This window comes from Spea bombifrons, chromosome 13, assembly GCF_027358695.1.
Source record: "Spea bombifrons isolate aSpeBom1 chromosome 13, aSpeBom1.2.pri, whole genome shotgun sequence".
Classification (NCBI taxonomy): Eukaryota; Metazoa; Chordata; class Amphibia; order Anura; family Pelobatidae; genus Spea; species Spea bombifrons.
Window position 1 is genome coordinate 1,621,081 of NC_071099.1, and position 117,185 is coordinate 1,738,265.

The 117,185-nt window shown below is 39.8% G+C and overlaps 7 protein-coding genes across 7 annotated transcripts in view; 2 read left to right on the top strand and 5 right to left on the bottom strand.

Moving 5' to 3' along the window:
• The window catches only part of DDX27 (DEAD-box helicase 27), an 11,929-nt gene extending 6,677 nt beyond the window's left edge, over window positions 1-5,252 (bottom strand). The window contains exons 1-12 of the mRNA XM_053453500.1: window positions 4,956-5,252; window positions 3,321-3,464; window positions 3,099-3,158; window positions 2,866-3,022; window positions 2,729-2,772; window positions 2,527-2,610; window positions 2,281-2,386; window positions 2,036-2,209; window positions 1,792-1,942; window positions 1,169-1,268; window positions 730-871; window positions 433-586 (exon numbers count right to left, since the gene is read on the bottom strand). Of these exons, the coding sequence (XP_053309475.1) occupies window positions 433-586; window positions 730-871; window positions 1,169-1,268; window positions 1,792-1,942; window positions 2,036-2,209; window positions 2,281-2,386; window positions 2,527-2,610; window positions 2,729-2,772; window positions 2,866-3,022; window positions 3,099-3,158; window positions 3,321-3,464; window positions 4,956-5,039 (1,400 nt within the window). The 5' untranslated portion in view covers window positions 5,040-5,252. The remainder of the gene's footprint in view (window positions 1-432; window positions 587-729; window positions 872-1,168; window positions 1,269-1,791; window positions 1,943-2,035; window positions 2,210-2,280; window positions 2,387-2,526; window positions 2,611-2,728; window positions 2,773-2,865; window positions 3,023-3,098; window positions 3,159-3,320; window positions 3,465-4,955) is intronic.
• Window positions 5,253-11,648: 6,396 nt separating this feature from the next.
• ZNFX1 (zinc finger NFX1-type containing 1) lies at window positions 11,649-29,280 on the top strand. The gene is made up of 14 exons (XM_053453509.1): window positions 11,649-11,782; window positions 15,890-15,968; window positions 16,206-17,882; window positions 18,438-18,569; window positions 20,046-20,194; window positions 20,299-20,442; window positions 21,285-21,396; window positions 21,503-21,741; window positions 22,596-22,735; window positions 22,943-23,097; window positions 23,184-23,329; window positions 24,403-24,513; window positions 25,315-25,410; window positions 26,780-29,280. The coding sequence occupies exons 2-14, from the start codon at window positions 15,908-15,910 to the stop codon at window positions 29,231-29,233; spliced, it is 5,616 nt and encodes a 1,871-aa protein (XP_053309484.1). The 5' UTR covers window positions 11,649-11,782; window positions 15,890-15,907; the 3' UTR covers window positions 29,234-29,280.
• Window positions 29,281-31,774: 2,494 nt separating this feature from the next.
• CCNDBP1 (cyclin D1 binding protein 1) lies at window positions 31,775-37,783 on the top strand. Its single transcript, XM_053453661.1, has 11 exons — window positions 31,775-31,884; window positions 32,736-32,792; window positions 34,214-34,293; window positions 34,379-34,460; window positions 34,705-34,801; window positions 34,910-34,983; window positions 35,248-35,324; window positions 35,728-35,981; window positions 36,346-36,406; window positions 36,635-36,681; window positions 37,155-37,783. Exons 1-11 carry the CDS (start codon window positions 31,800-31,802, stop codon window positions 37,261-37,263), a joined length of 1,023 nt encoding a protein of 340 aa, XP_053309636.1. The 5' UTR covers window positions 31,775-31,799; the 3' UTR covers window positions 37,264-37,783.
• Window positions 37,784-40,080: 2,297 nt separating this feature from the next.
• On the bottom strand, window positions 40,081-52,431 carry LOC128471619 (protein 4.2-like). Its single transcript, XM_053453583.1, has 17 exons — window positions 52,327-52,431; window positions 51,782-51,964; window positions 50,802-51,035; window positions 49,824-49,942; window positions 49,065-49,193; window positions 48,822-48,984; window positions 47,999-48,137; window positions 47,416-47,519; window positions 46,980-47,225; window positions 46,265-46,558; window positions 43,995-44,161; window positions 43,502-43,635; window positions 42,959-43,119; window positions 42,430-42,702; window positions 41,386-41,540; window positions 40,886-41,019; window positions 40,081-40,319 (listed from the first exon to the last, which is right to left on the bottom strand). Exons 1-17 carry the CDS (start codon window positions 52,334-52,336, stop codon window positions 40,148-40,150), a joined length of 2,817 nt encoding a protein of 938 aa, XP_053309558.1. The 5' UTR covers window positions 52,337-52,431; the 3' UTR covers window positions 40,081-40,147.
• Window positions 52,432-54,927: 2,496 nt separating this feature from the next.
• LOC128471269 (protein-glutamine gamma-glutamyltransferase 5-like) lies at window positions 54,928-68,915 on the bottom strand. Its single transcript, XM_053453172.1, has 14 exons — window positions 68,816-68,915; window positions 65,876-65,969; window positions 63,230-63,406; window positions 62,790-63,032; window positions 61,801-61,919; window positions 61,593-61,721; window positions 60,970-61,147; window positions 60,432-60,570; window positions 60,010-60,113; window positions 59,504-59,743; window positions 57,497-57,880; window positions 56,805-56,965; window positions 55,916-56,049; window positions 54,928-55,404 (listed from the first exon to the last, which is right to left on the bottom strand). The coding sequence occupies exons 2-14, from the start codon at window positions 65,883-65,885 to the stop codon at window positions 55,257-55,259; spliced, it is 2,166 nt and encodes a 721-aa protein (XP_053309147.1). The 5' UTR covers window positions 65,886-65,969; window positions 68,816-68,915; the 3' UTR covers window positions 54,928-55,256.
• Window positions 68,916-71,121: 2,206 nt separating this feature from the next.
• On the bottom strand, window positions 71,122-78,181 carry LOC128471913 (protein-glutamine gamma-glutamyltransferase E-like). The gene is made up of 5 exons (XM_053453911.1): window positions 78,073-78,181; window positions 75,061-75,363; window positions 74,485-74,645; window positions 72,964-73,097; window positions 71,122-71,582 (listed from the first exon to the last, which is right to left on the bottom strand). The coding sequence occupies exons 2-5, from the start codon at window positions 75,311-75,313 to the stop codon at window positions 71,429-71,431; spliced, it is 702 nt and encodes a 233-aa protein (XP_053309886.1). The 5' UTR covers window positions 75,314-75,363; window positions 78,073-78,181; the 3' UTR covers window positions 71,122-71,428.
• Window positions 78,182-90,244: 12,063 nt separating this feature from the next.
• LOC128471908 (protein-glutamine gamma-glutamyltransferase E-like) lies at window positions 90,245-107,486 on the bottom strand. The gene is made up of 13 exons (XM_053453907.1): window positions 107,401-107,486; window positions 103,670-103,843; window positions 102,870-103,112; window positions 102,221-102,339; window positions 98,841-98,969; window positions 97,941-98,112; window positions 95,666-95,801; window positions 95,330-95,433; window positions 93,836-94,078; window positions 93,313-93,663; window positions 92,597-92,754; window positions 91,803-91,936; window positions 90,245-90,547 (listed from the first exon to the last, which is right to left on the bottom strand). The coding sequence occupies exons 1-13, from the start codon at window positions 107,405-107,407 to the stop codon at window positions 90,397-90,399; spliced, it is 2,121 nt and encodes a 706-aa protein (XP_053309882.1). The 5' UTR covers window positions 107,408-107,486; the 3' UTR covers window positions 90,245-90,396.
• Window positions 107,487-117,185: the final 9,699 nt, after the last annotated feature.

Consider the following 117,185-nt stretch of genomic DNA (forward strand, 5'->3'; position numbering starts at 1 on the left):
GTGTGTGTGTCTGAGTGTGTGTGTCTGAGTGTGTGTGTCTGAGCGTGTCTTAGCGTGAGTGTCTGAGTGTGTGTGTGTCTGAGTGTGTGTGTGTGTGGTTTCCCAGATAGCAGTGATTCTGATGAAGTTGTTTTTGTTCAAAGAGGTGCTTTTTCTTTCATATTTGCCTTATAAGTGGTATAAATGTTAGAATAAATGTTAGAATGTAATAAATATTATTCCAACATTAAGTTCATAGCTTCCAAATTTAAATTATTTTTTCTTACTAAAATTTCATTGTTAAAATGGGGGTGCGTGTTATACACCAGTGCGTGTTATACGCCAATAAATACGGTATATTGGATGTGGCGGGGGAAAGGACAGAGTTGGAGAAATGCATGAGATGCTGGGGATAGGGCTGCATTGTGTCAAGGAGAGACAGTTGTAGACTACCTTAGAGCCTCTAATCTCTGCGTCTGCGAGAGGTTTCCATGGAGCTCCCCAACTCGAAGACCCATTAAACCCAGGAGGATATGCATGCGATGCGCCTGCTTTTTGGTCTGAGTGAAAAGCATCACATGATCGTGGAACGTACGTGTGAGGAGGGCTGGAAAAAAGAAGAAAAGTTTTATGACAGCCAATGACCGCTGCCGTGCAGAATTCAAGCAGAATAATTTAATAGTTGCACAGATCTGTCCCCTCTCTGGGGAGAGCTCCCCTTAACTTAGTACAAAGGTCCTTTGCACGCACCACAAACAACGGCTTCACGGTCGCCCTCGCGATTTGGTCGAATTCGGACAAACTCTTGACGCAAGAATGGAGCTACGTCCGTGTTACTGTTCACAAAGATACGCACTGGATTGCGAAGAGAAACAGAAGCCAGATCTTGAACCTGTAAAACGGGAATAAAACAAATAAAATACATATTTTTTCAGCCACCTCACAATATACCATCTCTATTATTCTGGTGGTTTAAGGAAAGCAAATTACACTTTGTACAGGCATTAGAAATACTTAGAATGCTGGATGAGTTTGGTTTGGTTCCGGGCACGCCACCTTACCAATTAACCTTTTGCCTGCTCCTACAATTCACTCGTTGCTCATCCCATAAAACGCACTTGCTTTGCGTTTCATGCGACTTGTATTTCTAAAACGACCTTAGAAATATAACGTGGAAAGTAAACGTTACCTCTTCAGACATGGTAGCAGAGAATAGCAGTGTCTGTCTTTGATGGGAACAAAGTCTGATAATCTCCTTCATTTGTTCTTCAAAATACTCATCTAGCATCCTACAGAGAAGCAGAGGAACAAAGTAAGAAACAGCCAAGAAATGTTTCCACTGCCCCACAAAAACATCTTAAAATAATCTCACTTTGTATTCTAATACAGTGAAATCCTGAGTGTATGATACATGTATATTTCACTTTTAGAAAAAATAAAAATGATTTGCAGAATGAATGTTCTCTGCACATTTGCATCACGCGCACCCACTCTAAGTATCCTTTTGAAGTGAGCTCATTGTGAGAATCACCCTCACACAGATGGATGTAGTAACGCTATTAACATAGTGTTATTAGCTGTATATGCAACACTCACACCCCGCATTTCATGCAATATATACAGCGTATAATGTGCTGTAGCGTAGGCAGCACATTTTGGTACAAATGAAATGCTTCGGAATGGAAAGAAAACCCAATCCTGCTAGTCTCCCATCAGTCGCACGGTTCACCTACGCACAAGCAAGCAAAACACATTAACAAAAATGCATAACAATTAGTTCCAAACAGAGAAGCTTTTGGGCATGTTGATCACCTGTCTGCTTCATCAAGAATCAGCACTTCAATAGAATTAAGGCTGAATGAGGGGCAGTTGTGCAGATGGTCAATGAGTCGTCCTGGTGTGGCAATGAGGACATCGGGGCCGGAGCGCAAAGCAGCCTCCTGTGTTTTTACATCAAGACCCCCTGAAAGAAATTAGAATACATGTGGTGTTTCTTTATGTATTATCATTCAATTCACACCTGCCATCGTGCAAATTTAGACAAGATCCCACTTACCTACGGCCAGGCAGGTCGTGATCTCTGTGAACTGGGCCAGCTGTCTGGTAACTGCATGTACCTGGATGCCCAGCTCACGGGTTGGAACAAGAGCCAGTACACGGGTCACCGGAGCTTCCCGTGGCTTGTAGATTAGACGCTCAAGAACAGGAAGCATAAATGCAGCCGTTTTACCTAGGAGAGAAAACTTCATGTAGTTGTTTGCAAGTACACGCTATAAATCACAAGTTGGACCTTCTTCCTACCGGTTCCTGTGGCAGCGCAAGCACAGATGTCCTTTCCCAGTAATCCTACAGGAATACAAGCCTTCTGGATGGGGGTAGGCTGTTGAAAACTCATAGCAGCGATTGCCTACAAAAGAGAACGTTTGGAAGTCACAATGTACAGAGGCATTGACAAGTTATTCCCTGTCCCTTTTCTGCAGACAAAAAGTGAAAATCAGAAGCACCGGTTAGACCAGGAATATATATTGTACTATTTTCCCCAAGTACCTTAAGCAGTGGTCTGGAAAGGTTCATATCCTGAAACGTCAAGCTCTCATCAAACTGAGAAGCATCCTCAAAAAAACCAGAGCCCTACCAAACAAGAAAACCAATGTCAGGTTTTTAGGCGCTATCTAGGCAGACAGTTCTTCAAGAGACAATGAAGACCACAAATACAAATGGCATGCACAAAATGCGTATGTCGTCATACCGGAGGTACTTTCTTTCTTTTCTTCTCTTTGACTCTTAAAGTATCTGGAATTACAGAATATTTGAATTTGGGATGAAAAGGACTTTAAGAGTAAAAGCTGATAGCAAGAGGGAAGACATCAAGGTGAATATAATTACCAGCTTTTGTTAGCACACTTTCTTCTTCAGATGAAAACTCTTCCTCACTTTCCTCTTCTTCTTGACCATCTTCTTCTGGACCGTCTTCCTCTTCATCCTCCTCACTCTTCACGTCAGTACTCTCTTCTGCTGGCTTTGACTCCTTTTCTGCCTTTTCCTATTGGAACACATACTTCCTAAGCTCCAAGTTGGTAGGCTGTGGTCTTGCAGAAGACCATGTACATTGTACAAACCTGAATTTTCCTCTTCTTTCTCACAGTCTCAATTTTCTCATCCAGACTGGTGGCCACTCTCTGGAGAGCAAACAAAATTACAGTTACAAGAATCACGACTAACAGATAGAGATCCTTTAATATTATCCCTGTCATATTCATGTTGGTTTATAGAAAATAAAGTATTTTGGTACGTAGGAGACCCAGATGGCTCTAATCCCATCCTTCAAATACCCTCCTCACCTTTTTCAGCTGCTTCATGACATCCGCCATTACCCAGCTGTCATCGGCTTGACCATCTCGCTCTCCAAAAACAAAGTCGGTGTTGAAATCACCTTTGCGTCCGGCAAGCTTCTGCTTCTTTTTACCCAAGACGATTTGTTGTTCCTTCAAGAAAGAAATCACAGTATCGCACAATGAGGGGGAAAACTAAGCTTGTTCTTTAGTCATGTACAACTGCTTCAACCTTCAACTCTTCCAAACAGAGGCAGACAATTCCACAGGCCGATCAACTCGCTCACTGAGCCTTTGACACCAAGATGGGCAAAGGGGACAACTATCCTAACAGTGCTTATCATATAAACACCAATTAGACCTAAAAATATAAAAAAGAGCAACCCGAAGCCAAGATCTATCAACCTTTCCGCCAACAGAATTAGAAGTATTGCTTGGCTCTGTGTATGCAGAACATCAGCTTATTAAATCCTATGTTTTAATAGTTAACCAGCTGTCCAGTCTGATAACTTCACCAATAACATTTGCAAACTCAAGTTACGTCAAGACTGGTACTTTCCTGCTTTCTACGTGAAAAGTACAAGACAGACAAGGAATTCCAAAAAATCTGAGGATTACGTTTACTCTGTCATGCTGAAGACACCCCTCTTGTTAATGAAGATTCCTAACAGGATTTAAAAAAAAAAGAAAAAAATGACTATCCGCCTTGGTCATCTTGGCAAATCACGCTGAAGACTTAACACTGCTAGGCGTGCATCTACGATATTTTGCTGAAACTTGTTGATTGATATTATTCCCTACTTATATTTTTAACTTAATAAATACTAATGGACGTTTGTCGCTATGTATTGTTGTACAGTAACCGTCCCACCGTGTGGACCAAATAAATTCTAGGAGCCTAACTTCCCATTACGGTAAATGGCGCTGTATTCTTCATTTTATTGTCGTGGACCAAATTTAGAGAACATTATCATTATCCATTAGAGAAATGCAGAGATTGGCGCTACTTTATAAGCCATTCCAGCAGCTTCTGAGGGACTCCATTGGCCTGTGCGAGGTGGCATAGGTTAGAACTCAATGATCCGCATGTATCGGTAGACATAAACCCAACACGTATGAATACATCCGCAGTCATCATTCCAGAAAAAGTGCAAGTTTCTTAAACCGTTACATAGGAAAAACCCATCTGAATAGCAATAACGTAGTTACCCGAGGAATGCATGACTATGAATATGCGGCATATTGCGAATGAAATCATCACAGACCATTATTATGGCAGCAGTTTTGGGGTCAGCTATTTTAGGGTCAGACTAATACAAAACCAGACAGCTATAAGGTCTGGTGTATACTTTTTAGGTGTCTGCATAAGCTGTAAACATCTGCATAGTGCGTGTAAGCCATGCAGAACAAGCCTGAAGTACTTGATTTAAATGCACGGTCGATCTATACACAGTGATTTAAGCTATACTGTTTTGGGGGTTGGTTTATATACACCCCGGGTATTCTGAGGGCCCCAATTCAAAGGGATCTTCCTGGTATGAAATGCTCCTCGTATTACTCATCTGCAAAGAACTACAGCCAGTGTCACCGGAGCCCCAAGAGCACACACTCCACTCCCGGGATATAAATGCCCCTCCGTGTTACCTCCTCCTCGTCATCAGACTCCGGCTCCTCCGGGACCTCCTCGTCATCCTGAATAGTGCCAATCAGGTCCAAATCAGACAGCATTTTGCTGGCTGATCCTGGCTCCTTCTAGATGATATAACGGATATTGGCGTCCTTATCAGTGAGGTGACGGCTCTGCGAGTTATTGTCACGCGTGTAATATCTACAGCTGTTCGCCGCTTTGCTGGGGCATTATATCAGTCACTTTTTCCTCCACACAGTTACTTTTGCACAGTTCACACGTGCGACCTAGTTCTTCCGCCACAACCCGGAACTGCTTTGCGACTCAACCCGGAAGTCTGGGTGTGCAGTGGTGTAACAGTGTAAACAGCCCGCTGCTTCAAGAGTATTATTGTATTAAACAGATAGATAGATATCAGTCAGATACATTGTATCTATCGAACAGCTGAAAACATAAACAATGATTACAATGTATCCATAATTCGTAAAATGTTACCTTTTTTAGTATGTTTTCCTAGTAGGTCTTAATTTATTATTGTTATTATGATATAAGTAACGATAATAAAACGAGAGGTTGGAGATCTCTAATTACTATAGGGGTGCTAACTGTATGTATTCATATCCTCCAACATTTAGGTGACCCCAGCAGGATACCTGCATTGGCTGAAGTGGTCATTAAGCCCTGTAGTGCCCTCCATCCATTATCTCTTTGAAGTAAAAGCCATGATTGAAATATAATAATAACGTTTTCATTCTTTAATATTAGCCCCTGCTGACGATATATATATATATTAATATTACACTCTGCTGCCAATATATATAAATATTAGCCCCTGCTGCCAGTATATATATAAATATAAGTGCCCTACAAATACCGTATTTGCTCAATTAGAAGACGACCCCCCAAAATCTGAATATTAATTTAGGGAAAAAAAGAAAAAGCCTGAATATAAGATGACCCTATAGGAAAAAAGTTTTACCAGTAAATGTAAATTCATGTAAACTATTTGGTTTTCATAAAAGCTATGATTGAGAAAAATATTTTGTTTTTATTTCCTTTGATTTTCCAACCCCCCCCCCCCAGTTATACATATCTGCCCCAGAAATGCCTTATACCCCCTATATGCCACTGTGCCCCATGATATGCCTTTTAACCCTCTATATGCCACCGTGCCCCATGATATGCCTTTTGACCTCCTATGTGCCACTCTGCCTCCAGAAATGTCTTATACCCCTATATGGCACTCTGGCATTTAGGGGGTTAAAAGGCATATTATGGGGCAGAGTGGCATATAGGGAGGTATAAGGCATTCCAGGAGGCAGAGTGGCGTAGAGAGGGTTAAAAGGCATTTCTGGAGGCAGAGTGGCATTAAGGGGGTTACAAGGCATTTCATAGAGCACTCTGCCTACAGAAATGCCTTATGCCCCCAAACACTCCCCCTGCCCCCCCAAACTTACCGGTGCTTCTGACTCCTGGTGTGTTGTCCGGGCAGCGGGAAGATGTCTACGCAATTCGCGTAGGCAACTCCCGCTGCAGCCGGAAGGAGGTGCGGTTAGCAGCGGGGGTTGTCTGCGTCCATCGCGCAGACCTTCCCCGGCTGTCAGAGAGAATCCCCCGCACCGGTGAGGGCAACTCTGATCTCTCACAGCCGGGGACGGTATGCGCGATGGACGCAGACAACCCACGCTGCTAACCGCACCCCTTTCTGGCTGCAGCGGAACTTGTCCACGCGAATTGCGTAGATGTCTACACGCTGCCCCGGCTACACACCGGGGAGTCACAAGCATCGGTAAGTTGGGGGGGGAGGTTAAATGGGGGGCATAAGACAGGAGGATCTAGGTCCCCTGCAGCGCTGCGGGGGACCTGGATCTTAGTCTCATAATCAGACCTATTTGAGGTCTGATTAGAAGACGACCCCGATTATAAGACGAGGGGTATTTTTCAGGGCATTTGCTCTGAAAACAAACCTTGTCTTATATTCGAGCAAATACGGTAAACACTAGCCCCTGCTTACAATATATAAAAATATTAGACCCTGCTGACAATATATATTATATTGAAAACATTTGAAACTAGGCAGGCATTTCCTTGGCCCCCCTACACGCTCCCTAGTATGCAATCACTCCCTCCACTACCACACTGACTGCAAATTAGGGGAAGATTGCGACTCAGCGTAGTCTTTCCTCCTTCTGACCCTACCGTGACTTTGAGAGGTCCTCTCCCCCGTAATATTCCCCAGAGTCTCTTTGTCCCCTCATTCACTAAGCCACACCTCTCTTTTACTTACTCCCTGTAGTTCAGGTATAGATCAAATAAACAACACATGAAACAGCATATATTTGCAGGTATACATAAATAATGTATGGAAACATAGCATAGCAAGTATAGATAAACACATTAGCACACAAACCCAGCTTGGCATGTATAGATCAATGGAAATTCACACGTGAACTCAGCACTGAAGGTATTACTCGAATAAACAGAATCAAACATACAAATCCTGTATTTGCAGGTTTACAATAATAATGTATGGAAACACAGCATAACAGAATAACACACAAACCCAGCATTGCAGGTATAGAAAATCACATGTAAACTCAGCAGTGAGGGTAAAGATAAAATAAACAACACATGGAAACAGCATTGCAGGTATTGATCAACTGAATAAGGCATAAAAAACCCAGTTTAGCATGCATAGATCATATGGAATTCACATAAAAACTCAGTGTGACAGAATGACCTGTCATACAGGGGCCCAAGGTACTCAGAGATGGCTCCAGCCTGGCTGCCAAACAGGCAGGAACTCCATTGTTAAACTAATCCCATTAACAGGATGGCTGCCAGGGGGGTATTAAGTAGCTAAAGGGGATTAAAGGTTGAGTTGTCTACCTGTTTATCAATGTTAATTTATGTTAATGAAGTTCTGTGGCTATATCAGTCTATGTTTTACAACAATAAACTGTTCATTCCTGCTGTACTCAGTTCAAGGTAGTTGTGTCTACTTATTGGGTACACATAGCAGGGTTCCAAGGTGCGCATGCTGACTGGTGCTGGAAGTGATTCCGGGGACAACAGGAGGATACATGTGGGTGATCTCTGGGAGTTAATACAGCTCTCTTGGTGAACCCCTTACACTCAGCATTGAAGGTATAGATAAAAACCCCTAAATTACGGGCATAGATCACAGGTCGCAAACCCCAAAGCCAGCCCTGGCATCCACACTGCCCAGACTATCACCCAAATTACACACATAGGACTTGCCAACTTTGTCCCCAAACAGCCCGCCCTGTGCAATCTTGGTCCCATAAACACCCTGCCTGTACCATTTTAGTCCCCAAGACTCAAACACCCTGCTGGTGCCATATTCGCCTTTCTACAAATCAATTATACTCACAGTATCTCACGAAAGTGAGTACACCCCTCAGATTTTTGGAAATATTTTATTATATCTTTTCATGTGACAACACTAAAGAAATGACACTCTGCTACAAAGTAGTGACTGTACAGCCTATATAACAGTGTAAATTAGCTGTTCCCTCAAAATAACTCAACATACAGCCATTAATGTCTAAACTTTGGCAACAAAAATAAGTACACCCGTAAGTGGAAATGTCCAAATTGGGCCCAATTAGCCATTTTCCCTCCCCAGTGTCACGCGTTAAATTTGGTGTTATTGCTCTCACACTCTCATACTGGTCACTGAAAGTTCAACATGGCACCTCATGGCAAAGAACTCTCTGAGGATCTAAAAAAAAAGAATTGTTGCTCTACATAAAGATGGCCTGGGCTATAAGAAGATTGCCAAGACCCTGAAACTGAGCTGCAGCACAGTGGGCAAGACCATACAGCGGTTACACAGGACAGGTTACACTCAGAACAGGCCTTGCCGTGGTCAACCAAAGAAGTTGAGCGCACGTGCTCAGCATCTTATCCAGAGGTTGGCTTTGGGAAATAGACGTATGAGTGCTGACAGCTTTGCTGCAGAGGTTGAAGGGGTGGAGGGTTAGCCTGTCAGAGCTCAGACCATACGCTGCGCACTGCATCAAATTGGTCTGCATGGCTGTCGTCCCAGAAGAAAGCCTCTTCTAAAGATGATGCACAAGAGAGCCCGTGAACAGTTTGCTCAAGACAAGCAGACTAAGGACATGGATTACTGGAACCATATCCTGTGGTTCAGATGGTGTCAAGCGTGTGTGGCAGCAACCAGATGAGGAGTACAAAGACAAGTGTGTCTTGCCTACAGTCAAGCATGGTGGTGGGAGTGTCATGGTGTGGGCCTGCATGAGTGCTGCCGGCACTGGGGAGCTACAGTTCATTGAGGGAACCATGAATGTCAACATGCACATCTACCCTCTCCCCACTTTGTATTTCACTAACCTTGCAGAAGTCCTGCGGTGGGAGCGCATGGCCTCTGTCTCGCTGCTCTGCCGCGGTACGCCCTGCTTCACTGCTGAGCGCCGGAATATGACAACTTCGAGAATGCAGTGGACAAAATCGTATTCTGCCTGTGGCTTGAAAAGGCCGCGGTCAGTGGTGTGTTTACCTTTGGTGTTGCCCTAGGCCTGACCCAGGGCTAGCCCCCCCCACCGAGCCCACTTTCACTGCACTAAGAGGCTCTACTTACCTTTAAGACACACACTGCTAGGATATGATGTCATATCCTGGTGCTCAGTGTCCTAAAGCACTGAGCCGGTGTGTAAACGAGCCATTTGTCACCGGCCCATCAAGCATTAGCACGCAGGGGGGCCTGATCAACCTAGTTTTGGAGGGGGACTGCCGCCTCCTGGACTAGGCAAAAATATGTCACTGGGCATGGGACTTATTTAACAACCACTCTATGCTGCCAAATATTTCCATTCACTAAAAAAAATGTTTACCGACTGCAAAACAGGCCATTGCGGTGGAGTCATAGAAACATAGAAACATAGAAAGTGACGGCAGATAAGAGCCAGAAGGCCCATCCAGTCTGCCCAACCTCTGAGTACTCTCCTTTAGTACTTGCCCTTATCCTATATCTAGCTTGGCATTATGCCTATCCCATGCTTGCTTAAATGACTTTACTGTATTAACATCTACCACTTCCACTGGGAGGCTATTCCATGCGTCCACTACCCTTTTCCGTAAAGTAATATTTTCTGATGTTACCATTAAACCTTTGCCCCTCTAGTTTATGCTTGTGTCCTCTTGTTGCGGTTTTATTTCTTCTTTTAAATAAACTTTCTTCCTTCCGTCCGGTTTAGTGTTTACACAGCAGTGGAGTGAAAGGCGCGGAGGAGTTCAGTATTTGTAAAAAAAATGTAGCCATGACTACTATATAATATATATATATATATATATATATATAAATATATATATATATAAAGCACTCTCAAAGTGTGAGTAAATATATATATATATATATATATATATATATATATATATGAGAGGTAAAATACTTACACATATATGAGAGGTAATATACTTACACCTAGCCTGTATCAGATCAATAACAACTATAGCATCAATGCCAAGAGATCTGTCGTTGAGAAGGTGTGGTTAGGGACGTGGATGGGGCAGGGCTTTAAGAAGACATTAAATTGACCTTGTGACCTATTTGTAAGCATTCCCTGCTGTTTCTATACATGTATCAAACCTACTAAATGTTCATAGTGACAACATGGGAGGAAACAGGGGCACAGGTCCCAAGTAGGGTTGCTTAGGACTGTTCACTGTGAATTTAAGGTGGTGCCTAATGATAAGTTAAGTTATTCATAATTTTGTCTTCAAGCATACACTTCTTCACTCCTACTGTTTGCTAAATGGATATTGTGATGGAAAACATAAAATTTCATGGCTAATAACCATTTCTGGGAACTCTTGGCTCAAGTTTCCCGGAGCCCTCCCCTTTGTGGAGGAGAGTTGGCCTAGTGAGGGGTCCCTAAAATCTGTATATGGGTGGGAGGGGGAAGCAGGGCGGAGAGTGGTTGTGCCTAAACGTTGCTCCTGTGACCCGGAAACAGATTTTGGTGACCCAGAGAACCAGAAAAGTTCTCAAGTATTCTGATAAGAACCATACACCCTTTTTCTGTCCTTGGTCTTATACTCAAGATATCCTTATGCCTCTCAGATGTGGTTAAATTCACTTACTTTAAGAATTTCTATTACTTCTTTTGATAAGTGGAACAGCCTATCTCCTAACGTTTAAGAAAATTACAACTTGTACAGCTGAGCCTCCAGTTATGATCTCTTGCGTTTCCCAATATGCCTCTTTGAATCCCTTTATGTACTTATCTGACCATTTTGTTACCGTCGATCTTTGGGTCTGGTCAGGCTTCCAACAGTAGGGTCAGGTGAGGCTTCCAAGTGGTCAATACGGTAACATATGTCATTTATAAAAATAAAAAAAAAAAAAATTCATCACTTTAAATATTAACTGAAAAATAGTTAACTGACCTGGAAAAGGGCAACGCATGCGTTCACATGAATGAAATGCAGCAAAAACCTTTCCCTTTGTGTTGAATAAACTCTGCTGCCAGGGATACATTTCCACACATTACAATTAATATGGTGACATCAGACATTTTATATATATCACCGCTGGCATGAATTAGTTTACTTTACATTGTATCGCACAATTTTCCATCACTTTCCCTTTCCTTGGAATGAGTTTTACTCGATTGCTCCTCCCTTTCTTTCTTTCTTTTCTCTGTTTAAGTTGAGAGAAATGAAACTGAAACCAGAAAGAGGGAAGGGTTTGGAGCTCATATATTAAAACCAGCAGCTGACTCACTGGGAGTCAGTATCAGCTGCAGAGGCAGTGAGTATACGATCTGGTGGTAAAGAGACGGTATCAAGACGGTATCAGGTAAGATTTAATTTTTTTAGATGCTCTCCACATCATGCTGTTATTCAGTAAAGCTGCCACAGAGGGACAGAGCCCCATGCTGAGAAGAGCAAACCTAGAGCACCAATGGATGTCCCAAGGATGACCAATGACCCTTTCTTAAGGACTGAGATTACTGTCCTGGTTTCCAATCGTCCCCAAACTCTCCTAACTCTATGGGTTCATTATATTCCAAAAGTTATATTTTCTGATTTAAATTCCATTGAAGCTATTTTTACCATAGTCAGTGGCATTATAAACATAACTTCTAATCGCTTTATTGTATTGGTATACCCCTAAAAAGTCATATCAGTGATACTGGAAGGGATTCAATGTACGTGTTGAAGTTATCTTTCTATCTCTACCTATGTTTCATTTATGATGACCTATTGCGTATATATTGGTTTAGATAATGATTTGTCTCCACTAAATGTTTCTGATTTCTTGCTGGTTTATTTGACTATTTTATCTGGATACCCTTTAGTCTGTTATGAAGATAGCTAAATCATTACAAAAATTAATATTTCAAGAATATATAACTGGGGAGTTAACATTGAAACATAGAATTTGTCTAGTCTGCCTGTTTCCCCTGCCTTAATGGATAAAACATATCATTTGATGGTATACTCAAACCTTCATCAGTCCTGGGTCTCCTCTTAGATTCAGGAGTCATATGCCTATCCATGCATGTTTAAATCCCCTCGCTTTATTAATCCCCTCACCTCTACTGGGTGACTGTTTCACTTAACTACCACCCTCTTAGTAAAGTTAAACTTCCTTAAATTACATCTAAGCCTCTGACCCACCAGTTTAAGATTGTGACCTGCTGTTCTAACATTTATCCCGTTCTTTGTTAAATCCCTTTAAGTCTTTAAATGTTTCTATCACATCTTTTCTCTCCCCCCCAAGTTATACTAATTAATTATACTTATATTTAGTCTTTCCTGATAATTTTTATCCTGCAAAACATTTACTTTTTTACTCTCCCTCCTCTGCACTCCTCTGCACCAATGCGTCAATATCCTTCTGGAGATGGGGTCTCCAGAACCGTACAGAATACTCTAGGAGAAGTCTAGAGACCAGAGGTCTATAAAGTCGCAGAACCACCTCCCTCTTGTGCTACTGAAGCCTCTCGCTATACAACCCAGCACCCTGGGCTTTATTGTATTGACTGCTTGTCTTTAAGCCATCAGAAATAATTACTCCTAATTTCCTCTCTTCCGTCGTTGCTGATAGAGTAGTGCCCCCCAATGCTATATTTTATATTGTATTGTATGGCTGGAGGCAGTAGACCGGGAGTCTGTTGATGCCAATAAAGTTGACAACAGGGTTGGATAGACCAAACATAACAATTCCTCAACCTTCCCTCATTGAAAGTCTGTCTAACATAACATTGGGTTGTGTTAAAGGGTTACGTAAACCTTATTTGTTCCTGCAGACGATGTATAATACGCTACACATGACTATGATGCATAGACGTAAGCCTTAAAGAAATGGGATCCTTTCCAGGGATGATTCTGCACTGAGAAATCCCCTGGCCAGAGTCCACCTCAGGGCAAACGCCTCACCCTACACACATTGCCATGGAGAAAACAATTCTCGAAACAACACGTCACATGTATAAGAGAAAGCTGGAATTTTTTTTTACCGTACCTGAACGCAGTCGTCCCTCCCAACGAATGCCCAGAGGGATCATTTCATTTTAGGCATGCAGTTAGTGACATGGCAGGCTTTAACATGGGACAAGAATTTGTTCTGTTACTGTAACTAAAAGATAAAATGTATGTGCTGTAGATTATTTTATTAAATTATAACGGTGATCCAGATATTATATGGGTACATTTCATATTTAGACATAGTTGCTAACCGTATTGATTAGGATTAAGTACTGGCGGTAGATAGTAATAAAATTTCATCAGAACGTTGGGGACTATGTTTAAATTACTCATACAATTGCATATCTATCTATTATTATTATTTATTGTTTTATATAGCGCCATCAAATTCCATAGCACTGGATCAATCAATCAATCTATCTATCTATCTATCTATCTATCTATCTATCTATCTATCTATCTATCTATCTATCTATCTATCTATCTATCTATCTAGTTAAGGCTTTTAGAGCAACAGTAATTTAACACATTATTTACCTAATTTAGTTTATAAACACGTTTTCTGTTGTGTCTGTCTGACCTGGATCCTGTTTGGCTTGTTCCGGCACTGAGGCTGACTCACACACCTCTATCCAGAATGCCTTTTTAGCTTATTATTCTTTTGTCCTATTACAGTATTTTCATGAGTTTCTTAACCCCTTAATGACAAAGCCCGTACATGTACGGGCTCAAAATGCATTGTTTTCAATGGGTTTAGGGACCGCCCATTGTCCTTAAGGGGTTAAAACTATATCTGGAAGGAAGGCTGGCAAGGAGCATATGTTGGCAATTGTACCCCTTGGGCTTTTGAGGACTGCTACCAATCTTTCCGTAGAGCTTTACTGCTCATTAGACGTGCACAGCGAGCAAAATCGATCCCCACAAAATTTTTGTTTTGCTTTTTCTGCGTTTGTTTTCAGGTAACGGATTTCGATTCCCGGACGTTCGTTTCCGTTTAAATTCAGAAGTCTTTTTTTTAAATTCAAAACAACATTGGGGGGCCTTCCAAAAAGGGGGCACCCTCTAGTCTCACCTTTCATTATAGAAATTTAGCAAAGGTTCCCCCAGAGTTAGGACGTTGAAGAGGTGGCACAGCAGTAGTTATAGAGCACTGGGCCTGGGCAGGCAGACACCGCCACATCACAGGCACATGCAGCCCCTTGGAGCAGGACTGGAATTCCCCCAATATTATATATGCCTGGTTTTGTCAACAATATTTATTTATCAATGAAGAATAATAGATTATATGATAGAAAGGTAATAAAACATTTACCAGTCCACAACTTACAGGTTTGGCTGCTGGCATAAATGGCGGATGTCTTCATCAACTAAACTCTACTCAGGAACAGGGGAAAAATATCTGCTGCAGCCCCTGTAATACCCTACAGCAGTCACTACAGCTTCTCCAATCCACCCCACGACAGTACATTTTCTGCACTAAAATAAACTATTCATTAACTTGCAGTATAGTATATGAGTAATGAGCATCAATCGCAGCGTCTTATAAGTTAACTGTCATTATCTCACACTCCAACTCCCATCAGTGTGTAACTGCTGCTACGGACAAGTTAAAATGGCGTCAGCACCCTTATATATCTAATGCGCGTCCCTCCCCTTGTAAATGCTGATTGAGACCACACCCATTTTTTTCTACTTCTACCTATCAGTTATTAAAATGTACCCTCCCACTTTACCTCATCAAGGAGCAACACCTTGTAATGGCGCCAAAATGGCTTGTAACAGTGGCTACACGTGGCAACGAATCTAACGAATCCAAACAAAACAAATTTTCGGCACCTTTGAAATTTGCCTTTGTTAGTTTCGTTGGAGATCACCGATTTCGTTTTCTTTGATTCGTACGAACGCACAAAACAGGCAATTTTCGTTAAAAATAAAGTTTGTACAAAAAACTAATGCACAAATCTATTCTACTCTTGATCTACTCCTTCTCTCCTGCCCTGTTGACTACTGATTTTTTGCACTCAGGCCAGCACCCGATACTACATTTTTGGTGTAATGTGGTGTCATAATCATTATTAAATATTAAACTTTAAGCAGCATAATGTGTTACATTCTTAAAAACGCTTTCAGTAGAAGGAACCATTGCCAGAAAGTCTCAAAGATTTCTAGTTCTGTTGCTTAGTCACCTACGACTTTCAAGCCTATCCATTGACTAAGATTTTACCTGACATCTTCATCAGATGCTGGCCAGGATTCAAATCCTAGTTGTTTTCACAATACAAAGGAACTACAAAGAGAGTTGACCAAAAACAACAGTTACACATCTGAGCCAGGTCAATAAAGTCAGGACCTAAGTACAGAGTATTTTTAAATACAGCAATACCAAGCAAACCTAGCAGACTTGGACTTAAACTGTACTTATAGAATGGTTTCCATCAAAGTATTTGCATTTTTTTACATCTCTTTCCCATAGGTATTTCAATAAGAGGTCATGGAACATCATGGGAGACCAGGCGAAGCGCACGGAGAACCGAACCACCCAAACCGCAGAGGTAAAAGGAACCACTATTTACATTCACTGTAGTCTGGTACAGGTATCTGTACCTCCTCACTGCTGCACTGTGAACTTCATATTTCTTTGTGTATGATGTCTTCCGATGAATTGTTTTGAAAGACGCCATGTTTTAAAGCATGAAATGCATTAAAATGATTGTATGGATATCCACTGTGAATAATCCATAACCTTTGTTTTGAAACCAAATGTGTAATATTATGTGTTTTTCTACTAGGTGGTAGAGCTGGTGTTCATAGAGGACGTGGCAATGCCCGTAACAATGGCCAGTTGAGAAACCATAACCAACAACCTAGGAATCAAGGCTGGCGACAAAACGAGGAGGTTGGTGAACAAAGAGGAAGGGGAAGGAATAATCAAAGGCCTGCAGAACATCAAGGCGGCAACAATGGTCATAGAAGAAATTACAACCCAGATGCAGAGCCACAGCGAAGACCATTCCATGAGCGAGCTCCAGGAAGTGAGCATCAGGTTAGACGACTTGGATTGAAAGATCTGGAAGCCCTACTGAAAAAGGATCCATCCGAGGTTGTAATCACACTAGCCTCACATTCTGGTCTTAAAGATCTGCTGTCAGCAACATGGATGAAGCCTAACTTTGTGGAGTTGCTGACCTCTGTTCTGTGCAGAGCCTGCACATCCAGAATAGATAGGCAGAGCATCCAGCATCTTCTAGGAGAGGTCAAGTCCTCTTCCTATTTGCGCACTTGCCTCCCACAGTATGTGGTAGGGATGATTACAGAATCTGTCCCTGAGCGGCGACATCTCTACCCAGTTCATTTAACTAACATACTTCAACTTCTGCAAGAGATCATTAACATCTTTCCTGCCAGCACAGTGCTTGAGACTTCAATAATTATCAACCTGCTCCCTCCTTCTCTTAATGCTCTGCGTACATCTGGAGTGGATGTAGGAGATAAGATAGAGCAGAACCTGGAGATGGTAAAAAATAGAATAGAGCACCTTCAGGACAAGAGAAGAGAAGGAACTCTGAGAGCAGACACTCGTATTGTTTTTGATTCAGAACTTCCTCCACAGGACTATAGAACTATGAGTGTGTACCCCAACTATGATGAAATTCACAGTAACGAGAAGCCATTCCTTAGGCCAAATTTACTGAACAACAAGTATGAAAGTACGGCCCTTTATCTGGACACACACTTCCGACTTTTAAGGGAGGATTTTGTACGTCCGCTTAGGGATGGGATTCAGGAATTGCTTGAGTATGATGAAGATCGTGGCATCCGTAAAAGGAGGTTTGATGACATTAGGATTTACTTTGACACACGAGTAGTAGCACCATTATGTACACCTTCTGGCATTGTTTACAAAGTGCAGTTTGACGTTTCACCCCTAAAGATGGTGCGTTGGCAGAACTCAAAGAGGCTACTGTTCGGTTCGCTGGTTTGCCTGTCCCAGGACCAATTTGAAACCCTCCTCTTTGCTACAGTTTCCAACCGTGATAATAAAGAACTTGAGAAGGGTGTAGTACAACTGCAGTTCAGCGAACAGAGTCGACAGCAACTGGCAAGAGTTCGCCCGTCTGACTCCTTCCTTATGGTGGAAACCACAGCCTACTTTGAGGCTTATCGACATGTCCTGGAGGGGTTGAAAGAGATGAGGGATCAGGACGTGCCCTTCCAGAAATACATTGTGGAATGCCAGAATGACTTGACACCGCCTCGGTACCTCAACATGGGAATCCATTATGATCTCAATTGTTTAAAATTAGAGAAAAAAAGTTTTAACTCCCCCAAGAAGGATAAAATCAATATCCTAGAGCCAAATGACTGGCCATTGAAAGAAGATCTGGGTTTTGATGAGTCTCAGATGGAAGCTTTGAGACTAGCACTTACAAAAGAACTTGCCATCATCCAGGGGCCTCCAGGAACAGGTTAGGATCTCTAACTGGCGCACATGGATAGTAATAACACTGTTTATCCTAACATTCACCCAAAGCTTTTAGAGATGTTTAGACCTTATTATAGGTAATAAGCCAGCAGCTTTTAATGTTTTAATTTATCCCAGCAAGTTTAAGGCAGGAAGGATAAAATCTGTGTCCTTTATATTAATAGGAAATGTATTGATCTGTAATATTACAGCAATGGAATTTAAACATGCATGAGATAGGCATATAGCTATCCTGAATCTAGGATGATATCAAGCACTGATCAATGTTTCAGTCTACCATCAATTTCTATGTTTCCATGAAACTGTGGCCTTAAACCGAAATATTTGACTCAAAAATACTAGTAATTTGGCTGGTACATTTGTCCACTTCAAGAAATATTCATTAGGCCTTTAAGAGAAAGTGATTTAATGTTCACTCTCAGATGTGTATCCAAGCTCTACAAGCTAAAGACAACGCTTGTATAGTCCTTAGTTCCCTGGTCTTTAGTATTTCAGGAAGTGCATCCGAATCTACTGACCCTTTCTAAAATTCTGTTAGGTAAGACCTATGTGGGTCTGAAGATCGCGCAGGCTTTGCTTACAAACTCTGATGTCTGGCAGATTGATGGTCGTGAGAACCCTGTCCTTGTGGTGTGCTACACAAATCATGCATTGGATCAGTTTCTGGAAGGTATGAACAACAAGCAGTGATGTTTTCTTGTGTCCATGTCTTAGGCTATCAGGAAAAAAAGGGACAAAAAATCCAACTAAGCTTTCAAATCTACGCACAGTGATATATTTTTATTAATATCCCTATATAAAGACTGACTCATAGATATACCCACTGTCTTTGTTGGCACAGGTCTCAGGGTACACTTCATCCATTGGGTGCTCTTTGCTACCCCACAGACTGGCCCAGTACATATATTAAATGTTTTAGGTATTTACAGGTTTTGCTTGTTAACACAAATAGCTAATCAGCCAATCACATGGCAGCAACTCAATGCATTTAGGCATGTAGACATGGTCAAGACAACTTGCTGAGGTTTAAACAGAGCATCAGAATGGGTAAAAAATGGAATTTGACTTTGAATGTGGCATGGTTGTTGGTGCCAGACGGGCTGGTCTTAATATTTCTGAAACTGTTGATCTACTGGGAATTTCACGCACAACCATCTCTAGGGTTTACAGAGAATGGTGCAAAAAACATCTAGTGAGCGGCAGTTGTGTGGACGAAAATGCCTGGTTGATATCACAGGTCACAGGAGAATGGGCAGACTGGTTCGAGAAAGGCAACAGTAACTCAAATAACCACTCATTACAACCAAGGTATACAGAATACCTTCTCTGAACGCACAACACCTCGAACCTTGAAGCAGATGGGCTACAGCAGACTTTGGTGTAAACAACATGAAAGCATGGATCCATTCTGCCTTGTATCAACAGTTCAGTCTGGTGGTGGTGGTATCATGGTGTGGGGGAAATTTTCTTGGCACACTTTGGGCCCCTTAGTACCATATGTGCATTGTTTTAACACGACAGCCTACCTGAGTATTGTTGCTGGCCATGTCCCTCCTTTTATGACCACAGTGTACCTGTCTTCTGGTGGCTACTTCCAGGAGGATAATGCACCAAGTCACAAAGCTCACATTATCTCAAACTGGTTTCTTGAACATGCCAATGAGTTTACTGAACTCCAACGGCCTCCACAGACACCAGATCTCAATCCGATAGATCACCTTTGGGATGTGGTGAAACGGGAGATTCACATCATGGATGTGCAGCTGACAAATCTGCAGCAACTGCGTGATGCCATCATGTCCATATGGATCAAAATCTATAATGAATGTTTCCAGCACCTTGTAGAAAACATGCCACGAAGAACGAAAGCAGTTCTGAAGGCAAAAGGGAATCCATCCCGGTACTAGCAAGGTGTACCTAATAAAGTTGCCACATTATTTCCATCAAGTCTATAGACCCCCGACAACTGTTATTCTACACCATGTAGAACCACCATGTACCCTCTTCTTCACTGTCTAGATTCAGTGCTTTACTCATGTATTCAGTAATAATTTACTATTTTCTTTCATGGCAGATTCTCTGAATTAGTTTATACTTCACACTTGCACACTTTCCAACCTTTTTGGTTCCTTTGTAATTCTTTTAGGAATCCACCGGTTTCTCGGTAAAGGAATTGTCAGAGTTGGTGGGAGAAGCAACAGTGAGATTCTAAAACAGTTCACTCTGAGAGAGTTGAGGGGAGGTGGAGAGTACCGGAGAAAACGTCCTCTTCACTTACATAGAGCGTATGGAGATGTAAGTGTTTGACCTTTAGTGGCCCTGGTTTGTTTTAATACCCTCCTCATACAGCTTTACAACCCTCTCTTTCAATATTTCCTTATTTTTGCATGATCCTTTAGCTCTACAGCCAAATGAAAGTATCAGAGCAAAAGCTTGAGGAGGGAGGCCAGATCCTGCAGTGTTCTACTTCTGGGATCATCCGTGAAACACACCTGCAGAAGTACATTGATATCCATCACTGGGATAGCCTGCACTATGTCCTGGTAAGGAACAGTAAATTGTGTGTGAAAATGAAATGAAGGAAACTCCAGCTCCAGCAGTTATAAGTATTTTGTGTGTCAGGTACTGTGCTATATCTCTGATGTTTTGTTTATATGCTTTATTAAAAATTTTTTACAAAGAACTTGCTAAAGGTCAGGGGAGGTTTGGCACCATTCAGCTCTGGGGCAAGTCCAGCCACGTCACTCAGTGATATAGTGACCAAAACACATTTGTAGAACCCAACACAATAACACAAGGAGAACATAAAGGACCCACTTAATTGTTTGTTAAAATCATTGTTACTTTGGAAAACCCTGTGGTTATTTGTGGAATTGCAACACACGAGAGGGTTTATGGCAGCCTATGGGCAAGAACCCATGTGCCCTGTGCCAGTACTCACTGCTAAAGGTGTGAAAGTGCTTTGCTATCGTAAGGAACTGATAGTGTGCCAAAAGACAACCACAGGTGTTACCAAGTTAACCAGTGTAACAAAAGTAAAAATTTGTAAATGGTGTACTTCTTGTTATGTCCTGTTTGCCCTTTGTACAACACAGCAGCATATGATAGAGCTATATTAATTTGTTGGCAGATAGGAATAGCCCGGCTATTGTTACTGCTTTTTGCTGCTGTAAAAGGAACCACGATGCTGATAGGAACAAAGTAAGAAGCTTTTGTTAGAGTTACAAAATGTTGTTACATAGTTCCCTAGAACTGAAAAATATTATTGGGATCAGAACTATTGCCCTTTTACTGTATGTATATATATATATATATATACACAAATATCTCAATTACTGGAAACCTAGAGGAATTAATTACTGTGTGTATTTTTTCCATTCATCAGGATGACAGTGATTACTTTGCCAGCCCTAAACAAGGGAAACGTTCAGTGATTGTGGAGTGGCTGGGCTTGGGCATCACCCAATTTATCCGCACTCCAGAGCCTATTGGAGCAGGTAAAATGTTTCCTCTAGTATAAATAATGAATAAAAAAAAATAACACAGCATGAAAACATTATTTCCATGCTGAAGTTGGGCTTTCACACTCTTGTTGTTGTTCAGCAGAGCAGCCTCATGTGGTAGAGGAGGCTGAAGAGGAAGAGGAGGAGGAGATGATTACGATCCCTGAGGAGGCCGACCTCATTCAGGCCGATCGTGTTCTTGATGATGAGGAGGAGGAGGCAAGAAAACCCAAAAAGAAGGACACAAATGAAGATGCAGAACTGGCTCAATATTTACTTGCCATGTCCCTGAACAACAAGGAGCAGGAAGACATGCAGCAAGAAGAAGGAGGGTGGATGGTATGGACATTGTTGTCTTCTCACATGCTAGAAACATGACAACTCCACATATACAGGGAGCAAATAGTATACAAGATCACCTTAAAAGAAGCAGCAAGAAAGTGTAATATAAAGTCTCGTTAACCCACCTTAGACTATCTCTGGGATATGTAAATTAAGGAGCCAGAAAGACTTCAATCCTCATCTTCGTTCTTTCACACAAGCTTGGCAGCACAAATTAAGTAGATTTGTGTGACAACCAGAAGCCTTCCAGTGGTCACTGGACTACTATTTCAGTCTCAGTCCACCAGAAACTGCTATTCTACACCTGAGTGTGCTAAATGATGGGCCGACACTAACCCCAAGTATTAAAAACGACTTCAGCCTTTTGCAATGTACCTGTTTTGTAACAGCTGGTGTTGAAATGTAGGCCTGGGTTAATTCACTAGTCAAGCCTAATCTCTGACGCTACATTTCCGTAGAATAATTAAAATTAGAAAATGGATTATTCTGGTGTCCGCACATAAATATTGTTGGGGAAATTATGTAATTTGCTGTAGTTAATATTTAGAAATACATGTAGCCATTGGCAAAGCCTAGTTTGGCCAATAATTAAAGGGCAATTCATGTATTCCAGTGATATTTGGTAGGGGCAGATGTAAAATCTTCATCTAGAAAAGATGAATCAGGTAGGAAGGGAAATTTACAATATGTGTTAATGAGGTAATAGATGTATGACTATATAGGGGCATTATATATTATAAGCCTATAAAGATATTCCATTAAAAATAAGCCGTTCAAACTACAATAGTTCTTGTAACTGCTGAATAAAATCTCCATCTCTCTGATTTTAACATCTGTACTTTTCTGTCAAGATGACAGGGGACCAGAAGAAGAAGAGAAAGCAAAGGATGAAGACAGAGCTGCGGAAGCCAGAAGCAATGACAGAAAATGAGGCCAAGCTTGTGAGAGATGTGTGGAGCCTGGACATTAACTCACGCTGGAAGCTTTACAGGTACAAAAAAACATGTAAACTGTAAATTTCACAAGACACACTCACCTGAACAGGTATACAAATGCATCAATTTATAGAGAGTTTGAGAAAATAATAACGGAGTATATACTGTAGCTATGTGGACGAATATTGAAGATCTACTCAAATCCTCGTGGAGCTCTAAGTTTGCACTGTTGGCTGTTTCCTAATCTCTCCCTCTGTCTACAGGCACTGGATACAACGTTACCAGCTTGATATTCGCCAGCAAATATTGACTCATGAACAAAAGTATCAGGAATTAGCAGATCGCCTTGCAGAAGTGAAGTTACAAGAGGACCTCCATATCCTTCGTAATGCGAAAGTCATAGGCATGACAACCACAGGTCAGCTGATTCTTCTGATGATGATATTCTACTATGATCAATAAGAGATCGGTCTTCTAACCAACCACTGTGCTTTTACTGTCCAGGAGCTGCTAGATATCGCCATATTCTGCAGGAGGTAGAGCCACGTATTGTCATTGTGGAAGAGGCGGCAGAGGTCCTAGAAGCTCATACTATAACCACACTCAGTGCTGCATGCCAACATCTCATCCTTATTGGTGATCATCAGCAGGTGTGTTTTCCTATTGCCCATCTTATCTGACCACTTTTGACTGCGCAACACAAGCAGACTTCATCATCTGCATTGTCGCATGCGGATCGTTGCTGGCAATTTTAGAAGCACCAGATACCATCTACTGTTACCCAAATGTCATTAACATAGAAATGCTTATGATAAATGTGCCCCAGGTGAAGAAATTCTGGTCTATAGTGGATTGACATTAAAGGCCAAAAGTCAATCCATTTTGATGGCAATCCATATTATCATATCATCTAATCACCCTTTGAATACATTCATATTGTAATAATTATTAGAATAGCAGCGTGACATCTCATTTTGTACACAGGAACATTCATTTTAAGAAACTGTCAACCTTATTTTCCTAAAAATATATGAAACTATTATTGTATAAAGCAATTGAGGTTTCTCCAGCCATCCTGTGCCTGGCTTAGCATGGCAAGTTTGGTGTAGGGCTGCTAAGCTGGGACCTTAGCATATGTAAAAGGCTTGTGTGTTGAACCCAGCAACAGCCGGCAAGACACTTACCTTGCTTAGGGGGATCCTCTGAGATGGTCCAGTAGGATCTGTGGCTGTAGTCTATCCAAATTACCAGAATGACATGTCTCTTCCCTCTGCACTGTTTGGAGGTGCAAAGGAGCAAGTGACCAACATCTCTTCTCCCTCGAGGTGGGCATGTATGAGCAGCCTGCCCCCCAAGCCAGTGCCCTTCTGTTTCTAGAGAGACAAGAGCAGTGAAGCAAATTTAATGAAAAAGGGACATCATTGGCCCTTTAAAGATTTGCAGTTGGCTACCTAGAACGTCAATACAGCAAAACATAGACCATCCAAACCAACCAAAGCATAAAATTCATGGTATAGTAACATAATTACTAAATGATTATTTCATATTTTGCTATCTATCCAGTGCAGAAGTATTTAGTCCTTAATGTGTACAAACACAGCAACGTTCCTCAACATTGGTCCTCAAATACCCCAAAGAATAGACTTTGACTTTCATTTAAGTAAAAACAAATGTAGTTTCAATGCAAAGTTTTAACATACGTGAATCTCCATCTCTATTTCAGCTGAGGCCAAGCGCCAACGTTTATGATTTGGCGAGGAACTTCAACCTCGAAGTTTCACTGTTTGAGCGACTCATCAAATCTAACATTGAATTTGTTCGTTTGAATTACCAGGTAAGGAGTTCACGTTGGTCTGAGGGTCACCGTGGTTGTATTCTGAAGAACAAAATGTAGACAGCAAAGTGTATGATGTCCCCAAAGTTTTGTGTCACATCCATATATCTCAGGGTGAAGATGTTTGGAAGTTGATAAAGGCAGTACGCACGATGTAAATATATTTGGCAAATTTTATTACGAGTGTATTGGATAGTAGAAACTGCATAGACTATAAAGGATAGTTACTTTTAGTACTATGTGATCCAAACAGAAGAAACGCAAGCAGCTCCCATACTTACATCAGGCTACGTTCTAGGAAAAGGTGATGTAAGATGAAAAGATGCCGAGTCTAATTTATACATGGAAATATTTGATAAATGGGGCTCATGTGCCACACAATGTTTAACATTTAAACAGGCAGAATTATATACAGAGTACATCCATGTATGAATGGGATGGACCATAGGACAGCATTCATTTTTAGAGAAAAACACATAAAAAAGGTGATGTCAGCCATGATCAGGTTTAAATGATGGAATATGTCCATAATATGTTATGTACATCCACCAGTGGCCCTTTCCTGTGAAAAGGTAAAGTCAGCTATAATCTCAAGACCTGCTCATAACTTTGGTATGTAACTAGCAGTGGGTAGTCATCCTTAGATGGCTGACTTAATGTGACATCACATATCATTTGGTTATATGTGAAGCAGATGGGGAATTGGTTTACTCTCATATTCTCGCATTTGCAGTAGTTTATCTTGCTACTTGTTTAAGTAGTTTATACTCATCTAACACCAGCCATACTCCACTTTTACAGCATCGCATGCGGCCAGAGATCGCAAGGCTCCTCACCCCTCATATCTACTCAGAACTCGAGAACCACTCATCAGTGCTGAATTACGAAAACATCATGGTAAGGAGCTGGCAGTATGTGGAACAGAGAATGAGATACGGAAACCCTTTCACGGTCCAAAAAAAGAGAGTTCTAACCAAGGGACTTGGAGTAAAGCAATCACAGGGGCTTTTAGATAATGTGGCACACAAAGACAGAGACAGTGGCAAAAACTTCATTAATAAAGCAGTCTAGTCTCAGAAATTGCTACTCCCATGGATTTCAATTTAATATCAGCTCCTATTGACTGAAATGGGAGCATATTGAGGAGACAGATGCGTCATCCTCGAACTCCAGTTGAGGAAAACCAGTTTTTTGCACTGTATTTACTTTTCCTGCAGATCATGTTAAATTCAGATGCCACCTCATATTTACACAATTTCAGGTCAGGGCTTTTCCCATAGGTCTGTATTGGTCAGGCGGTCCTATGAGACCGAGGCATTCTAGTTTTAAAGAGATGGGCTAATAGCTGGGATCCACTGTGTTAAATACACATATAAAGCAGTTATACGCCTGACCGTTAACAACTATACTGGTGATTAACTAAAAGTGAAGCAAATGCATGGCGGGTGCAATGCTGCATCTGCATGTATAAAGAGAATTAGCAGCCTTTATAGAGTCCTCTATTGCTGATGTGATCCTACAGCTTTGGATGTCACATTTAATAGGATACTCCAGCCATTATATGCAATTTAATGTGTAAGATAGCAGAGTGGTCCCTTTAAATTATCATCGTATCCCACTGAACAAATAAACGGAGGGATTCTGCATAATACCACCGTATGTTTCCATGTCATCCCAGCTATGTTCAGAGCAGAGTATTTGTTTAGCTACGTAATATACTTACCTCCACCTGACTCTGCGCTAACAATAGCAGAAAGTGCTCATGCTGATTTCAATCAGTGACACAAAACATTAGATCGCAGAGGAGGTGTTCAGCTGCAGCTCTGAGGCTGTAGGTTCTCCTTAAAGGTAAGTAATTATTGTTATTTTGAATAGTGCATTGTTAACATCTTACTTAGTACTTTAATGTGCATTATATGGGTCAGGATGCCCATAAATGGGAGTGTCCTAAGTGGTTGTGGGTCAAATTCCACGGAAATATTTATAAATAAGCTGTGCCACTTTATGTGGGTTGTATGTTCACCTTGTCATTCACAGATAAACCTTTTGGGCAACATTCTGAAACATTTAAAAGTCTTTTTCTTGTTTTATCCTAGTTTTCATACCACTGACACCTTTATAAATCCCCTCCAGTTTATTTTGTGGACTGAAGCACTTCATTAATGTATAATTTTTTTGGAGTATAAAAAAATGTTTTATTACAGAAGTTATTCATGTCAATGTCATCATGTTAGTGACATCACATTTCCTTGTCTTCATCATTTAGGGAGTGTCATCCAATATTTTCTTTGTGGATCATAGCTACCATGAGCAAGAAATCCAAGATGGGAAGAGTCATCAGAACAGACATGAAGCTCAGTTCATAGTGGAACTCTGCAAGTACCTTATCTACCAAAACTATAAACCATCCCAAATTACCATCCTCACCACCTACACCGGACAGCTATTTTGTCTACGCAAGCTCATGCCCGTCAAGATCTTCTCTGGAGTGAAAGTCCATGTGGTGGATAAATATCAGGGGGAAGAGAATGACATCATTCTCCTCTCACTGGTCCGAAGCAATAAAGAAGGCAAAGTGGGTTTCCTTAAGATAGCCAACCGAATCTGTGTGGCTCTGTCAAGAGCCAAGAAAGGTTTGTACTGTATAGGCAATATGAGCATGCTTGGAACGGTTCCGCTTTGGAGCCAGATCATTCTAACTCTAAAGCAGAAAGGCCAAGTTGGTAAGTACCTAATGCTCTGTTGCCAGAACCACCCTGAGACACGCACCCTTGTGAGCAAAGCAGAAGACTTCAGCAAGGTGCCAGAGGGAGGCTGCAACCGAAAATGTGACTTTAGACTGAACTGTGGGCATGTATGTACCCGTGTCTGCCACCCTTATGACCTAGATCATAAGGAGTATCAGTGCAACAAGTCTTGCGAAAAAGTACTTTGTAAAGATGGACACCAGTGCAAAAGGAGGTGTTTTGAACGATGTGGCCAGTGTATGGTGGAGGTGGAGAAAGCCATGCCAGTGTGTGGTCACTATCAAATGGTACCATGCAGCATCTCTGTGAGTTTATTCTCCTGTACCATACCATGTCAAAAAATCCTAAAGTGTGGTCATCAGTGTGACAAGCTGTGTGGCGAAGATTGTGAAGAGCGTTGTCCAGAAGAAGTCCCTGTGGACCTGAAGTGTGGACATAGCCAAATGATTGAATGTTGGAAAAAACATGATGTAGTGTTTGGAATGCCTGTGAAATGCAGGGAACGTTGTCATTTTCAGTTGCGTTGTGGGCACAACTGCCAAGGAACCTGTGATAGATGCTATCAGGGACGCTTTCATCAAAACTGCAGACAACCTTGTGAGAGGCTCCTAATCTGCTCGCATAAATGCCAAGAGCCATGCACAAATGAATGCCCTCCGTGCAACAGAATGTGCGAGAATCGTTGCATTCATAGTAAATGCCATAAGAAATGCGGAGAAAGCTGTGTACCTTGTATGGAGCCATGTGACTGGAGGTGCAAGCATTACAGTTGTAGCAAACTGTGCTCTGAGCCCTGTGACAGGCCGCCATGTGATGCCCCCTGCACAAAGAAGCTTAAGTGTGGGCACACCTGCATCGGTTTATGTGGGGAACCCTGTCCGAGAAAATGCCGGGATTGCCATAAAGATGAGGTCACAGAAATTTTCTTTGGCTTTGAAGATGAGAAGGATGCCCGGTTTGTGCAGTTAGAGGATTGTGATCATTTCTTTGAAGTCTCTGCCTTAGATCATTATATGGGAGTAGACAATCGTTCGACCACTGAGACTGTAATTAAACTTAAAACATGCCCAAAGTGCCAGACCCCGATCAGAAAAAACTTGAGATACGGCACTATTATCAATAAGACTCTAGACGAGATTGAAAAAGTCAAGGAGAAGTTGAAAGGACCAGCATGTGAAAGAGTTGCTACTCAAAGCCGACTTGAAGTCACATTGAGGCAGATGGTTGACGTGAGGAGAAACTTCTCCATGGAATACATAAAGTTAAAAGAGTTGTTGGGAAAACCAGATCCAAGTCTCATGGCACTATCTACACTGGAAAATTCTATGTTGTTTTATGATAAACTAGCCAAACTTTTCAATAATATTAAAAATGTGGATGATGGGGAAAAAGCTGCCCTGAAGAATCATCTCCTTGAAATTAAGGACTGGCTGGGAAAACCACGATCATTTTTTACACAGCATGAACTCTCTGACTTACAGAGCGAAGTGCAACGTTTTACCTACCTTCTGGAACTGCTTACAAGATGCAAAAAAGCCTGGGGTAACATCAGTCCTGCTGGGAAAAATGAAATAAAGGCATTAAGAGACATCTTGGAAGCAAAAAGAAGCTTCACTGAGAATGATGAAAAGCTTGTAAAAAGCAAACTGAAGGAACTAAAGGAGATCTACCCATGTACTGGCCTAGGGATATCTGAAAATGAGCGTGTTATGATTGTAGCTGCCATAGGGCTTAGAGCAGGCCATTGGTTCAAGTGTCCCAACAACCATGTCTACCTTATTACAGAATGTGGTGGGGCAATGCAAAGGTCCAAGTGTCCAGATTGCAACGCAACGATTGGTGGAGAAAGCCACACCCTTGATCCAACCAATACTCTGGCAACAGAAATGGATGGGGCGCGGCACGCAGCCTGGTCTACGGTTGCAAATGACATGATGAATTTTGAAGAATTAAGAGCGCTGGGTGACATATGATTGAACACTTTGATTTTCTTTGACTTTTTTTTAATCTTCACCAGGCCCTGACTGGCCATCTAGCCCACAGGTCTTAGTAGGCTATATATAATATATATATTATATATAATATATATATATATATATATATATATATATATATATAGGAATGCTGACCCTTTTAGAACTATTTGAGATCTAAATAATTCCACTATATTGTGATGAACATTATTGTCCAAATAAATGAAATAAAGTGCTTTCGATTTACACTGCAGTGGATGTGTTTGGCTGTATTACCAGCTAATCGGTTCCTGGACACAAAACTAGAACATTTAATCTAGTTATTTAATCAAAACAAATTCATTTTATACTAGAAAAGCCTAAAATGTTTCACTTTTTGTCCAAAGCCATTGTGAGATGTTTAGTTAAAATGTTTTTTACGTGATGCGAGGAACACACACACACACACACACACACATACTAACATACACATACTTATTTACATGCAGATGTACATATACATACATATAAACACACGCACAACTGGATCAGGAACGAGTAGGCCAGTGCCACCTCTTCTGTTCCTTCGTGGTCCTCTTCGTGTCATATTGTGGCGTTCAGAGTGCTGGGCTTGAGGGAGTGTGGCCCGCAGTGTCGGTTTGGGGGTATGTCCAGCTCGGGGAGAGGGGGGTTGGAGTAGCTGGTTTTATACACATATTCAAGGACACTGCCCTTACACACACACATACATCTCCACTGCCCTTATACACACACACATACATCTCCACTGCCCTTATACACACACACATATACATGTCTACTGCCCTTATACACACACATATATACTTGTACACTGCCCTTACACACACACACACACATATACATGTACACTGCCCTTTGATTTTGAAATCAAAACATTTGCTACTGCAAAAATATTTAGATGAAAAAGTTCCATTTTATTCAGTGGAACAAAACAGTCATCAGATTATTCTTAACGATATTCTTGTAAGAAACTTTTGGCAATTAATACCACCACAACTGTTCTAGCACTGCATCATCCAATGAATACCTCATCCCAGATACATAATTCATTTTTTAAAAATGCACACAGTTCCTGGTGCACAGTGGTCTGCCAGTATGTTTATGTAAAAGGTCTTCTCTTAATGGGGAAGAACTGCAAAACCAAGGGGAATTACGGAATTAGTCGTTACAGCTAAATTGAGTTTCACTCTGAAGATCCCAACCACCATTCAAGTTTCTGCGATTAATCCTCTGTGATAAGATATGCAGATTGAAATAAGAGTAAATACCACAATAACTTTACTTTTCCTCTCACTGATTTCTGGGCCTAGAAAGTTTTGTCCTCTGAAGTGACTACAAATGAAATTAAAGTGGCCGGCGTGCACGCACCGCGCCCAGGGCCAGACTGGGAATGAAAAGCAGCCCTGGAAACATTTGGAGAGCAGCCCCATATAGTTTATCTCACGGTCGAGCTCTTGTACCCACACGCACCCTTTATACATACCCGAGTCACACTATTTGCCATACAAATAACTATCATTCTTTTTATCACATTATTTATATTAAAATGCCAGAAAGCAAAAGTGTTAAAAGGCCCTAATAAATTAAATACGTGGGACGAAGTGCTGAGGCACAGCCATTGGGCGGCACGGTGTGTGCACGCTGACCTCTTTAATTTCATTAGGCGCCGGCAGCCAGCAGAGGCGGCCTGACTGCCGCACGACGGCCGATTTCAATCCCGCTCGCAGCCGCTTATCGGCATCCCTAATTAAATGGAATGATTAAGCCTGATTTTGGATAGAGTTTTCCACAGGAATGAAAATATATATACGCCTGGCTGATAAACGTATTATTATTTATTAAGCGCCCACATGGATTCCAATCTAGCCTCATGCCAATTTCATACAACGTTTCTGGCATTAATGACGGAGTCACAAGTGCCCCACTTTTGAGCTTACAATCTAAAAGGAGTTACACCTCTACACGTCTGATCCGTACTCCCAGAGCGCTCAGTGTTTTCGCCCCAATCTCAGGGTGAAAGGGCAGATTCTGTGGGGCACACAGTCACAACTGACCGCTTCCTGTTGTACCCAGCTGCGATCATACGTGACTCCCCAGTGCTTTTTCTACCAGTATGTTATGAGTGAAAAGCAACATCCCTGCTTGAATGCAGGTGACGTAATTAAGTGTATCTTTGAACACTGGCAAGTCAATGCTTTCACGAGGACCGATATCGGAGCCATTCGAGTAGCACATTTGGCGAGTTACTAAATAGAATGTTCACAATGGACTATTAAAGGGTTAATATTTCAAGAACAGACCATACAGCCCACCGAACTTCGTGTATAAAAACTTTAGCGGATGACTGTTGCTATGGTTACCATATAGTGCTAACTAATAAACACATGATACTCCTATTTTCGTGTCGCCATCGTAAGGCCCGCCCCGTTGACTCCAAGAAAATGTCTGCTGTCCCCAGAGCTCTACTCTGGGTGCTGGACCCAGTTCTCGTTGGTACAGGAAGCGACGTCAGTGTGTGTCAGTCTTTCTCGTCCGGCATTCCGTTATGCTCTCTTGCAGTGGTTCCGGAAAGATGGAGCCTGTTCAGAACCTGGCGGACAGTTTGCGTGCGGTGCTAGGGAGACTGCGAGGCAAGTTTCGGGTGTTAATCCATTCCTCTTACGTCTGTAATCTGTTTTTGCCGTAACTATCATGTCTGACCTAAAGCTTGGCCTATATTCGTTGCCCCGGTTCTTATTATCGTATGTGGGTTAATGTCAGTACCCGGTCCGTGACATGTGACAGCTGACAGTCGTATAAACACGTGCGATTTATTATTAAACCCAAGAGACCACCAAACGCGACTCAATGAGGGGTATTTTGAAGTCCCCTTCAGAACCTTGGGGGGGGGGGCGTGCTCGCTTCGGACACATTCTAACCACACACCTAATGTTTATGATGACACATTTCTAGGTGCCTTTTGCTAAAAATTAGGGCAGTCACCATAGCAACCAGCGGTGCTGGTTCTTCATTAAGCGCTTTGCATCAGAATTGTTTCCCGCACCATTCGCCCGCTGTATTGATCACAACTAGCTTTATTTTTCTCAGCTAAAATAATCTTATCTGCCTATTTAATGCCCATAAAGTTGTTTTTTTCCTTAATTTGGTTTTGTGTATTTTATTTCTACCGTCTGCACCGGTGCAGTTTTGATCTTTAGTCCAACATCATACTGTAAAGTATTTCTGTACAGGTACTGTGTAGGTAGTACTTTTACAGAGGTACCAGCAGAGGTGGTAGAAGGTAATACAGACAGGGGATTTAAACATGTATACGACAGGCGTAAAGTTATCCTGGATCTGGATACAGGAATAATGGGAAGACTAGATGGCCCGGATGGGTCTAACCTGCCGTCTTAGATTTCACCTCTAATGTTCTGCAACTTTTTTAATGGCCGAGGTAAAATACCTGTTACTGTTTGTATTTATATATATTTATATACAGATGGAGAGTCTAGAGAGAAAACCAACTTCAATGCACCAAACTTCTGGGAAACACTCGGTAAGAAACTTTGATTCCAACCCTTCCCGAAAATTATTTCTTGATCATATAAAACTATTCCTCGACCCCCCCCCAGGGGCTGCTTAATTTTATTATTATTATGTATTGTTTTATATAGCGCCATCAAATTCCGTAGCGCTGTACAATGGGTAGACAGGACATAACGAGTAGTATGTAACATAACAATATGACTTACAGAAACAACAGGTGAGGAGGGCCCTGCTCAAAGGAGCTTACAATCTAAATGCCACAGAACAGGAGACGTGCTCTTACTTCATCTCTCTTGTTATATGATTAGATCTTCTTAGGAAAGAATAAAGTGACAGATCAGAATATGTACAAATGACACAAATACATTTTACACAATGTGATGCAATTGGCTTCCATAATCTAGCATTATGTTAACAGGTGTGCTACCTTAACACGTGCTTTACATGCAGGGCCGGCCGAAGACTTAACGCCGCCTGGGGCGAAGTTTAAAATGCCCCCCCAGCCGACGCGGGGGGGGGGCGGCATTTTAAACTTCGCTGACGCCATTATTCCCCACCCCCGGCAGTACTTACCTTTAAAGAGTCCTGCCGGCGAGTCTCCCTGCTCTGCCACGGTGCCGGTTTGTAATGCTGAGCGCTGGAAATTGACGCCACTTCCGGCGCTCATCATTACAAGCCGGCACCGAGACTGAACAGGGAGACTCGCCGCAGAGGAGAGAGAGAGGGGCGCCGAGCGGGTAAGCGAAAACTACTCGGCGCCCCTCTCGCTCTCCTCCGCTTCAAAACAAACAACCAAAAAAACGCTTGGGTCCGCCCCTTCTAAAGTTGTAGGGCCGGCACTGTTTACGTGGCAAACTTACCCGCGTATTAGCATTGTGTTTTTGCACACTGATGCCTTTGTGTCCTTGAATCTTATACATGATGTGCTCATTTGTACATTTTTTTTCACCCAAACAATAACTGTAGTAATTCCTGTGATGATGCGTTTTCTGTTGTGAAATATTTTTCCTAACAATAATTATACTGAGATTATCTTTTATTTATATAGCACTTGGTACAATACATATATTCAATTGACAGACTAAGACAAAGCAGAAATGAATGAGCAGATACAACATACAAAGACAACAGATGAGAGCTCTTATAGCAAAACGCATTGATTAAATGGTTTGGTGGTCCAGCCACATTATTCTGCTGGATAACCACCTCTCCTAACTCAAGGAGAAGCCATGCTTTGGAAATGGAGAAACTTTCCAAAGGCAATGGTTGGCGGGGGGGGGGGGGGATTTCCAACTGGCAAAAAGGGAACACTTAAATTCTAGGGTCCCTCCAAACCAAGGTAGCGATGATCATATCTTTTATGAAACACAAAAACAAGCGATAAATCAGCATGGTATTTAGTGTTTATCCTATTTTATTACGCCATTCCAGGTCAGACCTTTAAAGTCATTTCTCAGGAAGCTACTAAGATGAGTTTGGCTTTCTCCAAGCCCCCGATGCCGTCACACGAGGTAGGAACGTAATGGATTTTTGGAGGCCCGATTTATGCTGCCCTTTACCATGTAATCCTATATCGTTCTCTGTATGTTCTTCCAGGACAATCAGAAGTTAAGTGATGGGCTTCTCAACTCTGTTCTGGCAGCTGCTACTGTCTATTATTCACTTCCCAAGGTGCAAGGTAAGGACAAGGGCCATACAGCAAAAACTTACCATGTCTTTGGGACCTTTATCCCATTAATAGGATATATTTAAAAATAAAGTCTACGTACTATGCATGACCCTATACTGATTCTTTTTTTCTTTCTCAAGGAAAATTGAGACTTTTACCAATGAGAATAAATAATATTTACTTCTCCTGTATTATGGACTTATTGGATGAGAAATGTGCTGTTGATGTGTTCATGAGTTGTTGTCACATCCAGGTATCACCCTACGTAAGACTGTGCGAGAGGCTGTGGCGGATGTCATAGAGGGCACCATTCAGTTGGTGGACGTCATCCTGAATTCACGCATACAGAGGTATCAGTCACATTAAGTTGAGGTCCTACCTTGGGTTCAACCGCCTTATCCTTCTTGTGCTTCCCTTTTGTTCTCCTGACGTTCTCTCATGATGCTCTTTACCTTCAGTCTGTCACAGGCACAGTTGGTCTCTACAGGCAGTGTCTGGGAAGCTTGTGACCAGTTTGAACAGCTTCCAAAAGGTTTGTTCATCTCCTGCTATTCATTCTTCGTACATCGTGTTTGTGTTTTTGATTATTAAACATTCGAACAACATTGTCCTATTTTACTTTTAATTACTTTGGTATGTCTCATTGTGGCTTTGCTGCTGTCATTCTTCCCGAGTTCTTCACTGTGAATGTGTCCTCATCCATCTGATGAAATGCTATTAGATGCAGCCTTGTCAACACTTTACACTGGGATTGTGTCCCCTAACCATCCCACGATTTCCACATGTACCTCCACAGATAATAAAGCTGCGGTGGTGGTGCAGGTGTCGAGATATCTGGCTGTTGTGAAGGATGCCATAGAGGAAGTGGAGCAGGTAATGATGTTTTCTCCTTCTTTGCCACATTTCTTTCATGAGACCTCTTTATGACCCATATCAACTCTATTGTTACAAGCTTCATGTGTATTGTATGTTTGGACCAGAAGAGCCACATTACATAGATAAGACTATGGCTGTAGACATATATATATATTGTTCACTTTACAAAAACAGCCCACAAGCAGCGCTTTTCCATAAAATATGCCTTAACTACGTTACTGATGATTTCAAAGGCTAGTTGAGGATCATCATTTTTGTTCCAACACCATCCGAGATGCTTCGCATCGACTGTTCTTGTCATGTGCTTTTAGTTTAGTTTAAAAATAAGCTGGATGAATTATCTTATTCACCAGGCTTTGCTCATCATCGTTTAGTCATTACCTTTACACGTGATATGCAGGCTGCAGCAGGTGAAGATGATCCTTTCAATGACATCTTAGATGACGATGAAACAGGAGGTCGCTGCAATCAAGACACTTATTGGTCAGAGGCAGATCGTAAGCTCCTGGGACCCTGTCTTGGCCTGATGAAGGCCTCAAAAGCCTGTCTGAAGAAGGTTCTGGGGGCTTTGAAGGCTCAAGGGAAAGTGGACACGGATGAACACGTGGCTCAATTGGATGACTTGGCAGATGTTACACAGGAGATCAGCCCAAGGTAGGAATGCACTGAGCTCCTGCTTCTTAATAGGGTCCTTTAATTCAAAATGTTGTTCTCTCTGTGAGCTTCAGGTTTAATATTAATGCCCAAGAATCATTACAAACTTCTTGGTCAAATAACATCATTACATAGTAGTTTATTTCTAAAACATCTTGTTCTATGAATCGGTGTTGAAAAAAATGTTTTAAATCTTTGTGACCTTGGCTTCTGAATTACTAAATTATTGTTAATCTTGTCCTGCCCTGGGATTAAGTACACTGTACATGGCGAGTCCTATTGAATGTGGGTATATTGCAGTGCTGGATGGGAGTGTATATCTCTCTGAAGAGAAAATAGCTGTGAAATGTGTTATTTTTCTTAGTGTTGACGAACTAGCCTTGAGTTTGTACCCTCCGATGAACCATGCAGCTGTACGTCTAAATGTAAGTACCTTTATATTTACCCTCCCGCGTTACATACGTCTGCCTTCCTCTTGATTACCCAAATTAATTCAGCCTTTGTATCTTTTTTGTTCTTTCCCACCATCTTCTCTTTCTGTTTTTTTTAATGGTTTGCCAATTTCTTCCATAGGTCATATCAAGAGTTTTATTGCATTTAGTTAAAATTGGTCAGCGACTAATACACTTCTCCATCACACTCGTGTTTTTCAGGGAGCGCAGTTAGCCTCTGTTCTGAAGAAAGTGCTTGAAATTGCAAGGTTTGTATATTCCTCATGTTGTTTACTGCTAGGTGACTTTTCAGTGCCTCTCCTAATTGGCAAATAACAAGGAAAGACCAGACGCTGTCCCTTGTAGAAAGGAAGAAAGAACATGCATATGGTTCAAAGAATGGATGACTATTGAAGATAGCTATGTTTAACAGTATCATGGACTATCATACAACATATTATAATCAACTCAAGTGCATACATTGGATTCTCAAAGATTGTCATTTGGAGGGCCATAAAGCCTTTTAATTTAGTAATCTGTATGTCAGCGGTGCCAAATGACAATACTGAAATCTATTAGAAATGTAACGTGTAGACCTGCGGAAGGTTCCTGGTATTTTGCCTAGAGGAGCTCTAATTTACAGATTATACCATGCTATGCCTTAGTTTATTAGAGCAGATGCAGAAGCGTGTTTGAGAGCGTAAATGACGCACGATCTGAGCTTTGTGTGTCTTTTTCTTAGAGCCAGCCATGTGTGCACTGAAGAGGAATCCTCCTGGATCCAGTTCCTCAGCGGGGCTGTTGACCACAACATGGAAAAAATAAAGAATTTCACCCAGCATGTCGTATGAGCATACCATTCGGTTTGATGAGCACTCTTATCGGGATGTAAAGGCATCTTCTTCAATCTTCTCTGTTGGAGAATCCCAGATTTTGTGCGACTTGTGCTTTCCGCAGGGACAGTGAATTGTTTGGCTTGTTTTGGATTGATACTGGGACCACGAGAAGACTAAATTCTTACAGACATTTGTTAACTTATACTTTATAGTTATTGTTTAATTCCTTCATCACATGGTCTCTTTTGGAGATGTTTGATATTTAAGCTACATTTCTGAATGTGTTTATGAGCAAGGCCATTGCAGGTCTTCCAAATCTTACTTTCTCTGTTCTTCTGCCATTGTGACCATGCATGACCACAAATGAGTTATATGGATACTTGAAACACCCAAAGAAAAACAATTTGCATGCTGTGTTCAGACAATGTCTTTGTAAAATAAGAATACTATTTTTTAACCTTATCAAATATATTTTTGTTTTTGAAGGACTTCTCAGTTAAGGTATATTAAAAGCCGGCTTGGTGTTTGCATTGGAGAGTTATGGTTTTCGGCTTTCCTTTCCGTCATGTAGATGGTAATTGAGATACAAAGAAGTCATATTTTAAAGAGTATTTCTGCTGCAGAGTAGTGAATGTGGAGCAGTCAACTCTAACATCCCATTGGTTTCCATGGTGATTGTCACATTTTTACAGCTTTGGCTCCTTTGAAATGTACCGTATATTCCGGCGTATAAGACGACTGGGCGTATAAGACGACCCCCAACTTTTACAGTCCAAATATAGAGTTTGGACTATACTCGCCGTATAAGACTACCCCTCTACCCCTCTACCCAGCGTACAACAACCAGCCAATCACGGCAAGCGATGTACCTTACCGGTGATTTGCTGGTTGATTTGCTGACATATACATACATGCACTGCCCTTACACACACACACACACACACACACGTATATAATATATATATCTATATATATATCTACACATATGCCTGTCCATACATACACATTTATACACTGCCCTCACCACACACCCCTGCCTTTACACACACATGTATATGTATATATATATATACACACACACGTGTGTGTATCTATATATATATATATATATATATATATATATATATATATATATATATATATATATATTTCTCCCCCCTTTCTCCCCATCTCTTACCTTATCTTCTGTCTTCTTTCTTCCATCCAGTTGTGGGAGCCCGAGGTCTGGCACTTCAGACCTCGGCTTCCCTGCTCTCTAATCACTACGCGCCGGCTATTGATGCCGAGCGCCGGGACGTGACATCATCCCTGCGCTCGGCATCAATAGCCGGCGCCTAGTGATCAGAGAGCAGGGAAGCCGAGGTCTGAAGTGCCAGACCTCGGGCTTCCCTGCTCCCTCATCACTACGCGCCGGCAATTAATGCCAGGCGCCGGGACATGACGGCATCCCTGCGCTCGGCATCAATAGCCGGCGCGTAGTGATTACAGAGATTGGTGGCTTCGTGGGAACCTCCGGCTTGGTAAGTACCCGGCGTATAAGACGACCCCCCACTTTTAAGAAGATTTTTTGGGGTTAAAAAGTCGTCTTATACGCCGGAATATACGGTATTTGCGTTTTGCACATGGTGAACGCTGAAGTCCAGGGTTCTGAAATACACCTGTTTGTTACAATACAACAGCTGTATATTTCTGTGCGATACGAAGGCTAGTAAAAACATACATATTGCCAACACTTTAGAGTACTTTACACCATTTGGATGGAGTGTGAAAGATACAATCCAACACCAACATCACCCTGGCAAGACAAAGATATCTTATAGTGCAAGGGTTTTTGGATAGCTATATGCCATTCAGTTGATCAACAAACATCTTTTATTTAGATAATATATATATATATATATATTATTTCCATTCTCACCTGGTATGTGTCTTTCTCGACATCGGGTCTTGAGGCTTCTGCGTAGTATCTTAGCTGTTCCTAGCACGCCACTCCTTCACGATGTTTCTGTCTCTTGGCACTGCTACGTCTATCTACAACATCCCCTCGCATTAGGTCTAGTGTCGTAGTAGCAATCCATCTGTTCCAGACTCTCTTGTCTTGTCCATGTATCGTTTGTTTCAGTAGCCCACTTGTCGTGAGATTGCCCCGGTTCCTCCACATCTAACCTTGTTAATACGGGCAAAGAACAAGCCGGCATCACTTTCATTTCATGCTCTCGTATTATTGAGGTAGACCTTATGTATTAAGGACTCCTTTAAGGCAAGGCAAGTTCCAGCCGGGATTCATACCTGTTTGATCGTTTTCGATAGCGGAATCTAAAGTTAAAACCATCTAGACTCTTAAAATAAGGAGAGAGTAAAATGTTATAGAAACTTTCTTTATTTTATGCTATAATGTAAAGTGGAAAATACAATTCAAATGTGCGTTACTGAAACTTGGAAGAAAAAAAATCAACATAGCTTTTATTCTTGGCAAAGGCTTGAACTGTTTAGATAATTGATAAATATATAAGCTGACTAATATATAATGAAAGGGCTCTGAATTTGAATATATATATATATTTGTTTATGACTTTCTTTTGTTAGAAATAGACAAGAAATTGTATACCCCAAATTGTATACTGCTGAAGTTTAAGGGCTCTAGCACCAAACTATAAATACACTTAAGGTCGGGGTTTAGGTAATAATACAGAACATTGACGCTGTTAGGGCAATGATGTCGTCTCCCAAGTGTCTCAATTTGGGATCCAACAACCATCCCCATTTTCTCCTTTGAGCTCCTTTTGTGAATGTTTGCTGGGTTTGTGTGTATCACGGCGTTCTGCAGCCCTGAAACTCAAGTAAGTCACTCCTTGGTCATTGGACTTATGGATAGCCGAATGAGAGACTCTAAAAGCTCCTATCCTCTAATGCCTGGGATCTCAGATGGCAGAACTTCAACACTCTGCATGCTCTTCACGCCACAGAACTGCCTGCATTTGAACTCCATGTACAGTTTCAGAGCCCCGGTCTGCGTTGGAGTGAAGGTGATGGTGAAAGCCTCTCTGAATCCAGGGTCAATATCTTGGCAACTGTATCCATTAAAGAAAGAATATAGTTAAAGTGCATGATATGTACAATAGGTTGAGTGGATTTTGAAATGGAATCCCTTATTTTAATAGTTCCCCTCTACATGACCTCATACTAGTATCTTGTAGTACAGCATGAAATCACAACACCATATATGGAACATGGGGAGTGAAGTGACACCAAACTCCCCCCACACACAACCGTATAAAGTGTGTGTATAGTACACACACCCACACACAAGACCCCACTCCCGCGACCCGGAGGATTTGGGTCTTGACAAACAAAACACCTTGTCCCCTGGTCACGCCTCTAACCACACCCCCTAAAACAAATATATATGCCAAAAAGGTGGCATAAAAATGAGACCATGGAAGGTGGCAGTGCACTGCAGCTCTGTAACTGCAGCTTCTCCTAAAGCGAAGTGACTTTTTTGCCTGCAGGTTAAAGAATGCATATGAATGTCCTTTAATACATTAGTGGTTGGAAATGCTGTATGGCATAGTAATCTGTCCCTTTAAAAACAAAACATTAACTGGAATCCTGCATGATTGACGCTTTACATGATCACCTGTAAGATCTCTTCTTGTGGACCAGACCTTTCCCAGAAGCCGTTAGGATGCAGCCTCTTAGCACCTCATCAAGAGGGTTTGTTATGGTGATTGTAGCAGTTATAGGATGGTACTGTAATGCCTCTTTCTGCATCTAAAACAAAATCATGATAAATCAATGGGATATGGAAACATTTAGGAAGATGATGTATGTATGTACGCATGTCTGACTTTGAATTGGTTGAGAAATACTTTTTAAATACCATCTAAAATTTCAAAATGACAGGTTTGGTTCTTTTATAACAGTAAAGCTTTTTTAATGTAGGAATATTTAGAAAGCAGCTTGCACTTTTTAGGTTACCCGTTGCTTTGTCCACCAAGTCCAGGCTGAGATCAAGTTAGCAATTTACAAAGTACACAATTGTTTGCCTCTGAATACGACTTTTTTTCCCTCTGTATTAAAGGAGAAAATGCTTGGGTTTATATTTTATTGTACCCTGAGCTAAACGCTCGCTTTTACCTGGATGGTAAGCTGAGGCTTGTACAGAGTGACATTCTTACTGGTGGATACTGTGTTGGTGACATCTTTTACGAGACCGGTGAGTCTGACGGCATTGCTCTCCCACAAGAGGTCTGCATATTGTTTGTGAAGAAGGTTGATTGCCAATGTTTGTTCTGTAGGAAAAGAAAATAGCAGAACTAGGTTAGGCGAATGCTAATCTCGTATTAGACATTTTTGACCAAATTCTGAAAGTTTTTGCACAACACACTCTGTTGGAAATGTAAAAAAATAAAAGCATCGCTTAAGCCACCAAAATATGAATCTATGGGTTTCTCTACCACAGCCCTCCATAAATCTGCCACCCACTGAAATAGTGGCTGATGGGGCAGCTCCCGGGGGGCACCACGAGACCCCTCAACCTCCTTGTGCTTCCCTTGACTTCTAGGAGTAGATGTGACATCAGGACTCTGACCTTGTCCCAGGATACATATTAACCGCCCAGGTTGACAGCTGCAAGTGTTCTTTAATGATATCTAAATTTTTAGGGTGACCCCATCAGTTCTGAAATAAAACACAAATAAACTGTGTCTGGCCAATTGTCCCCTGATCCTTGTTTTCTTTCATCTATGGTGGTCTAAGCTCATTAAGGTAGCATTAAAGAGGCACTCCAGTCCTTATATCCACTTCAATGCCCCCTTAAGGTAAATAACTTATAGTAAACACTGACAAAATAAGTTAACGTTTTTGAGTAATATGGCACATTAAACCGCCCTTAATTGAACGTTTGAAATCCAGCCACAAGCCATTGGTCTAGTAAACTACTCATACATGAATAGATTGACCAAAGCAGTAATACAGTCATTTTAGGTTTCCATAGCTGAACACAAAAAGGCAATTCAAATTGTTTCTAAAAAAGCACTATTTTTCATAGTCATTAATTTTTTGGGACTTTGAGAAACTTTAGACAATGGGTTGAGATTACTCATGTCAGTTGTATAATGGATATTGGGTTCTCTGGGAATTATCATATTTTTTAATTAATTTGTTTGTTTGTTTTTTTACCTTCTTGTGCTTCCAGAGAAAAGTGAATTTCTTGCTTCCAGAAATGAGGACACTTGTCCCTATTTTCATATATATACTGAGCACCAAGGACCACACACAGATCTTTTTCTTTACTGCTATGATTGGAAATATTCAAGGAGAGGGGGAAGTCTTGCCCATACAACAGATAATTCTCGGAAAGGATGGTCATGGAGAGAGGAGAGAGGAGGTCTTCTAGAGAGCCAGTCGTTTCCTCTGTAGATTTCTGGAAGTCCTCCCAGTGGTGAGTGGACCCTGTTAACAAAAGATTCATCAAGAAATCATACATGAAAGAAGATGCTCCACATTTCAGTTAATTAAGAAGATTATATTATATGATATTATATATATATATTCTTATTTTAATCCCTTCATTGAAAACACTTCCGATTTAGTTAAATGATATACAATTAATGCCGGGATACTATTATGGGAATTTGTATTGCTCTATCCATTGTACTTCGATATAAAACATGCGACATGGCGAAATGATGTGTGGTGTTATACGAACATTCTCTAATATTGGATGGAAGGACCTCCAGCTTCTGGAATCCAGTGATGCTATGGAGCTTGCTAGTCCTGAGCTGCACATAAAGCCGTCTAGTTCCAGCTAACGTTGGAGTGAAGGTAATGGGATAGACCAAAGTGCTCCTTGGATCCACATTCTTGGACCTGTTCAACAAAAACATATTGCTCTTCAGTTCACTCAACAGTTCAGGGTTTCATGATACCATAACATAAAATATTAACTGCTCCCCATGTGCCGTGGGTACTTTAGGTGTATGAAATATTTTGTGTCTGCTTACTCCATGCTTAGTTGGTCTATAACATAGTTGTTGGAAACAATGCCTCCATCAAAAGTCAAAATGCTACTAATCAATACCCAATTTTAAAAGCCCATCAAATGTTGTTTCTCCAATGATCCTAAAACCATTTTGTTCTGGGAAACCTACACCCTAGATATACACAACTGATTTTGAATAATGGAACATCTGTCACGCACACAATGTTATATTCGGTACAGACAGTGTACACACAAATGGTTTTTGCTAACCTGTAGAACCTCTCCTTATGAAGCAGCCCTTTGCCTGAGACCTTTATGACACAATCCTCCAGGGTGTCGTTGAGCGGGTTAGAGAAGACAACCATCGCCTTAACGGGCTGGAACTGCAGCACAGCTTGCGTCATCTGCGTAAAAAAAAAAAAGATATCTAGTTCCAAATTAGGCACATTTTGGCTAATGTTCATGTCTATCTCTGGAACGAGAAAAAGCAGTATTTTTCTGCTATCACATGCTTTGAGAAAGGTTACCCAAAATATATGTCTCCCTATCTCTCTCCCTTTTCTTACTGGGCCATGTACTGTAAATCATGCTCTTCGTGGGCGGGCTTAAGCCTAATACTCATCTTTGTCTGGCCCATCAGAATCAGTATAAGTGCAAACCCGAGCTGAACCAGATAAAAATGCATCCTCTTTTTGTGTCCGAGTTATCCGCATAGCAGGGGGTTGGCTTGTCCCATGATAACGTAGGCCCCATTTTTGCTCACCTGAATAGCTATTTTGGGTTTGCAGACTGTTACATCCTGTTCTGCTACTGTAAAATGGCCATTTGCACCCATGGGCTGCTTCACCAGAGCAGTGATCCTCAGCAAATTATTGTCCAGTAGAGATTTCTCATACTGAGAATAGGAAATCCATCCGGAAACACACCTTTCTGTAAAGAAATGAGGATAGGGTTAAATCATTATTGGTCATAATGGACAGTCCTGACCTGCAATTGGCATGTAAGTACTCGTGTAACATGCACGTACGTGCAGAGCTCAGTGTGACTTCGTACCACTGCTCTTGGACAGTCTTGTAAGGAGACATCACAAGTGCCTTCCATAATATTTAATTCTATCCTTCAATAAATAAAAGGAAGCTGGTGGTAACTTTTAAAATCTTTTTAAGACGTGTAATGTTGAACAGAAATTATTTATACATAAGGGGATCGGAAGGAGATATCAGGGGTAGAGGTCATCACGCGATATTTTCAGATAATTATTTCTCTGTCATATATTTATGTCTCAACTTTGTTCTGTTTTTTCATTATTAAAAGAAAAAATTCATGACTAGATCCATTGAAGTCCACGTGCTTCCTGACATATCCTCCCCATTTTTAATAATGTTCCACCCATTTTTCTAGTGCCTTTGCCCAGAGATATACACTATATGAACAAAAGTATTGGGACACCTGACCATTACACCAACAGGGACTTTTATGACATTGCATTCTAAATACATAGACATTAATATGTAGTTGGTCCCCCCTTTTTGCAGCTATAACGGCTTCCACTCTTCTGGGAAGGCTTTCCACAAGATTTTGAAGTGTGGGAATTGTTGCCCGTTCACACAGTAGAGCATTTGTGAGGTTAGGCACTCTTTTACAGTTCATTCTAAAGGTGTTTGATGGGGTTGAGGTCAGTGCTTTGTGTGGCCGGTCAAGTTCTTCTGCACACCAAACTCATTCAACCATGTCTTTATGGACTTTGCTTTGTGCAAATGTAGACTCATCCTTCAGACTGCCAAACAGAGAAGCGAGATTCGTTACTTCACTGCTTCAGAGTCCAGTGGCGGAGTGCTTTACACCTCTCGATTCGATGCTTGGTATTGCACTTGGTTATGTTAAATTTGCATTCAGCTGCTTGACCATAGAAACTCATTCAATGAAGCTCCCGATGCACAGTTTTTGTGCTGATAATAATGCCAATGGAAGTTTGAAACTCTTCAATTATGGAATCAGCAGAGCATTGGCGATTTCTACGCATCATGTACCTCAGCGATCAACTCAGGGATCCCACTCTTTGACTTTACGCGGTCAAATACTTCGTGTGACCTGTGTCGATGGGTCTGGTCACAGAAGCCTCTATGTCCTGGGGTCCTGAGCGCCATCCTCCTCCCTACAGACTATGGGCCCTGGCCTTGAAAGGGTTCCTGTAGGTGGGTACAGGGGATCCGTTTATACTACTTAATTCCCCCTGGTACAGAGTGCCATGTTTACCCAGTTACCAGAGACTATAAAGACTGTGGAGCTCAACAGATTTGGGGTACCTGGATTTTGGGACAGGATTTTACGTGTGATGTGTTACTCTCCATCAGGTGAGAACTTACAGGATAGGGACTTCTATGGCCACTATTTACACTAAGATCTGATATCCAGGCGGTTTCGGCCAGAAGTCAGGGAACTGCCCGTGTTTACCATCTTCCCCACAAACTACACTAGCAACCGCCTATTGGGCTGAGGTGGGCCGAGTCCAATACTGTGCTGTGTGTAAAGGAGGGCCTGATTGAGAGTGTTTGGCTGTTACATACTATTGTATGTAAATTAACCCCTTGTACTGTTTAAATACCCTTGTGTTTCCCATTAAACGCAGTTTTATCCTCAAGCATCAAATCTTGGCTGATGTTTCTTGAGGGGAAGGTGGTACCTTGGCTGATAATAAGCGAGAGGTTCAGCATTTGGAGTAGCAGAGGAAGTCGACTTGAGTGGATATACCCATTTGGGGTACTGAGATGCCTAAACACCTAAATTCAATAATTGAGAGATGTGTCCCAATAATTTTGTCCATGTAGTGTATTTTGGTTGGGTGTTGCCCTAGTTCACAGCTAGAATAGTGCCCCAGCCACTCGCCCCAACCCATATCCCCATGGTCTTCCTCAGAACACATGATGCTGGGTAAGGCTACTATGGAGGCCAGACCTATGAAGGAGTTTTTTTGCAGAGGTTTTGGTCCTTGTTAAATGTAATCACGGTATTTCTATGATCTATTAAAATTACCTTCTCCTGGACTGAGGTGAAAATGGAACTTTTCACTCCAGAATTGTGCTCTTGTGATGCCATAATCATACGCAGACTGGGCACCCATTACAAGTTGCAGGTCCCTCTTCTCATCGCCCACATTGCTGACAAACACCTTGATTTCTATATCATCTCCATAAAGCTGGGAATTCTGGGATAGCATATAAAGTATAACGTTATTGTCAGATGGATCATTAGTATCCTCGGGCTGTTGCTGTTCTTTTAGCAGTATCTCCCTGGCTCTTTGTAACACCTCGTATTCTTCTGCAGAACCTGTTTGAAACACAAGCAAACACATGCTTATTTAAAAATACCTACTGTACGTTTGGATGTCTTCCCGGCTTAGATGTCCTCCCTCCATGTGTATCTTTTTTCTGCCCAAGCTCACGTCTAGTTGTTATTGAGTCAGAATTATGACCATTGGACTGCACCCAGACAAGCTGAGAATTTTTTTTAAGGATTCCCATGCCACCTACCATGCAGGACACAAAACACTATAGCTAGAAAATATATTTTAACTGCTTAGAAATCATCTTTTAAACCCATTATAAATTGCAGCTTTTATAATTTCTTTGTATTGATCCTGGTCTTTACCTTTGTGTTACAAGAAAAGGGTGTTTGTAGGATGGAATAAATTGTTGCCAATCTTAGCAGAAGGGAAAAGATGCCAGCATTCTGTATCATACTTACGTACCTTTTGGGTATTTATATTTATGGTAAATGTCCTTTTGTGCGTCACTTCCAATGCTTTTTGTGCAGATGCTATCTCCCACATATCTGGTAGCTCCAAAAGATTTTATGAAATATCCTTGAGAGTTCCGAACCCAGGCCACACAATCTGTGACCACTTTAGAAAAGATGAGACCAACATCGTAATGCCAGCTCACATGCCCTTCTTTGATGGCTCTTACTGGTGCTGGACCATTGCAGCTTAAGACACCTACAACAACACAAGCAGACCTAAGAGAAACTCGGAAACGTGGGTCTGGGAATAATGAACCAATATGGGGCTATAGCAGGGATAATAATATTAATCCAAATAGATAGAACCAGAGTCCTCAGTGACATTTATTGCCTACTCAATGTAAAAAAAATATATATTCAAGAAAACTCATTCTTATAAATCTCACCGCTGTATTTATGCTGTGCTGTAGCATCGAGGACTTGCCAACCACTGTATTCCTGTGGAAGATCCTTCCTCTTCATCCAGCACTCGTTCCACACATGGAAATGCCTGCAAAAATAAAATGTGCATCTATTTTATTTCTAGATTCTTCCATAGAGTAGGAAACCTTGAGATTTAACTCACCCTTAATGTGCTCTACAGACATAGAATCATTTTTATACTGTGTTTTACGATGCCTGTTCTTGAGGAGAACTTATGTTTCACTTGTGTTCCAGTGGCACATTAATTATGGTCTATTTATTGTTTTTAAAGACCGCCTTAAAAACTTTTTATTAGTGGTGGGTACAGGGCCCTAACTTGGGTTAATATACATTTTGTGCTGGCATTGTCAGAGTTGGATATTGCAAGTTGCCCTGTTAAGTGTGGCATCATTTAAGGATGGAACTGGCCCTCATTTCTTCCTGAATATCAGGGCCATTCTTCAACCCGCTTATTAAATTAATAAAATGAATACATCGTTAATACTTATGTTGATTGTGACATCATGTTCTCAAAATAAATAATTAGAAATCCGAAAGATACATCACCAGATACTGTCATTTCTTGATCTATGAATCCGTGCTCCGTTCTCATTGTAATATATGTCCTTCTTTAGGGTCCTATTGGTATCGTAGGCTGAGTTATAATTTGTAACAATCCTTGTAGGAATTCCCAGACATCGAAGCACTGTCCAAAAAAACCCAGAAAACATCAAACCCCAATAAATGAAGTATTATCACTCGGTTAATGTTGATCTTACTGCAGTAATCCATGTGAGCTTGCATGTCTTGTTACAATACAATATGTATATGTAGCCATATCTCTGGCTGGATCCTTGCTATATACCGGTAGATAGGACAATTACCCCCTGTGTTGGTTAGATTTCTTCAAGCAGGGGCTTTAATATCAGGTTTGCGGGCTTACCACTGTGGAAGGATGACCACCGTGGGGTCATGTAACATGACATTGCATGACTGTAGTGTGGCAATTCCTATCATGTACTAAAAAAATGAATGCGGAGGATGACTTCTCCATGCTTATATCCAGGTGATCTAAAATATTTGTATTGGGTGGGCCTTTGCAGTAGCAGAAATGGGCCACTTGATTATACTCGCCTGTCTGTGCCTGTCGCCTGGTAGCTCAGTTTGTGTTCTAGCATGTTTCATAGAGAACCATCCAATTGTGTTGCAGTAGACAATGTAGAACAGCAGACAAAAACATATGTATGTGAACTGAAAATGGTATTGGAATGCTCTAGATATAGGATAAGGGCAGGTACTAAAGAAAGTACTCAGAGGTTGGGCAGACTGGATGGGCCTACCGGTTCTTATCTGCCGTCACTTTCTATGTTTCTATATTTCTTGTGATCACCTGTACAAAGCACTGCTGCAAACACCCAGTGGTGCCCATAAACAGGTTGGTCTTGCGTGTTGAACCACTGTTGCAAGATCGGTAAACTGCTTATCCAGGTGTAGGACGGCTGACCATTTTGGACCATGAATTCCACTCTGTCTTCTTCGTCTCTTTTACTGATCTGAGGAAGAATTTCATTATTAGATGTGCGTAACTGACAGTAAAGGCAACTTTATAAACCATTATTAGAGGGTATCTCACCGCATCACTGATGACTTGACTGACATAGATGGGGTCGTTTCTCTGCAAATATTGTTCCTCTGGAGATTCCAGATAATGTTTAGCGCTGTCCATGAACTTGATAGAGATGTCACAGATTTCCTTCTCAAACTGTACCATAAAACAGATAATTAAATGTCATTTTTTGATACAGTCTTAGTGTAAGTGACCTTTTATTGGACCCACACCTAAGAAGCTGTACATACCCAGAGGTCTCTCCTTCAGATGAAACATCTGAGGTCACAAAAGCCTATGTAATTTTACATCTTTTTCTTGGTTAGCTCAATAATGGGTTTCAGCTTGGACTAAATACTCAATTTTCTCTTGGGCTAATACATCTATGTTAATTTATCTTTTGATACTAAGAACATACCAAGTATAAAATGCAAACTTCTACCATATCCAACTAGAGAAAGGTGCCAACTACAGAAATAGGAATAGAGAAAGACTGCTTTTCTGAGCAGAATGTAAAGATCAGTAACAAAAGACTGCACTTTTCAAGATAGGCTGCTAGGTCAATAGGTTCTGCATCTCATTTATTTAGTATATTTCCTTACATCAATAACATTATTAAAATAATCCCACCGTTATAGTTGCCTGCAGATGCACCATGCGAGGCTCTAAGACTGATGAAAAACATTTTTTTATGTTTGTACAATGGTAGGAAGGATGGCTGGAAAAAGTTTATGTTCTATATTACGCCAATACATTCTACCAAAGAGAAATGACGATTAAACTTACTTGCCCAAAATGCCATTGATGGGGCTGGACACAACTGTCTGTACCAAGGTAGATGATGCCATCCTCATTGAGTATGTACTCCCGTCTCTGAGCCTCATTGTATAGATACACAGGATCACCTATAAGATGAAAGGGTGAAATAGAGAGCTGAATAACGCTAGAGATCTCCTGGCCAGTAATGGGTTTAAGTCTATTGTGTGTTTTCCAACAACCATGCAACAACTTCTTGAATAGACTTGATTGCAGAAATCTGTATCATTGTGCATTTAAAGGGGGGTTGTAGCATCTGAGATACAACCCTAATTCAATCAACCACTGAAAATCACCTGTTAGAGTTATATTTCCAGCTGTAATATCCACCAAAGGTGCATATAGGACATATCAGGTACAAGTTCTTCCATTTATATGAATAGAATTTGAAGATTGTGCTAAAGTCCTACTGCCAACTAAACACGCTTCCTGAAAATTCAAATAATTCTCTAGAAATAGAGGTTTTAAGTAATTAAATATTTAGAGAGAAAGGCAACAATCTGAATCCTGATGGCAAGCTGGCATGTACACTAACAAATCATTTTTGCAACAATGATTAAGGGTATATAGTTCCAAATCATGGGAGATAGAATCAGGTCGTGACATGGCCCTTAAATATAAAATCTGCTCTGCTGCCAACAGTCCGATGTTACCACGGATTCTACACAGGAACTAAGTATGAACAGAACTTTACAGGGTCTTTCAGAGCTTCGACCCTGGAGAAAGGGCCAACCGAAACAAAGTCACCGCTCATGAACATAATGGACAGCGCCGGACATAATCAGTACCAGAATGGAAACTTGGGACTAGACTGATCATACAGGAAAATGAGTATTTATGTATTTCACATTGCCCACTATCTATAGACATGAACTGGAAAACTATTTAGCCCTAATTTGTAAACTGTACCTTTTAGTAACCCATTTCTTGGATGCACATTGCACGTACCTTCACACCAAGGGTTGAAGAGCAGCATGAATTCTCCCAGTTCTTGTATATATCCACCAGGTAATTTGAGAGTTAGCTTATAATATCCTATTATGGCATTTGCTGGGGTCGTTATGGATATTATCCATAAGTCCTGGTCTTTGTCAATCACTCTGGCACTCCAAGACTTTCTGTCACCAAGACTTGAAATTGGGAACGTGTTCTTCGTACCATTTAGCTTGGATGGGTTGGGTCCTGCAAGAAATATAATATTGTGAATAAGACTTAAGGATCATGAAATATAATGCAGCACTAGGATTTATGAAATAAATCTATACTGCCTCACTGACCTTAGTAAAAGCAAAAACTAAAAACAAGCAGGTGCTTGGGAAACTCTCTTTAAGGATAACTGGTCAGGAGTGTTCTCATCTAATAAAGCAGAGAAAGGTATATATTATATACAGCAAAGAACTGTATATATTACATATGGGCAAGGTGATGAACCTCTTCACATTTTTCGCATGTACAAATAGTAGGGCATGACCTCAGGTGGGACTGTCCCGGGTGGTATTCTCTCAGGGTAAATGGTTACATTCCATTGGGTTATAGTAGCAGTAAGTAGATTCTACGGTAGGTTATTGTGCTATAAGCACTGAATGCGCACACGCTGAATACCAAACCAGTAGAAGGCAACATTAATAAAAAAAATCTACGTCCTGAAAGCTTACATAACTTTTATATATTTTAAATTGTTGGTCCAATAAAAGGTATCCAACTTGGCTCCATTGGCTAGATTGAACACTTCTTCTCACTCTATGGTGTCATTAGAAACTATTTTGGGTTCACTTAGTTACTTTTGCAAACATGTGTTTATGATTTTGTAAATTCTACACAAACTGTGACAAATTATATATTGAGGCTGACCATAATGTGAACAACTGTATGTGTGATGTGTATGTATGTATATATGTATGAATGTAACATAAACATTTCAGTTTCACCTGTTTTTGTAGTAAGCGTGCATTTTTCCAGCTGCGTCTGTTTCTTTTTATTTTGAAAGCTCAACGTGATGATGAATTCTTGACCTCGTCTTAGGAAAAGATGAGTCTCTTTGCTTAGGTCACTGGTTCGGTGTTCCTTGTTGTTTTGTGAAACTTGAAGGTCACATCTTACAGTCTTGAGTCCTTGAGATCAAACATAAGTTAAAAAACTTTACTAGGTCTAATTTCCATAGATTTAAACAGTGATACTGTATAGATGTTCATAGATCTGCGTGGAAAAACCAGAAAAATTGCAAAGAAAACAAACCAGGTAAGCCTTCACGGGATTAGTTCTCTGTGACACTGTTCTCTCCTGTTGTCATCAACCTTAGGAGCTCCAGGATATGATGAGAAATACTAGTACTCACTGTTGCTCAGACTATATTTAATCATAATGCGGTAGGCCACCACCAATGATGCCAGACTCTAGGTGTGTAAACAGTGGTCTGTTAATATGGTCCATGGTTAGGATTGTTATGTGGTCTATATCAGAAATGCCCACTCACCTTGCACCATGTTTCCTGCGCCGAGGGCCGGTATATGGCAGTACTAGGCTGGAGTAACTGTCAGGCGATGGCCGCGCTCTGAGTGTAAAGGTTTCTGTGTATCCCTATCTCTCTCTTGCACTCGGCTATCTGTAACCACACTATGGGCTGTGTGGTTCTGTGTGACTGCCGAGGTCTGGGGTAGAAGGTGTGGCCCCCCTACTACTATTCATGCGTCAGAGGGGAATTCTCTCAAATTCACACTGAGCCTTAGAGATAACAACATACTGTATACAGTGTCAAAGTTGTTGAGTAAGTAGAATCCAGACGTTAGGCGTTTGACCTGTCTCAAAGGGCACATTTCTTCTTTAATTCATACCGAGCTGTTTTTGTATTTTAACCAACACTCATAGCTTTTCAATACATTGTACCCAATGTAGAAGCATAATTGTAAGTATTACCTCTCTCCACTTTCCTCAGCGGGTGTAGGAAAAGGGTGTTATCATATACAAGAACATTGGTCACAAGGTTTGTGGAAGTTGTTGGTGCCTATGGGCAAAGTATGTCTGCCTAGCCTTGCTTAGCGGCTAGAACTGTATGGTTCATGTCCATGGTGCACAAAGGTGAGTAGGTTGGTGGTATAAAGTTATATTTATATATATATATATATATATATATATATATATAATCATGCTTATATTGCTAGAGTGATTTTGGTACAACCTTAGATCCCATCCTGACTCCTCAGCCTGAACAAAATATAAGCCAGCGGACACCTTCCCGCATCCTTGGATCCATAGGCTCTTTCTCCTATACGTGTTCAATGGCCATACACCTACTGCACATGCCCGGCTTAGCATACTATGTAGGCCTGCAGAGTCAAATGAAGGTTTGGCTTGGCCACATCTCGGCCCGTGCAACCTCTGTCACTATGCCTTTTAGTCTTTTCTGGCAGGAAACAAAGGGGTCAATAACAATAAGAACAAATTCTTACAGAAAATCATTCATTCTGTTGATTTTTGTAAGATTCCGTTAGAAAACACGGTATTCATACTTTGCAACATAGATTTATCTTTGTAACTGTGTAAATTCCATAATCGTTAACACACCCACTGCTTATTGCTTGGTCATGGTATACACATATGTATCTTACAGATAATAGATTCCAAATTGAAAATACCAAATTATTGGAGAGGCAGGGAGCTCAGGAATCTTTGAGTTTCATTGAGACATGGATGTCTCAGATTCTAGGGGAGTCTCTAGGGAACGAGATTTAGGGAGGCAAAATACGGTCCATGCATACACAGACCTATACAGACATTCCCTCACACGCATGTTTCATATGATTATAATCATACAGACTAATGCTGCGTCACACTTACAAGGTTTCCGCCCTTCCACCCTTTAGAAGTGTATCCCGCAGCTATTAAACTAGCAATTCCCGGCAACGTGCCTCCCTAAATTAGAAAAAAGTATTGGATCCCTACAGGGAAGCCAGATTTTTGTCCAAGGTTGGCAGAACCAAGAAGAAAATGAAAGTTTTTTTTCTGCCCCTCTTCTCCTTTAGTCAGTGTTTTGCTCGTATACAACCACCTAATTTCTTATACTTCGTTACTTACTACTGCCCAATTGCTTACATATATCTTCAAGTTGCCCTTTAGTGGAAACAGGGCAAGTGCTCCTTTTCGGCATTGCCTACAGAGACCCAGAGTTCTTTAGAACACGGAAAGGCCCATCGGACCATTGTATTGCACAATATAATAAAAGTTGGAGAAGCATGCATAAAACAGGTGGAGTATTCTCAAAAAGTAGTGCAGCATGGTTGGAAATGGATGGTGCATTAATGGGGACGCGTACTGGCAAAAATGTCCTCTTTGTCTCCTGGAGAACCCAATACTAGGCACGTGAGATCATGATTGTTAAGCAATAACTGCTCAGCCAGTAACACAGTAAACATGTTGATCCCAGAGAAGATTAAGTCTTTATTCAAAGTTAATAACATTTAACAGGTCAACACAGAAATATATACAGAGTCAAAAGGCCAGCTCCCCTCCCCCACCAAAAACCCAGATCATCAGATACTCAACTCCAATCTGGCATCTTCAGTCCCCTCAAAACAATATCCATCAACGCATACTGGATTGCGTTTTAAGTAAAAACTATATACCATATACAAAACCAGTGGCAAAAATACACAAAAGATGATCCGGCTCAAAGTACAATATACTGTTAGGTCTGAGATTGTATTGCCCAAAAAAGTCATATGTTCCTCATGAAAACTGTCTGTATATGTTAAGAATGACTAAAATAGCACCACAGTTTTTATTAACGTTGATAAAGAAAACTGCTAGCAAATTATAGAGATTTCTTAAAATATCAGGTGCATGGTGGGAAGTACTCTGTTCTAAGCCCAAGAGCCATGCAATGTAAACAAAACATTTAGCGACTATAATTAATTTAAGCCCCCATGCATGCTTCAAGAGAAAACCTTCCTAGTTTTATTAGATATTCTGAAAGCCACAACTCTAAAATTTAATCCAGCACCACCCATTACCTAATTATTGGTTATAAAGCAGTAGTTTATATATTTAACAAACAGTGCGAATCTTTGCCATGACATCTGTGTTGCAATTTTTTCCATAACTTCTTAGAAAAACCTAAACACTTTTATTTTTTAAGTCACTTTATTTACAAATCGTAGCACATCACACACTCCTGGTACAAAAAATATTATGCGTTAAAAAAAATAAATGTTGCTGTTCCTGTGATCCAGCGTAATAACCGGTTAGATAAAGGCCAGAAAGTTTCCTTTTGTGAATGAGCCCTCACCACTAGGATAATGTGCAGCTTAACACACCCAGCTAATGCTAAAAGTTTTGTGTTCCTCCAAGAACTCAAGAAGCCTAGAACAGCCGTGTTTTATCTCTGTGTCTGCCCAAACAAGTCTATGATCAGGGTTTGACCAGCACGCTTTTGTACCCCTTGATGACTGTGACTTTGTCGCAGCTGAAGGCCACTTGTAGCTGTTTGAACCCTGCTTTGTAGGGAACAATTTGCAGCTCAAGAATTGATTTCTGTCTTGGATTTATGGATCCTATCCTAAAATGAAACAGAAAATGAATATGTCTATGAGGTGGTGAGCAAAGCTTTATCATTATGGCATGGTGGTGCTAGGAGAACACAACCTTAAACCCAAAAAACAAATTCAACCCTTAATGCTACACCTCCTGAGGTACATTAATAATGAGTGCAGCTTCACACAGATTCAGTACAATACCCCTTTCAAGATATTGTATATATGCACAGAGTAAAATTACAACTATTTATAGTATATACAGTATAAACCCATCTGGTCACCATTCCTAGACCATGGGCTACATACATAGTCTCCTTGACCAATGCTTAATATAATTCTGTGAATCATCTTGGAGGGAGAATCTGTATGTCGCGTGTTCATAAATGAAAACATTTAAATAAGCTATTAATATTTAGACGGCAAGCTCCATGAGACGGAGAGGCCTCCTGCTCTATAGCAAGCATAACACTGTAATGTTCAAATCAATATTATTTGTTAAGATCCACATTCTGCCATTTTTGTACATATACTTACTGTAATTTCATCTGACTTTTAAGCAAGCCACTGCCCTCAATGACTAGCAGACTGTTATGTATCTCTTCGTTTAGAGGATTGAAGAATGTTAGCTGCACCTTGCACGGTTTGTTTACTGTCGGTGATTCAACGAACTGGGGATAGAAAAGCAGACAAAATCCTCACTCTATAAATCATCGAAAATATTTTCTTGGGCATCTGTTGAAACATTTGATTGTTTTGTTGACTGTTCATAACCTGTTATTTCAATTAGTCATTTGTTCTTTCTTCCCTAATTCATGTCTTCTGCAATTTATGCATGTTCTCTGGTCGAAATTCCAGGTGGAGCTATTAGCTCCTGGGCTCCTCTTGCTTTTGGATCTGGACCCCTATGAATATTTTGTAGAATGTTTCCATATAGAAGCACTATACTGTGTGTTCCATCACAAAATATATAGAACCGTTGTGAGGCCTTGCAAAATTTATAATAGGCTGGCACATTTTAGGCACAGGTGCAGGTGTAGTTAAAGGCCTAGTGATGTAATAGCCCATATTACATTTGGCAGAAAACATGATCAAGGTATGTAAAACACTCAAAAAACACATTAGTTGGCTTAAATCTTGCGATTCACTTCGTGAAGGAGACACATCTACCTTAATAGTTATTTATCAAGCCTAGTTTGGAAAAGGAAAGAGGACCCATTGCTTACAGCCCTCCACTCTCCATCTGCTACCAACCTCTAACTCTCAGTAAGCTTGACGACAACTCTGATTGTCAAGCTTACACATTCAGTCAAGGTCACACATTTGTAGCCAAGCTACACTTAAAAAACATAGTAGTTAACTACCCCAATATTCATGTCAGGATTTCTTTTGACATAACATTTTAGCGTTGAAGGCATCTCCTTACGTTGATGAGAATGTCCGGTACAGCCAGGTTAATATCTTTTTCCACCAACAGCTTCTCCCAGGTTAGATTCTGCTCCCCTACAGCAGTAACTCTGATCAAATTGTTTTCTTCGAGGAATTTTCCGTACTGTGCATAGGGGATTTTTAATGCAATCCACTTCTCTGCAAGGCATTAAACAAAGTGTTTTGCGTCATAAGATCACAAATACTCCTTCGGACCATACAGATACAGATTCTGTTGACTGTGCTTTATAACATTTGTTGTTTTAAAGATTTTCTTCAGAAAAGGCACCTGTTACACAGAGTTTTAGGTTTCCTGCTTCCCTATGTCCCATGAACTAAGATCTGATGCATGCTGAAGAAAACATGTGGGTTGCAGGAGAAGACTTTGATGTCGGCTGCAACCCTCAAAGGAACCAAGTTGGCAACCTGCCATTACCCTGCTAAAATCAGCCCTGATTCTATAGGTGCCCTGTATTCACTGTATTATTCACATTCACATATTTTCCCATTTTTATACATGGTTTAGCCATGATAAGGACTAGAAAAAAAGGTATGCAATCCCATGTTTGACTTTTACTGAATACTTTCAATAGAGCACTAATACACTCATCATATAATGAGTACTGAGATAAGCTCTATTATTTTGATAAGAATGACCAATCATAATTTATGAAAAATATTAAATCTCACCTTCTCTGGGCCCAAGCTCAACGTACATTGAATGTTTCCAGAACCTATGAGCTGCTGTGCCATTATGTTTTATCGACTGGGCGCTGAGGCATAACTTTAAGGTCTTGGCAACCGTCACCAAGTTTGCAGCTAGTAACAAGAGGCTGATGGTTTGTCCAAGCTGTGGAGACTCTGTTAATTTAAATTTCAAAAGTAATTTGGCGGCACTAAGTGGCGGATTATGTAGTTTATCCATGTCAAAGGTTCCATTTTCATGGGAGACTCCATTGGCAGGGAATCTGCTTGTATCGTCGGAATTGATGCTGCCATTGGAACGTAGCACTGGATGTTTACTTTGTAACCTGTACAAAGCTTTTTGGAATATTTTTCTTTCTTCAAGTGTTCCTTCATCAAAAAAGAATGATATAGTTTACAATCCAAATATAGAAAGCAGAGAACAATGTATAGACATCTTAATTGCTAGTGGTTTCCCAACTATTTACATGCATCTACTATTCAAAAGATTTGTAGCTTTATTCACTAATCAAGTACAAATGGTTCCAGTGGTTATTTCCTAAAACAGCGTATCTGTTCCTTGCTTGTTATGTTTTGCAACAACATTTTTTCTCACATCATTTTTGATGCCCCAAGTCAAATTGCTGCTTGATATTTTCTCAAAGATGGACACTAAGGAGGTATATTGCAATGTGGGTTCTCACAGTTTACACTTTGAAGGATTAACATAAAAAAATATATTAAACATATGTTAGAATTGTATTGTGCTTATCTTATTAACACACACTATTCAGACACACCCTCTGAACTATAAAAACCTCAATGAGAAGAACAAAATACGGCGTTCGGTTCTGAGAAGTCATTGAAGTGATCTGTTAGAAAAAAGGTGGAACTTTAAAGATGAGAGAATATTCACCTAGTAAATTTACTGTCTAGTTAAATGTTGTATTATCTACAAGCAAGCGGGTAGTAACACATAACTTACATCTGGAGTGTCTGCATGCCGCTTACCTGCATAGTGTGAAATGTCTCAGTACCATTATATTGATATTTCAAGCACAATGTTCTAGACAGAATGTTGTCCCTCACTGATATCACACACTTGTTAATGACAAGCATTTTTAAAAAAACATCTGGACTGTAATACGCAGGTTATGGAACTGGTAGAGTCTATAAATCTTTCTATTGTTCTCCTCCATGATCAGGTTTAATGTATTAAGGTGGTCACTGACCTAGGCCTGCCCCAGGACAGCTTACTTAACTGCCCTCAATCTGTTCCTCTTCTGTTATGGGAGGTAGGATGTAATGTCAATACCTGGGAACTCTCTGGGTTTCATCAAGAGACTGTGGGCAAAGCTGTCTGGTTCTCCAGGTCACTAAAGGAAATCTCCAGGTCGCTGGCACATCTCAATGTTGTGTGTCCTGCAACATCAGTGGGACGGCTCACCTCTTACCCCCATCCTGCAAGGGGGGCCCAGGGTATCCGGAGCCAGAAAGTTCCCAGGTCTGGTAATGCCATGTCCCAGTACTCCACCTCTTAAGCATATGCTTTGCAAACACCTCTTTAGTGCAAATGGGCCACTTGCAATGGAGATCTTTGATGAATTTGTATGAATTCATTAACATTGTGTTTATGTAAAAAAGGCTAGTAATGTCTAGAAACTGTGTTCTGTTTTGAACAAGATGTGTCATTCAGAAGAATTCAAATTGGGTTTGAACCCCTTTTCTTCAAAGCATTTTGTTTGTGGTCTTGTAAATTCAGAGGTTTTGATATCCTTTAGTGGGCAAGAATACTCACAGAATAAGATGTAGAATCAGATGGGCTTTCAATAGACCGTATATTTAGATGTACAGACATGACCTCTGAAGTCTCAATACATTATTTGTCTTTATATCTTATTATGTCAACATTGCTGGAAAATACTAGGGACGTTTTGCACGATCAACAAAGCAACAGCTGTTGTTTTCATAAATAGCAGCTAAAGGCTTGTTTTTTATTTAAATAGTATTTACCTTCTTCATATTTATAGTGATTAGTAACATCTTCACGCTGATCACTGCCAACGCTTTTGGTGCTGATGCAATTTCCAATCAAATGTGGGTCACAGAAATGCTTTTCTTTTCTCGCCCCATACACTGTCCATGACACGCAATCTGCATTGACCATAGCGAACACGAATGGGGAGTCATAGTTGAGGTGGACCTCTCCCTCTTTGATGGCTTTAACTGAAGCAGGGCCACAGCAGTAGATTCCTGAAGAAAAATCATCGGCTTCAAATAATTTATATAACGTGATAGACAGATACCAAGACACACATGCTATATGCTGGAAGAGCCCAATGAGACAAATTGATATGAATAAATGGCATTCCCATCCATTTCACCCTTGCCCTATATATTTCTCCTTTGGTCCTTCTCCTATCCAGGCCCCACCCTTAGTATATTTAATTAAAACTGTAGCCCGTCTCTGAGATATAAATCCAACCTTGTTTACTGTCCCAATTATTACGTGTTCTCACCATCACTTGTTTCCTGGGGCGTTGGGTCTAGTACCTGCCACCCTCCATATCCTTGTGGCAAATCTCTCCTGGCCATCCAACACTCACACCACACATGGAAGTTCCTACAGGAGGAACCAATAACTCAGTAAGTCAAGAGGTTTGGTTGTCAAACATGCTCTCATGGACAACTGGCTGTCCAGTATTATGTTTGGAACGCAAATGAGATATTCTGAGATTCTTCACTTTTGATAGACCAGTTTGAAAACCACTGATTTCACTGCCTTTCTTTAACTTACATTAAAATGTTCTTATTTATTACATGCTGATGGGTTGGAACCATTAAAAATAATGAGGTTTTAAGGATTATGGTATGTAATTTAAGTGAATAAATGGTTATGGTTTAACCTTCTTAAACATTTTATTGTATCTTTGTATCTTACCAAATGCTGTCATTGCCTTTGTTGGGGAGTTTTTTGCCAGTTGTATCATAATATTCATCAATAACTAGGTTATTGCTTGTGTCGTGAGCTGAATCAAAATTTGTTATAACACGAGTGGGGATTCCTAAACTTCTCATGACTAGAAACAAAGAGGAAAACACAAGTCAGACATAATACATTGCACTTTTGGTAGATCCGTTTTTGGATACATGCCCGAAGATCTGGGTGTCTTAAAATAGTCAATCATAACAGTACACAAATACATTTAATGTCACTCAATTTCTGGATTGGCAGGATGGAAACTTCCGATTTTTTATTGCCAAATTTGTAAATTCAAGTATTATTTTTCATAATCATTGAAATTAGGTAGAGAGTGCATCTCCCTGATGGTGATGCTTGTGGTAAAGACCCCCAAAGGCCCCCCCCAAATCTTTTGTTGAGGGTACACAAGAGAAAGATGTCCCTGCTTACATGTTTTCCTATTTCCTGGAACACATGAAATGTGTATATGTACTGCAGTCATTAATCATCACACTACCTGTGCACATTACAGCCGCAAAGACCCAACACTGCCCATATTTGACGGGATGACAATCACTCTTGTACCACTGCCTTAAGATGGCGGTACTTCCATTCCAGGAAGACGGACAAACTCCATTACTATAATCTTCGCTCCAGTTGCCCTGGAGAACTCCATCGTCATCATTGCTGTTTATCTAAAACATTATCATGAAGCAACATATTATTCAAAAGTGTTAGTTGTGCTGAAAACATTTATGGTGTAACCTGCTATAAATCCATCCACCCATAAGGTTACCCCCCCACCAAAAGTGAGATTAAGTTCTCTCACTAACATTTAATGAAACAATTAAACTAATGTGTAGAAGAATTTGTTGTGTTACTGTCATGGCTGCAATTTCCAACTTTGTTCCATATTCCCTACATCATCAGTGCCCAAGTTGCAACTTGAAGACCAGGAGATTGTGGCCAACCGATCCATAGAACTTTGGCTAAATAAATAGTATATTTGCATGGAAACTCTGTGGGAATTCTATGGTTAATTAGACTCATGATTCAAAAACGAATGGATGAAACATGGTATAAAATATAGATTGTTATTGATGTTCCAGGAACGTATATAAGATTGTGTTCTATACTTACCATGGCACAGACTACTCTGCTTATATATACAGGGCTGTTTCTGAAGGACAAATCTTTAAATGCATCCTGTAAATAATTCAAGTTCTTGTCCAAAATCTTTAGAGCAATATCCAAAATATCATCTTCAAACTAAAATGAAAGCAATCAGTTTAGTGTCAGTGGACGTTTCCCCATTTTTCTCTTAAATATGCCAATATACATTTGTTACCTGCCCAAAGTTCCAGGCACAGGGAGAAATCCAGTTGTGGTTTCCTTGATACACAAAGCCGTAATCATTCATAACATATTCCTGTCGCTGTCCTTCATTTTCAAGGTACACATCATCATCTGTCAAGTTCAGGCAAAAAAAAAAATAAAAAAAAATCACCATATTGAACTCATATGGAATGTTTTATTATGTACAGAATGCATTTTATTATTCTGTAATGTTTCAGTATTGATTTATTTATGACGTATTTGATGTATAATGCCATATGCTTTATACGACCACTATAATATGCACTTATATCTCGAAACATATCACGACTGCCATACAGTGTAGCATGTACAGTGCCTGAACCCATGTGATGTACCTGCATGGGAAATTTAAATGCTAGTAATCATGTGCAGGGAGATCAAAAGTGCCTTTCTTATTCGACACAACATTAATTGCACTCTCTAGTAGGAAAATTAACCCTGTCGGATGTGTCATTTTATTCAATGATAATTTTAAGAAGCCTTTTCACTTTCTATGGCATCAACCTATCAGTAGCTACTTTTCTACAATGCGGCAAGTGTTCCTTCCAAAAATGTTACCCGGTCAAAAAAATGTGTGTGGGAATTGTAGGAATTATGTCTCTACTTGCATATTGTTATTTATATACTGTATGTATAATATATATATATATATATTTATAATATGTTCTTAACACTTTTCAGTTTGCATAATAATAATAATAATAATAATAATAATAATAATGGAGCGCATTTCTATGGAAAGAACTGTAGACATACAGACATTAATATCAGTGTGATATGTAAGGATACATTAGGACGGAGGTCCCTGCCCTGTAGTAGCCCCTATAAGAGAACAATTCATGCATTTTTGGCATTCCTTATGGTAAATGTCATATATCCGGATAGGCAGATTGATGGTATTTATGTATGATTTTTACACTATTTTGCTATTAGCCAGAAGGATACAGTGTTGGCACTTACTCTCACACCAGGGATTGAAGAGGATCACAAATGTTCCCAGTTGATAGGTGGTGGCTTTGCCTCCTGTAGTAAATTGAATCTTTAGCGTGTATTGTCCAATGATAGCATTGGGTGACGAACACATGTCGATTGTCATTGAATCTATACTATTGTCCACTAATGCTGCACTCCAGGTCATCTTATTAATGGTTCTTGCTAAGGGGAATACAGCTCTGGTTCCAGAAGCTTCATCGGGCCAAGGTCCTGTTAACAAAAACAAAGCCATAGTGTATCAATCATATAGGATCAGAAAGACTGGTAGGGAAATCCTTTCATATTAATTGCCATGTTTATTCTGGTGTTAAACCCTTAATATTCAAGAAAGATGATCAATGCATTTCTCTACTCTCTGGTGCTCAAAGACCTCATGACCTCATAGTATAACATCCGTAGAAACTCGCCTGTTTCTGCAACGAAGATGATGCGGTCTCCCTTCTGAAACCCTCTTGTTTTGAAGCGCAGGCTAATTGTAAAGGTCTGTCCTCGACGTACGATGAGACGCCTGTCGCTAATCTCCTCTGTTCGATGCTCGGTATTATTTTTCTTGGTATGAAAATCAGAGAACGAGATCTCGATCGCTGTACAGTGTAAAAGATATAAATATATATAGAATAAATAGGACAACACAGAAAAAAAAACAACTAAAGCTGGGTGAAATGTAACAAAATGCATTTGTGTAAGTTACAGTGAAAATTAGGCTTTGTTGCGACTCACTGACACAAAAGTTGGTGGAAAAGAAAGCCATGGTGTCTCGAGTTGTCATAGGACGTAGTGGTCAGTCCCTTGATGGTTCCTAGAGAGGGTGGAAGGTTCTACTTTCCGTCCGTTATTGGAGACGGTGAATTTTTTGTACGCATAATAAAATAGAATATTTTGTGAGGGCCCTGCTGACAGTCTTCTCCACGATGGGAAAGTAATGGAGGGTACAGTAGACCTAACTCATATATAGATACAAAATAACCGTTGACTCAATATCTGTAATAAGGGATGTATAATGGCTAAGGGTAGCCTAGGGATTTGTGATGAGATTTGAGGGACTTGGAAAACGGTAAGGTTGTTAAAAGCCTGTCGATGATATGTTGAAAATAAAGGCAAGTAATGTAACCAAGGATTTCATCTTGTGACCTGATGACAAGTGTGGTTCTACCCACAATGTGTGGTCATTATGTCATGCTTGGCCCACATGAGTGGCACGTAAGGTCACAGCGTATTCCAAATGCCTTCCACCTACTCTATAGCTATATATTGGCTTATTTAGCCACTGTGCATCTGTAGCTGCTAGCAATCCTGATAATCAGGATACCGGCTAGGACAGATGGCATCTGGGTGGTGCGGAACTGTTCAGGATTGATGGCAGCTATGACTGAACGAAAGGGAAAAGCTCAGTAACAGATCTACAATCTGACACATTACTTAATTATAGGACTTTAGGGCTGTGTTTTGGTAAACTATCATTAAAAAGCCACCAGCTGTACAGAAAATACATAACATGGATATACAGTGCAGTAACAGTAATCTTTTCTCTTTAAGGGTAATATTCATTAAAATGAATAGATTTTTAGAATGCATATCCTATGGCAAAATAATTTAGAGTATTTCACCTGACCCAGCCAGGCGACTGTCGCTCCATGGTCACTCTATTATCGCTGCAAATCTTGATTTGAAATTTTTTATTTTTTTATTTTTTTAAAAGCAAAATAATTTATAAAAAAAAGTACATAAAAATCCCCCTTTTCAAACAAGTGAAATGTATACTTTTCACAACCATGAAAGCCCATTAGACCTTTAAGAAACTTGAAATAACAATCAGTAATTTTTCACCTTGGAAAATCAGGGAAACTTGCACTGCAAACAAAATTGCGTAACTTTCATAGAATGTCAATTATGATTGTGAAATCAAGGGTGAAACTGAGGAGCTTGGCATGGTTCCAGTTCATTGTAAGCTCAGTTACACTCTGTTCCTTAATCCTGTACAATCGGCATGCTTTCTGCCATCATGCTTGTACAGCATAAAGCTTTTACATCATGGTGTCACATAACTACTCAGATTGTCTGGCCTCCAGGATCTTTAAGATGGTCTTGATACCCTTCAAGTAGACTCGACACAATCTATTACCTATTGTCACCCTAGGACCTTTCAAGTTACACCCCAGTGCTCTTTCTTTTTTTCTCAAATCTTAGTTTATTAAAAGGGTATCTAAAGCATACATTGACCCAGTGCTCTTTCTGTGGCTTTAAGTAAGATATATCATAAATTGTTATTAGTAATCCCCATTACCTTGAAGGTAGTCTCAGTACCATCAAAGTGTCTTTGCCTGCATGTGCATTGTGTGACAAAAGAAAGTAAGGTTGTGCACTTGGCGTAAACAGAATCCAGTCTTTAATTATAATTTTATGCATTCCATGTTTGTACATTGTTGCCAGAGGTTTAGAATGCAGAACTTCCCCTAGATTGTTCTCCATAGATTAAGTCATACTTAAACCAGAACAAGGGTAGCCACACAGTCAGCAATGTCTAGTCATTGGTGCTTATTTGGGGGTCTAGATTAACCATCTTTTGGTTCAATATTCGAGCAGTCTCAAAAATAAAAAGATTAAATATATGTATACTGCTATTTAGAATGGTTTAAAGTTAACAGTATAATAAAAGGAGGGCTACAATGAGTGCAGCCATTTATTAAGTATAGTAGTCCACAGACATTGTGATCAGGGCACCATAGGTATGAATATATTAGGAAAGGAGGTCCCTGAACTGTGGAGCTTACAGTCTAGTGGAAAAATGTTAAAAAAAATGCAGTAAATACATAATTATCAATAAAACCCGCAATGGCATAATATAAGGATGCGACTGTACTTCTTATTGTTCTCACTGCATTTTCTATCATGGTGCTTATTTACTCTGCATGTCCTGTACAATTTGGGAACAAAAGGTTACAAACACTACGATGGTACTGATGACCCATCCAACATACTTTTTAAATCCAAAAGAGGCACATAATTGTCATTCTAAATAACCAACGAGCTGCTATATATTTGATGAGACATACCTTGAGCCATAGTGTCTTGTCTCGCTGCCTTTTCTTAAGTGACTTTACTTTTTTCCACCAGACAGATTTAAAAATGACACTCCTGCCTCAGGACCTGCAGTGTAACATTTAAAACGAAAAATTAGGTGGGGCAGCAGGAGTTATGGACTTTTTTTTTCTGACTCTGTGCATCATAACTGGTTTGCTGACTTGGAACATTGTTTCTTGGCAGCATTGTTGGCTTGGAAGTAGGTGCAGCTAAACATTATTATGCAGACACTAAAAGTTATTGTTTCATCATTCCTCTGAGAAGTTATTCCATGAACAAAGATCAAGTGAGATTTTCAGAATAAATTAATTTTTTTAACTGTTTTTTACAGCTTAAGATAGAGCCTTTAAATAAATAAATAACAGAAAAAAAATTACAAAATAAAAATACATACAGAAAATTTGACCATAGCTAAGAAAACTTTAACCATCTAGCAAACTTGGTCTTGTCTGTTTAGGATAACCCTATGGCTGTCATCTGCATGCTTCAATCCTCTAATGTTGTTAACCATTATTTTGTTAAAATATAAGTGAAGATGTGTGTACACACGTATATTTACCTTTCCTGTGCCTTTTTAATTATTTTGTCATAGAGCAAAATTGCAATTTCTGGAAATGTTGTTTCACAAACATATAGCCTGGACTGGCTGTCCAGGTGGGGCTGGACATAGTTCCTTGGAGATGACGTTAGAAGGGGGAGACATGGACAGCTTCTAAGCACATTCCGTTTTAAATAATAATATTCGCAAATGTGTTATTCCTTCCAAATTTGTAACTGCAGCAGTGTTAAAAATATAATTTCTAGTACTGTGGTTTCTAGTACCCTTCCCAGAAATAATTCTTTATTAATGTCAAATTGTGTCTCCTTCATAATTTTAACTGGAACCAGTTCCCATGTGATATAAAAGTAGGCACTGATAGGTTGTTGCCATATAAGCTGAAAAAGCTTGTTAAAGGTTTATGATTTATTTTTACGTGATTAAAAGAAAAGATAAGATGCAAGAGCCGCTTAACATGCTACAGAGTCTAATAAATGTTTTATATAAGTGGATCAGCACCTGTAAACAAACTTGTTAAAACATGTGTTGTGTGTCTTAGTTTACCTATAATTATCATTGTACTTATGATGGCTGGGCACACATCATAGTAGTTGTGGCTAAAAGACAACTGTGTAGCTTGAGGTTGGTTTTCTGTTTTATAAATCCTCTGTTGAAATCAGGCGCAAGATTTTCATGTGAATCAACTCAAGTTACAGTAGTTGGCTTCTGTAAGTTTTCCAAACGATATCCCTGAGTTTAGGTTCCCCAATATTCTTATATCAATGAAAAAATCTAGGTTGTGGGATAGAGCTATTTCTTAAACGGTGATATACTGTAAAGTTTCATCTCACAGTATTTTATTAAAAACACACCATTACCTTACAGATATTTCTTTAATTTCATAGTAGCCGTTTCCAGCCCTATCTCCTAAGATTTTCCTATGTACATATGTGACAATAAATTGATTTCAGGATTGCCCCACCTGTCCTTAAATAGGAATATGCTGAAATCCTGGCTGGCTGATGGTCTGAGCTGTACATTCATTATAAATAGTCATGGAGTCATGGTTAACTGTTGAAAGAAGCAGAAGCTTAGACTGGGAAGTTTAGCGCTTCTGACTCCTGATTACATGCAGCTTCCATCCCCACCAAATGCCTGTAGGCAGAAGACTCTGAGTTACAACTTGTCCACTTATTGTTTCCTTGTTTTGTTGTTGGTGTGGACATGCTATTTTGCAATCATTCACTGTATCGTTTATGACGAAGATTTGTTAATGCAATGTTTTAAAATCTTTGGTATTTTGTATGACTTCATGGCAGAGCCCTGTCTTTACTGATGTTTTACATAGTCAGTAAACCTCAAAGTATTATTAACAGTTGGGAAACACCGCAATCCAAAGGAAACCACGTGGGTCAGATATTTATTCAGCTCTGGAATCTGCACTCCGCACAATACTAGCTTCTGCATCTTTGTTAATCGTAAATGTTGTATCTCAGCAGCATCAATAGAAGGCAGGCAATTTTGTAAAGGTGTGTATTGCACCTGAGTGGTAAGTGGATGGGGAACATGCTCCTGCCACATATTGGTAGATGTATTAGCTTGTCTTCCTTTTGTGGTTTGTTCACTAGAGATTGAGGGTCTAGTTGTGAAGATGATATGATCTGCTCCTGTGAACTAGGCGGTGGAGGGATTGGTCATCTTTATTATTGTGTGGACAGGATGGAAGATTAGGAGTTGGGGCAAAGCATCCTCACCCTGTTGTAATTAAAATAACCCTCCCCACAGTGTGGGAAAAGTGGGAGTTCTCAACAAACTATATACTCATTTGTGTAAGCTTCAAGATGTGAGGCATAGTAGGTCATCATTTTGGTATTTTGATCTCTGAGTTAGGTCATCATTTTGGTATTTTGATCTCTGAGTTAGGAGCAGTAACGAAAGTCCTCTTTGTGAGCTTGCCTGCCAAGGTATGTGTGCAGTGCAGCAAGGCAGTGCTCCTCAACCATCTCCTCAAGTCACACCTAACAGTCTAGGATTTAGGTATTACTCAGGTGTGTCTAAGGTTGTTTGTCTTTTAATTTAGCAACACATTAGACACACCCGGGTAATACCCAAATCCTGGACTGTTAGCTGTGCCTTGAGGAGAGGGTTGAGGAGCACTGCAGTAAGGTATGAGATGTCATAGGTATGTCCCCATTGTTGGTTCTTAAATGTTCAAAATTAAAAACAGACAAGTAAACATACTCTCAGACACAATTTCAGCATGATCGTTTAGGAACATACTGCTTTAACATGTGAGTCACAGAAGGGTGAGCAATTGCCACTTAAAGGAGATAAAAAACTATTAAAATATATTTCTAAAATCTCTTCCACTTACCCCTTTTTAAGAATGTGTGAATATGTTTTCTTGTTCCTTTCAACTGTTCTGTTCAGTTCTAAGTACACCTAGCTGCATTTCTAGGCGACTATACTGCATGTGGGCAAGCTACTGATCTCAGATATAATAGATAACTTATTGAGCTACATGCCATACATAGCTGGGAGTGTGATCGCAAGTTCAACATGCAGTGTTATGACACTAAGAGGGTGGAGGGATTCAAGTAAAACAATAAGTCATTAAAGCTTCTAAGATGTGAACTTTTAAACTCAATATCTCTGAAACTTTCATTGAATAACTAAATATAAAAGCAATAGGTAGTGTCAGGGGAGGGCTGACTGCCTACGGACTGGGGGGCAAGTCTAGTCAAGTGGCCCATTGCGCCACCGAATCAGCCCACCATTCATGTCCATCATTTCCTCATTTTCTAACGCATGTTGATGTAATGTGATGGGATCGGGAGTACGTTAGTACACAAAAAAAAGTAAACATACACGGGACACCTGAAGCCACAATTTAACACAACTAATCCTTTTTTTATAAAATATGCAGATTGAAATAGATTGAATAACACAAAACCTTCACTTTTCTGCTCACTGATTTCTGGGCCTAGAAAATGTTGTCCTTTAAAGTGACTATAGTTCAATTTATTCCTACAGAAAGTAAAGTGTCAGGAAACAGATGATCAAATACACACCAGGACAAGCTCTGTCACACCCAAACACACACACCAGGACAGGCTCTGCCACACCCAAACACACACACCAGTACAGGCTCTGCCACACCCAAACACACACACCAGGACAGGCTCTGCCACACCAACACCCAAACACACACACCCGTAAGGCTCTGCCACACCGACACACCAAACACACACCAGGACAGGCTCTGCCACACGAACAGCCAAACACACACACCAGGACAGGGTCTGCCACACCAACAGCCAAACACACACACCAGGACAGGCTCTGCCACACCGACACCCAAACAGCCAAATACACACACCAGGACAGGCTCTGCCACACCGACATCCAAACACACACACACACACACACAAGGACAGGCTCTGCCACACCGACACCGAAACACACACACACCAGGACAGGCTCTGCCACACCAACAGCCAAACACACACATCAAGACAGGCTCTGCCACACTGACACCCAAACACACACACACCAGGACAGGCTCTGACACCCACCAGACGGGCTAAGCTACAACAATAATAATAAAAAAGTATTTTCCACACTGCTGTGTCCCTTTTAGTGTTTTTTATTTGATAATTTACAATAAGAATTATTCAAAGGGGTTATTCAATAAGAAGTGAAGCAGGCCCATGAGATGATTGTCCCCACAAGTTATAATTTAGGGTTATTTAGTGCACTTGAAAGTTTCTTAAATGACTGGAATCTAAGACAACTGAAAATGGTGTTTGACAAACATCGTATTCCGAACTCCAACTCTGGGGGTAAAATACAGGGCTTGTTCTTACAAAAACCCCAGCTTTATGTCCACAAATCAATCACCTGTACCAGAAGTAGGAGATAAGTGACTTGGGATGATCAGTGTCATGACCTCTAACAAAATTACATTCCAGGAAAAGTCTGAGATTCAAACTAGGGGACCACTGGTCACATTCAGCCTAATGAGTGAAGTGATCCTCATTGTGACCCAAAACACATTGATCTTGTACAGGGTACCACATATGTTTAAATATACATTGACCATTCCTGTCCAGCCCTGGCACTCATACAAATGAGCATAAATAAATGAATGCCTGGTGGGTTGGTGCCTCATAATGCCTTCCACCGTTAATACTGCTAAGAGTTTTGGAGGGGTTTGTTTTCAGGCGCTATAATAATATCTTACAAATTATTAATACTGCTAAGGTTGCTGATATAATAAGTTGGATATGCGGTGGCACGCTGCATTTCTGTATCTTGCAAAGGTTGAAGCAAAAATGTGATATATGGCCATGTGTATTCAGCTGGTGGGCACTCATCTGTGATGTATTGGCTGGTGGCCAGTCTTGGTGGAAGTTTAACCTTTTTCGTAGATACCATGTGTAGCTTTATGTTAAATTAAAAAACAAAAACTTCCAAAATCGGAGCAACCTATAAGGTTGCCTCCCCACCCCAAATAATTCTCCTTTTCGGTCAGTTAAAGACAGCTATAGCTATAAGGGGTATGATAAGACAAGAATTGACAGACTAAGACAAACCGATACGCTTGCTCTCTCGACCTAATGTATCGGTTTGTCTGAGTCTGTCAATTCTTGTCTTGTCATACCCTGCACAAACTGTTGGCGCTATACAAATAAAAGATAATAATAATAATAATAGTTCTGTAAGAAATTGGCAACGAGTTGGCCTAATACTGGAACTCAGTGAATAGACCACTAAATGAAAATACAGAAAACAAGCATTTATAGTGAAAACAATAGTTCAAGCTGACATCCCGATGCCAAGAAAAAAAATGTTGTACAGTAAATCCACTATTTTGGCAGAGTACAGAAAAGCTTACTTTTTGGGCATGTCCAAAAATTCTCTTTCTATAAATGTATTGCAACCAGCTGCAATGAAAGAGAAATTGTGAGCAATGGTTACAACGAAACTACTCGGCTTCCAGTACTTCAACTTCGGTGTAACCCTTAACGTTCATGAACTTGTTACACGTTAGATCAACAAGTAGATGTCTGGTGCCTGATTTGTATGGAGTTATAGTTATGGGGATCGTGATGGTCTCCTTTGGCTTTGCGCAGTTGGCCCTAAAACCAGAAGACAAAAAAATATATATATTTATCAGAATCATTACCACTTGCAGTTTATTTTCATGAATATTACAGAGCATATTTTAAAATTTTGTATGCATTGCAGAGACGAACACCGACACTGCCCCCTACGGGCGGTAAAAGCATTCACACTAACGTGTTTTCTGTGCTATGCTTATCTAAATAGGCTGACTTAGGGGTAACTGTAGAGCCAGGGCTCTCCCTCTGCCCTCACTGTACTGATTGCCAGGATGTGATGTCACTTCCTGTCGCACAGTATCAGGAGAACTGTGTAAAGAAGCTTCCAGAACGCATCGTGCAGCAATAATAGTGATGAAAGATATTCATTCCCAAAGCCTTGAGCTGCTCCTTCCTGGTTAAACTGGGATTTGCTGAAGGTAATTGCCCGGTATATGTCTTAAGAAATTGCTGTGAGAAAGAATTTCTGAGGTAATTATATAGAAATAAAGATAAGAAGTCTCTGATTACCGCTGTGTTTTAGGCACCACTTTTAATGGACTATATATATATATATATATATATATATATATATATATATATATATATATATACACATATATATACATATATTATATAATATACTAGAGATACCCAAGTAAAGTATATGTAAGTGTTAATGTTGCTATATCAGCCATTTTGTTTCCAGGATATAGGTAACCAAGGTTTTGCCCGCCCCCCCCCCCGTAATTTCTGGATATATCGATGTACTATAATTAGCCAGAATGTTTTGTCTATTTACATGTTTTAACATTTCATTACAAATAGCTAATGTAGGAACCCTAAGTGTGTATATATATATATATATATATATATAAAGTCCAATGTATACAATTGCACACCAACCTTAATTTATCTGCCCAGTGCCAGGTAGCTGCAGCAGTAATGCATATAAACTGGGAAACATGGGACTTGTTTTAAATGGTTTCACGAAACTCGTTTTTTCTGGTAAACGTTTCAGTCATTTTATTTATAGACTTTCATCAAGACATCATATATATACATGTATGTGTATACATGTGAGGAGAGTATACATGTGTGAGGTAGAGTGTATATGTGCGGGTATTAGGGTTGCCATATTGGTCATTTCAAACCAGTAACTGATTCCCGTCTGTGAGCTCATACATCCTACATCCTGTAGGGGGCAGCACTTTGCATTCTCTCGCCAGCAACATGTGAAATAAATATGTTCCCTCAAAACAGAGAAAAGGCCAGTATCCTAGTATGGGTAAGTAAATTCCATGAAAACGACTTCATCTGGATTTTTGGATCCGATTAGAAAAGGCACGTTTTTTGTTCTCATGAATTGCATCAACACAACAAACTTAAGCTTTATTCCGAAAGCTCTATAAAATCTTACTTGGCTGTAATAGGATCTTTGATTAACCCGCTGCCTTCTGCGGTCACTACTATGTCGGTCAGCTCTGCATTAAGCGGATTTTTGAAGACCACCTCTGCAGTAACAGGCTTGTTTACGTAGGCCTTTCCTTTAACCTGCAGAAATGACAAGAATGTTAGAACCTGTACTAAAGTCTTGATGCACATCAGTGCAGAGATTTAACATAGGAGTGGCATTTACTAAGAGTAAAAGTTAAAGTAGTAAAAGTAGTTAAAGTTAAAACTGTAAATGCAAATTTATAGCAGACCTTAAGCCACAACTGGGTTCAGAGGTGGAAACCAATGGAAGAAATATAAATGGAAACAATGGGTTTACTAATATGCACTTAAGCTGCTTACTCAAACATGTAAACAAAAAAACCCACAGATTTAACATGCAATATTCAAAACCATTTCTAGTGATTTGGTCATCAAGTAAGATTTAGATCCCAGGTAGGACTAGTATCACATTCCTTTAAAAAAACTTTACTCTGAACACAGGGCCGGAATGTCGGAATGTATATACCAGAGCAAAGCATACAAAGAACTGGGTAGGTCCACATTAGAAAACATCTCACAAATTGAACAAAACAAGACCCATCTTATGTGCTTCTTACTCATAGGCCTATTATCATGCTTATGAGTAAGCACATTCTCCACTTTGTGAGGACTTGCATGAAATAAAATTGCATGATTTCACTTAATCCCCTGTGCGATGATATTGACAAAATGTTCTACTAAGTTGAAAGGTGCCGGCGATGTAAAGGCTGCCCTGCTTTCTGGAGCTCTTCTTCAGTCTTAAGGAATTTTCACTTGCCTTAGCCTGCTGCAAATACCCATGTAAAAGGTTGTGCCATAGACAAGTGGCTAGTATACCCAATGAGAAAGCCGATCCTAATAGCTTCTGTGTGGTCTAGCAGAAGAGCACGTACTACATGCTATGTCATTATGTTGTACACTTGCAGAACCTAGAGGTTTATTTCATCTATAATATGCACTGATAGTGTATATAGGCTCATTCTTTCTGCAAATGCCTAACCTTACACTGATCTATGTCGACATTACCACATATTCTTTGAGATCTTTCTTGGTAAGTAATTTAAATTAGTGCACAGAGAAGATCCTGTTTTTTTTCTAGCTGCACAGATGGAACACAAGTTGAGATTGTTATTAAATGTTGAGAAGGGTGAAAGCTGGAGGTTAGTTAGTGGAGGTTAGTTAGTGAGTTCCAGGGGCAGCATGAGTGAAGTCTTGTAAGCGCAAGAATGAAGAGAAGATAAGCAAGGAGAAAAACCTTAGCCCACGGGAACAACCTGGAGATCGAGTAGAAGAGTATTTTGCTATCAAGGCAGAAATGTATAGGGGGCAGTATTATGGAGGGCATTGAAAGTCACCAGAAGTACTTTGAATTTCTTTTTGCGGTACAAGGGAGCCAATGGAGGGCTTCAAAGAGTGGGAAAGCAAGTAAAAAACCCATGATGTCAAATACAGATTTAAACACTACCTTTATTTCAAATGTTGGATTATCCAATACTATGCTGGTTTGGACAATCACAGTCTCGTTTGTTTGTTCACAGGAACATGCAGCAGTCACTTCTATCATGTTATCTGCTGTCAGACGATCTTCATACTGGGTGTACGTTATCCTAATTGGAATCCCCTTCACTAGACAGAGGATAAAGGGTGCATTAGAGCAATAGAAAGGTCATTGATACTGAAGTTAAGTTATATCATACAAGATGAAAAAGTCCTACAGAATTCTGAAGCTGGGCATCCATGTAAATAATACATTATTGTTGAGCTTCGTAGAAAAGTAACTTGTTGGGGATGGGAGGAACCTATTAGAATGGAGCAAGGTATCCTAGGTGTTTTTTGTTGAATAAGAAATGCAGGCTGTCTTCTGCATACCTCCTTACATTTCATTTAGGTGGTGTGTTTAGAGGTGTGACCAGGGGGACTTTATAACAACTTTTAAGCACCTGTTGTGACCATTATCGCAATCAATGCGTCCTTAATAATCAAGCTGTTTTTGTTAAAAAAAAAAAAAAAAAAAAAAAAACCAACAAAACATTTCAATTACCTTCATTGCATTTAAGATGATCTTTTCTGCATTCATTTAAGATCTCATACATCTCCTTCTTAGTGTATAGGATTGAGTAAGCTCTGATTTTAGTAGTGATATCCTTTGAGTCATTTGCTGGGTTTGTAATCAATAGAATAAGATTCACATCTTTACCAACAGCCCGTGTGCCAACCAGTTTAAATGCCCCTGATATATTTGTCTCGCTGCTGAGGGGAATGCAGACTTGGGAAACAGGCGTCACTTCAGACATAATTACGACAATATCAATAACACCTTGAAGAGATGATTTTAAAGGGTAACCTGTAGGAGAAACACAAAGAAATTAAGTGACACAGACTCGTTCGAGACAGCGAGTGTAATACACTGAAACATTCAGGTTTGAATCATGACTGGACAAGGGCCTACCTGGCAGCCCCCCTTTTACCTCCTCCCATAGCCACAATAACAGACTTACACCAAATGTAATTTTAACAATTGAGTTTATTTCTTTCTTTCTTAACAATGTAAATAAAAGTCAGATATAGATTATTTTGTCCACGGTGCAATCCAACTGCACCGTGACACTAACACAATTAAACTGTCAAGGGTCAAGTACCATTAACCCTTCGTAAACTTCACTCCAATGTGTTGTGCGCTTAACGAACGCCCCCTTTTAACAATTAACCAACCAACATCAAACTAAAAAAGTAACCAGTGTACCGCCAATGAATAACACCAGCTGGCATAGGCGTGGAAACCGTATCCCCGCTGTGACTGACGGCGTCCCTTGCCCGTCAGCCCGTGGCACCAATTGGAATCTCAAGGGCCTCTAGCCCAAGGAGTGTCTTGTACTTAAACCCGAAAGCTTGTGCACCACGAGCCAACCACCCCTAAAGGTGAGTTGCTCTAGCACCATGCCAGCATAAAACCTCCAAGAAAAGAAACAAACAACAAAAAGGCGAGGGTGGGAGGGAATATTTTCTGACAATAGCACAGTTCAAGAATAAGGCACGACCCTGTAGAGAGCTCAATTTATAGTCCATATTATGGGGGGTGTCACCAGGGGCTGCTGACCAACCCCGAGTGACCCCCTAATCAGAGATTTACATACAGCTGGACTGATTAGTATAGCTAACGATAAGGGCAAAAAGTGAGGGGAGGAGAGGAAGGGCAGCCCAGGTCCCCCCAGTCATGGGCCCCTGCGTCAATTTCTATCGCTCCGGGGCTGTGCTTTTATTTTATTTTTTTTCACATTAACTGATAACCATACTACTCAAATAAGGCAATAAGAATGTAGAAAAGTAGTCACATGACATCACAAATATACCTCCCTCAATGAGTGCTGACAAATATTAAACATTTCATTGGTTGCTATGGTGACTGTAGCACCATGTGCATCAGTACTGTGCTTTATATTTAAGCACAAGCTATTATTTTTGTTTTTGTTGATTATTAATTATATTTGTGTGGACTGCATATCATTTCTGGGTTCAGGTCAGCCTACTGCTTGTCACTGCAGGTTCTTCTTGCACCAACTCTTTAAGGAAGTTAGGATGAGCAGATGTCCTGCTTAGTTCGTCTTCTATGCCTAGTTGATATCTATTCCCAGTAACGCACTAAAGTCTAAATGTAACTTTGGTTTTAGAAAATAATCTTGTGTTGCTTTAAAGCCCAAAAGATGCAAGTTACCGTAAGACTATTCATTTGTGTGGGTAGGTAGGGCTTAATGCTTTATAAAAATATCCAGATTCTGACCTGACGGGAAAGACAGAGCTGTGACAACTCTGGTCAAATGATACAACTTCAAGTTTTAAGTATTCTTTAAAACAATGTGGTTGTCTTAATGTAGGTCCTCTCATCTCCACAGTTTCAGCACAAGTTTTCTTAGTTCCACCTTTGTTCTGATGGGTAGGTATCTTTAGGTGTTGCCAAGAGTGATGGTCCATTGTGCTTTTAATTCAGGTTATTCTTGTAGTCTTTTTTACTTTTTAACATGCATAGGTTTTTTAGGGGGATTTTTGCAGGAAATTATATGGTATCACGTATAATTATAATATATACCCTCCCTATCTATCAAATGTGCAAGTACATACTCTCACACAAATAAAACACTTAAAGAAATACAACTGTTACAATATGTATTGTAGCATGGGATTGCCTTAAAATGTAAGAATTTCACAACTTTGTTTCTGATCTATACTGTTTAACTACAAACAATGTTATTTTTAAATAGAAAATAGTAAATGTACACATTTTATAATCATTATATCGGTAACCAAAAAGAATTTCTGTAAATGAAAGGCGTCTGTTTATATGATTCTTATATAAACAAAACAGTATCTGTCATCGATAAAGAATCTCCTTGGTGATGAAATATTGAGTTTGACAGGTATGTCCGACTGAGATAGAAACATACCTGCTCATAGAAGAAATTATTACTTATGAACTTTAACAGTGAAAAGTCATCAACACATATAGGTCCGGTTGTGCAGTGACTGTAACTGGTATTTTACCAGCAGAACAGTTAAAAAATTGCTGTTCAAACTCTTTTACAGTGGAATGCAGCTTCATCCTTAGTATGGTTTACAGATATTGTTTCACATAATATTTGCAGGGGACACTTAATTGTCACGTGACACAACAGTAGGGACTTGTTCTGGTGCTGATATGCAAGAACATGTTTTTATATCCCCAAATATAAGTTGTATTCCAGGCATGTTCAAACCTATTCTTAGCGCATCTCATGAATTGTCTCATAAATAACATTAATGTGAAACATTGTAATGAGTATTTCTCAAATTAAGGGCATAATTCAAAATAAAGGTTGATAATACCATCAGATAAGCAATATTAAATGCAATGTGCGTAGAGTATGGTAACATGGATGTAAATCCTTGGGAAAGAGGCTACTGGCACAGGGAGGCAAACAGAGACAATAGCAAAAAATCTAGGACAGTTAGCTGGTAAACAAAAATGGTCACAAAAATAGATGCTTCAGTCTGCAAGTGATCGCTGCCCAGTGAAACTTACCCTTTTCCACATCAGCTTCTTGGAGACAGGGTTAAGATTCCTCTGTGGGAGCTTCTCTTCTGCCGTCTCCTGTGATCAGTGACACGTTACTAATCAGGATCCAGAGCTAGGCATCTTTCATCAACACAAAACACACCCTGTTTTACCGGAAACTCTAGTACACATTTCATTTAAAAATAATTTGATGATCCCTGAATTTGAATCCCTCCCATGCCAAGAGCTTTTCAACAATGTAAACGCAAACTTAAAACAGCACCGCAACATAACCCTTGTTCACAACAGTGTAAGGCGTCTCTTTAAATTTCACAGAAGATACTCCACAAGTGGTCTGGGAACGATTAATATTTTTCCATAGCTGCTAGGGAAGCCAGTTCCAATGAGTATTTAGATGGTTTTAAATGTTAAAGTAGGTTAAATGCTATTTTAAAGGGATGTTACATGAGTGTTTGTTAGAAATTCTCCTAAATACAGCAGAGTCTTTGTGACTTGGTGCATTATCCTGCTGGAAGAAGCCATCAGAAGATGGGTACACTGTGGTCATAAAGGAATGGACATAGTCAGCAACAATACTGTCGCGTTTAAACAACACTCAATTGGTACTAAGGGGCCCAAAAAGTAACAAGAAAATGTCCCCCACACATTACAAAACCACCAGCAGCCTGGACCATTGATACAAGGCAAGATGGATCCATGCTTTAATGTTGTTTACGCCAAAGTCTGACCCTGCAGCTGGAATCAAGACTTATCAAATGAGGCAACGTTCTTCCAGTCTTCCATTTTCCAATGTTGGTGATCCTGTGCGATTTGTAGCCCAAGTTTCCCGTTCTTATCTGACAGGAGTGGCGCCCGGTGTGGTCTTCTGCTGTTTTAGCCCATCTGCTTCAAGGTTTGATGTCTTGTCAGAAATGGTATTCTGCATATCTTGATCATCTCGACCCAGTCTGTCCATTTTCCTCTCACCTCTGACATTAACAAGGCATTTTCATCCACACAACTGCCGCTCACTGGATATGTTCTCTTTTTCGGACTATGCACTGTAAACCCTAGAGATGGTTGTGCGTGAAAATCCCAGTAGATCAGCAATTTCTGAAATACTCAGCCCGTCTGGCACCAACAACCACCATGCCACGTTCAAAGTCACTTAATTCCTCTTTCTTCCCCATTCTGATGCTTGGTTTTCTTGACCACGTCTACATGCCAAAATGCATTGAGTTGCTGCCATGTCATTGTGTTAACAAGCAATTGAACAGGTGTACCTGATAAAGTGGCCAGCGAGTGTAAGTATTTAATAATACAATAAAACATTAAATAATAATTCAATCAGAGTGGGTTGGACATATTTTACCTCACCATATGAGCTTGAGTTAAAGAATGCTACAAATCGCTCGTTCGCCAGAAATCTATCTGGCACCAGTAATGACTCAAGAGGGTATTGTTCCCGATTTTTTACAAAGTCATTGTTAAAACCAATATGTTACATAAGACATGAAACTGACCTTTTAGCAAAGGGAGGGATAGATTCCTATTAGTATGATGATTTATATGTAAAGTTCCAAATGATTACAATGTACAGTATAATATCAGAATTCTGCAATCTAGGTGTTATTCACAATGCATGTGATAGCAGAGAGGTCCCTTTAAATTTACATGTTGTCCCATTTGCAAATGTGTGGAGAGATTCCACAGGATCCCGCCATATGTGTTTGCCCCTTCCCCAAATCCCAGCTAAATGTCGAGCAGAAGATCTGTTTGGCCGAACCCATCCCCCATCACGTGTTATACTCGCATTCAGTGAGCTCCAGTTCTGATTTGGCGAATGCTGCAGGCTGTTCTGAATCCCATGCACATGTGTGAAAAGTGCTAATATTGATATCAATTTGAGCGCTTTCCTGCCATTCATTTGCTGCTTCATGCACCCAATCATTGGCAAGAATATTATGACCACTAAGAAGGAGAGGGGCTTCTCGTTTTAACTAGCTTTAAGTACGGTTACCAGAAAACTCTGGAAGGGGTTGGGTGCATTGGCGATACACTTGAATTTAACTTGTGTCAGATCCAAGCATCTACCAGTTTTGAAGTTTCTGAAGTTTCAGTTTTCACTGACTTCAATGACTTTAATGAAGATGCCAACCAAGAAAAATTAACTTGAGCTGCTTGGATTGGGTGTGCATTGACCTGTCCAGTACAGTACGTGGCCAGTACAGAGACTTCATGTATATGACAAAATGGTGCTCGAGGCCTTGCAGTAACAAGATATAAACGAGCGGACTACATTATTATTATTTATTATTATGATTTATATCTCACCAACAATTTACAGAATACATATAGTCAAAACTAAAATTGACAGGCATTAGGTAAAGAGGGCCCTGCTCGGAAGCTTATACTCTAGAGCATGAGCCAAATGCCTCTTACTAGCTGCCAGATTTCATTCTATTTTGACATAAATACAACTATAATCTAAAGAAACTAAAGATAATTTAGAATTGTTTCGAGCCCTGTCACTACACTGATCTCATATACAGTATATTTACATCCTGTGTGTCCAAAGGGCAAGGCTCATTTCTGAATGAATATGATCCTGATGTATTAATAAGAAAGTCCTGTTCTCTGACTACCTAGAAGTGCCCATTCGTGGTGCTTTCTCTGCACTCACATCACCTCTGATGGATTACTAACACTCAGTGAATCACATATACACTTTGTTTTTCTTTCTGGTATGAATTGTACCTTTGTCTTCTTGGGAACACCTATTTGACACAGCTCCGAGCAACATGGAAAGATAAAAACAAAGCAGAATGAGTCACAATGTAACATCAGCGCCTATTTTTTTTTAATCAATTCATTATTTTATATTTCTCTATTTATTCAATAATAATATGTCCGAACCTGTGAACAAGAGCATTGCTGCATTGCTTTTATATCTGTGATATTTGCAGTAGCAAAATTGGTTGATACCTTTTTATTTTGCCTATGAAATAACAGTATTAATGCTAATTAATAGTGTGTGCTTTTTTTTTTATTAGTTAAGGGTGAGGGCCAAAGAAATATTCCACTCAGGTACCACTAACCCTAGGCTCACTCATATATATATATATATACTCCTGAGCTTGTGTATATATGACATTGGATCCAATTTTCAATACATATTCTTAGAGAATTGTTAGTGCCACAAAACATACGTATACTCAATAGATGGATATGTACAGTATATATATATATATATATATGCCTTCTCAGATTTCAAGATATTTGCATTAAGAGATCTGCACTTATATTGCTCTTCTGTTGAGAAGATGGCATATCCCATCAAAAAGATGGATCAAAAGTACGTACATCTGAGGTCCTGAAAGCTTGTGTCACTTCACATATCTTTCTACATTAGCCCATTATAAGGTATATACCTTGACTAAAGATTCCATTTTCTTTGTAGCTATATTTTCTTACTCTCAGGAATAAATTGTATCAACTTCGTGCAAAGGATATGTTCTTGTAAAATTGCGAATGAATCATAGCAACACACGATCAACTACACTTGACTCTCATTAATTTCATGGCTGTATTATATATATATAAATGGATAATTGAAGGAAAACAATTCCCTCGTCCTTCCCAACTGAAATCATTGTCCATAAAACTTTGCACGACACATCAAACCTATAATAATATTCATACAGTACACCGTGATCTGCATATGGACTGCTTATAGTGTTTTTACTGGATAGCTATTTGAAGTAGAGCCCTATAAAAAGTATTACAATTTACAATTGTGATATGCATAGAATGTGTAGAAACTCTTCCATTGAACTGATGTACTGTCATTTGCATCTTCTTTCGAGACATCCATTTTTTAAACATCCCTTTGTATAATCTTCCTTTATTACATTCCCCACATGTTCAAAATGGTAACCAAGTTAATTCCAAGGGCATGGCAATTCTCATTCTTGCACTTACACTATTTGAAAAACCAGATACACGCTCTGGTTTTACAATAGAAATGTTTCATATGATCATCACTAACACCAACTAATCTTGTTTTATGATATTTAAAAAGCATATATTGTTTTTTATTATCACGATTATTTACTAGGAATTACCTAGCACTTGGCATCAGCCAAACAATGTAAGTGTGACCACACGTTTATACTCGCTCTGTGTGAGTTTATCCAGATGGCGGCTGCATACTGCAGCACCTAATCTGCCACCGGAGTGTATAGACCACTGCCAGTCCGTGGCCCACTGGGCATTTGCCTGCTATGCGGGATGGCATGTTCTGACCTGTTTAGTGGTCAGCTTTCTAAGCTTTCAGTGTGACCCCCTGTACACTTATTATTTTTATATTCAATGATGCTGGGTATGGAACATCCTGGTTGGCATGGGGCAGGGTGGATAACTAAAAACATTTGTTTTCATACCTAGGATGGAGATCCCAGCTGTGATGTAATTATGATGGAATGAAGGGTTAAAAAATATATGGCAAGGGACGTTCATGGTTTTATGTGTCGTTGAAAGAGCATGGCTCGCCAATGCTCATTTGGAGTTTATTTTCCTAAAGATGGGTCATTGATATAGACGTGACCTCCAACTGAGAGTTGCCATTGTGATCTTTGGCATATGTAAATTAAACTGTACATCATGTAAATTATATGCTTTCATATTATACATATGTGATAAGATTAAGTATGAATGACAAGTTGTTAATTAGTGTTCATGAATGACTTGGTTATGAATAAGACAGTTCATCAGAGCTGCACATTGGATGTTTATATTACATACTATGTTGTTTTGTCCTTGGTTTTTGATGACTGTATTCCATCTTGTTTCTGTGAGACTAAAAAAATTCAATGTGAATTTTACCAGAATTCACATTGATTAAGTAGTAAGTATTGCAACTGTTATCTATCTTGGGTAGCCCTCTATAAGATACAACTAACTTTGGGTTGAGCATGTGGCATCAAAATACTATCCACAGTGGTACCAATGCTTTTCAATTAGAAATTCTTAATTCTGACTAATGTATTTGAAAACAATATTTTAATTAAGGTATCAAGTTTTCTGTATGAAATTCCACTTGTCTCATTAGATATTGATGTTGTTTTTATTCGTTGGATAGCCCTCTGTATGAAACAAATGATTTGGGGTTGGGACAAACTGAATTTTCCATAAAAAGATACCACCTTAAGGCTTATGCGTTTCCAACGAAAGGTGCAGAATAATCAGGGTAAATTCTATTGAAATTCACATTGATTGTTATTAGTGTGATGTATTTTTTTTTTTCACTGTATTTAGAGAAAAAGAAACTTTTCCATAGGAATGAAACACAGGAAATGGTAGAGAGAGGCTATAACTGTAGCTGCAGTGGCATAAAAGTTCCGTCATTTTCATGTCCTACACAGCATGATTGTGACATCAAAGTCACGCAGGAAGATGAGGGAAACACTTGCTGCCATATCTGTGCAGATGAGAGTTGGAAAAAACCCCCACACATACATCACAAGGGCCAATTAGATACTTTAAAAGTATTACCGTATTTGTAAGTGTTTTGTCTTTATGTTTTGCTTCAAACCGGCTAATCCCTTAATCTAGCACTGTGCACAGTGAGAGTGTGAGCTGATATGGAGACGGTGTCTGCAAGATAAGACGGAGTGGGGAAGGGAGGGGGAGTAGTGTGTGCGTGTGTGTGTATGTAAACTGTATTGTTAGAATCAGAGTATATGTCAGAGTCAGTGTTTGTGCATAGTATTAGAGTTCGTGTGAATATTTTATGTATGTATATTTATGTATGTGTGTGTGTTTGTATAGCGCCCCTGTGAGTTATTACTATAATTTATTGTTTTATATAGCGCCATCATATTCTGTAGCGCTGTACAATGGGTAGACAGGACATAACAAGTAGTATATACCATAACAATTTGACTTACAGAAGAACAGGTGAGGAGAACCCTGCTTAAAGGAGTTTACAGACTAGAGGGAGTTTCAGGCTCAACAGGGACTTGAGTACTCTGTCTGTCTGTCTGTCTGTCTCTCTCTATGTCTCCCTCTCTCCCTCTTTCAATATACACTCACTGGCCACTATTCAATTGCTTGTTAACACAAATAGCTAATCAGCCAATCACATGATACCAACTCAATGCATTAAGGCATGTAGACATGGTCAAGACAACTTGCTGAAGTTCAAACCTAGCATCTGAAAGGGGATTTAAGTGAGTTTGAACGTGGCATGGTTGTTGGTGCCAGACAGGCTGGTCTGAGTATTTCAGAAACTGCTGATCTACTGGGATTTTCACACGCAACCATCTGTAGGGTTTACAGAGAATGGTCCGAAAAAGAGAAAATATCCAGTGTGTGGCAGTTGGGTGGAGACTGGGCCGACTTGTTCGAGATGACAGAAACGCAACAATAACCACTCCTTACAACCAAGGATTGCACAACACGTCAATCCTTGAAGCAGATGGGCTACAGCAGCAGAAGACCACACCGTGTGCCGCTCTTGTCCGCTAAGAACAGGAAACTGAGGCTATAATTCGTACAGCCTCACCAAAATTGGACAATGGGAGACTGGAAGAACGTTGCCTGGTCTGATGAGTCTTGATTCCAGCTGCAACATTCAGATGGCTGGGTCAGACTTTGGCGTAAACAACATGAAAGCATGGATCCATCCTGCCTTGTATCAACGGTTCAGGCTGGTGGTGGTGATGTAATGGTGTGGGGACATGGCACACCTTGGGCCCCTTAGTACCAATTGAGCATCGTTTTAACGCGACAGTCTACCTGAGTATTGTTGCTGACCATGTCCATCCCTTTATGACCACAGTGTACCCATGTGCACATGTCACAAAGCTCACATCATTCCCATCTGGTTTCTTGAACATGACAATGAGTTCACTGTACTCCAATGGCCTCCACAATTACCAGATCTCAATCCAATAGAGTACCTTTGGGATGTGGTGGGCGATTCGCATCATGGATGTGCAGCCAGCAAATCTGTGGCAACTGCATGATGCCATCATGTCCATATCAAATAAAATGAAGGCAGTTCTGAAGGCAAAAGGAGGTCCAACCGGGTACTAGCAAGGTGTACCTAATAAGGTGGCCAGTGAGAGTGTATATGTCAGTGTGTATGTCAGCATATCATGTTAGAGTGTGCGTATTCATGCATGGTTTTAGCAATCATGTGCATGAATGTATGGAGTTTTTTTTATGAATATGGCAATATATAATAAAATGAATGGTGGTTGGTTAAGTCTGGCAAGGTAGCTTCATGGAGTGATCCACAGAAGTGTAATAAACAAACCTAATACCTAATTTCTGGTGTGGAGTCTCTTTTCTATGCTGGCATTAAACTGCCTATGTTCTACAGACAGTTTCTCAGTCTCTAATACTTTTACCCAACAGGGGGTCTCTAATTGCTACAATATTTAAATTCTGGCTATAAGAATAACTCATTTTAAGGTCTATTTTCATAATCCAAAAAATAATATTGAAGATACATGAAAGAAAAACTCAGTTATTGCTAGTACTTTGTTTGAATTATTTTGAGAAACTCTTATTTAGAGATACTGTTTCCTGTTCCAGTAGCTGCATTGCATTGAGGACATCCCTGTTTACAAGGAATCCTTCTAATTTTTAAGAAACATAAGTGGAGAAGAACAAGTAATTTGCCGACACATCGCAAACGCATAAAAAGAAATAATAGTCTAAGAGTGATCAACAGAGAATGAGAGGTTTCAGTGAGCAGTGCTTCACCAAAATACATGGTGGCTTGGTTGGTTGAAGAATCCTGGATAACCTTGTTTACTGCATTATAGTAGGTATTATGATTATCAGAGGACGAGTAAGGCAAATATATATGTAAAATGATTTATAGGACCTCGGGTGTGTAAATCCAAACAAATATAAAGAGGGATAATAGTTAGTGCCAGCTTTGGGGATGCAAGAGATGGATTGCACCCAACTCTTATTTCTTTATCATGGTTCCCATCACAGTATACCATCTTGATTGTTGAGTTTGTACAGATCTGACTTTATTTAACATCAAACAAATCTCACACTATAATGCCCAATAATAAAAATGTATGTATAAAAAAAAACACAATTAAAAATTATCTGCAGCTATGTTGTTATAATTACCAGGTCAACCATGCCAAAATATGACAACACCTGCTGTACATTCCTGCTATATTAAGCATAGTAACAGCTGATGTTCATGAATGAATAGCTTTTATTTTAATAAGAGGTACGTAAGTCATATCCTTTCCATTTTGTGGGACCAGTCAAGCAGGTTTAACATGTCCTTCACATGGACAGCAAGTTATTTTATAGAGTGGATGCATTTGTTGTCCTTCGATATTACTCAGTAATGTAGCCTTGTGGCTTAAAGGCACTGTTCTTCCTAGATGTTTTTTTCAACTGCCCTATACTTAAATTATTATGTACTACTAATATATATATGTTACGTAAATGTATTTCTATTTTTTAAAAATGTACTGTTTTTCTGTAGTTTCTTGTTCAGTGTGTTAAAAATTTAGTAACATGTAAAAATAATCCCCCACTGCTGTCACCATCAGGGGAACCTTCCAGTTCCAACAAAATGTCAAAAAAGTAAAAAAAAATATATAAAAAGGTTTATTTTTATGAGCAGGTCCTAAAATTAGTTCTATATCTTCACAAAAATAAAAAGAGTTAAAATACTGGAATGTTAAATGCCCATGGGGTGTCTAGTTTTTAAAAATGTATGATTTGATGGGGTAGATGAAATTGGCCGGGTTCAAAGATCCCAAAAATACCACATGGGCACAGACTGACCAGATGTCCAAATTACAAAAAAAAATGCACACCTCGCAAAGGTGGCCTTTTACCTCCCAAATAACCCGACAAACCCATGCATGGGTGATATAACTGTACTCAAGAGATGTTGCTGAACATATATCGGTGTGTTGTTTGACAAGGGCATATTCCAGGAGCAGTAAATTTATACCCGAAGTACAATGTGTGTAAAAAAAAAACACCACTATTTTTGACAAAGGCTTCTGGTAAAATAAGTCCATTGAAAAGGTTACACTACCAGAATTTGAAATACCCTGGGGTGTGTAGTTTTTAAACATATATGGTTTGATAGGGTTAAGTTGAAATAACCTGCTTTAAAGATGTCCCTAATAGGACATAGGGGCAGAATGACCATATTTGAATATTTTTTTGAAATAGCAATGTGCTCCTTGTAGTTATTGCCCTAAAACTTGCAAAAAGCCAAAACCAAAAAACATTGGGTATTACTAAACTCAGTACAAATAGTAGAATCTATTTAGCATTTTTCATTAGCTTTGTAGATGAGCAAATACTTTTTTCAAGTAAAAGTCAGAAAAACTTGCTTTTTTTCTCAAAATATTATCAAAATAATGAAGAAAAACAATATAAGAAAATTACAGCTAACCACGAGCACTGTGGAAATGTTAAAACAGCTTTTGTCCCGAAGGGTACAAAAAATTAAATCAGCCATTGTTACGAAGGGGTTAAATGAGATCTGGAAGATCAATTAAAGTATCCACCCTGAAGAGGAAAACATATGAAGATATTTTTAGTGCCTCGAGCAATACCATTAAGGATAAACATGAACCAAAAATTGGATATTTTTATCTATTTGTTATTTTGTGAGTTTTTCCCATTCATTAATAATTTTGATATTGTGAGTTTACAGTTACAATTCTGAATATTGTAGTTGTCTTTTCAGGTGCTCCTCTAGATCTTAATATACAATGTGTCAGAGAGAGATTCCTCATCGAGAGCAGAAGGCTGAAGAGGGTCCTGCACGCCTATACTCTTTAGAACGTGGTCAATCAGTCTTGGGGCCTTATCAGGATGATGTTTTTCCTTTCATCTCCATTACCTTGGGAAGGTAGGAGACACAAGCAGTCGCTGTGTACTTAATTTTTACTTTCATACTTTAATCCCCAACAGTCTGATTCCATGACAAATTATGCTTGGTGCTGATGAGTAATAAATATTACATGTTTAATGTTTTATTACAAGTTATTACTGTATGTGAGAACTCTATTTTTTTTCTTGGAGGCTCAACCTCAATGAAGTGTTTCTGCCAGTATAACCATTTAGCAGTTTTTAATATTTAAACTGAATTAAATATCCCATGAAAACTTTCAAGCATACAGTACAATCCTACAGCAAAATACAAACTGTATACATTCTCACCTCTGGGGCAAGTTGAGTGAAGGTCCCAGTTATTCCTGTAGCCTTTGTATACCCGATGATGTTTTCTGCAACAAGTCTGAAGTCCGTTATCTTCAAATGTCTCCCAGTGTCAAATATTATATTTGCAGGCTTCAGGTTCCTAAAACATATAGATCAATACAGCATTGCTGGTATTAAGGGAATAAGTTAAGATATTTAGAAAATGACTAAAAATTTAAACAGGTCACTGAACGGAGAGAATAGATGTAAACAGTGACAAGAGAGAGAACAATGAGAGAACATAGATCACACAGATAGAATGAGGTTTACCCTTAAACACAGGGCTTTGCAGGTGAGTTTGGAGAAGACTTTGAGCACACAGAATAATTTGGTTTTATCGATCTCACACTCTCGCATACTGGTCACTGGAAGTTCAACATGGCACCTCATGGTCTTGCCCACCGTGCTGCAGCTCAGTTTCAGGGTATTGGCAATCTTCTTATAGCCCAGGCCATGTTTATGTAGAGCAAAAATTATTTTTTTCAGATCCTCAGAGAGTTCTTTGCCATGAGGTGCCATGTTGAACTTCCAGTGACCAGTATGAGAGAGTGTGAGCACAATAACACCAAATTTAACACACCTGCTCCCCATTCACCCCTGAGACCTTATAACACTAACGAGTCACGTGACACTGGGGAGGGGAAATGGCTAATTGGGCCCAATGTGGACATTTCTGCTTAGGGGTGTACTCACTTTTGTTGACAAGGTTTATACATTAATGACTGTGTGTTGAGTTATTTTGAGGGGACAGCAAATGTACACTGTTATACAGGCTGTACAGTCATTATTTAACATTGTAGCAGAGTGTCATTTCTTCAGTGTTGTCACATGAAAAGTGAGGGGTGTACTTACTTTTGTGAGATACTGTATATATACATATATAGTGTATATGTATGGTTTTATAATTGCCCTCCCATACGTTGGTCCCTGTCCCCCCATGTGCCCTCCTAAATATGAAAGCTGGAGACGCCACTGGCTGGATGTGTCTGCCTGCCTAGGCCTAGTGCCTTACTGATGCTGTCTGATACATTCTTCATAAGTGTCCCTGGTAAAAGGGGTCATATGTCTGCATTGTGTATAAATCTGTATGCGAATGTGATTGTCCTAATTATTTATCATGATTTCACCAAACATATTGCACTGTTTTAGGTAATTTCTCAGGCCCTCTTCAACATTCATAATATAAAAAGTGGCGCTTGTTGTTTGGGTAATGAATATATTCAGACAATCATTGAGCTCCAAATATATTCTTAAGATTTTTGCTTGTACCTACAACGGACTCCAGTCTCTGAATGTTATTGATCACCTAAGAACTCTCTGGATGTACCTGAGAATAGAGTCAGTTTACCTGTTCTCTGAAACAATCCTCTTTATAAGTAAGTGATGATAATGGCTTTCACTGCTGTCCAATTGTCTCTCATTTATAACTAGCAGCGTCCCTGCTAAACCAATTTACCTGGCTAAAATCTACTTCTTCACAAGTGTCATATGAGGAGGAACTGTGAACATCCACACTAGCAGACCTGGAATGTTCTCAGGCATGGTGCTAATGCTACTTAAACGTTTTACCCCTTTGTTTATTAGTGTTAAGCCATGTGCTTGAAACTCTAATATGTTTCCATTTTCTTAGCCACATTGTCATGGCCTTCAAACCCACCTCCCATGTACATCAGTACAGGTTTTTCATTAATTCCCAAGCGGATGTTGGAAATAGCAGGCGGCTGAACCATCTCTAATCACAATTCTCAAAAACTGGCCTGCTGAGTGTTCTTACACCATATAGTTGGAGACGAATGCCGTATTGCTTTATTCCAGACTACAGAGAGTGCACGTTATATGAATTAAAATTCAGAATTCAAAGCAGACCTTGTATACCCACCCCTTCTCTTGCAGTGAATTTGATCGTAAAAACAAAGCCAGACCACTAATGTTTTTATTGTTATACATTTTTATTTGATGTATTTGTAAATGGTATGTTTGCATGTGCTGATGGCATAACTCATACTTTTGTTTTCTTTGGGAACTGAATCAGTCATGATTTGCTTTTATAATTCTTTCTTTTTTTTTATTGACTTGAATTTACTAAGTTGAGGCTACATTGACTGTCTGGTATGCCTTCACATCAGAAAATTTATCTGATGAGAAATCCACCATGAGACTTCTCTCGCCAGTTCGGTACGGGAAGATTTGAAACTCAGTTACTGATCTCTGTTTGGGTTTCAGAGGTGGTGCACTGGAAAAAAAAATAAAATGAAAACTAAATTTGGCATTCACCATCAATGACATTCATTATTTATCATATGTATTGTTTTATTTGCTTCTCACACATTAAACATTGAAGCATCACTTCACCTATTTTGTGTACAATTAATCCATATTAAAAGCTTCTAAATTCTTCCTAGCTAGGGCTCCTAAAACATAGGATTATATCTTCTGTTAATATATAGCACTCTCTTTTAACTCCCTAATGGCCCTATACTGTAGATGTACAGGTACAGCCATACAAAAAGTAGCAAGATGCCCCTTAGGACTTGCATGTTGTTACTTTATTCTAGTGGGAGAGACAGATCCCTTCTGCTTCACATGAGATCAGGCTGTCTAATGACAGCCTGGATCCCCCCTGTCACAAAAGGCAGCATCTCTAGCTTCCTGCTGATCTTGTGTAGATACACTATTACAATAGACATTTCTGTCCATGTGTGTGGGCATTCTCTTCAATGCAGACATCCAGTGGAAGGTCACTGGAAGACAGAATAGACCCAGCAGGGATCTCTGATGGCTCCCCCATGTGGCAGTTAACACACATTGCGATCATCAATGCAGTGCTATTAATCAGCACAGAAGAGATCAGAGGGAAGAGATCAGAGGGAAGAGGAGGAGAAACAAAATTTCTCTCCTTTCCAAAAAAAAAAGAAAGAAACATATTTATAAATGAAAAAATGAAAGTAAAATCTTTATAACGATCCAGTGATGGCACCGTGTCAGGTATTGCTGTAATCAGGGGATGTTGCTGAACATAAATTAGTTTGTTCTACTGTGGCACCTGCTGTGTAGAAGAAATCCTAAGTAAAATTGCAAAAATTACTCTATTTTTAGTATAGGGTTTGTGGTTTTTTTGTTTTTGTTTACAAATTTCCACTAAAAAACGAATATGCCTTATGGATTTCTATGATTTTAGAAGCCCCTGCTTCTGAATAAAACAATATATAGCTTATACAGCTGTACCTAATATGGAAAACATCATGGTTTAAAAAACACAGGGTATGAATCACAAGAAATTCTGGTCATTAGGGTCAGCCCTCAGTCTAGTGGTTCATGGGGACACAAGGACGTTTCAGAAATAAATTTACTGTTACGTCAAGCGACTGTGAACAAACTTCTCATATAAAAAAAGCATCATACATTTCTGACAGTGTTCAGTAGCTACTTTGATCAGGACCCAAATATGTTGATTGGCTGATTGAGAATGAGGGGAAAAAGATACTTACTTAATTGTGAGTGGCTGTTTCAGCAGCCCACTGCCTTCTACTATTAGCCGGCTGTTTGCAACGTCCTCGGAAATTGGGTTGGAAAATATAATATCAACGGTAAATGGTTTGTTTAAAGCGGGTTGCCCAGTGATCTGGAGGAAGAAAACATTATAAATGATGTGCGCATTTCAAAAGATTGAGTATTTCTGGTTGCTAAACAGTGAAGAGACGTCCCTGCTAGGTTAATGCGGGTTCTCTATATGATGAATATCTTATGGTCACAAAAGCAAAAATTACTTCTAAGCACAACTCAACAACAATAGTTTGGTTTTACATATTTTTCATTGTAACGTTCTCATTCTCAGTAAATCATTTAGTGATATTTGCCAGATAATCACGCATTACTCCTAAATAGGGAATTCTAGTTCGGTAGCTGGAGATTTACTGTAAAAATAAGACACAGAATGTACTGTGCAGACTTTACTACACCAGTATGGTAAAAATCTATATTTCTTCCTGTGATGCCTTTTCTGTTTCAACTTTAAAGCATATTCTTAATAATAAATAAGGCATTTTATACATAGCCAGGTGGTCATCAGAAATAGCCTCATTTGTAGTATTTTAATGCTAATGAGACTACAGTTCATACTGTAACATAGCATTAAATTTAGGTTTGGGGAAAAAAACCAAACCCATCAAGTTGAGCCTCGCCGTTGATACAGAAGACTGTGAGTATGCTGTTTACATTTGATTATTTGCGTCGCTCTCTGAATTATTATTTGTCTTGTCATGAATGCCAATACAACAGGTACCTGTATCAGTAAAGGTGGGCTCTTTAGGGTGACTACTGTATCTACCAATAGCCTCCCTCCTTTGTCATCTTCACACACCGCCACCAGCTGTATCATGTTGTCAGTTGTGATGGCATTTTTATACTGAGAATAGGAAACTGTTACCGGTACATTCTTCTCTGGGGAATAAAAGAAGCAAAATACTAGTTAAACGCACACGATTTTTAATTGTGTCTAAGGCTTCATCAACATCTCATCTCATTTGGTATTTATTATTAAAAATGTCAACGGGTAATTATGGATTTTTATCAGTAAACTGGGTTATATTAAAAGTATTTTTCTGGAGAAAATTCTGTTACTGGTGAAATTTCAGAGCGTAGGTTGAAAATACTAAAAAAAACTTGTTGTGGCGCCTTCTGAAACTATTTTTGTTGTTAGACCAACTATATAAATTAAGTGCAATTAATGCAATGTCACCTATTGAGGCGGACATCTGTAATATAGTTATTATGTAGAGCGTATCAGCTGCTGCTGCCCTTTTATTTTTGTGGAAACTCCTTAACCTGGGTTTATTTGTCCCCACCACACAAAAGTAAGTACTGATTTTCCATACATGCAATACCACATCCTAAGAATGCATGCATGAAGAGGGAGTTCCCACATCGCTGTTACACTATTTGTTAACTGATAATCTTATAATTTTTGATTGTGTGAAGGTGTAAACCACCAGTTCTTACCTTCATTAGGTCCAAGGCTGACAGACTTCTCCTCGCTCAGGATCTCTTTTACCGGTGCCCTGGTATACACAATGGCAGTGGCGGTTATATTTACTTTAATAGACTTAGTGTCAGCAGCTGTGTTTTTCAGTGCCAGGGGGACCACGACATTCTCCCCAACCTGAGGCTGCCCACTCAGCTTAAAGGTGCCCGTAAAGTCTGGTTTCGGGGCAGGCTCATCCGTACGTTCTGCCGCTGAAAAGGCTCCTGCTCCTCCCGCTCCTCCTCCTGCTCTTCGGGACATAACTCTGAAGCCCACACTTGGTAGATTACTCCGGGCCTTCTGGAAGACCTCTCTTTCTTTTGCAGTACCTGAGCATACAAGGCAAGAAGATATTTTATGCCTATTTTTTTTCTTAAAATAATATCTAAAAAAAAACCTATGTTATAAGCCAGCTGCTATTTGGACAAATACAAAATAACATTAATTATAATCATTTGTCAACGTCAGAACTTGGACTTATAAAAGGATTATCACAGTCACCTTCTGCATATTTGTAGTCATTTGTTACATCTACGCGGGTGAAGGCACCTACTGCCTTGGTGCTGGTAAACTGTCCGATCGATCGAGTATCATTGTAAATTCTTCTGCGGGAGCCATCTCCATACACAACCCAGTCTGCTTTGTCAGCATTCACTTCAGCAAATACAAAAGGTGTATCAAAATCCAGATTGACATCCCCTTCTTTAACTGCTTTGAGGGAGGTTGGGCCAAGGCGAAATGAACCTAAATTCGAAAATTAAAAATTAGAGCAAGAACTGAAACATTATGCACTAAAATATATATGTCATTTTTGTATTCCCTAGGCCAAATAATATCTGCAAGTACCTAATTAGGCAGGTTAGGTTAACCTAAGGTATCTAGCCCCTAGGCTAACTATGGTAAGCTGTGTGACTTGAATTGTCCTTCACCATGATCACTGATGCTCAAGCACCATCACCAGCACAGTACCTTAGAACGCCATCTAGATCGCTGATATGAGGTTTTGTTCCTGATAATGGTAGTACTCATAATATTAAGCATCTTTTCTTTTATTTAGTTTTTTGTTTTGTCTAAAGGACTTTTATAAAGACTCAAAACTGTCACTCTTTGCATAAATGGGCATGGTCTTCTCTTTCATATACTCAGCGCAACATTTACATTTTATATTAAGATTATTTTTTTAATTCATAGTATGGATACTGCCAAGAAGAATGTGGAAGAGAAATAAAGAATAGAGACTAGAGACATAAAGTAATCTAACTGAATGCCATGTTTTAATGACAATGTCTGTGGCACAAATTTCTTACATAATAATTAAACCATTTTGCTTTGGTGCAGCTTTTTCACAAAACATTTGCAACTAAATTTGCTAATTTGTTGCTGTTTCCAAAGAGACGCTTTTGATTGATAGATTTATTTCTACAAAGCAATTCTGTTCTGGGCATACCTGGGGACTTACTAGATTTGGCCAAAAGGCTCAAGGAATCAGAGCTGATTACTCTGTCTCTGGGCAGGGTGGAGTTTGGTTCTGTCTACTTGCTCCACGTGGTGGGCTAGTCCCACCGCCGTGCACGTCTACCCAAACTTCCCCAACTCAGCCTCTCCCTCCGCTGAGATTTGACATCATCTGCTTTAACAAGGATGTGACCAGGATGGAAGTCTGGCTGACTTGGCCTTGGGTTGCAGTTCTAGGTGCGTGGCAACCCCTCTTCCGTATAACTGGAGTTCAAGCTCCCTGGCATGGCATTTGTCTGGTTAGGAAGATCAGAGATCTCCTTTGTAACTGGCTCATATACACTATAGAGCACTGTGCCTACCCTGCACAGCCTCCATAGTGAATTTACTCTGCACCACACTATCACTCTATGGTTGGGAATGGCTGGGGCACTGACCTGGTTCAGGCCTAGGACAGTGCCCATCCAAGATATGTCACAGGACGTGACAGACTTCTGAACATGTGCTACAATATATGTGTATATACCCATGTTACTATACCTTGGCTAGGCTCCTGTGGGGTAGAGTCCAGAATCTGCCATCCACTGTAGAAATTTCCAAGGTCTTTTCTAACGAACCAGCCTTCATCCCATGCATGGAAATTCCTGAGAAGTGGAGTTTTATTAAAATCACCTCCTTAGTAAAAATATTAGGAAAAGGAACCACAAGATTCAAACTTACTACAATGAGAAAACATTATATGTTGGGTGGCAGAGTACATGAAGATCTCTCCAATTTGAGACATACAGCAAAGAGTAATTAAGGATTTGGGGAAATGAACAACAGGATATAGCATTTGGACCCTAGAGGACTTACTGAACCTCTCTTTCGACTCACCAAACACTGTCTGCTGACCATGGAAGGGCATTTCCATATTCATCATAGTATCGATCAACAATCAGATTCTGATCTGTGTCATGAGCAGACTCAAAGTTTGTGATCAAACGAGCTGGTATCCCCAGGCATCTGAGAGCTAAATAGAATTATAATACAAACAATATTCAGTTTCCTTCCCTATGCAATCTATAGAAAAATAGAAGGTATATAGTGCTTTGAAACAAGTGATACAAGTCGATTAAATTCCCTTAACTGGCCAAAATATTCATTGTAAATAAAGTGTTAATCCTGTTTGTCTTTATTAAATCAATAAATATGATATGTTTAGATGCTTTTATATTTATTGCAGGTAAAATCAAGAGCTTTGTCTAGCATATGTACATATGCATTTTCCTATTTTTTGCACATACTTACGCATTTTGACCGATGTGCTTAATATTATGTCAGATATTTTATGAGGGAAAACATGTATTCTATATATTCTGTATTTTACATGAGCACAAAATGGAGTCAGAGCCATTTTATTTTACTTAATCATATAATGATTATTTCTTTTTGTCCTTGTTCCCTCTATAATTGAGAACAAAGGAGTATTCATGTATAATGATGTTTCAGCGTATATATGATACAATTAATGTTATCTTTTATGAGAAAGTTAAGGAGTAGACGCTGCATATCCTTAGGAATGTAAATTGGAAAGGGGGATACATGGGAAGACTACCAAGACCTGAGTTACTATCTAGGAAGTAACACCTGGCGATAAGGGTGACCAAGGATAAATTCCAAACACATATGTAATGGTTTTAAGTTATTTCTTAGACCAGAGCGTCTCTCACAGGTAAATAAAGAAATTACAACGGTGTAAATATGAGTAGAAATCCTAATTATAATGGGTGAAACCCACCGTTATGATTGGATAATTCCAATCAAGAGGTGGAGGCTATGATAATAAGCTCTGTCTTTAATAATTTAGGGACTCACCTTAAAAACGGACCTTAAAAACGCACCCTGAAAGAGACAGACCCTGACGGACTCATTCACCAAATTTACCTCAGAGAATTGGAATCTTAACATCCTGGCACCATATTTCACTCTTGGAGTTACTTGGAGTTCTAACCTATATAACTTTTAGAAAGTTATATTCTTTCCACTTCATTTCTTGCCACTGAACCTGGATTAACTTCTACAAGGAGCAGTTGGACAACAGCAACAAGTGGTGGTAATTATAATTGTTTTATTATTCTGAATAGAGGTGAATTTTGTCTTCTTCATATAGAATTCCCTGTTTCTGGGAAATAGCAAGTATTTGGCATTATTGTATATGACGGCTTGTGAGACTGCAGCTTATAACCCGTGATGAAGACAATAATGTAAAAGGTATTTTAGATGTAGATGAAGTTTGACATTATTTGCATCTATTAGGAACTTCACTAATACTCTTAGACATTATTAAATTACTTTTAATTGTTATATTAGTAGAACTAAGATATAGATAGAGTTAGTGATTTTTTTTATTACTACCCTGATTATTATTTTTGGTTGCTGAGTGGACTGGAAATTAATTGTGTGTTAGACTCATAAAATACCAATTCATATTGATAACTATCGATAATATACTGTATTTATTTTTGATATGTTTTAAGATGTTTATATTTTATATTATGCACTGAGTGACTCATATATATATATTGTAAATTGTATTCACAATAAATAATATTTTTGATTGACTATCGTGGCGATATCTATCTAATTTGAATTATAATTTTCGGCGATCTGAAAGAATTTAGGATTGGAGATAAAATATAGGGTATCTCCTTAAATTAATATTGTGGATGTGGTACTACAATATTTGGTAGCGTCGTTATTTTGCGTGTGTGAGAAAATAGTGGTTTTGCCTATTTTGTCTCATTATTATCCCTAACAATTACTTAAGGCTACGTATTTACTAGGCCTACAAATTTCAAAAATGAAAATACGTACTTGATCTTACAGTGAAACCTCAAACAGGAAAAAAAGGGCAGAAGTATATGCCATCTTAGCAGAAACCAAACACAAAAAGGCAAATAGTTGAGCCTTCTTGAGTTTTGAAGGGCAAGTCTGAGTTGATAGTAACTGGACACTTAACAGAGATGTGAAAGGTATGCAGTTTTGATCATTTAAATAAACTTTTTAAGATGTTAGTTATGTTCTGAAGTTTCTTCTTCTGGGAAAATGAATGTGATTACATTTGAATAAGGTTGCAGTAGCTTTTGTGAAATACAACTGTTTGACAAACCTGTACACAGAACTCCTGCATATACCCAGCACTGTCCAAATGCAACTGGCCCATTCTGAATCCAGCTACGGAGAATTGGAACACTTCCGTTCCATGTTGTAGGGCTCACACCTCCTGAGTAGTCCCCACTCCAGTTTCCTATAAGAACTCCATCATCATCATTACTGTTGACCTGGGGAAAAAATGTATAAGGATCTGAGCATTTGTAAAGCAATGTAGGATTGTTAGCAGTTATGCCTAGTTATCAACTCAACCAAGTAAGTTGTTAATTTGTACATACAAATGGCCTTTATTATATTCTTTCTTATAAGTAGCAGTTATTTTAAATAGAGCATAATGTGGTAAGAGGAGATATCAAAAAGAATTAGCTGCAAAATATAGAAATCTTTCAACACGCAAGAATCTATAAACAAAATGTAATTAAAACAGCCAGAGTAGACGATCCAATTGGTTATTTTCTGCTGTCACTGTACATTTATCTATATATCTTGAAGATTGCAGTGAGAGATAACTCCTTGGAGAGAAAGCAAGTACTTTTACTCGCATTAATTTAACCTGAAAAAAACACCCTATCAAGAAGCTGCACTTCCCTGCCACCTCTGTGTCCAACAGTTTGCATCACTGATGGGCTGCTTTAAACAGCCCATCACTGATAGGAGTAAAGATCTCGGGGCATCTTTTAATGTATATGGATAGGGGTGTCTTCTCCTTCTGGAGCATTCACTCAGCCAGCTCTAGAGCTTACTGGCAGACCGTGTTCAGGTGAATTCTGGACGGATTCTGCAGAGTGACCCACGGCAATTTACTTCTCAGGAACTTTGCAGCTATCGTATGCATTAAGGTGCATGAGATGGCTGGAGTGTTCCTGAAAATCTATATCTAGGATACTATCATACTCACCATCGCACTCAGCACTCTTCCAACATATGAGGGGCTATTTCGTTTTGACACATCTGCAGCTGGATCCCTTCTGTACTCTGGACTTCGATCAAGCATGGTGAGGACAATGGGCAAAACACCTTCCTCAAACTGTAAGAGTAGGACAAAATATGTTATTTTTTCCCTTATTGTGAAAGTGGGTGGCCTATAGTCCTGGCCAGGTGATACCTAGTTACATGTAATGTCATAACACCATGGATCCTGTCTGAAAATTAAATTAGTAAATTACACGATTTCATGCTTGGATTATTTAGCTTTATGGACGGTCAGGAACAGTGGAGAATTAATTGCTGGACTAAGGACCGAAATAACAGAACTGGCTGAGGATTCAGGCTGAGACATTATTTATAGGTTTATGGTTGATGGGAGCAGAACAACAACTAAGAAGGGAGGTAGTGGGCGTTGAATGTGCAAAATGAAATAAGGATTGAAGCCAGAAACCTGAAAAGGCCCAGTGCACCCCACAATTAATATTACCATAGCTGCATTTTTCAGGTTTCAAACGTGGAATTTTGACCATTTGATTTTATGGGCCCATGTCTGTTTTGGGACCCCGCCACCCCACCATTTGCTGCCAAAGCTTTTAGTGACATTATTTTTTCCTCTTTTTTCACAAAATGGAACATTGAAATGAATTGCGTAGACCTGGTGGGTGCGGCTGCCGTAAAACAAACTATTTTGCATTCTGCAGTATTCCCCAGTACATCACTGTCCTCAGTATATGCCATGGTATTTTGTAGTCATAGGCATCGCTACAGGCGGATTGCCCACCTAAATTATTCCTTGAGCCCCCTTTTGCCCCCCACCAAATTTGGAACCCCCTCCCCCCAGCCGCAGGACTAATATGCACAGAGTATTCTAAATGTATGGGCACACCTGCATTCTGGGGGCCCCATTGTGAATCACATTGCTGCCAAGAATGAGAAGAAAGAAAGGAAAACTTTTGAAACCTTGTCTTTTAGGTATTATGTTAATCCAATAAATACTGTGGTATATATATTGTTCTTAGAGTCACCACTGTCTGTAGTTATAGGGTCCTATAGGGGACATGCACTTTTCAGCTTTGAAGTTTTGACCATTTGATTTTATGGACCCATGTCTGAATTTGGGGACTGTCACAGGGTCTCAAAACAATTTCCCTCCTCCATTTATAATAGTATTTGTAACCATTTTCTGCCTGTTTTGGGGGCATTTTCCTGTATGTTTCTTAACACAGTGTACTTTGAATGAAAAATACAGAGACATTGTGAGTAGTGGCAGGTGATGGGGTTAACCGTTGACAGCAGATGGAGATTAAGAACTGGCAGATGCTGGGTGATTAATGGAAGCTACATAATACTCCCTGGAGCCATCGCCAACACAGAATCCCGGCCAGAAGGGTGTGTTCCTTAAACACACTTGGCATTCCTTTTGGGAGTTTCTATTTGTGGCAGTTGGGGGGATTTTATAAACGAAGTGGGCTTCATCAGTCCTCGGAGATCAACTGGAGCTGAAATTGCAGAAATGTTTATGATCCGGGGTGACTTTTTATGTATGAGAATCATACATAAAATCATTTATATTGCCACCTTTTTGTAGCAGGCCTTGTCCTTCCTCATGGTGAGGTATGGCTGTAGCAGCTAGTCTGCCAGGTCCACACCTCCTATGTGCCTATTATAGTCCCTGATGCACGCTGGCTTCAAAGTAACCCCAGCTCTGCCACGAACAGGAACGGGCATAGTGCTCTTGTCATGGATGGTGTGGTGCATGCACACATCCTTCCTGTCTCTAAACTTAAGTGCCAGCAGCTCCTCCTTCTGCAGAGCGGAGTATTCCCCCTTTTTTAGCCGGGTCTGTGCTAACTGTTCTGCGAGTACTGCAGGCAACTGTCTCGAAACAGTAAAGCAGTCTGAACAAAATGATCAAGGTTCAGACGGTACCCTCTGTTAATCAGGGGGAGTATAAGGTCCCACACATTTTGAGCACTGGTTCCCAGATGTTATGGGCAACCAGGAGGGTCAAGGTGGCAGTGCTTTCCCCCATAGACCTGGAATGCCTGAACGTACCCACTTACACTCTCATAGAGTTTATATAACTTAAACCATATCTGGAGTATTTTAAAGGAATGTACTGTTTGAATGTGAGTTTCCGCTTGTGCTTCATGAGAGACTCATCAATGGCTAACTTTTGCTGGAGGATATACAACTCTGCAAACCTGGCCTGAAAGTGGGTAAGACGGGGGCTTACCTTTTATAGCCTGTCAGGCTAAATGCAGAAAACGTACCAGCATTTCATAACATAACCTGGGCATTGTATAGGGGTAGACATAACTGTCTATGCTGCAGAAGAAGCGTATAGTCATTTTTTTGGTTATGCCCATACAAAGGATAAGGGCCCAAAATCTTACTCCCCAAGAAAGTATATCTTGCCCAGGGTAAAACCTGCCACATCCACCTTTATGCCAGGCATGGCAGTAAAAAGTGGGAAGATTGGTGAGGTTTGGTATGGTGGAACCCATACCTCACCATCACCGGCAGCAAAAGGAACTGAGACACTGACATCGCTGTCAATGGCAGAAAACTGACCTGCATCCAAGCCTGACGCCGTGTCAGTCGCACTAGAATCAGAGGCAGATTCCAGCAGGGCAGAAGCCTCTTCAGCAGTAAACTGCTTCTTCATTATTAAAAATACTAACTAACTCTAAGCACAAACAAATTTGAGCTGGATATTTGGGGGAAGGGTACTGAAACTACTACTAACTTTTTTTTTTTTTTTTTTTTAAGATTTTCTCCCACATATCAACCACCCCCCCCAAAAAAAACACCAAAGGAAAAGGGAAAAAAGAGGAGAAATAAAGAACAAAAAAGGAAATAAAATAGAGATCAAACAACAAAAAAAATCAACTAAAAAAAGAAACAGATAATTGAATTACAAGAAAAAAAATTAAATAAATGCAAAAAACAATGAAATAATAAACTGCAAGATTTGAATAATCCCTAAACAGCAGGAGTAACTCTCCTCCCTCTTTCTGATACCAGATGAAAGCGACAGTTAGGAAGAGGTAGGGCTTTGTGGTGTCACTGAACTTGTCTTCTGGTCTTCCTAAACTAAACCTCTCGGAAGAAGCATCCTGGAACGCCCCTTGCAAGATTGGGCTTGGGGTGTCGGATTGACAGGCCAGTGATTTGAATCTCTGTGATCAGCGACAAATCACATTACCACGTACATGGGTATTGTTGCATTGCATTGCATCGTGAGCCCATACATGTACAGGCTTTGCCGTGAAGGGGTTAAAAGGAAGAGTTATGGCATCTTTTTGTGGGTATGTTTTTTCAAGATACTATTTTTTTTTTTTTAATTACCTGGCCATAATCCCACCTCCTGCTTCCTCTACTATTAGCACTTCCATAGAAGATCAATCCAGTTTCATTTAGGACATATTCTTGCCTTTCAGTATCACTGTTCATGTACACTTCATCACCTGCAAAGATACATTAAACCATATGCACACATATTAGATCCCAGCTGTATTTATACCCCCCAAGTTTGCACCGTAACATTTTTAGGGGAAGCAGCTAGTATGCCTATAGATATAATGGCTGTGGGGTTTATGTTAACCCAGCATAACTAGAGGCCGTAGACCGTAGCCTAGTTTGTCAGTGGTTAATCCCAATGTGGCAGAATAACAGTAATGAAGAAGTATCTGCCTACCATTTACTTGATCTTCAGCACAGTAGTAATTTTCATGACAAAACAAATACTCTCTTGCATTTTAAACAATCGTGTTTAACTCTATACAGTATGTGCTCTGAGGAGTTAGTTAACAGGGGGTTTGTTTCTAGTCAGGGTTGTGAAGTGGGGTCTTTTACTCCAAGGCCTGTTTTACAGTGCACTTTGTATGAAAAATACAGAGACATTGTGTGTAGTGGCAGGTGATGGGGTTAACAGTTGGCATCTCCTCTGTTTTCCAACATTTTTTACCAACAGAAAAAAATCTGAGTGGACTAATACCTGATGCCCAAGGATTAAATAACACAAACATTTCTCCAAGGTTCCTTGAAGAAGTGCGCCCTCCGCTGGTGATCTGTAGACTCAGTCTGTAACGCCCAATGACGGCAATAACTGGAATATTGATGGTAACAGTCATGGGGTTGCTAGTGGTGGATGCTGAGGCGGCACTCCAAGCTGTTCGGCTCCCAGAGCTAGAAATAGGCATTACAGCTTTTGTATTACTCGATTCTGATGGAGAAGGACCTGCCAAGGGAAGCGACATTATACCTGAATATCAATTCAAACATATCATATCATTTGTAGAGAAAGATTAATCACAGGTTTGATAGAATACAGCTGTCTTTAACTTGGAGCAAAGGGGGCAGTGTTCCTGGGCCTAGCCTTACCCTAGTGGCCCTCAGGAGCTGCCATTGAGCTCCTTCAATAGCCACTACAGTCTGGAGGTGGGAGTTGTACAGTCATTGACACAAGGCTCTCTACTATTGTGTCCTCCTTCAAACCGCCTGCCAATCACCTGCTGATACAGTATGACATCATACCCTGGCAGCCATGTGCAGGTGGCAAGCACACAGCAAAGGAAGTGTTAGCGGAGAGGTCTGTGTTGGTGACTGCATCTCTACTTTTCTCACACAATTATGAAGAGTGGAACTTGTCCTGGGCTTCATTAGAAATACAACAGCTGTGGATCAGACTACTCATCAATTTGAACATATAAAAGGTGCTCAAATATTTACAAAGAGCTTGATCATGGTTTTGATCATGCTACTCTTAGATAATGAGCTTATTTCATGAAAACTTACCAGTCTCAGTGGTCAAGGATAGACTGTCTCCAAATTGTAAGCGCCTGTTAAATGTCAGGATGATGGTAAAAGCCTGCCCTCTCCTCAGAATGAGCTCATTGCTGATGAAGTCACTGGTCCTGTGAGCAGGCTCATTAATGCTTTGTTGGAAGTTCCAGTTTGTTAGCAGAAGACCTGGAAAAACATTATTACAGGAGCTTTACGATAACACACACACACACATATATATATATATATCTATATATATCTATATATATATATATATCAAAGCTGTAAACAAGGAGCTCTGGGGTGTTGCAACTTGTGCGGCCAGCCATGTATGTATGTATGACTACAGTTGGACGGCTCACCCGCTACCAACAAAAACAAAATGTAGCACAGACCTTTTCTTCTCAAGAAATATTCCTGTAAACTCTTGTGGGGATAAATGCAGTCTTACTCACTGCTTGGATTCCCCCCACCTGAATCCCTCATAGGGAAAAGGGTAAGTTAAAGAGGAGGAGAGATAAAGCGAAAGGGTGGGAAGATCAAGAGAACGAGAGGTAAAAAGCAAAGGAAAAGAGGAGAGATGAAGGGGAAGAGATAGACTGAGAAGAGGATCAAAGAGGAGGGGAGAGAAAGAAGAAAGAGAAAGAAGAAAAAGAAGACTTAAAGGGAAATAAGAAAGATATAAAGAAAATAGAAGATATATAGAGTAATTTGAGAGACATGGAGAGATAAAGAAAAATAGGAGGTGAGACAGAGCTATGAGATAGAGACATGGGAGTGGATAAAGGGGAAGGTCAAAAGAGAACAGGAGAGGTAAAGAAAAGGGAGAGATAAAGAGATACTGAGAAAGGGGAGAGATTGACAAAAAAACAAAGATAATGAGAAAGAGGAAAGATACTGAGGGGGAGAAATTACTCTATGAGGAAGGGGAGGGGGAAAGTGTTTGTTAGGGCAAGTATATCTAAGGGCAAGCAAGTGTGTGGATGCAATTTGGGTGCTGAGGCAAATCCTGTGGATGCAATCTGGGGACTGGGGCTGGCCTTTAGGGTGTGCAATCTGTGATATATGCCTGCAATTTAGGGTTTCCATCCATTTATTTGATTTATACCTTTGATACTGATTTCTGTGAGTTTTCATTCGATCTATACCTGCAAGACTGGGTCTGTGTGTTATTCAGTTGATCTATACCTGCGATGTTGTGTTTATTTGATCTATACCTGAACTACATGGAGGAGAAAAAAAGGTGTGCCACAGTGTAGAGGGTACAACAGCAATGTATATCCATTCAAAAACTACATGTATACCCTATAAGATGAAATAAGACAAAAAAGGAGTTCCACCACTGCGTTTAAGATGGTTAGAAGATAAGAGACTGGGTTTTGACTTAACATTTACATTAACATTGCTGTTAGAAAATATATGTTACAAATCTGGACTGTTGTGCTATTGTGAGAAAACTGCATTATATACGAGCAATGTGGGGGAGGGGAATCTGCTTTGGGCACAATAAAGTAATCTTCCCACTGGCTGTTCACACATCACCAGTAAATATAGGTTTGGGGTGCCACAGAAATACTTCTCATGCAAGATGGTTTAATTTTACCAAGCCATCCTTAAAGTAGAAAAATTATGTTAAATGTACAAAGGTTGATACTTCCTTCCCAAAACTGTTATCAACTTCACCTTCATATACAGCCAAAAGCCAGACAGAAAAACATAGCAACTTAATATACACTCTTAAAATGGTGAACTCTGCAAGAGCTCCTAAATACCAAAAGAATATAAAAGAAATGGAAAATGTAACTACCGTCTGAACTACAGGGTATGGACTTCTAAGAACTAAGCTTCTTCTCTCAGACTCAGGAATACATGTTAGGGGGGACATATGGAAAGAAAGCATTTCATGCTTTAATCCACAGATATTGAAGGAGTGTCAAAAGTTCTTGCAACACAAATCATGTTGGGTATTCAACAAGTAAACTTGGCCGCAACTCCTACTAAATTCAGCAGGGTTCCATGGCACCTCTCACCCAACCCAGTTGGATGAGTTGAATATGAAGAATTGCTTTACTCAATTTTCAGGTTTGACTCATTTCACAATACAAGTGTTAATTAAAATATGTACGTATGATTTTTAGCTTTTAAAAATTGATTTATAGATCTCAGAAACATAAGAATGTTCCCAAGACATTTTGGCTTCATTCCCAGCAAGCTGGCACATTTTGTAATGGAATGTGGCACAACCCTTGTGAGCTATGAGCGCAAACTGCAATCCTAGTAAGCAAAACTACAGTGCAATGTCAAATATACTATAAATATATCATAACAAGTACGGTATATGATTATTTCTTTCTCCTGTTATATATACATCTGAGGAACATCACCTGAAATATCAGGTTACTATAAATTCATTATTGCTTCAATACCTTTTTTACACCAAGCGCACGTGGACAATTGTATCTTTGTATCTATATTTATATTATGGTGAACATTGACTGTGTTACCGTCTCAGAACAGCACTGACTATGGTGGGTGGGTGGGTGTGTGTGTGTATGGGGGGTTGCTAGGCCTATTGCCATGAAGATAACTAGTAGAACCCTCTAATTTCTGGAGCTCCACTAAACAGCTTGGACCATCCTTTTTCAAAACAGCACATAGCCTTCCCTATACCATATTTTTATGTGTATTTAGCAGGGGACTAGTGCTAGTTATGGGGGCAACACAAGGATAAGGTTTTACCCAGCTCTAGGCTGGACATCCAGTCTATTAATTGACGCTAACATCTACTTTTGCAGGCACCTTTCTCAATGCTTTATTGTATTTCTGTGCTTTGCCAGATGATCTTCAGGACTAGAGGTAGGATATGACATCTTGATGCTGTGCATCATGTGATGGAAGCACGTGTGTAGCATTCTTAGTGACCATAAACCTCTGTACAATACAGTCTTATTCATAATAGGGTGAATAAATGACTAATATCTTAAGCATTGTTGTATAGAGAAATTTAATGTTCAGTATCGGTATGCATTTCCCAAAACATAACTACTTCGTTATATAGCCCTGTTCACCGTTACTGCCTGAAGTACTTAACTATGTTTCTACTGTATTGAATAATCCAATATGCATACCAAGGGCTACATTTATAAACTCAATCCTGGATGTTAACTCTGCAGCAATCAACCGGAGCATTCTATTCCTTTCCATAATAAGTGTTGCACGATAGAAATCACTAAATACTGGTGACCTCATAATCCTTTAGCATATTTTACGACAATGGTCCTATTGTATACAAATGCCATGGATTACAGAAGAAAACAGTTGTATGCAAAATAACATATAGATTATGTAGATTTTCTATCATTTAAAATATTGTAGAAAAAAGCCATAATATAATCCAAAAAGTTATTGATTTTTTGGTAATATTCCTTTTTTAAGTTATTCATCCCAAATGCTCATTCATACACTCATAACACTTTGCACTAGAATTATACTTAAATCTAATGACCAATGTTCCTTTTAACACAAGCAGAACTTGTAGGGAACTTGAGTAAATGGAGGTAGAGATGTGGCTCTTCCATACCTGTGATTTAGACTCAGGCGAATGTCCATGAACTTGTTTCATACAACATTAAACATTACACATCTATTACAATAAATAGTAACATAGTTATTGGAAACATTCAAAAGTTATGCTGCAGGAAAATAATATCTGAGATACTAGAACTTAAGACAAGTATACTTACTAGTCATTTTGCTGCCTTAGAATGTGGTACAAGTAGTGGAGTGAAGGATGACAATGAATGAGAGATTTTGCTTTTTTCACTGCTTATATCCCAATCTCTGGGTCTTGCTCGTGAACAATACTTAAATATGTAAACCAGATAGGTGGGGTTTTCCTAATTATTTTAACTGCTGTATACATACATTAGTGTTGCACAATGTTGGGTGTGTACAGATGTGAAGGGTTAGCACGTATCAATCAACACAGTCTGTCTGGGTACACACCGGAAAAGGCTAGATAGAAAATAATTAATATTCAGGGTCCAAATCATTCATAAGTAAATCTGAACATTAAAATAAGCCAACTGTGCATAAAAGAGGCTTCTGTATAAAAATGACAGAAGTTTGTAAGAAATTTGAAACATTTTTCTGCCTAAAAAAAGTCTTAGTGAATCCATTGAATGACATAAAAAAACACATTTTATAATAAAGTTATACAAAGTTATAATAAACACAGAACTGTTAAATACAAAAAATGTTTTAACTTGAATTTATATTTAAATTATTTATTAAACAGGTATCTTTTAATGGCATTTTGATTTGCTACATCCAAGGACCAATGACATGTAGCCAATAAACACTAAATATGGAATACACGTTTTTAGGTTTCTGTGCTTCATAAGAATAATTACAGTTAATAATGTGCACTTGACATATCTTTTGTGTTAGTTTTGCAGGCATCTCTATTACTGGATAATAATCCCTGAAAAGTAGAGCAGGCCGTCTACAAATAATTACCAGGTGCCATGTTATTAAGAAATGGCATGAGAGGAACAAAGTACACAGATACACATACAAGAAGTTACTTCAGGTTTCGTATAATCATTGTATTGTTGCCAAATAAAATGGCTGTTCTTAAGAATTCTATATGTTGCGGGTAAAGCTTTGCTGCCCTGTGTAATATACATCCACTTATTAAATTGAATTATCCGACTATATGAATTTATGCCAGCTATGTTTTGGACAAACTTAGAAATTATCACTACAAGGGCTTTTGATTAGGAAGCTGTATGTAGCCTTGATATTTTTTATATTCTGGTTGTTGGTTACTACGCTTTTAACATCTTATCTAAAATAATCTTTTTAGGCATAGCTGTCCCTATTTGCGATTTGTTTTATAGCTACAAATAGTATAAATCGATAGATTGTGCAACTCCTGTCATACATATCTTCCCTTGAGCATTGCGTGAGTATTTGCATGCATAGCTTCTGGGTGTGTCCCTACTCCCTATAATTATGTCAAGAGCCATACCTTTGCTGGAAGTACATTTTGGGACAAGGAAATACATATTGCAATCTATTTTATAGATATTCCATCCAATGGAGTGTATAAATGGGAATTATGCTCTTATTCAATGATAGTTTCAGTATAAGGGTGACAAACTCCCAGTTTCATGACCACACAGCTGAGTAAGCCTGAACACCTGCACCTTAATTCTAATCACTTACATATGAGTCAAACATAGAGTAATTGATACCGATGACTTTGAAATGTGGATTTCCCTGCACCATATGTCATTTTGTCTAGCATTGAATCTATAATGACATACTGAAATCTGTGCTATATGTTATTAAATCATGTTATGCTGTTATTTTTTATAATATTATGTCTTGTGTCTGAATCTAATATAGCACCGTACACGGACGGGAGAATAAAATACTCAAAGGCAGGTTATCCAAAGGCACATATGATGGGATCTATTACAAATGACTGAAAATATAAAAATTTATTAAAGACCACGCTTACCTTTCTTTATAGGTAAAGCACTGCATTTGACAGATGACCCTTTTCACTGCTGTAACCCCAAAAGTACTTCATCTGTACTTGCACAATGTCATTACTACTTTGGGTCCTTGTGTGAGACTGGTCTATAGAGAAAGCTGCATCATAGGTTAAAAAGCTAAAAAGTGACTGTGACCCTATGACTCTTATTGTTATCCTGGCCCTAAGCCAGTGTTTGGTCCCATTAACCCCAATAGATGAAAAGTAAAGAAACAGAAGGTGTGTAGAGTCTGATTGTTCAACAGGCTGGTCTATTCACTAAACTGAGCGCTTGCAAGTTGGGTTAAAATGCGAATTTGCATTAGTTGCTTATTTCAACTCCTCGGTTCTACTGGGAACAGAATGAGGGGTGAGGGGGAAGCACGACTTGTAGTCCATGTTTGGGTGAGGACATGCAAGGTCGCATTGAATTTGCATTACCTCACCTGTTCCTAGCAAAATTTAAAAGTGGCAGATTGGTGTTAGCATGCAAAGGCATGCGACTGTAATCAAATCTAGTCAGTAGAGTTAAACCTTAAATTGACTTACCACTCGACTTCTTTGTGAAGAGCAAGTTGTGTAAAAGCAAGAACAAAAGTTGTACGAACTAAAAAATATCTGAGATAATATTTTCAACGTGTTATCTTCAGAATTTAAATATATGGTCTGTTTTTAAATTAAAAGTGATTCAGATGCAAAGTTTAAAAAGTGATCCTGTTACCCTAGAAACCAGTGGAATGTTCCAGTCAGCATGAGAATAACATTGGTTGCTATGGTCATAAGACCACTTATCAAACCTTGGACTATAATCAACTTCTTATGATTGACTCCCTAAAAAAGGAAGAAATTAATGTAAAATTAAGAAATACTCTAGAGCAGATGAGTTATTAATTGGGAATGGGATCCCATGGCAGGACAGATAGGTTTGACACGGAGTATCTTACAAATAAGCGCTTCCAAACACATCTGACTGCTGCTGGCTGCCTGGAGACAGAAAAAGGCTAAATTCCTTCTGCACAATACAAAAAGTATTAAAGATGCTGTATTAAACAATGTAAAACAGATTAAAATTAAAATTAGTAGGATATTCCTAACGAATATATTTTAATGATAAATTTTACCTAATATACCTAATGTATTTTAAATATATGCCTGCTTTTCACTCATGAGATTATCAATATAGATAATAATACAGACACTAACTGTAATATTCCAATATAACAAATTCTCATTAATCAGTAGTTCCCCTACAGCCCAATTTCCTCGACAATACAAAGCTCATTAAAAGACAAGAATGTACAAGCAACCTTAACGCTTAACAATACAAACTCTAACCCACACATTTAAGGTGTATCCAGTTAATCCTAGAGACGATACTCTGTACCTAAAACATACTCTCACTGGCCACTTTATTAGGCACACCTGTTCAGTTGATTGTTAAGACAAAAAGCTAATCAGCCAATCACATGGCAGCAACTCAATGCATTTAGGCATTTAGACATGGTCAAGACAACTTGCTGAAGTTCAAACCGGGCATCAGAATGAGGAGGAAAGGGAATTTAAGTGAGTTTTAACGTGGCATGGTTGTTGTGACAGTGGCTGGTCTGAGTATTTCAGAGACTGCTGATCTACCAGGATTTTCATGCACAACCATCTCTAGGGTTTACAGAGAATAGTCCGAAAAAGGGAAAATATCCAGTGAGCGGCAGTTATGTGGATGAAAATGCCTTGTTGATGTCAGAGGGGAACTGGTTCGACACTGGTTCGAGACGACTTAAAGGCAACAGTAACTCAAATAATCACTCGTGACAACCAAGGTATGCAGTATATCATCTCTGAACGCACAACATGTTGAACCTTGAAGCAGATGGGCTACAGCAGCAGAAGACCACACCGGGTGCCACTCCTGTCAGCTAAGAACAGGAAACTGAGGCTACAATTCTCGCAGGCTCACCAAAATTGGATAATGGAAGACTGGAAGAATGTTGCCTGGTTGATTTCAGCTGCGACATTAAGATGGCAGGGTCAGAATTTGAGCAATTGAGCATTGTTTAAACGTGACAGCCTACCTGGGTATTGTTGCTGACCATGTCCATCCCTTTATGACCACAGTGTACCCATCTTCCGATGGCTACTTCCAGCAGGATAATGCACCATGTCACAAAGCTCACATTATCTCAAACTGGTTTCTTGAACGTGACAATGAGATCACTAAACTCCAATGGCCCCACAGTCACCAGATCCCAATCCAATAGAGCACCTTTGGGATGTGGTGAAATGGGAGATTCACAACATGGATGTGCAGCTGACAAATCTACAGCAACTGAATGATGCCATCATGTCCATATGGATCAACATTTCTGAGGAATGTTTCCAGCGCCTTGTAGAAAGTATGCCACAAAGAACAAAGGCAGTTCTGAAGGCAAAAGGGCCTCCAACCCTATACTAGCAAGGTGTAATTTATATAGTGGCCAGTGAGTGTATATTCCAGCCGCTTCAGACTGTTTGTGTTAACCAAAGAAATAGTTATGAAAACCATGAATCATCCATTTTTGTGATGCTAAAAAAGAAGACATCTTTTAAACATAAATGTAGGCTCAGATTAGCTTTTTATCACAGAAGATTAAGGTCAAGTGGGGTCCTGGGGCAACACTGTTACAAGGGCTCCCTCCATATATTATACACACACAAACACATCCCTATTTAAATATGCACACAGCGCAAGAGCAAGTCATTGATTAATCAATAAAATTACCCTTTTACAAACGTGGTACTTCACTTTTTTGAAAACCGATGGCCACATCTACATGTTCACTGGTGGTATACTCTACCATTTGGACTCTCATCCTGATACAGGCATGTAGTATTAGTTTGTGAACTATTACAAATCAGTTTTCAAATGCACTGAGAAAATGTCTAAACGACTACAGAAAACTACAATATTGATTTAAAATATATTGTAATATAACAATAACAATAATAATACAATAATAACATTGTGTTAACAATGGTTTAAAACACCAGTTGCCGAAATAAGGAATAAGGTAAGAAAACCTTAATATCCCTAATAGTATCCTGGTTATAGCTCCTCCAGAATATACAAGAATATACAAGAAAAGTCTTGCCATGTTATGTGGTAGGTAAGAGATACACCCTCTTTAAATTATATAGTCTTTCAAGACATAATAACAATCATCTGTTATATTACACCGTGTCATGATTTATTAAAAAGTAAAATGGATAAGCCACGTGTAAAAAATTAAGAACACCATTACTGCTTCCAAACAATTTAAAGTCCACCATTCTATAGTGAGAAATATAATACAAAAGTGGAAAACATTCAAGACAGTTGGTGATCTTCCCAGGAGTGGTCCCAGCAAATTCATCCCACGGTCAGACCATGCAATGCTCAGAGAATCATGCAATGCGATGGCCTCAGTTAACATGTTAAATGTTAAAGTTCATAACAGTTCAAAACTGAACAAGTATGGTTTGTTTGGAAGGGTTGCCAGGAGAAAGACGTTTCTCGTTAAAAAAAATGAACAAGGAAGCACAGCTCAGGTTTGCAAACTTGCATCTCACAAACCACAAGACTTCTGGAACAACGTCCTATGGACAGACAAGACCAAAGTGGAGATGTTTGGCCATAATGTACAATGCCACATTTGGTGAAAACAAAACACAGCATATCAGCAGAAACACCTCATACCAAGTGTCAAGCACAGTTGTAGAAGGTTTTTTTTGATTTTGCCTTGTTTTGCAACCACAGGACCTGGGAACCTTGTAGTCATTGAGTCGACCATAAACTCCTCTGTGTACCAAAGTATTCTAGAGTCAAATGTGAGGCCATCTGTCTGACAGCTAAAGCTTGTTCTAAATTGGGTCATGCAACAGGACAATGATCCCAAGCACACCAGCAGATCAGGATGGCTGAAAAAAAGAAAATAATCAAGGTGTTGCAATGGCGCAGTCAAAGTCCAGACCTCAACAATATTGAAAGACTGTGGGGGGACCTTAAGAGACCTGTGCATAAACAAATACATGCTAACCTGCAGTGAACTGAAACAAAATTCCTCCACAACGATCATAAGTCATACAGAAAATGATTACTTGAAGTAATTGCTGCTAAAGGTGGTTCTACAAGCTATTGACTCATAAAGTGTACTTAGTTTTGCATACATGGTTTTCGCCCTTGACACTCTACTGAGACCGCCCTTACTAAAGTTACTAATGACTTACTCACTGCTAAATCCAAGGGTCACTACTCCATGCTAATCCTACTGGACCTTTCTGCTGCTTTTGACACGGTGGACCACCCTCTTCTCCTTCAAAAGCTTTATGATCTTGGCCTCCGCGATACTGCTCTTTCATGGCTCACTTCCTACCTCTCTGATCGTACCTTCAGGGTCTCTGTCTCCAGTAACACTTCCCCTCCCTCTCTCAGTTGGGGTACCCCAAGGCTCAGTTTTAGGACCCCTTCTGTTCTCTCTTTACAGTTCCTCCCTTGACAAACTGATCTTTCAATACCACCTGTATGCTGATGACACCCAGATCTATCTATCCTCCCCTGATCCCTCTGTCTTAGATCGTGTAACTAACTTCCTTGCATCTGTCTCTACTTGGATGTCTGAACATTTCTTGAAACTCAACCTCTCCAAAACTGAACTCCTCATCTTCCCTCCCTCCAATGCTAAGATTCCCCCATCTATATCCCTCAATGTTAATGGTGCTATCATCTCCCCGTCTACTCATGCACGCTGTCTAGGTGTCACCCTTGACTCCGACCTTTCCTTCACACCCCATATTCAGTCTGTCTCTAAAAACTGTCGCCTTCATCTTAAAAACATTGCCCGCATCCGTCCCTTCCTAACACAGGATGCCACTAAGGCGCTTGTCCATTATCTCCTGTCTTGACTACTGTAACTCTGTCTTAGCCGGTCTCCCTCTTAACCGTCTCACCCCTCTACAATCCACCATGAATGTTGCCGCCAGACTTATCTTCCTCTCACATCGCTTTTCTAACGTTTCTCCCCTCTGTCAGTCTCTTCACTGGCTGCCTGTGCGCTTCAGGATTCATTTAAAAATCCTCACTCTTACTTTCAAAGCCCTTCACATCGGTTCCCCTCCCTACATCTCCTCTCTCATCTCTAAATACACTCCTAACCGGTCTCTCCGCTCATCCAACAATCTCCTTCTGTCCTCTCCTCTGATTTCTAGCTCTCATGCCCGCCTACAAGATTTCTCAAGGGCTGCCCCTATCCTCTGGAATGCCCTCCCCCAGTCTATCCCTCTCTCCCCCTGCCTTTATTTCTTCAAAAAATCCCTCAAGACCCACTTCTTTAAGGATGCTTACAACATAGCACACGAACGCCCTCCCATATTCCTTTAGCTTACCCTTCCTACTCCCTCCCCTGCAATACTTTTAATGGCGTGGCTGGTCTATCCTCAACAGTGGCACTTTTACCTTTTACCTTTTGTGTAATACAACCCTCCTCACCTGTTGTTTCTGTCAATTTATGTTACATACTACTTGTTATGTCCTGTCTACCCATTGTACAGCGCTACGGAATTTGATGGCGCTATATATACCGTATTGGCCCGAATATAGCCCGCACTTTTCCCCCCACTTTAAGTCTTTAAAGTGGGGGTGCGGCCTATATTCGGGGTCTAGCGCCCGACGCCCGGGACATGCAGTCCCGGGCGCCGGGCAGGCAGCGGGGTTAGGATACAGATCCCCCGCAGCGGTGCAGGGGACCTGTATCCTACTCTCTGATACGCTCAGACAGCCTCCCCTGCCAGCACTTTCCACGAGGGAAGTACCGGCACGAGTGGTTGTCTAAGCGCATCGCCGGTGAACGTCCGCACGATGCATTTTACACCCCCCCCCGACTTACCAGAGCAGACTTCCGAGTGTCAATACGCATATACAACTTCCGGTTTGCATAGATGTCCCCCTCCGGCCCCGCAAGACACCCGGGAGTCTGATCTGGTAAGTCGGGGGGGGGGGGCAGAGTGGCAGCATATCTCGGGGGGGGCAGAGTGGCAGCATATCTCGGGGGGGGGACAGAGTGGCAGCATATCTCGGGGGGGGAGAGGACAGAGTGGCAGCATGTTTTTTTGGTGCTTTTTTAAAGAAAAAACCTTTTTCTTTAAAAAAGCACCAAACTTTTAGGGTGCGGCCTATATAAGGGGGCCGCCTATATCCGAGCCAATACGGTATATAAAAAAAAATAATAATAATAACATGGCTTCTTCATTTTGGCTTTATTTTTGTTGAATAAATCATGACAGTGTAATATAAGTGTTGTTCATCTGAGGTTGTAGTTACCTAATTTTTAGACCTACTAAGAAACAGATGATTGTTATTATGTCCTGATATGTAAAACCATATAATTCAAAGACAGTGTACTTTATTTTTGTAACTGTAACTATAAATGCATTAAAGCCTTATTTCTGATCATCTGAATTATTATTATTCACTGATTTATTCAGTGCTATCATTTTCAGAAGCTCTGTGAGTTGTGTTCAGTGCTACTCTGGGTAGCAGGAACAGTGTTGCAGCATGCCCACTCCCTGCCCACTTCCCCTCCAACAATGGTGTGTGTCTCACAACTTCAACAGGGGAGCCCACCAATGTCAGCGGGACTTCCCACACTCATGCCGCAAGGGTGGCTCTGGGTAGCAAGAGCCAGAAAGTTATGCTTATGCAGCCTTACAAGTGTTTCACATAGAAACACTAGCGGGACGGAGAGGCCCTAGGGAAGTTTTACATATATGCATAGGGATGAGTTGTGGCATAAAAAAATCAGTGAGTGTCTATGTGTATATAATTATACAGCACATAGTGTTTCACATTATAATATTGCAATTGTAAGAAATACAAGTGTAGTTGTATAAGAGGTACAATAGGCATTCATACAATAGAAAAGCAGCTCCCATAAGATTAATGATTGCTGAACCATGCATGAAGTGATAGCTGTAATGTGTGGTGTACCCTTCTGTTGAATGGCATACAAAAGTGAGGATATGAAAAGATATATTTAAGTGTCATATACATATTATGGGATATTTAAGAGTTTACAGAGAGAAGAGAAGCCCTGCAAACACTATGCAGCAATTTCAGTATGTGCAAGAACCATGTTTTGCTTAACCCAACACAAGGAAGTGCTAGCATCTATCCCTGACTGCTGACAGTCAGTAGCAAAGGAATCAGAAAAAGAACATTGAAGGTTTACCACCAACCCTGCAGTGTTTCCGATTATATGCTATTGGATACAGATTTACACTCATATCGAATACAGAATTGTAAAACATTATAACATTAATCAACAAAACATTTTTATTAATAGTACAGATGTCAGGATGTTATTATAGATTTAACATCATAGGGTATGAGGATGAATTGTCATATTTCCCAATAAAAAGCTATTGGTTATCTTACATTTGTCTTTTACAGTTAGGTGCAGAAATATTTGGACACTGAAAATGTCCTGTTTTTTCCTGTTATTCTGGTACAGGTTGATCTTCGTTTCATATGTCTAAAGAATGCTGTTTCAGAATTGGGCTGGCTTTTTTAGTAAAAATGTTTTTTTTTAGTAAAGTCTCATCTGTTTTTTTCTATTCTTGAGGCTTATTAATGGTTTGAACCTTGTGGTGACCCCTCTGTACTTGCTCTTGTGAGGTCTTGACAGCTGGAGAGACTGAACAAGTGTGCATTATTGAGGTATCTGTGAATGAGGGGATGAATGAGTATCTGTAAATGAGTATATGAATGAATGAGTATATGAATGAATGAATGAGTATATGTTAATGAGTATATGAATAAGTGAATGAATGTTTGTGAATGAGTAAATGAATGAATATGTGTATAATAGCATGGATGTGTAAGGAGGGGCATGTTACAGGGAGGCTGTTTGAGGCTAGGATGGCAAGTCCTATGCTTCCAATCTGGGTGTTGGGCAGGTCCTGCTTCCAATCTGGGTGCCA

What these genes read in the sequence shown, in the direction of transcription:
- ZNFX1 (XM_053453509.1), top strand. Translation starts at nt 15,908, where the DNA reads ATGGAACATCATGGGAGACCAGGCGAAGCGCACGGAGAACCGAACCAC. An exon ending in CATAGGCATGACAACCACAG is followed by an intron (nt 23,098 to 23,183) that starts GTCAGCTGATTC and finishes TTTACTGTCCAG; the next exon opens with GAGCTGCTAGATATCGCCAT. An exon ending in TTGTTCGTTTGAATTACCAG is followed by an intron (nt 24,514 to 25,314) that starts GTAAGGAGTTCA and finishes CCACTTTTACAG; the next exon opens with CATCGCATGCGGCCAGAGAT.
- CCNDBP1 (XM_053453661.1), top strand. Translation starts at nt 31,800, where the DNA reads ATGCTCTCTTGCAGTGGTTCCGGAAAGATGGAGCCTGTTCAGAACCTG. An exon ending in ACACAGGAGATCAGCCCAAG is followed by an intron (nt 35,982 to 36,345) that starts GTAGGAATGCAC and finishes TATTTTTCTTAG; the next exon opens with TGTTGACGAACTAGCCTTGA. An exon ending in AAAGTGCTTGAAATTGCAAG is followed by an intron (nt 36,682 to 37,154) that starts GTTTGTATATTC and finishes TCTTTTTCTTAG; the next exon opens with AGCCAGCCATGTGTGCACTG.
- LOC128471619 (XM_053453583.1), bottom strand. An exon ending in CACGCTTACTACAAAAACAG is followed by an intron (nt 51,036 to 51,781) that starts GTGAAACTGAAA and finishes TATTTCTTGCAG; the next exon opens with GACCCAACCCATCCAAGCTA. An exon ending in TGCAGCAGTGCTTTGTACAG is followed by an intron (nt 48,138 to 48,821) that starts GTGATCACAAGA and finishes TTTTTTGGACAG; the next exon opens with TGCTTCGATGTCTGGGAATT.
- LOC128471269 (XM_053453172.1), bottom strand. An exon ending in AAAGGCAATGACAGCATTTG is followed by an intron (nt 60,114 to 60,431) that starts GTAAGATACAAA and finishes TTCCTCCTGTAG; the next exon opens with GAACTTCCATGTGTGGTGTG. An exon ending in GCCCCAGGAAACAAGTGATG is followed by an intron (nt 59,744 to 60,009) that starts GTGAGAACACGT and finishes ATTTTTCTTCAG; the next exon opens with GAATCTACTGCTGTGGCCCT.
- LOC128471913 (XM_053453911.1), bottom strand. Translation starts at nt 75,313, where the DNA reads ATGTCTGAAGTGACGCCTGTTTCCCAAGTCTGCATTCCCCTCAGCAGC. An exon ending in TCATCTTAAATGCAATGAAG is followed by an intron (nt 74,646 to 75,060) that starts GTAATTGAAATG and finishes TCCTCTGTCTAG; the next exon opens with TGAAGGGGATTCCAATTAGG. An exon ending in ATCCAACATTTGAAATAAAG is followed by an intron (nt 73,098 to 74,484) that starts GTAGTGTTTAAA and finishes TCATTTCTGCAG; the next exon opens with GTTAAAGGAAAGGCCTACGT.
- LOC128471908 (XM_053453907.1), bottom strand. An exon ending in TGACTACAAATATGCAGAAG is followed by an intron (nt 93,664 to 93,835) that starts GTGACTGTGATA and finishes TTGTATGCTCAG; the next exon opens with GTACTGCAAAAGAAAGAGAG. An exon ending in GCCCACCTTTACTGATACAG is followed by an intron (nt 91,937 to 92,596) that starts GTACCTGTTGTA and finishes TTCTTCCTCCAG; the next exon opens with ATCACTGGGCAACCCGCTTT.